Here is a 144179-nt window from a genome sequence, read left to right as displayed (position 1 = left end):
CTACTGGCTGGGCGCAGTAGCTCACACTTATAATCCTAGCACTTTGGGGGCAGAGGTGGGAGGATCACTTGAGCCCAGGAGTTCAAGACCAGCCGGGGCAACATGGCAAGAACCCATCTCTACTAAAATAAAAAATACAAAAATTAGCCAGGCATAGCAGCATGCGCCTGCAGTCCCAGCTATTCGAGAGGCTAATGTGTGAGGATTGCTTGAGCCCAGGAGGTCAAGGCTACAGCGAGCCATGATCACGCCACTGCACTCCAGCCTGGGTGACAGAGCGAGACTCTGTCTTCCTCTAACTCTCATAGTCCTAGGAAACTACATATCAGTCTTCTGCCTCTGTGGATTTGCCTACACTGGACCTTCCATATAAATGCGATCATAATATGTGACCCTTCGTGACTGGCTTCTTCCACTTAGCGTAATGTTTTTGAGGTTCAACCCTGTTGTGGCATCCATCAGAACTTTGTTCCCTTTTATTGCCAGATAATATTTCGTTGTATGGATACACCACATTTTATCCATTCGTCAGTTGGTGGACATTTGGGTTGTTTGACCTTTTTTGCTATCATGAATACTGCTGCTAAAAACATTCATGAATTAGCCAGTCGTGGTGGCGCACGCCTGTAGTCCCAGCTATTCGGGAGGCTGAGGCAGAAGAATCACTTGAACCCAGGAGGCAGAGGTTGCAGCGAGCCAAGATCGCGCCACTGCACTCCAGCCTGGGCAACAGAGCAAGACTCCATCTCAAAACAAACAAACAAACAAACAAAAAAATTCATGTACACATTTCTGTGTGGTGGGCATAAATATTCAGCCTCAATTTCCAACAGCACTTTGGCTGAGGGTGGGCTTGGGACACAGAAAAGGAAGGCGGCCACAAAACCCAGCCTGTCTTCTGACTATGACACTGATAGAGCCCTCAAGGAAAAGGAAGACAGGAGAGCCGGCTTCCTCCTAGAAAATTCAGCCTAGACCAGGCACGCTGGCTCATGCCTGTAATCCCAACACTTTGGGAGGCTGAGGCGGGCAGATCACTTGAGGTCAGGAGTTCAAGACCAGCCTGGCCAACATGGCAAAACCCTGTCTCTACTAAAAAAAATATATAAAAATTAGCCAGGCGTGGTGGTGGATGCCTGTATTCCCAGCTACACAGGAGGCTGAGGCACAAGAATTACTTGAACCCTGGAGGTGGAAGTTGCAGGGAGCCAAGATTGCACCACTGCACTCCAGCCTGGGTGACAGAGCAAGACTCCATTTCAAAAAAAATAGAAAAGAACATTCAGCCTAATAAACAAGAGTTGAGGACTTGCTGTGTGCCTGGTTCTGAGATGGGAGCGGGGGGCTGCAGCCTCCCTCCCTCCTCCCTCTTCCTCCTTCCTTCTTTCCAGCATTCCTGTATTAGCATCTACTCTCTGTCAGACTCTCTGGGGGTACCCCCAAGGGTCTTAACCTAATTTTAAAAGGCAGGCAGTTGAATTCAGAATTGTAAGTGTCCCGGTGACTGATGTCGGGCCAGGACAGGAACTACGGTCACCCATGAGAGGGACACCCAACCCAGTTCTAGGGAATCAGGGAAGGCCTCTCGGAGGTTCTTCCTACATTATATTATATAAATTTCCAAACATACAGAAAGCCTTACATGCTCACCACCCAGGCTTAACAGTTATTAGCATCTTGCTAGATTTATTTCTAACTTCCTTCTGAAGGATTTTAAGGTAAACTTCAGACATTGCAGAAGTTCACCCCCAAATACCTCAGTGCTCCTTTTTTTTTTTTTTTTTTTTTTTTTGAGACAGAGTCTCACTCTGTCACCAGGCTGGAGTGCAGTGGCACAATCTTGGCTCGCTGGAATGCAGTGGCGCAATCTTGGCTCACTGCAACCTCTGCCTCCCGAGTTCAAGGGATTCTCTGGCCTCAGCCTCCCAAGAAGCTAGGATTACAGGAGTGCACCACCACGCCCGACTAATTTTTACATTTTTAGTAGAGACAGGGTTTCACCATGTTGGCCAGGATGGTCTCAATCCCCTGATTTTTTTGATCCGCCCGCCTTTGCCTCCCAAAGTGCTGGGATTATAGGCGTGAGCCACCACGCCCGGCCTCCTTTTAAAAACAAAGACAGCTGGGCACGGTGGCTCACGCCTGTAATCCCAGCGCTTTGGGAGGCCGAAGCAGGTGGATCGCCTGAGGTCAGGAGTTTGAGGCAAGCCTGGCCAACATGGTGAAACCCCGTCTCTACTAAAAATACAAAAATTAGCCAGACATGGTGGCACATGCCTATAATCCCAGCTACTTGGGAGGCTGAGGCAGGAGAATCGCTTGAACCCAGGAGGCGGAGGTTGCAGTGAGCCAAGATCATGCCATTGCACTCCAGCCTGGGGGATAAGAGTGAGACTTTGTCTCAAAAAAAAAAAAAAAAAAAACACACAAAGATAATTTCCTACATAGGGATACCTTTATCACACCAAACGTAGGTCATCATATTTCTTTGATAATCCAATGCCCAGTTCATATTCAAATTTCCCCACGTTATTTCAAAGACATTACGTATAGTTCTTTTGTTTGAAAAAGGATCTAATTACAGTGGAGGTGCCCTTTAATCTGCAACAAGAAGGCAGGGTGAGAAGGCTTTGTGGGCGAAGCAGCTCCTGGGCAAAGGCTCAGGGGGACAGTCTGGGCCTGGGGAAATTGACGAACTCAGCTTGAGGAAGATGGGCCCAGTTCGGAGGCCCTACTGGCCCTGCTGTGTTCCCACTGGAGGAGAGAGAGCGAGCCCTCCTGGGCACACCTGTGACATGCCCAGAGAGTGGGGCTCTGATGAAAGGGCCTGCTGGTTCTTGCTATGATCCCCAGGGCCTGACTCAGGACACACCTCGGGCTGGAAGGCCTTCTTCGAACCTTCCTTCAGTCAAGGGAGCAGTCAGTCCAACAATCCACGGCTCTGGAAAGTTCCCCCTGAAGATTGGTTCTGTCCTGCTCACCCTGTGCTCCCTATGGGGACAGGCCCTGCCTTGGACTCCCAGGACAGTGTCTTTCTACTGTCTCTCAAGACAGGCAGGGCACTTGTATTAATCCACTTTCACACTGCTGATAAACACATACCCCAGGCCAGTCACAGTGGCTCACGCCTGTTATGCCAGCATCTTGGGAGGTTGAGGCAGGCAGATCACCTGAGGTCAGGAATTTGAGACCAGCCTGGCCAACATGGCGAAACCCTGTCTCTACTAAAAATGCAAAAATTAGCCAGGCGTGGTGGCAAGCGCCTGTAATCCCAGCTACTTGGGATGCCAAGGCAGGAGAATCGCTTGAACCAGGGAGGCAAGGGCGGCAGTGAGGCAAAATAGCACTCCAGCCCAGGCAACAGAGTGAGACTCTGTCTCAAAATAAATAAATAAAAATAAAAGACATACCTGACATACCCAAGACTAGGCAATTTACAAAAGAAAGAGATTTAATGGACTCACAGTTCCACGTGGCTGGGGAGGCCTCACAATCATGGCAGAAAGTGAAAGGCACGTCTCACGTGGCAGCAGACAAGGGAAGAGAGTTTGTGCAGGGAGACTGCCCTTTATAAAACCATCAGATCTCATGAGACTTATTCACTATCACATGAATAGCATGGGAAAGACCTGCCCCCATGATTCAATTACCTCCCACTGGGTCACTCCCAACACATGGGAATTGTGGGAGCTACAATTCAAGATGAGATTTGAGTGGGGACACAGCCAAACCATATCAGGACCCTTCCTCCAGCCCTGTTAGGACATGTGGCAGATCCTGACTATAACAGCCCAAGACAGTGCTGTCTCTCCCTCAGGGCCCCATCATCCAGCCCTCTCAACTCCAAGATGGGCTGCCATGGTCCTCTGGGTGCCTTTGCCTGGTTCTAGTCACTGTGTTGAATGTCAGAGAAGGAAATAGCTGCAGTCTCTGTTTAGAGCCCTGTCCTTTGAGAACAGCAGGTACTCTTGATGTGGGCTGTAGATGACCTTTTGAAAGTCAGACCCTGCTTCCCAGGAGCCTTTCATCATGTTTCTGAGATGTTGCTCTTCTCTCTTTGATGGAACTTCAGACAGAAGCCAATCTGCAGCCTAAGCCTGCCCGGGCCTTGAGTCCACTTAACAACCTAGGAGCCCTGTTGGATGTGCCAGAGGAGTATTGATAATCAGGGAGCAGAGATAGAGGAGTTAGGCAGGGGCAGCTTGGCCCTCTACGACCTCCTGGCACAACACCATGAAGCCTAGGTGTCTGGCCCCTGACAATTTGCTCCATGCAGCAAGGGGCAGGGTTGGGAGGGGTCTTTCTTATTCATCAGCCAGTCAATAAAGCATCTTTCCAGGTGGGGCTTTAGTTCAGGCCTTACCTTTCCAGGAACTTCTGTTTGTTTGTTTTGAGATGGAGTTTCGCTCTTGTTGCCCAGGCTTGAGTGCAATGGCACAATCTCGGCTCACTGCAACCTCCGCCTCACGAATCCAAGCGATTCTCCTGCCTCAGCCTCCCAAGTAGCTGGAACTATAAGCACGCACCACCACGCCTGGCTAACTTTTTGTATTTTTGGTAGAGACGGGGTTTCACGATGTTGGCCAGGGTGGTTGAATTCCTGATCTCAGGTGATTCTCCTGCCTCGGCCTCCCAAAGTGCTAGGATTACTGGCGTGAGCCACTGCCCTCAGCCTCTGGAAACTTCTTTATCAGCTTACTTCATTAATCAAGCTGTCGGGAGTTGGGTGAATAATTCAGGAGGCCAATTTCATTCAGTCATTCATTTATTCACTCATTCAACATACATTTTTGAGCACATGCTGTTTTCCAGGCACAATTCTAGGGGCTTGGCATACAGTGGTGAAAAAGACAAAGTTCCCACCCTCACAGGGCTGTAGTCTGGCAAATTTGCCTGTACTTAATTGGTTTCAGCAAGAAACAGAATGGCCAGACCACTGAAGGCTCAAGTCAGCTGACCCACCACAGACAGGATCAGCAGGAATGGTGTGGCCAGTAGACCTAATGACCAACGGATATAATTTTAATATATATCCTGGCCAAATCTCATGTTGAACTGTAAACCCTGGTGTTGGAGGCGAGGCCTGGTGGGAGATGTCTGGGTCATGGGAGCGGATCCCTCATGGCTTGGTGCTGTCCTCGTGATAGTAAATGAGTTCTCAGGAGATCTGGTTGTTTAAGTATGTGGCACCCCTCACAACCACCACTCTCTCTCTTGCTCCTGCTCTGGCCACGTGACATGTCTGCTCCCGCTTCATCTTCAGCCAGGAATAAAAGCACCCTGAGGCCTCCCCAGAAGCCAAGCAGGTGCTGGCACCATGGTTGCACAGCCTGCAAAACCATGACCCAATTAAACCTCTTTTGTAAATTACTCAGTCTCAGGTATTTCTTTATAGCAACGCAAGAATGGCCTAATACACCAGCTTTGGTCTCTGGACTACTAGAAGCATCTGAGTACCACAGCGGTGCCCACTTTGGAAAACCCTATTCTATGTCATCACGTACTGGTCATACAAATTGAGACACTGCCCTAGTCATTACAACCAGCCTTGGCTGTCCCTAAATCCCCCTCAGGCACCCACTACTCATCCTTCCCTAGAGAGATCACTTCTATAAATGACACACATCATCCATGACATGGGGATTCCACCTGAATTTACTTAGGGGAACGGTTCAAACCCTATATTTTAACTACACCCGGAGATTCTTCTTCAAGATTCCTTTAAGCGTTTGTCTTAGTCTGTTCCTGCTGCTATAACAAAATACCTTAGTCTGGGTGATTTATAAATAGTAGAAATTTATTCCTCACAGTTCTGGAGGCTGGAAAGTCCAAGATCAAGGGATTGGCAGATCCAGTATCTGGTGAGGGCTCCATCTCTGCTTTCAAGATGGTGCCTTGTTGCTGCATCCTCCAGAAGAGACAAATGCTGTCTCCTCACATGGTGGAAAGGGAGAAAGGGATGAAAAGGACAAATAGGCTCCCTTCAGCCCTTTTATAAGAACCCTAATCCCATTCATGAGGGCAAGGCCCTCTGACCTAGTCATCTCCTAAAAGCCCCACCTCATGCATTGGGAATGAAATTTCAACACACATTTTGAAGAGACACACACATTCAAACCACAGTAGGGTTGTTCCTTTTAAACATTATTTAAAGGCACCCATATGTATGTAATAATAATAAGGGGGGCTGGGCACGGTGGCTCACACCTGTAATCCCAGCACTTTGGGATGCCGAGGCGAACGGATCACTTGAGGTCAGGAGTTCGAGACCAGCCTGGCTAACATGGTGAAACCCCATCTCTACTAAAAATACAAAAATCAGCTGGGTGTCGTGGCACATGTGCCTGTAGTCCCAGCTACCTGGGAGGCTGAGGCAGGAGAATCGCTTGAAACCAGGAGGCAGAGGTTGCTGTGAGCAGAGATCACACCACTGCACTCCAGCCTGGGCAACAGAGTGAGACTCTGTCTCAAAAATAATAATAAGGGCTTTGGGCTTTACCTATATTAAATAATTATGATTAAATGTAAATATAAGTGTAATTAAATTATTACACTAAATAATCTTCACAACAAGCTTGAGAGCTGGGTATGAAGATTATCATGTTCTTTTCACAGATGAAGAAGCTGTGGCTCAGCAGGTTTGGGGGCAGAGCCAGGAGGAAATCCGCCATCTGCCTCCAGAGCCCTGCTTCGATGACATGTGTCACTCTTGAAACAATGCCACACTCTGGAGGAAGTTTTCCAGATTCCTCCGGAAGAGGACAGAGACTGGCAATTCCGGAAAGTTCATCTAGGGAGTGCCAGGTCCCCAAACCTACTGAGCCTTTGTCAATTACAGATCCCCGGGGCCCCCCACCCCCGACCGCCTGCGTCAGGATTTCTGGGCAGACACAACAAAATTATGTCAAAGCGCCCCAAACACTTCAGAGCCAAGTGGCCCCGCAGCTGGTTTAGGGGCCTTCCAGAACAGTTGGCCCCGGGGGGATTCGATGTGGGTGGAGGACGCAGGTATGGGTTCCTCTCGGACCACCCTCTCTCAGGTGGGCTTCCAGCGGGCAGGGGCCAGCTTTTCTCTGCACTGGTGGGTGGGCTTGCTCCTCTCTGTGCATTGGACACAGTGGAGACAAATTTCCAGAAAGGCTCAGGCTGAACACAGGATAGCCCTAAGGGTGGGCTAGATTCATGGAGAATGTATCGCGGACTAGTCAGTCATATAAAATACTTGAGACATATTTTTGTTCACCTGAGGTCAATTCCATGAGGCCCCTGGGATACCCACTGGGCCCATAGAAGCCCCAAGATAAAAGTCCCAGCGTAACATTTTTGCTACTTATGGAGCTATACCATTGCTTGTTTAATTCTTCCTTGAATTTTTTTTTTTTTGTCTAAGAGTAGTTGCTTAGTTTGACCACGAGGTAGTGCTAACGGGCTTGGTAGCCAATGGGCGGGGGCGTGGTAAGCCTTGTGGACTTAAAAGGAAAATCTCAATATTGCCCCTTTATTAATTAATCAAACCTTGGATTTTTTTTCCCCCATTCTGCACTTTCCAAATTTTCTGTAATGAGTTTGCATTGTTTTTACAGAAGCAGAATAAGGGCAGGGGTCGGGGACGATAGGGAATCACCACGCAATGATAATCTGTTATTTTGACATATTAACTTTAGACACTGTCTTTACGTGGCTGTAGTTATAGGATATGTGTATTCGTTTTATTGGAGTACAGTGGCATGATCACAGCTCACTGCAGCCTCGACCTCCTGTGCTCAAGTGATCCTCCCATCTCAGCCTCCCAAGCAGCTGGGACTACGGGTGTGTGCCACCATGCCCAGGTAATTTTTTTGTTTTTAATTTTTTGTTTGTTTGTTTTGAGATGGTCTCGCTCTGTCACCCAGGCTGGAGTGCAGTGATGCGATCTTGGCTCACTGCAACCTCTGCCTCTCAGGTTCAAGGGATTCTCATACCTCAGCCTCCCAAGTAGCTGGGACTACAGCTGCATGCCACCATGCCCAGTTAATTTTTGCATTTTTAGTATAGACAGGGTTTCGCCATGTTGGCCAAGCTGGTCTCGAACTCCTGACCTCAAGTGATCCACCTATCTCGGCCTCCCAAAGTGCTGGGATTACAGGTGTGAGCCACCCCACGCAGCCTGTTTTTATTTTTTTGTAGGGGTCTCTCTATGTTGCCCAGGCTGGTCTCCAACTCTTGGGCTCAAGCGATCCTCCAGCCTCAGCCTCCCAAAGTGCTAGGATTATAGGTGTGAGCCATCAGGCCTGGCCTGTTTTATCATTTTTAAACTTGACTTTATAATTTTTTATGTTACTACAAGTTCTTCATGAACATTTATTACTGCACATTTTACAGTGACCATATATTGAGGGTTCACTTGGAACCATGCAAACACTTTGCTGTCTTAGGTGCATTTTTGTGTAGCTCTCACAATGGGAGGGCCTAACCCATGAGGTGGGTATTATTATCACCCATATTTTATCTGTGAGTAAAATGATGCTTCGAGAAGGCAGGTCACTTAATAGTAAATAAATGGTGGAGTGAGTCTGTCTAACATCCTGCCTTTCTCTAACCACAATGCTATTTCATTGAGTATGACCACGACTTAATTTACCTAGTGTGCCCATTTAATTTGGCCACATTTCATTATCAATAGCACTGCAGAAAATATCTCTATGTAGAAAGTTTATTCTGCATTCAGGAAATATTTATAGAAGTGGACTTGATAGCCTAAACATTTTGAAGACTCTTGATAAATATTCAGTGCCAAATATGAAGAAAAAAAAATCAGGAAAACTTAACCCTGGCTGGCTATTTTATGATATTAAGGAATTATTGTTACTTTTTCTAGGCATGCTAATGCTGTTGTGGTCGTGTATTTTTAAAGATACACAATGAAGTACTTACAAATGAAATAATATATTTGGAATTTGTTTGAAAATACAATTGAGACAGGAGTAGGGGGCTGATGAAAAAAGATTAGGCATGTGTTGCTCATTGGGTTACGGGAATCACAGGCATTGATTCCGCCGCTGTCATCTCTGCTTTTGTGTCTATCTGAAATTTTCTTTTCTTTTCTTTTTTTTTTTTTTTTTTTTGAGATGGAGTCTCGTTCTGTCTTCTAGGCTGGAATGCAGTGACAGGATCTCTGCTCACTGCAACTTCCACTTCCCGGGTTCAAGCAATTCTCGTGCGTCAGCCTCCCAAGTAGCTGGGATTACAGATGTATACCACCATGCCCAGCTAATTTTTGTATTTTTAGTAGAGACGGGGTTTCACCATGTTAGCCAGGCTGGTCTCGAACTCCTGACCTCAGGTGATCCGCCCGCCTCGGCCTCCCAAAGTGCTGGAATTACAGGCATGAGCACCCAGTCTTTTTTTTTGTTTGAGACAGAGTCTTGCTCTGTCGCCCAAGCTAGAGTGCAGTGAAGTGATCTCAGGTTACTTCAACCTCCACCTCCCGGGTTCAAGTGATTCTCCTGTCTCACCTTCCCGTGTTTGAAATTTTCTATGATTAAAAAGCTTAAAATATCCAGATGAGGAAACTACCAAAAGAAAAAAAAAAGCTTAAAATATAGCTATAAAACAAAAGATCTGATAGTCTACAGGACAAGCTAGCCCCAAGATTCCTCTTCTGCCTAATTAGTGAGACACGCAGAATAAAGGAGTAGCTTTCTAGAACAGTTTTGTTCAACCTCCTCTCCCATCAAACAAAAGTTAAGGTCTCCCTAAAACCAAAACACATCAATCTATTTTGTTTTTCAAAAACTAGTGTTTATTTATTTTATTTTAATTAATTAATTAATTAATTATTTTGAGACAGCGTTTCATTCTTGTTGCCCAGGCTGGAGTGCAATGGTACAATCTCGGGTCACTGCAACTTTTGCCTCCCAGGTTCAAGTGATTCTCCTACCTCAGCCTCCCAAGAAGCTGGGATTACAGGCATGTGCCACCACGCCCGGCTAATTTTTGTATTTTCAGTAGAGATGGGGTTTCACCATGTTGGCCAGGCTGGCCTCGAACTCCTGATCTCATGTGATCCACCCACCTCGGCCTCCCAAAGTCATGCCTTACAGGCGAGAGCCACTGCACCCGGCCAAAAACTTGTATTTATTTTTAAATAAGAGTATAAAGTTGGACAGAATTTTAAAGGTCTGGTCCTTATTCTTTTAAACTTCTGATTTTTATTTTTAATGGAGTCTTGCTCTGTCACCCAGGCTAGAGTACAGTGGCACAATCTTGGCTCACTGCAGCCTCCACCTCCCTGGGTTCAAATGATCTTCTCACCTTAGTCTCCCAAGTAGCTGGGACTATAGGTGCGCTACCAAGCCCAGCTTTTTTTTTTTTTTTTTTTTTTTTTACTTTTTTTGCGGAGATGGGTTTCACCATGTTGCCCAGGCTGGTCTTGAACTCCTGAGCTCAAAGCAGTCCACCTATCTTGGCCTCCCAAAGTGCTGGGATTACAAGCATGAGCCACCACGCCCAGCCATAGTCAATAATCTTGTGACAATTTTACATACACACTTCCCAACTGTAGTTTGATGCAGGCTTTGTTAAATTTCTGGAAATGTCTAGTGTTCCCCTTTATAGTAAGGAAACTCACCAACCATTATTGGAGAAAGTCCCTTGGGAGAGGTCACAGCATCAAAAGGAAAGAGAGTTACACCTCTTGTCAGTTTGTAAACACACAGACACACACACACACACGCACGTGCTTACACATCCTTGGTTTTACTCACATCCTTCTCCCTTCTCTGTCTGGGCAGGCACTTCCTGTCCACCCTCCCACATTATTTTCCCAGGACACTCATGCCTTACCTGGCCAACTCTGCCAGAATCAGCAGCCAGGCTTGGGCCTGTCACACAGGACTCATGCTGGTTCCCAGTGGGCTAGACTCAAAACCACACCCCTCTTAATAGATGTTGGTTTTTCAGTCTTCAGAAGTCCTTAAGAGAAAGCAAAATTTAGCATACCCCATTCACTCTTTTTTGTGCAGACTCAGCCACAGAAACAGGAATTTCCTCATGGTACTGCTCTGTTCCCTAGATGGGACTTGTCAGTTTGAAGCTTCTGCAGCCTAGGACGAAGTGATGTCTGTCACACCTTGCGGAACAAGAACAGAAACTCAGGGCCAGGCAGGTGGCTCACACATGTAATCCCAGCACTTCGGGGGCTGAGGTGGGAGGGTCGCTTGAGCCCAGAAGTTTGAGACCAGCCTGGGCAACATAGCAAGACCCTATCTCTACAAAAAATATAAAAATTAACTGGGTGTGGTGGTGTGGGCCTGTAGTCCTAGCAACTCAGGAGGCTAAGGTGGGAGGATCGCTTGAGCCCAGGAGGTGGAGGCTGCAGTGAGCTGGGATGGCACCACTGCAATCCAGCCTGGGAGACAAAGCCAGATTCTGTCTCAAAAAAAAAAAAAAAGAACAGAAACTCTCTGGTTCATCCCAGCAGCTGTTAGCCTAAAAATATCTCAACTCAGCATGCAGTAACTTTTTTCTCTCTCTCTTTCTGGCAGATGAGGCTGGAGTCAGACAGGACCTTTCCAAACGCTAGCTGGATAGAGTATGTTGTGTCTAGAAAAGCTGAGAGAAGGACAGAGAAGAACTGAGAAAGGTTTCCTTGAGTTCAACAGGCCCAGAGAGGGCCCTTCACGGGCCCCTAGTGGATTTCACTCTTTCAACAAGTGTTTCTGGAGGGTCTCTAAAGGGTCTGGTCTTAGGAAAGGAGGGAGGGGACAAGGTCCAATTTCTGCATTCCTGGAGTCCACAATTCAAGAGCAGAGATGCTAATAAGTATGTGTATGGCTCTTTTGATGTGTCGCAAGGGAGATACACAAGGGACCTCAGGAGAGGACCGGAGGGACCTAGGCCATTCTTGATTTACAACCCTGGGCCAAAGGAAATGTGTTATCAGGGCGACAAGGCTTGATTTCACCTTTAGAGGAAGGAGAACTGAAGCTTCTGAGTCCAGTAAAGGTGAAGAGGTCTGAGAAGGAGATTGGTATTGATAAAAAAAAAAGATTGGGATTGAATATGGATTAATCTCCAGAAAGAGAGAAAAGGCAAGGTTTCAAGTTGTTCCCTGGGGCATTCTTTGTCAGCATAAAGGTTAAACAGAGTATATAGCAGATAAATGGATTCTATAGCCAAGTTCTTGAAAAGGTCACTGAGACACAATCCCAGCTGCACAGGAATCCTGAGTGATGCCAGCTAGGCTCCAGCCGTCACATCCTTCAGAGCTGCCGTGAGCAGGTCTCCATGAATTGCTGCCTGTGGTGGGGATTCTTTCCTGCTCACCGCCCATAGGCGGGATCCGTGCAGATGAGGGCCAAATCTTCTTATCAGGCATTGTAAATTTTGGCACTCAACTTTTCTCTGTTGCCTAAACACCATTTTTGTTTGTTTGTTTGTTTGTTTTGAGACGGAATCTCCAGAATCTCGCTCTTTCACCCAGGCTGGAATGCAGTGGCAGGATCTTGACTCACTACAACGTCTGTCTCCTGGGCTCAGGTGATCCTCCTACCTCAGCCTCCCAAGTAGCTGGGACTACAGGCATGTGTCACCATCCCCAGCTAATTTTTTTGTGTTTTTGGTAGAGACGGGGGTCTCACCATGTTGCCCAGGTTGGTCTCGAACTCCTGAGCTCAAGTGATCTGCCCACCTCAGCCTCCCAAAGTGCTGGGATTAGAGGCATGAGCCGCCGCACGCAGCTCCTAAACACCATTTGAACAGCAATCATGGAAATTGAGAAGCGAAAAAGAAACACCAGTGATCCTGTCACTCCCTGTATCAACGTTTTATTTATTTATTTATTTTTATTTAGATTGATTGATTGACAGGATCTTACTCTGTTTGTCACCCAAGCTGGAGTGCAGTGGCACAATCATGGCACATTGCAACCTTGACTTTCAGGGTCAAATGATCCCCCTGCTTTAGCCTCCCGAGTAGCTAGAATTACAGGCACATGCCACCATGCCTGGCTAATTTTGTTATTTTTTTATTTTGTAGAAATGAGGTCTTACTATGTTGCCGAGGCTGGTCTCAAACTCCTGGGCTCAAGTAATCCTCTTGCCTTGGCCTCCCAAAGTGCTGGGATTACAGGCATGAGCCACTGTGCCTGGACTGTATCAATGTTTTACATTTTCGATTTCCAGCCCTGTGTAAAAGATAAAGGGAACAAGTTCACAGGGACATTGTCTGGTGATCCTAGTGGACATCTCACGGCCTGCCCTGGCCAACATTCCACCCTCGCATTTTCCAGCACCAGTGGATGGATTGACGTCCTTTCTTAAGTCCGATCTGCTGGACCACCACAAATGTGTGACTTGAGTGTTGAGACTTGACATCTCTCCATCCTACCATGGCCTGGCGAGAACAGAAGAGCTCATTATAAGTGAATCAGGCTTGGATAGATTAAGAGGTGGCCAACGGATGTTTTGATCTCTATTTTTGTTTTGTTTTGTTTTGTTTGTTTAGATGGAGTTTCACTCTTGCCCAGGTTGGAGTGCAGTGGCGTGATCTCGGCTCACTGCAACCTCCACCTCTGGGGTTCAAGTGATTCTCCTGCCTCAGCATCTCCATTAGCTGGGATTGCAGGTATGCGCCACCACGCCCGGCTAATTTTTGTATTTTTAGCAGAGACAAGGTTTCACCATGTTGGCCAGGCTGGTCTCGAACTCCTGACCTCAGGTGATCCACCTGCCTGGGCTTCCCAAAGTGCTGGGATTATAGAGGTGAGCCACTGTGCCCGGTCTCAATGGATGTTTTGAAAAGAATTGTATAAGGGCCAAGTAAGACAGAGACCCAGATGTGACCTCTGGATTTGGCAGAGTGGAGATCATCAGTGGTGTGACAAGAGCAGTTTTAGAGGAGCAGTAGAGGCAGAAGCCACTTATCAGAAGCCACTTTGGAGCAGGTGAAAGAGGATGATAGGAGAGGAAGAGAATTCTTTGGAAAAATTTTGCTGTAAAGGACAGCTGGGAATGGAGTAGCAGTGAGAGGGGTGATGGGCAAGAGGAAGGGAATTTTTCAGAAGGGAGATAGGAGAACATGTTTGTACATTAATTGGAATAATCTGGTAGACAAGAAGAAATTGATTATGCAGGAGAAAGGGGGAAATGGTTGCAATAGTAAAGTCTCAGGAAGCTAGAGAGGTTAGGCCTTCTGTGGAAAGAGTGGTCACAGAGGTCTGAGAGTGGGAGAGTGAACTCACCCAGGTAATATAGGCTTGCCAGCCAGGGCCCAGTGCGCATTTGAGATTTGTGATGATCGTTTTGAAGTGGAATCGTTGAGTAACAGCAGAGGCATGGGGTGAGAAAGGATGATGGCTGTGGGGTTGGATTTGGGGCAGAGTTTGGACATGCCCAACCCAGCACTTGCTCATGGATTGGATGTGACCAGGAGAGGATGAAACTGAGGACAAGGATGCAACTGAGACAACTCATTGTTCTTGACTTGAATGAGTGGGTAGATGGGTGCCATTGATGAAGAGAGGGTGGGCAGAGCCTAAGAGCTAGTTCTGTTTGATGTATTTTGATGTGGGATGATTTGAGATGATTATTAGCATCCAACAGGCGAGACCCAGCAGGCAGTTGGGCAAGTCTGGAGTGTAAGGGGAAGGTTGCTGTTTTCTCCTCTGCTCTGCAATATATGAAAACATCCCTTGGGCTGGGCCAGGGTATGTGACATTCACCATCGTAATGTGCACACAGGCAGAGGCAGGGCTTCCGAATTTCCCACTAGACTGCAAGCTCCTCGTGAGCAGGGCCTGGGTTTTGTTCACTAGCACCTTTTAGGGCACCCCAGAACCCAGCAGGCATTCAATCAGTATTTTCTGCTGGATAGATGAATTATGTCATAGTCCCTCCCAGCCTCCGGAAACCAGGCGGCTTCCTAAAGTCTGGGACAGGTACCTTTTTAGTTTAATGAGGCCTTACTAATTATAATGGTGACAATGATGCTTTGGGGGTGACTTATAGTCAGGAAGGGCCAACTGGTCTTCTGAATAATGATTTAAGTGGGTCACACTGTGATGGCTGAGTGACATGGCAGGCCAGGTGGGTGTAGGAGGGTAGAGTGGGTGATTGGATATAGAAAGAAGGCAATTCCAGTTCTGCCAGTAAGCTGGGTTTGTTTTGTGACCTTAGGCCAGAGACTTGGCTTCTTCAGGCCTCAGTTTCCCTTTCTTTTTTTTTTTTTTTTTTTTTTTGAGATGGAGTCTCGTTCTGTTGCCCAAGCTGGAGTACACAGTGGCATGATCTCAACTCACTGCAACCGCTGCTTCCCAGGTTCAAGTGATTCTTCTTTTTCAGTCTCCCGAGTAGCTGGGATTGGAGGCATGCACCACCACACCCGGTTAATTTTTGTATTTTTAGTAGAGACGGGTTTCACCATGTTGGTCAGGCTGGTCTTGAACTCCAGACCTCGTGATATGCCTGCCTCGGCCTCCCAAAGTGCTGGGATTACAGTCGTGAGCCACCGCTCCTGGACCCTCAGTTTCCTTTTTACTTATTTATTGTTTTAATGGGAATGACAGAGATCTACTCCCTGCCCCCAGATGGCCGTAGGCACCACTAGTAAAAGTGATCATGATGTTTCTTTTTTTTTTTTTTTGAGACAGAGTCTCACTCTTTCACCTAGGCTGGAGTGCAGTGGCACGATCTTGGCTCACTGCAACCTCCACCTCCTGGGTTCAAGTAATTCTCCTGCCTCAGCCTCCCAAGTAACTGGGATTATAGGTGCCCGGCACCACGCCCGGCTAATTTTTGTATTTTTAGTAGAGACGGGGTTTTGCCATGTTGCCCAGGCTTGTCTCAAACTCCTCACCTCAGGTGATCCACCCACCTTGGCCTCCCAAAATGCTGGGATTACAGGTGTGAGCCACCGGGCCCGGCCGATCCTGGTGTTTCTGTGGCAAATAAGGGAACCTAATAAGCCCGAGGCTGAGCATTTGTTCTCAGAAGCAGGGTTCTCATCTCTGTTCTAGGAAATGTAGCCTGGGCTCTGGACACTGTGAAAGAGGCCAGTCATGTTCTAGCAAAAAGACAACTCCAGGACTTGGCCTTGAGGAAGGGTAGATGGCAGACAGTCTGCATTTGTTCCTCTTGTCACCTGTGTGTCACAGGGCCCTTTTGGGAACATTTCTAGCATCCTCTGGCTGAACTGAGGAGGTGTAACCCAAAAGGCATAGGGCCTGTACTGCTCTCCTCCTGCCAAACCTCACAGCCCCATGATCAAAACGCCAGGAGAGCTTCAGGAGGAAGCGGGTACCTGGGGTGTGTGAGTGCCTCAGAAAGAAGGGAGGAGGAACTAGCATGCAGTGGAGGACAGAGACGCCACAGATGCTGGAGTTCCTGCAAGAATAAAGTGTGACCCTGCAGCAGCCAGCTGGGCTAGGAGACATACCACCACAGAGAGGTGGAGACTAGTAGAACGTGAGGCGTGGAATAGCCTAACCTCTGCGATGTTACAGAAGAGGAAGCTGAGACTCAACAAGGGACACCCATGTGTTCGCCAGATATTTTTCTCTTCTTTTCTTTTTTTGGAGACGGAGTCTCGCTGTCGCCCGGGCTGGAGTGTACAGTGGCACAATCTCGGCTCACTGCACCCTCCCCCTCCCGGATTCAAGCAATTCTCCTGCCTCAGCCTGCCAAGTAGCTGGGATTACAGGCACATGCCACCACACCTGGCTAATTTTTTATATTTTAGTGGAGATGGGGTTTCACCATGCTGCCCAGGCTGGTCTCGAACTCCTGAGCTCAGGCAATCTGCCCACCTTGGCCTCCCAAAGTGCTAGGATTACAGGTGTGAGCCACTGTGCTTGGCCCACCAGGTATTTTTCAAGAGTCAATTAGATGCCAGAAGCTGAGCCAGCTTATGGTTAAATATTGCAATACAAAACATCACCCCAAAACTGGGGCTGAAAACAACTGCCATTTTATTATGTCACATTTCTGTGGGTTGACTGAGCTCAACTGTGTGTTTTGCTCTCTGCGGTGATAGCTAAGGCTGCAGGTGTCTAGGACATGACACGGCTGGAACCTCCAAGATGGTCCATGCACAGATATGGCAATCAGTGCTGACTGTTGGCTATGAGGTTCAGTGGGGCTTTCACCTGGAGTGCCTCAGTTCTCTTCTGTGGTTTCTCCATGTGGCCTGGGCTTCTTACAGCATGGTGCCTGGATTCCTAAAGTCAAGAAGTGAAAGCTTCAGTTCTCCTAAGGCCTGAGTTTAGAAGTTCTAGAATATCACAGCTGCTGCATTCTATTGGACAAAGCCAGTCATGGGGTGTTTTATTCATAGTTGCATAATAATCCCAAAATGCAGTGGTTTAAAATGATGATAAACATTTATCTCTCACAGTTTCTGTGGGTGAGGAATTATGGAGCAATTTTTCTGGGCAATTCAGGTTGGGAGTGTCCGTGAGATTGCAGTGAAAATGTTGGCCAAGGTTGCACTCATCTGAAGGCTTGACTGGGGCTGGAGGATCCATTTCCAAGGTGGCTTACTCATATAATTGACAAATTGGTGCTTGTTGTTAGTGGGTAGTCTCAGTTTTTCTGCACATCAGCCTCTCCACAGGCTGCCTGAGTATCTTCACAACCTGATGGGTACTATTCCCCAAGCAAGTAATCCAGGAGACCAAGGCAGCAACCCAAATGCCCTTCATAAGCTAGCCTGAGAAGTCATACATTGCCATTTCCACAATACTGTATCTACTGTGACCCCTGACTCATGGCGGAAGGAGAGATTATGAAAAAGCACGAATGACCAGGAAGTGAGAATCGTGGGGGCCATTCTGGAAGTTGGCTACCTCACAAGGCCAGCCCAAGATTCCAAGGGATGGAGAAATAAGCTATAGCTGTGGATGAGGGAACAGTCACGACTAAGTGGCCATCTTTAACCTATCAGAGCTCAACTGTCAGGATGTAACAGAGCACCAGTCAGAAGGGGCTCATTGTCCACAGAGCTCCCAGTCTAGAGGACCACACAGAAAACTAGCAGCAGAGAAGGGATGTGTCTATAATCTTGCGTGGTGGTGCGTGTCTGTGTGATCCCAGCTACTCGGGAGGCTGAGGCGGGAGAGTTGCTTGAGCCTGGGAGGCAGAAGTTGCAGTGAGCCGAGATCGTGCCACTGCACTCCAGCCTGGGTGACAGAACCAGACTCTGTCTCAAAAAAAATAAAAGAAAATGAGTCTTTTCTTCCTTCTTCTATGTTTCTATGTTTCTTTGTTTTAAAAATATTCTAAATGAGCTTCTATCATGTTCATAACAGAAAAACCCAAACCATTTCTTGCTGCGGTGGATCCCACAGGCTCAGCAGGAGAGGGTACGGGGATGGGGCAGAGGTTAAAGGTGGGGGGTTCCCCACCTGTGGATTTTGGTTCCTCCTCTGCTGTGGGGTATCCATTGCACTGCAAGTTTCTGGTTCTTCTGAAAGGCCTGTGACTGTTAGTTAACTCACTTCTGCAAACAAAACTGCCCCTTCAGGCGAGGTGTTGGAGGAAGAATCTCAGAGAAGAAGGGTTATGTTTTTGACACTTCAGGAGTGAGTGCAGCAAAGAAAACTAGGAGCCGATGTTTTCCCTCCTGGGTGGGGTAGACCTATGATGCTGTTTTCTGGTTCAAGATCGAGGTGACTGCCTCTCAAATATGAGTTTATGTACTGGGACAACCAGAGAGAATATTTCAAATGGATGCTGTCTTGGAAATGCCAGGATACGTAGTCATTGTAGATAGAAGCTGCTTGGTTGTTCGGAACATTTAGAAATCTTTTTGGTTTCCTGCAACCATATGATATCTTCTTTCACTTCTATTTTTGATTTTTGAGGCTTTAGCACATCACCCCATTGTCTTCCTGCATGCCTTACATTCCATGGTCAGTAATTTTCTCTATAGTAAAAAACATCAGCTTCCATTAATTGGGCAACTATTATGTAAAGATGCTATACTAAGAAATATACATACACCATCTTTACAAAATTGTAGGATGTGGACATCGGCAATTTCTAGATGAGGGGCTCAGGGGAGTTCAATAACTTCTCCAAGGTCACACAACTCAGAAACAGTAGAAGTGGACCCTGAACCCAGGTCTAAATCTGAGCCCAGGTTGAAAAGACCTCAAAGCCACTAGCCTAATGCTGCCTCCCTAAAAGAATACTGTAACATTAAAAGACATTTGATATCTTATATCCCTCCATCCTAACTTAAGATGTCTTTTTTGGCTCCAAATTTATCCCTCTTTTTGAAAATAGTCTGTACCACACACCTCTTAAACACCCTCTGAGATCCTTCCAGCCACTGCTGTGGCAGTGAGAACTGTGAATGTTCCCAGCAGCTCTGGCAGGTGTAAACTGACAGTATCTTGCCTCAGGCCTGCAGCTGCCATCTCTCAAACCCAGCCCAGGGCATCTCTTCTGACACTGCAGCTTAGAAAGCACTGGAACCCATTCAGTGCCAAGCCAGTGCATTCTGGAAGCTCGGCTCAGGCAGGTGTGCAGAGCCTTTTACCTATGGGGAAGGGGCCAGTGGGTAAGTGCCCTCCCCTTTACCCCAGGGGCGGGTCCTGAGACACTTCTTACAGTCCTCAGACAGTTCCCTCCAAATCAAGCAGCCAGGAATGTGGCCACCCCAGTGACACGCACTCAAGTGCTTCTGCCTCCCTCCCTGCGTCAGTTCCCGGAGCCTCAATTATGCTCCCTGGGCTCACACCCCCCAGTAGTGTATTCACACACAAGCTTTTGTCTCAAGCTCTGTTTTCTGGGCAACTCTCACAGATCCAAACATTTTCCTTGCCTAAACTCTCACCCAAATATCTTTGCTTCTAAATCAGAAAATGGGTGCTAAGTAACCATATGGAAATGATGAAAGCTAGCAATTCCAACATTTCCACTCACAATTCTGTTGAACAACCTGGGAGGGAGCCAGCATCTCCTGCTTATTCCTAGGTACTCTATATCTGGGTGTATAAATGACCTTTTCAAGGTTACGAACCAAAAAAACCCAACCTTCCCCTGTGTTTGGGTGGATGTATATGTTGTTAAATGGCCAGTTGAGCCCTTCCACTTCTGCTATTTAAGGGATGGTGTGTTCTGGTGGGGCTGAGAGGTGCCCCAGCTGCAGGGCTGGGGCTGTCATCCATTGGCTGTGCTGTTGACCTTCTGTCCCTGGAGTTAGAATCGTGTTCGGGGGTGATTCCAGGCAAGCTCAAGATTGGATTTCCCGTGCTGGAGTGGAGGCAGGAGGATGGTAGTCATGAGCAGGGGACCTTGTGGTTGGAAGGCAACAAAGATGGCAGGCAATGTCAAGGTCATCAAGAGAGCAAGGGAGTATCTGCTGAAAGGCATATTCCTTCTCTGTGCAGAGTGTTGGGAAGGCCCTGAGAGGCAAGGTGCAGAATCAGGGCAGAAAGGGAGGAAAATGTCAGTCTTTCTCCTTAGAAATTCCACCCTGGTGCTGCTCCACATCAGTTAGAAGCCACCATTCCCCAGCGGGCCTTGGAATGACAGAGCTTGAGCCATTTATATTTAATAACCTCAGGCCTCACATGCTAATTGGCAAAGTAAATAATAGGCATCACCACTGTCTGCTGCCCCATTATGGCAGGGAATTATTCTCGTGAGTGCATCCACCACTTGAGGCATCTCTAAAGCCCCTGATGATGTCCCTCAAGGAGCCCTTCCCACAAATGCTCGTATCTCGAAGGTGGTGGGAGTCCTGATTATAAACAGGTTTTCATTTTAGAAGGAAAACCAGTCACGAATGAGGCTCTCCCCCTGCCCCCGATCTTGGAGAGCCGTCCCAGTGCTGGTGCAGAGTTAAAAGAAAGTGTTGGAGGCTTGCCCAGTCCTCAGACTGATTATTTCCCATAAAGGATCCAGGGGAAGAGAAAACCCAGGAGTTGAGCATCTTTAGAAACTCCAGTTCTGTGGCTGCACCTGACCTTGTCATAACTCGGAATGGTTCACCAATGAACGAAGTCGGCTTCCTCTCACCTTTCCTGCCACCACATATTTCCTCCCGTCTATCCCCTCTCCCTTGGATTTCCTATCCCGCATGGAACCCATGACCTATCACTTCAACCACCCTGTTGTCAGTGTCCCCAACTGTTTAGTGTTTCTCCTGTCTGTCCATCCCTAACCCTGGATTCTCCATACCTGGCTTCTGTGGCCAAGCCCCAGAGAGCCATCCATCCAACTCCACAGACCTGGTGCCACCACAAACGCATGGGTCTCCCAGAATCCTCCCTCTCCATCGGGCAGTTCCCACTTTCATTCCTCTTGGTGGCTTTCCAAACCCTCATGGTTCCCCTCAAAGCCCTTCATCATCCCCTCCCCACCCACTCTCGAGAGATGACTTTGCTTCCTACCCTGGCCCAGGGCCACTCTCTTGTCCCCTTGGGTCTCCTTGGACCCTATCCCATCAGTCCTCCACTGCACAGTCTCTTCATTCTTCTTCTTCTTCTTCTTCTTTTTTTTTTTTTTTTTTTTTTGAGATGGAGTCTCACTCTGTTGCCCAGGCTGGAGTGCAGTGGTATGATCTCAGCTCACTGCAATCTCCATCTCCCGGGTTCAAGCGATTCTCCTGCTTCAGCCTCCCGAGTAGCTGGGATTACAGGCATGCACCAACACGTCTGGCTAATTTTTGTGTTTTTAGTAGAGACAGGGTTTTACCATGTCGGCCAGGCTGGTCTCGAACTCCTGACCTCAAGTGATCCACCCACCTCGGCCTCCCAAAGTGTTGGGGTTACAGGCGTGAGCCACTGCACCTGGCCGATTCTTCTTTTTTCTTAGCTCTTCTCCTCAGCCCAGCTCTAGGGAGCCTCTATATTTCCAGCCACATCTATGCTGCATGTGTCAATGACCCTAATCTAATTTCGAAATCCCAGAGCATACTTTCAGGCCTCTTCTAATTTGACCCTTCTGCGGCATCTGTTGCTGTTGACTGCTCTCTCTTTCAATCTCTTCTCCCTTGGGTTTGGTGACTCTTACTTGGGTTTTTGTAAACTTTCTGGCTTCTCTTCATAATGAGCTTCATCTGGCCACCCCTAAAAACATTATTGGGTTCCCCAAGGGTTCTAAGTGCCTATTCTGTGTCCCCATGGCTCCTGGGCTTCCCTCTAAGGAAGCCTATAATGGTCTATCAACGTGTCAGTTTCTCTACTAGATCTAGCGTCTACAAGTGCCTTCATCTCTATCCCCAGTACTCAGCCCACCACCTGGTACTGAGTGCACAGTGATTGCTCATTAATGGTGTGGCTTGTGGCATGATGATCCCTAATCTTTGTTAGATATACAAGTGGATCAACTTTTTGGTTTTCTGTACTTCTTAACCATTTCTGTCTCCAAGAGTGCAATGTCAAAAACAGAATTAAAAATCTTAGGCTGGGCATAGTGGCTCATGCCTAATCCCAGCACTTTGGGATACCGAGGCAGGAGGATCATTTGAGCCCAGGGGTTCATGACCAGCCTGGGACAACACAGCAAGACCTCATCTCTACAAAAAGTAGAAAGAAATTAGCCAGGCGTGGTGGCGCATGCCTGTAGTCCCAGCTACTCAGGAGGCTGAGATGGGAGGATCACTGGAACCCAGGAGGTCAAGGCTGCAGTGAGCCATGAGTGTGCCAGTGCACTCTAGCCTGGGCGACGGAGAAAGACCCTGTTTCAAAACAAAAAATAAAATCTTAGAGCATTTTTTGGTTTGTTTAGAAATTGGTGAGAAAATAGGGATTATCTTGAAATGCAATAATTGGGAATCTTTCAAGTATATCAGAACCTATGTGGGCTTAACCTGATAGTTGAAACCTGGGTTTCAAGAGAGCCTGGCATGAGGGTTGAGGGGTTGGGGGTAGAGAAAGAGGGCAGAGTATTAGCTTGGGCTTGCATTTCTGTGACTTAAGATCCTACTCTAGGTGAAAAAATTTAGATCACTTGGTACATGCTATACATATAGAGTAGCTATCTGGGGGACAAAGTAAGGAATCTTGCTTGATATCTGAATTTAGCATCACAATCCCTAAGCTTTTTCGGAGGTCACTACAATGAGTCACAGATGCCAAGCTCTAAAATCACTCTTTTAAGCATGATTTGAGCCAGGCACAGTGGCTCACGCCTGTAATCTCAGCAGTTTGGGAGAGGTTGAGGCAGGAGGATCGCTTGCGCCCAGGAGTTTGAGACCAGCCCTGGCAACATGGCAAGACCCCATCTCAAAAAAGCCTGGTGGTTACGGTCATGAATGCTGGCTCTTCCTTCAACTAGCCCTGCTATCTTGGACACATCACTAATCTGTGAACTTCAGTTTCTGCATCCATAAAAAGGAGAAAATAATGGTCATATCTACCCTAAAGAGTTACTGTAAGGTTTCAGTGAACTACTATGTTCCAGGGACTTGGCACAGTACCTGGCACATAGTAACCTCTTAATAGGTAGGAAACAGGCCAGGTGCAGTGGCTCACACCTGTAATCCCAGGACTTTGGGAGGCCGAGGCTGAGGTGGGCAGATCACCTGAGCTCAAGAGTTCAAGACCAGCCTGGCCAACATGGTGAAACCTTGTATCTACTAAAAATAAAAATAAAAAAAATTAGCTGGGTGTGGTGGCGCGTGCCTGTAGTCCCAGCTACTCAGGGAGGCTGAGGCAGGAGAATTGCTTGAAACCAGGAGTTTGAGACCAGCCTGGACAACATGGTCTCAAACTCTTGGGCTCTCCTCCTGAGCGGGGGTTGCAGTGAGTCAAGGTCACGCCACTGCACTCCCGCCTGGGCAACATGACAGAGGCTGACTCCATCTCAAAAAAAAAAAAAAAAGGTAGGAAACATTATTGTGTTATGATATGTTCATTTATTTTTCAATGCATCCAAATTCCTCACATTTCAAAAAGAAGGGATCCTTCTAAGTGTTCATGCTGGATCTTACTGGCTTCTAGTTTGAGATCTGGTTGGTAGTGTATTAATTAATTTAACGCTTACGTGGAGCTTGGTAGGGAAAGGAGGTTGGTGGGCACTCTGAGAGGCACATTGCCAGCTTCCAAGGACCTTTGCAAGGGGCAGCTCCAGGGCCCCTACCCTTTCTCTCTCTCTCTCCCTGAGGCAGGGGGCTGAAGATGTGGCCAAGGAGAGCTTCAGGCTGTGTCTCCATTGGTAACTGCCTTTGTTGCACATTTCCAGATAACCACAACTGGAAACCTCTCCTGTTGGGACATGAATTATTTTTCCTTTGGGAAGGGCAATAGAAGCAAGTGGTGATCCCAGGCAGTAATGCCTGCAGCCCAGAGACTGCATTCTCATGAGGCTGATCAATCCTTGTGTAGAGTTGTCCCTGGCAACACAACATCCATCAGAAATCACAGCACAAACAGGGTTATCGTATGGAGGCCATTCCAAGAGCCCAAGATCTGTGTGGGAGGCAGCTGACCTGCAAGATCTAGTGGGCGAGGGCTGACCTCCAAGTCTGAGGACAATGACTTCTGGGTCAGGCAGGTGTCTGGGATACTAGGAAGGGGAGAGGAATGTTGCCAGGAGGGTAGGCAGGGCTTGCTGGCATTGGAATGAGGCACCAGAGTAGCAGGGCATTCTTCTGGGATCATGACTGGGCCTGGTGGTGAGCCGGAGTGTGTCTGCCATTAAGACATTTATGCACTGTCTCACGGGTCAGAGAACTAGCCTGGCTTCCCTCTGCTTGAGGCATCAAATCTTCTTCCTGCTTGAGGATTTCAAACTTTCAGCTGTTGTTTCATCTGGGTCCAGTGCCCTTCTACACTCAGTTCTTGGCATGACTTATTCTGTTATGAGTGTCTTAGTAGGTGACCTCCTCCCTTACTAGCAAGTCTCCCAACCATATTACTAATTCTGAGGATGAAAGGAGTTTGGCTTTCATTTTGCCAGTTGAATTTGAATTTCATGACTATGATAGACTCAAAATATGCACCTGAGTGTGGTCCTTGTACCACTTGCATTAGAATCACCTGGAGGGAGGGGTGTCGAAGGCCATCCCAGACTTACTGAATTACAGGTTCTGGGGTGGGACTTAGAGATCTTCATGTTAAAACCCTCCAGGATGATCTGACGTTGAAGATCTGACGTTTGGGACCCACTAATGCAGGAGACACACTGACACATCTGTTTGTTGCCTTGGTCCTTTCTTGTGGTGGGTGGGAAGTGCAGAGGGGCAAGGACTACAGGGGAAGGGGGAACTCTCCCTATGTGCCAGTGCTTCTGCCAGCCAACCCAGGTTCGCAGAAGATAAATGCACAATGGGCATTGCCATCCCAGGAAGCTCATTCTAAGTGAGAATTTACCTCGAGAAGTCACTTTACCTCTCTGAGCCTCAGATATTGCCTCTCTAAAAATGAGTAGTTAATACTATATAAGTTCTAAGCTCTAAGAACTCGTGGCCAGGCGCGGTGGCTCACGCCTGTAATCCCAGTACTTTGGGAGGCTGGGTCCGGCGGATCCATCCTGGCCAACATGGTGAAACCCCGTCTCTACTAAAAATACAAAAATTAGCTGGGTGTGGTGGCACGCGCCTGTAATCCCAGCTACTCGGGAGGCTGAGGCAGGAGAATCGCTTTAACCCAGGAGGCGGAGGTTGCAGTGAGCCCAGATGACGGCACTGCACTCCAGCCTGGCGACAGAGCGAGACTCCGTCTCAAACAAAAAAACTAGTAACAGAGTTAGTTCAGGATAGGATGTGGTAGTGTGGTAGTCAGGTGGGGGAAGTACATAATGGGGGAAACTGGGAATTTGCCTTTTTAAATCAATGTCTGCAGTTGGATGGGGATAGATATGTCTGATGGCCCTCTAAAATGCAAATCGAGTGAATTTGCCCAGGGGGATACCCCTGGTTCTCCGCGCCTCAGTCACCCCACCTCAACCCCCAGCCCTCGTCTCAAGGGCACTTGTTGCTGCTAGACTGCAGGAAGAGGAAATCAAGAAGTGCAAAGAGCTGGGGACAGTGTGCAGCCCCGTTGGGAGAGTGAAGCTTTTGTCCCCCTCACCTGGGGCTCTTCCAGGTAACCCTCCCCACCACTCCTCTCCCTAGCTCCAAGGGCGGTGGCCCCTTTAACAGACCTGACAAATCGCTCCCCCATTTCCGCGGCCTCACCTCGGCGCGCGGTAGAACTGGATTGGTTGGGCCTGGCGTGCCGTTTGCTCCGCCCCCGCGCCCTCTGGTTGGCGGCGGCGGCCGCGGGCGCGGGGCGGGTCCGCCGGCGGGGCGGGGCGGCGTGTGCCCGGGGGCGGGCGGGCGGCAGGACCGCGGCCGGTGCCCCAGCCGAAGCCGGAGTCGCGCGGCCGGGAGCACGGGCGCCGGCATAGTACAATGAGGCAGCCAGCGGATCTTGGGTGAGCAGTCTCGGGGCCAGGCGGGGGCGGTGGAGGGAGCGCCCCGCGGATAAGGCCCGGGCTGGGCGCGGATCGACCCCGCGGGCTTCAGAGTACCGGTCGGGTCCGGCGGCCCTTGGCGTGGCGGGGCTCGGCCCCCCACCCCGCTGTCATGGTTCGGGTATTGAAGGGGACGCCCACCCGCGACGCCCCCGGGCAATCCCTTCCTTCGGGGCCCCGCCGGATGGCTCGGGCTCGACTCCGGCGCGAGGAGCTGCCGGCCCGGTCCCCTCAGCCTGCGGTCCCCGGCCCCGGGCAGGGAGGCACCGTCACGCGCAAACTAGAGGAAAACGGCTTGCAATTTTATGAATGGGGCCCCGGGTTCCTGCCGCCCCCCTCACCGGCGAGGCGAAATGCTTGAAAGTCGAGAACCGCAGTTACTTTTACTCGAATCTGTCAGAGGTTGTATGCGCCCCGGTGGTTTTTCTCCAACTCCTGGAGAACGCGGGTGGCGGTGGGGTGGTTTGTGTGCTTTAGCAGGGAGGCGGCGGCGTGCCGAAATCCGGGGGATCGGAAGGTTAACAAGTGACATTGGGCTGAGGCCTAGCGCCAGGTGCCTTGCGGGGAGGCGGTGTGGCCGTGGACGCCGTCGCTGCTGGCTGCTGAGCACGGAAACCATACGGTGGGACCGGAGAAGGCGGGGAACGGCTGGCCACATTGCACCACACGCTGCCTAGAGCGTACGGCTGCCATGGGAGTTGGTGCAGGGGAGTCTTCCCCTTTTGAAAACGATTTTTGGAAAACTTAGCCCCTCAGTGGGTTGATAGTTACTTAAACCATCGGTTGTTATGGTTACTGGGCGTCAGATGTAAGGGCAAAGTCTGTTTCCACCCTCGCTCTTTCTCCAGAGCTATGAAGTACTTTGTCACTGTGTTTTACAGACACTGCCCAGGGAGGACATCCTTTTTTAGAGTTGAGGGAAAATTGTGGGCTCCTTGAGGGCAGGGCTCGTGCCACATTCACGTTTGAAGTGCCAGCGTCTTCACACCATCACCGCTCTGCACATGCATTAAAAGGAATGAGCCTTTTACATGTTTTGAGGATTCTCAGAGGATTCAGAGGAGTCATTTCAGGAGCCAGGTGTAAGCTGGAGGGGAAACAACGAGTGACTTTTATATGGAAAACAATAAGGAAAAATGGAGGGCAGGTTATCCTTGAACTCTGGAGTATGGGGAGTTGAGGAGTCTAGGTTTGTGAGCTTTAGAGCTGGGTCACACAGAGACGCTTGTCTCATATTGGAAGAATTAAGCTGCCATTTCTGTTAGCTCTTACCTAGCCCATAAACAATATTCTTTCAGATTCTCCCCAAAATGGTAGTTGGTCTAAAGTTATGGTAAACAAGCCCCCTGAGGTGATGTGGATAGAGTGGGATTTTGCCATATCATTTCTTTCTTTTTTTTCTGGGCCCCTTTGGGAGTGTGAAGGCTTGGAGGGAGAGGATGTGGAGGGCTCTGGGTGAACTGAACTTGCTTGCATGTTTATCTCCAGTAAAAGGCACTGTGCCTGAGAGGAAGGAGATTAACAAATTGATTCAGATCAGAAGATGGTGGTAATTGAGTCTACTGACAAGCAACCGAGGGGCTGGGACAGACGAGGAGGGAGGAAAAATTCAGGAGTTTGGTTTGGGCTGATTCTTGGAGGTTTGAAGAGCAAGTTATGTCATCGTGAGAGAAGATTAGACACAGCATATACCAAACATAATGTTCATTATTAGAGGTTATGTTAGAATGCTTCTGGAGAAGAAGCAGGAAAGATTAGGCTTTTCGATAGAATAAATACGTAGCATGTTTTGGACAATAAGCAGTTGCCTGGAGTTAAAAAAGAAATTATTTATTAAAATAATAATAATTTTGCTGTATGCCAGAAACTGCTAGACATTATAGAAATGATGGAGGGTTTTTTTGTTTTTAAAGGATGAAGAGTTTGTTTCTATATGCCATATTAGTTGCCTTTCCTTCAAGTCAAATGCTTCTGTTTTCTGGAAGGTTTTCTGAATCCCTTGAGGAAAGAGAGGGGAGAACTGCACAGTTTATTACTTAATATGAGAACAGAGCAATGGGGAAATTCTCCTCACTGTAGATTACTTTCAGTATCAAAGTGAATCTTCAAAGACCAGTTTTCTGTGTCAGGTTCAATATAAAATTATATTAATCCTCACGTCTGTTGACTGGTATCTTTTGATGGAAAGCGCGTGTTCTTTCTTTTTTTCCATTTGTCAATTCATTCATTCAGAGTTAGGAAGTTCATTAAACACACACTGTCTCTTGTCCTCTAGGTGTTTCTAGTTCATTTTCTTTGCCTGAATATCCCTCAGGGTCTGCTTTCTTCTGTCTGATCCTTATCTCCTGAAGGTCTCCTTGGGAATTGCTGAGGTCACAGGGAATGCTTATTCTTTGATTCTGTCCCAAGGCAGAAGACTAGTATAGAAAAGAGAGCAGTGTTGAGTTCCAACTCAGCCAGGTACTGTTTTCTGCCCCTTATGTATATATCCTCTCCAGTCCTAGAGCAGCCCTCTAAGGGAGGTGTGATAGCCTCATTTTACAGAAGAGGAAACCGAGGCTCAGAGCAAAGTAGTAACTTGCCCAAGGTGACAAGCTGGTTAGATGGTGGAGCAAGAATGTCAGTCTAGGACATTGATTCAAAAAACGTGCTTTTTTGGGCCAGGCACAGTGGCTCACATCTTGTAATCCCAGTACCTTGGGAGGCCAAGGCAAGAGGATTACTTGAGGCCAAGGGTTTGAGACCATCCTGGATGACAGAGTAAGACCCCGTGTCCAAGCAAACAAAACACACTTTTTCCATTGTACCACGTTGTTTTTCCCTGGAGAGAAATGGCAGTTTATTAGAGATGTCTCTTGCAGTGTCCTCTTGAGTGGACATGTTCAGAGTGGTCAGGTTCAGAGATGTTCAGAGAATTGCTGCACTAATGACCTCCTGTGCTCCTGCTGGAGCCAGAGTTAGATGCCGATGTCTGTCTCTCTGCCAAGTGCAGTTTTGAGTAATTCACGAGGCTGTTGGGAAATCTTTTACTGCCATGAAAAGGTGACTGGACTGACTGGGTCTGTATCCTTGTGCTCTGCTTACCAGCTCTGTGACCTTAAGGGTAAATTACTTCTCTTTCTGTGTACCTCAGTTTCTTTGTAAAGTGGGAAAATATTCCCATTTCAACAATGCTAAGACAGTGTAATTTATGTAATGTTAACATTCCTGGGGGAAAAAAGCATCTTGTAATGTATGGGGTCTTAGACTTGTAGTCAGCAGTGGCTTCCTTTTTTGGCACATAAAATAACAGTGTGTCTTATAGTCAATGGTCTTAGATGAACTAGGGTAGTATATTATTTATAGGTAGTTGTAAGAATTAAATGAGATCACTTATGTCCCTGGTTCTAGTGAGCACCCAATAACAGGTCATGCTGTCCACTGATAGGATGAATGGTTAACTGGGAAAAGCTGGGAAGCATCTCGTAAGATTTGCCACTCAACGCCCAGGCAATAATCCATGATTTGTGGCTGGAGGAACATTTTCCAATTTGCCTAGAGCACTATCCTTTGGCTGACTCTTGTCCCTGTGAGAAACATTAACTTCAGGAGCTAACGAGCCATGGACAGACAGCTCCCTTTGTCTTCCTATTCATTAAGGTCTTTGTCAACTTTAAATCCCAAGTTTAAAGTAAATATTGTAATAAGAAGACTGGAAGCCCATGCTGTTGTGAATATTCTTACATGTGAGTTTTAAAGCAACTCATAGGTTATACAAGATTTTGTGTTGCTCCTTTCCAAACTCTTTATAATGCTTAATTACACTGCGTGAAATGTCCATGAAGCACCATTAATGAGAGGGATGCTAGGAGGTCATGAAAGTTCAGAAGCCCTTGACTGGCATTGGTGGGGTGGAGAGAACACTAGACTTGGAGTCAGGAGGCTACAGTCCTGACAGTTTCACCTGTCATCCCTGCTTCACCATTAGAAACATATTTCCCAATGGCTGCGTGGATCACCCAAAATTGCACTGGGCAGCAAGGCAGGATACCAGCTGCGCGTCACTTCACTAATTTGGACTTTTAAAAGTCTCTCTTCCAGGACAGGGCGCGGTGGCTCATGCCTGTAATCCCAGCACTTTGGGAGGCGGATCACCTGAGGTCAGGAGTTCAAGACCAGCCTGACCAACATGGTGAAAACCTGGCTCTATTAAAAATACAAAAATTAGCCAGGCATGGTGGCACATGCCTGTAGTCCCAGCTACTTGGGACTGAATCCGGAGAATCGCTTGAACCTGGGAGGTAGAGGTTGCAGTGAGCCGAGATCGCACCACTGCACTCCAGCCTGGGTGACAGAGTGAGACTCTGTTTAAAAAAAAAAAAAGTCTCTCTTCCAAAATGAAGAGTTGATTTCTTAGTGCCATCCCCTACTGCCAGCAGTCTCATAGATTACATGAGTTTATGATTCTAAGAATCTGAGAAATTAAACGATGGAAAGAAAATGATTGTATTCAGGACTTTTGAAGTCTCAGGTGTTTGTGATAGTGCTTTGAAAAACAAAACAATACGCAGGTGATAACAATGTGAGTAACTATCATTTACGGGGAATCGTGTGCCAGGCACTGTTCCTACCTTTAAACTTTATACCACCCTATGAATAGTAGATACTATTATCAATCTTATTTTAAGATGAGAAAACTGAGGCTCAGAAAGGTTAAATAACTTTCCAAGATTACACAGCAAGGTCAAGGACTGATATAGCTGGGCCTAGAATACTGGCTTATGTTGCTCCCCAGTGGATGCCTGAAACCATGGATAGTGCTGAACCGTATATACACCATGTTTTTTTCCTATGCATGTATACCTATAATAAAGTTTAATTTATAAATTAGACACAGAGATTAACAATATAACTAATAAAATAGAACAGTTGGGCCAGGTGCGGTGGCTCACACCTGTAATCCCAGCATTTTGGGAGGCTGAGGTGGGCAGATTGCCTGAGCTCAGGAGTTCCAGACCAGCCTGGGCAACACGGTGAAACCCCATCTCTACCAAAATACAAAAAATTAGCCAGGTGTGGTGGTGTGCACCTGTAGTTCCAGCTACTCAGGAGGCTGAGGCAGGAGAATCGCTTGAGCCCAGGAGGTGGAGGTTGCAGTGAGCCAAGATTGCACCATTGCATTCCAGCCTGGGCGACAGAGCGAGACTCCATCTCAAAAAAAAAAAAAAAAAAAGAACGGTTATAACAACCACATATTGTTCACAATTTTCGGAGATAGAAGATTCGTTCTTAACATAGATCTTAGCAACCTCAGTACAAGATTTTTTCCTTTCCTAAGTTGTGAAGTTTGACTTTTTCACTTAAAGGAAGCACTTTACAGCTTCACTTTGGCGTATCCAAATTGCCAGCGTCATTAATCTTGTGCTTTGGGGCTATTATTAAGTAAAATAAGGGTTACTTGAACACAAGAACTGTAATATCGTGACAGTTGATCTGATAACTGAGACAGCTAAAGGTGACTAATGAGTAGGTAGCGCCTACGGCGTGGATCTGCTGGACAAAGGGAGGATTCACATCCTGGGCAGGATGGGATTGGACAGTGAGAAATTTCATCACACTACCCAGAATGGCATGCAGTTTAAAACTTGCGAATTGTTTATTTCTGCAGTTTTCCATTTGATATTTTCAGAACTTGGTTGGCTATGGGTGACGGAAACTGCAGATAAGCGGGGACTACTTGTATTGGGAGAACTTCGTTAAACTTAAAGAATTAACTCTTATTGCAGAAGACTCAAGTCCTTGAAAGGAAAGGCTTTTCTTTGGTGAACAAAAGCCATGTGCCAGGTCACTGTGAGCATAAATGGGACTATTGAGAGAAGAATCTAACCTTTCTGTGTGGAAGCTGGGAGAATGGGAAATGTGGGTGGGCTTTGAAACAACCAGGTAACCTTTGTCTGCTGGATTTGCCTGGAATATTGGTTCTAAGGGCTTTTCCCTAAGAAGATTATTGCAACAAACACATTAAGTGCCTCCCCAGCTTATTCTAACAGTTGAAAGCAGCACTGGGCAAGAGGAGCTGGCTTCAGTCATAAGCTTATTTAGGATTTGAGATTAAAACCTACCCGTTGGATTGCTCCTGCAAATAACCTTTCAGAATCCCAATATGCATTTTATAAGTTTCATTTCTCTTGCTGTTCAAAGCTGACATAAGCTGGCTTGTTTTCTTATTCAATTTTCAGTCCTTTCTTGGACCTCATGCTGTCTTTTGGGCTGTATTCTTATAGATGGTTATATTTATTATTTTAGGCTCGAAATAGAGAATTTAAAAATCTTTTTACTGAAAGGATTGACTGAACAGTGATCGTCATTCAGCAAGTATTTGAGCATCTACCATGGCCAAGCATTGTGCTTGGCATTGGAAATCTGATGGGGAGCAAAACAGATGTGGTTCCTTCCTGCACAAAGCACATTATCTAGTCTAGACAACAAACAAGTCAATAGACATATGCATCATATATACTGGATTGTAATATGTGTAAAATCTCCTTCCTCTGAAGGAAAAGAACAGGGCACCAAGAAAGAAAGAAAAGGAAGAAACCAGCAACTGGGGGTCTTGGGCAGAGCATTTCAAGAGAGAGAGCAACGTGGATGTCTGGCTGCTGTGCAGAGGGGCAGAGAGGGGAATATGGGAAGGGCAGGCTCAGAAGGTGCCAGTCTGCAGAGGACATGTCACAAGGCAGCATAGTGTAGCAGGGAGAGCAGAAGCTTGGGAGCCAGACACTGCTCAAGGGGCCTCGGGAAGTTTCTTAACCTCTTTTGCCTCACTTTCCCACCTCCAAGATGCTATGAGGGTTGAATGAGCCTTGAGAGCCATGCCTGGCATGTACAGAAAGGACTGTGGGTAGGGTTTGCTGACTCTCAGGGCTGTGGGGAACTTGATTTCGAGTGGATGAGCTTCTCTTCCTAGTCAGCATTTCCCATGATTCCATGTGTAGCGTAACCATAGAGCAGAAGGTAAAACTAAGACAGCTGAGTAGGTGTATCCATGGAGGCATTCTAAGGTAGATTATGTTGGACTTTCTGTGGTGTGCTAAGCATTCAGCACCCGTACCTGGGAGACTTGGCCCTACCTGTAGGCATCTCTGCAGTGGGTGCAGTCCTGAGTGTGGAGCAAGGTGGACCGGAAGCAGCTGTTCCTCTGCTCTTGCCTGCAGTTGTTTGCTTTAGTGTTTCGATGCGGGCAGATCTTTCACCTTTTTTCCTGATAAGAGGAGACAGAGACTACTGGCCTCACAGCCAGGTGGTCAAACATGACAACTCGGAGTTGCTGTGTGCAAAACCTGCCTGAACCCCATCTCCAGCGAGATTTGATGATGTTTCCCCATTCAAAGGAACAACCACGCCTCAGGACCATACAAGGAGAGGACTTCATGAAACAGGTCACTGGCTTGGGATAGTCAATAAAGTGCTATGAACCCAGCCATATTAAAGTTATAATTATCTTGTAAAGTATGTGTGAGGCCTCATCAAATTTGTATATAATTGACTAAGTTTTTCAAAATATCTTTTGCTCTGGACTTTTAAAAAACATACACAAAAGTGAAGAATAATATAATGGATATCAGGCATCTATTACTCAATTTTGATAATTATCAACTTTTGCTAATCTTGTTCCAAGATAGTTCCACAATGAAGCATTGTTGGTGGATTTTCTGTCACAGTATAAATGTGTCTTTGGACTATAAAATCACTTGGTAGATATTCTAGAGAAAAAAATGCCTGCACACTGCATAATTATAGGGCTGGTGTTAGGTAGTTGAAATTCAGAATCTGAAATGAACATTTAGTGGAAACCTCTTGTAGACTTGTCTATGAGAAGTAGGCATATAAAATTAAGAGTGCTTTCAAGATGACCAGTTAGTCTATGTATTTACTAAGTAGCAACTGTACTGGGCAGTGTGCAAGGTACATTTTTTTTTTTTTTAAAGGCCAGGTGCTGTGGCTTATGCCTGCAATCCCAGCACTTTGGGAGACCGAAGTGGAGGATCACTTGAGGCCAAGAGTTTGAGACCAGCCTAGGCAACATAGTGAGACCCTGCCTCTACAAAAAAAAAAAAAAAAAAAAAAGCCAGACGCAGTGACACACACCTGTAGTCCTAGCTACTTGGCAGGCTGAGCTGGGAGGAGGATTGCTTGAGCCCAGGAATTCAAGGCTGCTGTGAGCCATGATGGCACCACTGCACCACAGCCTTGGTGACAGAATAAGACCCTGTATCTAAAAATCAAACAAACAAAAAAGGACAGTGTTTGTCCACAGTGGCTCATAAAATTATGAGCCCATGATGAAGTCACAGCTTATTTTCAAACATTCTTAGCAAATGAATTTTACACAAAGCCCAAACTGTGAAACTGATTAAGAAGCAGTATTTTAGTGGCATATGTTACTTTAAGTTCAATTTATAGTATTCACTTGTAGCATGAAACAGGACACAAGTTAATATGTTGAAAGTTTCTATATGTTGAATTTCATTTTTATTTTTTAAAGGGGAAATTCACATCAAACATGCAAACAACCCTGTAGCAGTGCCTCTGTGCATCATGGTACAACAGACCATTAAACATTTGAAAGGTGGTTAGTGCAACTGAGAATTGGAAGCTTTAATTTTAATTAAGCTGAAACCGAAGCTTTAATTTTAATTTAAATAGTTCCATGTGCCCATATTGGACAGTATAGCTCCAGGGTTTATTAAACCACCATTCCTGGTGATAGGATAGAACCCAGCACAAACTAATCTGGGCAACAAATCAAAGGGCACAAGTCGCATGTAGGTTCCAAACTCAGTACATTTTAGAGAAAAGGAGTTTGATTATGTAGTAGAAGGAAGAACTGCCTGGTGGGACTCATGATCTTCCTTTAAGAGCAAGGCTCAAAGACCTGGGGAGTTTTGATTTGATGCTATGATGTCTCCTGGGGCTCAGAATATTATGAAATGAGGAGTGAATCTCTGAGTGAAAAGAACTCAAGCTGCTTGTTGCATTGCGGAATGTCTCTAAGAGGTAGAGAGGCATCTGTTAAGTGGCTTGTATGAAGGTTTCAGAAGGTAAGATGAGCCCCAGCTTTGGGAGTTGTGTTTGCTGCCAGGAGGGTTTAGAGGCTGCCTCTAGGCAACACCCAGGGGCTCAAAGAAGACAGACGCAGAGAGCATGAGCTGCTGGTCACCTCTCTATCCCCAGAGCATCGTAGATGCTTGATAAATGTGTTAAAAATGGATGACAGTTTCAGGAATAGATTTAGGAGTAAATAAGAGATGGGCTTGAAATTTTTCTAGAAATTCTGAAAAATAGGTGCCGAGGGAAGTGCAGTGCCAGTGAGCTGCAGAGTTTGTTCAGCCTGTGCTTTCTGCCAGAGGTAATTGACATTTCTCCTCACTATGAATGCAAGCTCGACCTCCCTCCTTTCACCCTTATCTAGTCCTGCACCAAATACTGCTGATTTTTATCTTATAAACGACTCTTGGATGGTTCTTTTCTCTGAAGCTTCTCTGCCACTGTTCTAGTTTGGTGCAAACAACCATCTTTTTGCTTGGAATACTCCAGCAGCCTCTCACTGACCTGCCCTCATCTACCTCTACTCCTTTCTAATCTCTTCACCACCCAGCAGTCTGAGTGGTCTTTAAAAAATTCCTATCATAGCCGGGCATGGTGGCTCACACCTGTAATCTCAACACTTGGGGAGGCTGAGGTGGGAGGATTGCCTGAGCCCAGGAGTTCGACACCAGCCTGGGCAACATAGTGAGACCCTGTCTACAAAAAAAAAAAAAAAAAAAAAGAAAGAAAGAAAGAAAAATTAAAATTAGCTGGGTTTGGTGGCCTGTGCCTGTGGTCCCAATTACTCGGGAGACTGAGGTGGGAGGATTGTTTGAACCTAGGAGGTTGAGGCTGCAGTGATCTGTGATCACACCACTGCATCCAGCCTGGGTGACAGAGACCCTGTCTCAAATAAATAATAAATAATTCTAACATCATCATGTCACATCCTTGCTCAAACTCTCTGAATGTTTCTTTGTTGCCTGTGGGATAAAATCTACATTCCGAACATGTTTAGGTGCTGTGTGATCTAGCCCCTCCTGCCTTCTCCAGCCTGGGCCTCTGTGTCTCTCCTGGTTTATTGTATTCCAGGCACACTGGCCACCTTTCTCTTCCCAGTTGGAAGGGAGCTAGACTTTTTAGGAGCTGAACCCTCTGCAGGAAACAGCTCTACTCTCTACCTCACCCCCACCCCCATTTTCTCTTGTCCTTTGTAGCACTCATCACAGTTTGTTACTATATATTCTGTTGTAGATACCTGCTTTTCCTCTTCTTCCAAGAAGGCAGGGACCTTGTTTATTTTGCTCCGCATTATATACCCAGTACCTAGCTTCGTATCTGACCCATTAGACATGCTGCTTAAATATTCTCGGGGTGAATGAATGAAAGAATGCAAGCCACATTACAAAACAAGGGAAACTCAACTTGAGGACTTCTCTTTAAAACTTGGTTATATGGCTGAGCACAGTGGGTCATGCCTGTAATCCCAGCACTTTGGGAGGCTAGGGTGGGAGGATCGCTTGAGCCCAGGATTCAAGACCAGCCTGGGCAACATAGGGAGACCTCCCCATCTTTAAATTCTTTACAAAAAATTTAAAAATTAGGCATGGTGGTGTGCACCTGTAGTCCTACTCAGGGTGCTGAGGTGGGAGGATTGCTTGAGCCTGGGAGGTCCAGGCTGCAGTGAGCCATCATTGTGCCACTGCACTCCAGCCTGGGTGACACCTCAAAAACAGACAAAAACAACTTGGATTTATTGGAGAGGTTAAGTAGTTTTTAGAGAATAACCCAGGAAGGGAAATGGGGGGAAAGAGTTCACAGGGATCTATCATGAAAACTGTACAGAGGGTTTGGAGCATCCTACAAAAACATGTTCTGAGAAAGCATGTTCCATGCCCTTGTCCCAGACTTGAAAGGCATTTGCCCATCATGTTGCAAGGATGGGATTTGAGGCTGATCCTCTTGTCTGGATGGGTTTTCTGCACCCAGCCTCAGGAGGCACTGACATGAGGCTCCATTTTGAGACCTTAAGGTTGGAGTATTCCATATACAGCCCACAGCCAGGGGTGCAGTAGTCTTCCTCTCTTCCTAGAGGGTAGGGATTCTGCCCTGCTCATATTTGCACCTTTCTCCTCCCTCTGACCTCCCTCACTGCCATCAGCAAACTAGAGTACTTTGCCTGTGGGGGGTGTTTGCCAAGTGTTTCTGAGTAGACCCTGGTACTACCTGGTGGACACTAAAGAGGGCTCTAGGCAGTAATAAGAGGGAATTCTGGTTGTACCTTGTGCAGGGGAGGCTTCCTGCTGTTGCTGGATTCCCTGTTGGAAAGAAGCTGGGCAGTTGTGTTTAGAACTGACCCTGCAGATGGGGAGGCTTCCCCCTTCTCTCTCTTCCTGAGGGCTACTTCCAGATGAGTGGGGGAGCCTGCCAGTGCTCATCAGGTCCACCTGACATGTCATAAGGAAAAAGGAGAAACCTGGGTCTTCCCCGGGAACTTTGAAGTTATGAATAGGAAATGGAAGGACTTGATGCCGAGATAATGTTCTTTTGGAAGGAAGGGACTGGTTCCCCAGACCAGCACCTCTGGTAACCAGAGAGAAGATGTTTTGTGAAGACTAGAGTGATGCGTTTTCTGGGAGACTGCAAGTTAAGAAGGCTTTAAGCTTTATATTAATTAGAAATTTGTATTAATGTATAGTAATTAGAGAAAAGGCTACAGGAAAATCACAGAATCGGATAATGAGGAGACCTGTGTGACTTAGTAGCATTCTAGGTACCAAAGTGGTGCCTCGGAACTCTCTAGTGGAAACCAGCACCAAAGCTGATTGGGAACACCATTAAGGGAGGGGCTCTGGTATCTGTAAGCTCATGCCTGAGCGTGAACAGCTCATGCCCCATGTGCTGGAAACCTTAACAGCACAGGCAGGCAAATACCATCTGGTGGTTGTTAGGATTGGAGTTAGAGCAAAGTACTATGGGGTGCACCTAGGCCCAAAGGAAAATCCTGTAAGTAATTTACTCTGTGTGCCCTGATCATGGAAACCTGGTGGAAAGCATTTCCTTTTATGATGGAAAGGGGAAATCTGGGCCTGGTGGCTCACACCTGTAATCCAGCACTTTGGGAGGCTGAGGCAGGTGGATCCCTTGAGTTCAGGAGTTCAAGACCAGCCTGGGCAACATGGTGAAACCCTGTCTCTACAAAATAAAAAACAAAAACAAAAATTAGCTGGGCATGGTGACATGCACCTGTGGTCTCTGCTACTTAGGAGGCTGAGGTGGGAGGATTGCTTGAGCTTGGGAGGCAGAGGTTACAGTGAGCCAAGATGGTGCCACTGCACTCTAGCCCAGGCAACAGAGCGAGACCCTGTCAAAAATAAAAAAAATAAAAAAGTGAGAGGGGAGCAAGTTATGTTGTTGTAGGATGCTGCCTGCCAGACCGAGACAACAGTGTTATTTTCCATAGACAGATTTTAAAGTAGGCCTCCGGCAGGTGTAGTAGACCATGCAGATGTTTGTATAAGGTGAAGTCTATTACAAGTGGACCATGCAGTAAACTCTAACCCTACCTTGCTGATAATTTTACATCTGAGAGCAGGTAGAGGGAAGTGTGTGTGTTGGACTTAATGATGACAAATGAGGAAAAGCCATCCAGAGGGCAAGGGAGCTTGTGACTGAGGCTGGGAAGTAAGCACAGAGCTCTTGTTTAGGCAGGCAGGCTGGCACCTGCTCACTAAAGTTGCTCACTAACGGCTGAGCATTTCCTACCTTCTATTATTGTTTCCTTTGATAAAAATGATGGAAATGCTCCCACTTAACCTGGAGCAGGAGCCATCTTGGTATCCTCAGTGCCTGGATGTGTGTTAGAAGTGACTGCTTGACGGTTAGTCCCTGACAGTGGCTGATCTGATGTGGCCATCCCAGTTTCCTATCCACCTCACCTACAGTTAGGAGCAGAAACTGCTGTAGGAAGCCTAGCAGGAGCTGCCCTCAGGAATTGAGCCTCTTTGCCTGGCTAAGTTCAGGGGCAAGATCGAAATGGAAAATAAGTCAGTAGCTGAAAACCCGTGGGAAAGGAATTGCTTTTGTTTTAATTTCCCAGGGTAGGCTAATGTCTGTGGGGATACGGTGAGTGGTATTCGATCCTGATGGGGTAGGTTAATAGTGAAGCAGGAACATTAATTTTTTTTTAAGGCTAAAACTCCCAGCAGAAATGGCTATTGATCATGCTCTGAGCCAGAAACCAAACTCATTTGGTCAGCCTAGCTTTTGTCTTAAGGCTGACTGTGATCATTGTTCAGAGGAGGCCTAATAGCCTGAAGTGAATTTTATTTCAGGAGGTACTAAAATCTTAGGGAAGAGAAAAAAACACATCTTGAGTTTAGTTTTTCAGTTAGATGATAGAGTTGTTTTGGCAGCAAGTGTAGCAAGTGCAGGGCCCAGAATTTTCTGGGGTGGATGGTTAAGAGATCCTTCCAGAAGTCTGTATGATTTTTTAATGCCAAAGTGTTAATGTCAAAAAATACAATTGAAAACAAATTTAATATATATATATTTGTTGACCCACAGCTCCAAAGAAGCCTTCCAGAAATTGCAAATTTCTCTATTTCTAAAACTTAGCTTTCTTATGGTCTGTAAGCATTTTAGCCATTTTGTGGGATCTGTCACAGAACTGAACCATTAGCCTCCGTTTTCCCTCTCAGAACTGCCTTCCAGCTCCTCCTGAGCTCCTTCCCACAGTGCTCCAGTGGAGTGTCCTAGCCTCTCACCCTACACACTGCTAAGTAAGCACAAAGCAGGCTGTACTGTCGATTGGTTAACGTTGAGTGAGATGGGTGCTTTATTCAAGCTAAGGAAAAAAGGAATTTTTTTGAACGATGTTTTTCTGTTTTAGGAGCTCATTTATACAAGTGCTTAAGTCAGTATTTAAAGTTGGAATGAGAGGTTTTGGTTTCCTGTTCTTACAGCAGTAAACAGTAGGTAAGGGGGCAGGTACCTGGGGTCAGCCCTTTATGTTTTTTCCTTTTTTTTTTTTTTCTTTGAGACAAAGTCCTGTTCTGTTGCCCAGTCTCAAGTGCAGTGGCGTAATCTCGGCTCACTGCAACCTCCGCCTCCTGGGTTCAAGTGATCCTCCTTCCTCAGCCTCCTAAGTAGCTGGGATTACAGGCATGCACCACCAGGCCTGGTAAATTTTTGTATTTTTAGTAGAGATGGGGTTTCACCATGTTGGCCAGGCTCATCTTGAACTCCTGACCTCTAGCAATCCACCCTCCTTGGCCTCCTAAAGTGCTGGGATTACAGGGGTGAGCCCTGCCTGGCCAGCCCTTTAGTTCTTATTTCTGTCTGTCAATGTGGGTACACAGGGACATCTTTTCAAGTGTGATGCTACTGCTAAGGGAGGGAGGGTCCCTGACAGACAAGCAGGAAGCCTACCATCTGGCATGGGAACCCTCGTCTAATCACTGGGATGATTTCAAGCCAAATTCTTTGAGGCCTGATAAAAGGCTTATAAAATAGGCTATACCTGCATTTATTTAATATGGACTGGTTATCCAATGATCCCTTCAGCATTCAGCAGATGACACTGCTTAGAAAACAGTGGCTATGCTTGGGGACTGTCACTGGGCAGGTCCAGACACTGGTGAGAGTCAGCCTCCTGTGAATCTTTAAAATGAGGTCCTTACCCATCTTGTGTTTCCTTTTAGGGAAGGTCTTTGAAGAATCTTAAAGCAAGTATTTTAACTCTTTAAGTAGCATTAAGCATGGAAAATTCTTATAAAATAGATTCTTTTCTCCCAAATTAATAGCTTATAAATTAGTGTACCAATTTTTCTTTTCTGTCTTTCTCTCTTGTTCTTTGATTATTTCTTATTCTTTCTCTCACTAACATAAAGCACTTAGGTATGTTTTGCAGTTATAGTTTGTTTTTCAATAGATTGGTTATTTATTGTCTAGAAAGTAACCAGCCGTTTTCCCACTACAGTCTTGGTTCCAGGAGTAAAATTGCTGGCAAAGCTTTGGGAGGCACCAGAAGGCTGTCTTCTTCCTGGAGTGAGATTTCACATGCTGTCTCTGTCTTGCCCAAATGCCCTAGGACCATGCACTCACCATCCAAAGGAATGTGGATTAAAACCCTACTCCTCCTATTCAAAAGAGTGTAATGAATTCTGTACATCTGGGTTTTTTAATCTTGGGGAGGGGGAAGAGAAATATCTGTGTCTCCTTGAAAATCAAGTGCAAAATCTTGAGGATATTTGTGTATGTATATTTGTGTGGTGGGGAGAGATCTTTGATGTTCATCAGGCTTTCAAAAAGCCCTCAACTGAGAAAGGTTAAAGAGGAACTTCAGGTCTAAATCTCTCATACCTCTCATCTAAAAAGCTCTAAAGCCAGCTTTTTAGAATGGAGAGACCAATTCACGGTAGAAGAACCTGGAGCACAGACAACACCGGTGAGCGAACTGCAGGCTCCCCGCGCAGGGGATCCGTGCGCAAGCCTGGCCGCCTCCTCACTGCTCAAACCAGATCATCTCTGGAGCCCTGACATTCTCTTTCCTCACTGCTAGCCCCACTCCCCTCAAATCCTAGAAGACCTTTGAGGGAGAGAATTGGAGATACACGTCATCCTAGCCAGGTGTCCTGTGCCAGGATATTTTCTCCTTCAGTTTTCTTAGTCAATTTGTTTTGACCGGGACCCTACTGAGTTTTCACAGGGCATCTTTTTATTTTTCTTGGGTTTGCCTCTTTTATTCCTCTTCTTCCTCCTCTGCCTTCTTCTTTCTTTCTTTTCTTTTCTTTTTCTTTTTTTTTTTTTTTTGAGACAGAGTCTCGCTCTGTCACCCAGGCTAGAGTACAATGGCCCGATCTCGGCTCACTGCAACCTCCACCTCCTGGGTTTAAGCGATTATCCTGCCTCAGCCTCCCAAGTAGCTGGCACCTGCCACCACGCCCAGCTAATTTTTGTAATTTTAGTAGAGATGGGGTTTCACCATGTTGGTCAGGCTGATCACGAACTCCTGACCTCAGGTGATCTGCCCACCTCAGCCTCCCAAAGTGCTGGGATTACAGAATTACAGGCATGAGCCACCACACCCAGCTGCCGCCTTCTTTATTTTTCTGTATTCTGAATAATCTGTTCCCCGTCATTGGCTTTTCTGTTAGGTCTGGTGATTCTTATCTGCAGCAAGAAAAGGGGGTCCCTGACGTAGACACAGCACCAGGAGGCTGGTCCTCCCAGCTCTGTGACTCTGGAAGGTGGATCCTGCCCTTCCCTGGAAGGCCTTAGGGCCTCAGCTTACCCCTTTTAACCCAAAAATCCAGCCTTCTCCTCGTGCAGCCTCCAGCTGGTCTAGAACACACATCTGCTGTTGCCTGTTACTGACTCCTTCCTTTCCTCATGAACATCATGTGTGTCCTGTGATGGTGGGCTCTGCTCATGAAAGTATGATTGTTTTATATACCTTTTTTTAAAGACAGAAGTTGCTGCTTTCAGAAAGACCATTCTTCTAGGGAGCGGCCCAATATTTAAGACAATGCTGGTAGGCTGGACGTGGTGGCTCACGCCTGTAATCCCAGCATTTTGGGAGGCCAAGGTGGGCAGATCACGAGGTCATGAGTTTGATACCAGACTGGCCAATATGGTGAAACCCCGTCTCTACTAAAAAATGCAAAAATTAGCCAGCCGTGGTGGCGCACACCTGTAATAACAGCTACTCAGGAGGCTGAGGCAGGAGAATTGCTGGAACCTGGGAGGCAGAGGTTGCAGTGAGCTGAGATCATGCCATTGCACTCCAGCCTGGGCGACAGAGCGAGACTCTGTCAAAAAAAAGGACAACACTGGTGACAAATATGCATGATTGCAGCAGATCCCTGTTAGCAGAAATTTAAATTAGAGTCAAGAATGGTCATCTTCTGCCTTTGGCCATTTAAGCTTCTTCCTCTCTGAATTTCAGCCTCTAGTGCTCAGGAGGAGGTCAGGGATCTGGCCCTTAAAGGGTGTTGGAGGAAGGTCTCCTTTCCATATTGCTTCTGAGGACTTCTTAGACCATTGGCAGCACATGTCCCCACATGAAGGTGGGCGTATGATCTGGGAGACTCTGCTTAAGAAACCGGATCTCTTTATTGATAGAGCCATCTCATGAGCAAGTAATGCAAGCTGTTGGTAATTACAGAAAACCTACTGTGGAATTTCATCTAAAATTAATGAAGAGTCAGCACTGTGGATTTTAAATACAGAGGCAGCTATGGCTTTAGCTCTCAGCTGTCTGCGGACTTTCCTTTGCTCTCTGTTGTGCCTGGGGGCTCCCTTCCCTCTTGTCCGGTTGGTTCGTATCCCTATGACACAGACCCATTTTAATGGAACACCACCAAAATATGCAGTATATTCCAAAGTCAAAGGTTTAGGATCAGAAAAGTGAAAAAGGTTCATTGTATTAAAAAGAAAACAAACATGGAGAACAAAAACTGGGCAGTGAAATCTAGCTAGATGACCATAATATGTCTGCTTTTCTTGACTTTATTATTATTACTTTTTAAGGGCATTGTTCAATCCTCGATTTTGTATCTATGGCAGCAGGTGAAGGTCTCTAGATGAGCGTTCACATACACGATGACAAATGGTTAAGGAATTTTGAGGCTAAAATCTTTACTGCTTAGATGTCATGTACTTTATAGGCATAGTATTTCTAGATTTAATAGGAAGGATCTCTGCTCTATATGTGCTTTTATGTGACTTGCAAAGGAACTATTCCGTTTAAATAGATTTCAATTAGGATAATGGGTTTGAGACATTTCACAATGGTACATTTTCTAGACTCTTAAGATAGAATTGTCAAATTATAGCAAATAGAGTTAGAAATTATTTTGCAATTTTCTCAGCAGATTGTAATTTCTCCTTCCATACATGTAGTCATTGTAAAAATAATAGTGTAAGGGTACCTTTTATAAAACTGATTATTTTCCAAATAGACTGGTACCTTTTGGTTTAGAAAAAAAACGATGGAAGAAGATTGTAGTTCAGGAGAGCAAGCAGAAAGCAGTCATTTTTCAGCCTTTCATTTTATTGTACCTTTGGTCACATTTTTGAAGAAAGGCCCAAAATTGCCATATGTATGAAAGAATATTGGTAATGGGGTAGAGTTGGAATGAAAGTGAGATTTTCAGAGTAACAAGGTCACTTTCTTCTGTGGCTTGTAGAAACAGATATGTGATCACAACAGGTCCAGCAGCCAGGGTTGGGGGGAGTAGAGAGTTCATGTAATTTGTATCATGCTTAAATTTCCATATTTGAAAAAGCAACTAGAGAACAGGATTTTGTCAAAACAAAGAGAAAAAAATAATTTTTTTAAACAGGAGGGGGAAATGTACGTGTTATTCTTACAGGATGTTGAAAAATGTTTAAATAGCTGCGATACAGTTTGTTGAGGGGGCAGGGGACAGTGGGAACAGTGACTAAAGGGTTACATTTTGATGTAGAAATGCCTAGTTGAAGAAAAAAGCTTGCCTGGGAGGAAAGTTTCTGTGGAGATGTACCCTGCATTTGGAGTGATGTACTGAAGCATCAAAGACTCAGCATTAATTTTGATCTTTCTTGGGAAGCTGGAGAAAATAACGCATTTCTGAGAAAAAATAGTAACTTATGAAATGTCAAAGCCTGCTCTGGACAATGTCAACATCCATGAGTGCGAGGCAAATTCAAGAATCCAAACCCTAAGTGAAGACCTTCCTGACCTGCTGTCTAGACGTCAGGGGCTGTTTGAGCGGTGAGGTCCAGCGGGTTGTTAGGCATTCCAAAGATACGAGAGGCCCACACCCACATCAGGACTGTGTGTTAGTTCTCAGGCTTCCTAGGATTTTTCTTGGGAAAAGGTTTTTGACCCCAAGTGGCTCCCAGCTTGACAGAAATCTTTAGAGGCAGCTCAGAAAAACTTTGGTTTCCCAAAATAATCCAAAGGCTAAAGTTCTGCCACCCTTTAAAAGAGTAGTGTTTTGGCTGGGCGCGGTGGTTCACACTTGTAATCCCAGCACTTTAGGAAACCGAGGTGGGCTGGCCAATATGGCCAATATGGTGCAATCCCGTCTCTACTAAAAATACAAAAATTAGCTGGGTGTGGTGGTGTGCGCCTGTAGTCCCAGCTACTCGGGAGGCGGAGGCAGAAGAATCGCTTGAACCTGGAGGGCAGAGGTTGCAGTCAGCTGAGATCGTGCCACTGCACTCCAGCCTGGGTGACAGAGCAAGACTCCATCTCAAAAAAAAAAAAAAATTTTTTTTTTTTAGAGATGGGATCTCGTTATGTTGCCCAGGCTAGTCTCAAACTCTGGCCGCAAGTGATCCTCCCACCTTGGCTTCCAAACGTGTTGGGATCATAGGTATGAGCCCCTGCACCTGGCCAAATTGTTTTTTACGTTAGTTATGAAGGAGGCATTGCGTGCCTGTATTATGTGTAACACAATTTGAGAATACATGTTTTGAGAATACATGTTTTTAACAAAGTACGTTATGAAAACTGCATATGTTGGATTTGTGTCCTGCTTTTAAGTCCTTTGCTGTACTTTCTCACAGGCTGGGAGGAGGATGATTCTGGTTCAGAGGCAGGCCCTGGCACCACAGGTCTGAAACTGCAGTCCTCTTGGTGGCAACAGCCCTTTGATTTCTACTTCCAAACCCCTGGTAGATCACATCCTGCAGAGGAGCCTTTATTTGTATGATCAAGATATGACAAGTTTCCACCACCCAGAAGTAGTAATTCCTCCCTTTTCTGGAAGGATCCTTTTCTTTGTTACAGCAACTGGATTAGATTTTCCATGTCCTAAAAGAAATGTATTTTCCCAGCAGAAACAACCTTATACAAAGTGGTTCCGTGGAAGAGAGAATTACCATGTTATAGTCCTCAGGAAGGCTTTTGTTCCTGGAAAGGATACCATTGAATAGTGACATCTGAGTTTTAAGTTAGATTTCACTTTCTTATAGCAACAGTGCTGTAATGTTACATTATGGAAGCTAAAACCTGATGCTCAACTTGTAAAATATACTTAACTATAAACATTCCTCTTCTGAACTATATGGAATTTTCTAAAAAGGACATAAACAGGTTACTTAGGTATTATGTGCAGTGTTCCTTCATTCATTCATTAAACTAATAAATATTTCAGTGCCAGCATTGGGATACAGCAGTGAATAAACCTAACTTTCTGCCACATACAGCATATTTTTCTTATGGGGCAAAAAGTAACAGGTAGGCAATGTCAGACAGTACCGTTCTCAAAAATAAAGAGAGAGCCAGGTGCAGTGGCTTACTCCTGTAATCCCAGCTCTTTGGGAGGCTGAGGCAGGAAGATTACATGAGCCGAGGAGTTTGAGACCAGTTTGGGCAACAGTGAGACCCTGTCTCTATTTAAAACATTTAAAAACTAGCTGGGTGTACTGGTATGTGCCTGTAGTCCTAGCTACTCAGAAGGCTGAGTAGGAGGATTGCTTGAGCCCAGGAGTTCGAGGCTGCAGTGCGCTATGATCGCACGAGTGCACTCCAGCCTGGGTGATAGAGTGAGATCCTGCCTTTAAAAAAAATAATAATAATTTTAGAAAGATAATAAGGGATGAGGAGGCCCCACTTTTAGGATGAGGTAGTCAGGAAGGTCTTTCTGAGAATGTGACACTTGAGCTGAGACCCGCTGTTATTTTTACTACAACAAATTTTAGGAGTAACAATTATCTTTGGGATCTTGGAATTCAGTGAGGCTTCTTTTCACAGATTTTGATAGATTTGTTTGAAGGACCTCTTGAGGAGTTAGGACTTTGGTGTCAGTGTCCTTTTGAGAGAGAGACCCAGCCATATCTGTTTTTTCCTTATTGTCAGTTTTCCTGCGGCAAGAACTGGAGGAGAGATGAAATTACCGCTTGGCCTCTTGGCCGCAGTTCAAAGCAGAACTGAGCATCTTCCTGCTCACTGGTCAGCTTCTGAGCTCAGCACTGAACCTAGCTGCCAGACATTAGACAGTAGTTCCCAACTGTCTTCCAGACGCACGAACCGACCCCTCAGCAGTCACTCCATGAGCTCTGACAACCCCAAATGCTTTCCCTGGATTCGTCACTGCATCTGGAGGCCAGCTGGCTTCAGCATGGCCCTGAATCCCAGACACAGGAGCCTGGGCACAGGGTGAAGGATTGCAGCTGTTGGCCTGAGGCGATTTTTCTTCTGAATGTCATTTTAAGCACTGAGTCACAAAATTCTAAGTCTTTTAAGCAGCAGTATAATACTGCCAATGATGCTGCTGCTGTTTAAAAATTTTTTCACATGTGACCTGCTCAGCCCTGAAGTTATTCCTATTACTCCAGAGTCCCAGAGTACATTAATAATCAGTGTTTGTACAGGGCTGCAGTTGACAGATCCATTGCCATACATCTTCCTTTAATCCCCACAATACCCTATTGTTACTCTTGCCTTGCTTTCCCCTTCATCGACCAGGCAACTGACTCTAAACCGATCAAGGAAGAAGAGGGACTAGCCATCCAAGGAGACAGACGCTTATGCCAGGAATTTTGTAGAATTCCTTTCATTCCCCATGCAAATGCTAGGAGGTAGACTTTATTTTTCTCATTTTGAAGCTCAGAAAGTTTGTGTCACTTGCCTGAGGTCACACAGCTGGTGAGGGGCAGAGCTAGAGTTTGACTGCTCAGAGGGGTCAGTCTGAGTTGGAAGCATATACTCTTTCTACTGCACCAGGCGCCTGTCTGACCTGCCTGAGGACAGCCCTGCTTGCTCCCTCCTCTTCGTAACTCCACCTCCACCCTCTTCCTCTTCAGTGTCCCCTCAGTCACCTTGCCCAGTGTCTGAGCCAGGACAGGGTGTCGTGGGCTGGCCCGTGGGTGGGCAGTGACAAGTGCTGTTATCTTAGGTTCCTGGAGGATGAATAGGCTTTTAAACATTCATTAACAAAGAGCTTTACACACACACACACACACACACACACATCTGCATATACACATACTTATATACATCTGTATATATAAAGATCATAGAGGAAAGTTAAGCTTCATATGACCCTACCATAGCAGGCATTCATTTACATTTTTAAACATTGTATAATCAGTGTACTTACTAGTTTGTATTTTCCCCCTCATTTATCATGATTTCATTTATGCATTTCTAGGCAGTGCACATACTTACGATCTGTAAGGACTTGTAATATTTCCTGTTAGCACACCTAGAGTCCTTATTTAACAATTCAAGTTGTTAACCTTTTGTGGCCTGGTAAGGAACTTACCAGATAACATTATTTCTCTTCTCTTATCTTCCCTGCTTTTTTTTTTTTTTTTTTTTTTTTTGAGACAGAGTCTCACTCTGTTGTTCAGGCTGGAGTGCAGTGGCATGATCTTGGCTCACTGCAACCTCTGCCTCCCAAGTTCAAGCAATTCTCCTGCCTCAGCCTCTCGAGTAGCAGGGATTACAGGTGCCTGCCACCACACCTGGCTAATTTTTGTATTTTTAGTAGAGACGGGGTTTCACCATATTGGCCAGCCTCGTCTCGAACTCCTGACCTCAGGTGATCTGCCTGTCTCTGCCTCCCAAAGTGCTGGGATTACAGGTGTGAGCCGCCATGCCTGGCCAGCATTATTTCCTTAAGAAAATAAGTTGCTTTTGAAAATTTTTTTGTAAGTTAAGGTTAGTTTATTCATCGTTTTAGTGGATTTGGGTTGGAAACATGCAGTAAGCATTTGACAGAAAACAAACATTTGTATTTTCCAGGTTTCAGTTTACATTTTGATCTAAATTCTGCGAACAGTTATAACTAAATTTACAAAGCTTTTTGGGGTATGATTATATGTCTAGGTAAAAGTCTTTTAAGAAGATGAAGCAGAGAGGATTGAATTGACAAAGACAGCTCTTTAAAAATTAAGGTTATTTCGAGACTAAGAACATAACTGCTTAATTGCAGGTAATAACAGAAAAAACTTGGAAATAAACATCCCATCATTTGACCTCCAAGGCAGAAGACTGGCATCAAGGAAATGGCAGCTTCGTCCCTTTCCTGTCTTGGGCATTGGTAAAAGGAGTTGTCTAGACATGTTTGATTTCTGTTTCAGCCCTTATTAGTAGTTATGCCATGGCAAATTATTCAATTTCTCTGACTCAGTTTCCTTATTCAGAAAATGGAAGCATAATTCTTGCCTCATAGGGCCCTGAAGATTAAATGAGGGGTGTCTTGAAGTGTCTGGGACATAAATCTTCAATAAAAGCTAATTCCTTTTTTTTACAGTTATCTCAAACCTTTTAGTGAATTGGTGCTTATCAGTGAGCTTTTTAGGTGATGCAAAGACCCTGCTTTGCTCATTTTAAGGAACAGCTATTTTTCTTTCTCCATTTTGAAGTTTCTTGTTTGCTGCCTGGTTGATATGGTTTGGCTGTGTCCCCACCCAAATCTCATCTTGAATTGTAGTTCCCATAATCCCCACATGTCATGGGAGGGACCTGGTGGGAGGTAATTGAACCATGGGGGTGGTTACCCTCATGCTGTTCTTGTGATAGTGAGTGAGTTCTCACAAGAGCTGATTGTTTTATAAGGGGCTTCCCCCTTCGCTTGGCACTCATTCTCTCTCCTGTTGCCCTGTGAAGAGGTGTCTCCTGCCGTGATTGTAAGTTTCCCGAGGCCTCCCCGGCCATGTGAAACTGTGAGTCAATTAAACCTCTTTTCTTTATAAATTACCAAGTCTTGGGTATTCCTTCAAAGCAGCATGAGAACAGACTAATACATTGGTTTAAATTAGAATGCCAAAATTTAAATAATTTTTATCTTGAATAGTAGATGGAATTAACTTTCTCTTGAAAGATATATTTTAAAAAATTGAACTTACACAGACAGTTTTGAAATGGTCTTATTTTAGTTTTATTTATTTATTTATTTATTTTGAGACAGAGTCTCACAATGTCGCCCAGGCTGGAGTGCAATGGCACAATCTCGGCTCACTGCAACCTCCACCTCCAGAGTCAAGCGATTCTCTTGCCTCAGCTTCCTGAGTAGCTGGGATTATAGGCGCCCACCACCATGCCCAGCTAATTTTTGTGTTTTTAGTAGAGACGGGGTTTCACCATGTTGGCCAGGCTGGTCTCGAACTCCTGACGTCGTGATTCTCCCACCTCGGCCTCCCAAAGTCTCAGGATTACAGGCATGAACCACCGCGCCTGGCTGAAATTGTTTTTATTATAGATGTTGCTTGTGCAGTTTTGTTAGAAGTTCGTGACTTTTAACAGTGATGAAAATACTTCGTCATTCAACAGGTTATTTTTCTGCTGGTTGTAGGTTATTTGTAAGGAACTGTTAGTATCCTATCTGGGTGGACATGTAATAGTATCAGTTACTGAACCAGAACTTTAAACACCTTTCTGATACTCACACTGGGAGGTCACCAAGTATCTCAGAATAAAATGTCCCAAACTGAACCTACCATGTTCCCAGAAACCCAGCCCTTCTCAAATTCCCAGACTTGGTGAATGGGAGCCTGTCCTTGCAGTCTTGTAGCCCAAAGCCTAGGGCTTAAGAACACCTTCTTCCTTACTCCCATATGCAACCCATCAAGTTCCATGCATTTCATCTCCTAATCTCAAATCCCTTCATCCATCTCCACAGCCACCCCGCTAGTCCGGGCTGCCATTGTCTCTCACTTAAAATGTTGTTATTGTCTAACTGACCTTCCTGAACCCTTTCTTGCCTCTTTCCAGTTTATTTTCCACACTACAGCCAGAAAAAGCTTTTCAAAATACGCATCTGGTCACCTGCATACCTGTCTCCAGACCACATACAATAAGCCTTCACTTGTTCCTCCTTTCCCTTAGGAAAAAAACTAGATCCTCAATGTGGCCTTCAAGGCACTGCATGACCCAGCCCCTGCCGCACTCCTGTCTCATACTGTGTGTATAATACTCACCCCCGAGAAGCTGCTTCAGATTCCCCCATGAGGCTCTGCGCCTGCCTCAGGCCCTTACTCTTACCCTTCTTGTTTCTGGAATGCCCACGCTGCCATCACTTAGCCAGCTCGACTCATCCTGGAGATGTCAGCCCAATGCCCACTTATTCAGGGGGCCCTTCTGTGATTAATATTCAAAACGGATCAGGTTTCCCTGCTGACTGTGATCTCTTGGTGCCCTTCACATCACTTCCTAGTTCTTGCATTGATTATGTGATTGTCTCGCTCCTCACCCCTCTCTAAGCTCCCTGAGGTCAATCTGAGTACTGCACCACTTTGCAAATTATAAGACAGGAAACAAGTAAGTCCGGAATATTCAATCATTGCCTCCACTCTCAGAGCTCAAATTCCACGTGTCCAACTGTCAAGATGTGGCTTACATTAAAATGTTTATGCAAACAGACCTTTAACAGTGAATTGTGAAATTAAGAGAGCCATAGATCTATAGCTAACTCCAAATGTTTGTGTGCATAATAAATTGAGGGAAAAATAAGAGTTTATCTTTAACTAGGTGTTATTTTTAAATTAATTCCTGTATTGTAGTGTAATCGTCCCTCGGTATCCATAGGAGATTAGTTCTAGGATCCCTGATGGATACCAAAATCAGAGAATGCTCAAGTCGCTTGTATAAAGTGGTGTTATATTTGCATATAACTTATGCACATCCTCCCATATACTTTATTTTTAAATTAATTAATTTTTTGAGACAGGGTCTTACTCTGTCGCTCAGGCTGGAGTGCAGTGTCAACCTGGGCTCAGGTGATCCTCCCCACTCAGCCTCCAAGTAGCTGGGACTACAGGCGTGAGCCATCACACCCAGCTAATTTTTAAAACTTTTTGTAGAGACGGGGTCTCACCATGTTGCTCAGGCTGGTCTCAAACTCCTGGGGCTCAAGTGATCCTCCTGCCTTAGCCTCCCAAAGTGCTGGGATTACACTGGGCCCAGCCCTCATATATACTTTAAATAATCTCTAGATTACCTGTAATATCTAATAAGATGTGAATACTATGTAAATAGCTGTTATATTGTGTATTGTTTTTAAAATTTTTATTTTTTTTTAGTTGTATTTTTTTTTTCCCTGAATATTTTCGATCTGTAGTTGGTTGAATCTGCGGATGTGGAACCTGTGGGTATGGAGAGCCGGCTGTACCTTAAGCTATTTAGATTGCTATTTCAAGGAGGAGTTTACATAGGGAAAAATCTGTGTTGCAGCTGCCCGAGGTGGCCAGTGTAAAGGGGAAGACAGAGTCATCAACAAAGTCACCAGGTAACAGTAATATGGATGAACATTTGCTACAGATGGAATTTCATAGGAAAGCTCATCTGATATAGCTTGTTTGTGTCTCGGTAAAGTCCTAGGCTAATGTAACCAACTTCCCTAAAGATGGAAATATATTCCCATAGCACTCAAAAAGGGATGTGCAGAATTCGGGAGTTTTTATGATTTTAGTACTTGTAGTAGAACATTTACTTATGTATAGCAATGAATTAGAGGAGCAGAATAGGATGGGTCATACTCAGGGATGACCTAGGCCTGCTGGTTTCTTTTTGCTGTAAACTGTGGTTTACTTTTTGTAAGAAAGTCTTCACAGTATGGAACATATATCCCTAACAGGCAGCTTTTTACCCCAAACAAGTTTTGAGGGGCCTATCACAATAGACAAAAGCGCTTTATAGCCTGGTCTGTGAATTACTGTGACTTTTTAAAAGCACCTTTCAGTGCTTGCCTGAGTTGTCATTACACTCAAGGTCCCCCCAGAATGGATGTTCCCCCTGGGTAGATAGGGTGAAAGTCTTTGTCTTTCCAGTGATGTGCTCAGTAAGTACTGAGTGGATGGAACACTTTCTTGGAGCACAGAGCACCTGCAGAAAGCTTCTGTTGGCTCCAGATTGGTTTGTCAACGGAAGCATCCGCATGAGGCAGTGCCGCACAGTGGTTAAGAGGATGGCCTTGGAACCTGAGTCCTAGCTCTGCTAGTTAGTAGCTTTGTTACCTTGGTGAGTTGCCTAAACCACTTTCTTTTTCCTCGTGTATTAAATGTGGAAATGATGATAGTACCTACCTGGCAGAATTGTGAGGCTTAGATGAGATAGTGTTATAATGTTGGTAAAGTGATTAGCTAGAGGGCTGGCAGTCATAAACGTTGATTGTTGTTCTTGTTGGTTCAGGGTCCCTCTGATACATCTTCACAGATCAGGACTGCATTTGACTTGGATCTCTATGGCCCTTTTTTCCAAGAATTCCTGCCACTTTACTGGACTGGGTCATGCACTGCCCAGTACCTAGAGGTGTTCTTTAACCACAGAAATTAAAATGGCAATCATAATGTTTTTGGAGGAAAAAAAAATACCTGTATTTTCTGAAGAAATAAATAACCATTGTATCTTTGTATTTAAATAGAGTAGCTGCCAAATCAATAGGATCTTTTGAGAACAAGTGGTAATATTTCTTGGTGTAATTTACTCCATCATAAAGATCCATGGGGAGAGAGCAGTGTGGTTAATTATGATGTTCCTGTGCTGTCACTGCCTAAATTGACAGTGTATGAAGTGCCGTCCCATTTATTCTTTCTCCCAACAAGCTGAGGGGTGGGGTTTTACCATCATGGTCCTCATTCGACAGATCCAGACCCAGTGAGCCTGCTCCTGAGCTGGTGTTTTTTCCAGTTAGCCTCAGCTGTCAGCTGCGCCATGGAGGATGATTTTGGGTGTTGAGTTATCTGAGTGGTATTTAATGGGCTCCTAATTGCACATGGATGGCCAGAAAGTTCTGCTCCTGTTTTGGCGTTTTGCTTTGGCAGACAGTGCTCTCTGAGGACTCACATAAGCTGGAAGAAAAAAACCCAACAACAAACTCAACACTAATCATCTGGAAAGAGCAGGATACTGCTGTTAGGCAGATATTGGACCTGTGAACAGAAAAACATCAAGATCACAATTTTACAGCGTTTGTTTCTTTGAAATGTCAAATGGAGCCCCAATACAGCCATCAGGTTTATAGCACCTCCAGAATTAGATTAGACGGTGTGGTTCCATGCTGTGTACTTGTATTTCTGGTTATGAAATGCTCCTTGTGCTTATTTTCCCCAATCTGCCGAGAAACGCTTTTTTCTTGTTCCTTTATGCATTCACGTTTCTTTTTTATTCCACTTGCCTTTCTTCCTTACCCCTTATTTCTGCCTTCTGCTCTGCTTTTGGCCTTTAGACAGCAATGGAACAGACCTTCAGGAATGGGCGTCCATGGAGGCCCTGGCGGGGGCCAGCTCTGTACCTAGGATCTGAGTTGGGGGGTTAGGACCACGTCCCAGGAGGTAAGGCCACAACTCAAGGGCAAACAGTACAGGCATGCGTAGTGAAGATCGGGAGCAGGACATGGTCTCATTGTGCCCTGTGTCTGTGGAAGCAGCTGCCCATTTCTGATTCCTCATTTAAAATATCTGAAGTAGTTCATTGACCTTGATAGAGACTTGCCCTTCTTTGATGTAGTTACACAGCAATAGCCTGTTAGAAAGCACTTGCCTCTAACATGGTGCCTTGCAAGGTAGGTGTAGACTATATTAACTAGTTATTGGTGCCAGGGAATAACTGGTACTATATCTCCACCTGAATTCCTCGTGATTCCATTGTCTCTTTCTGGGTATGCATGTGTTTTTGTTTGTTTGTTTGTTTGTTTTTTGAGATGGAGTCTCACTCTGTCACCCAGGCTGGAGTGCAGTGGTGCGATCTTGGCTCACTGCAACCTCCACCCTCCAAGTTCAAGCGATTCTCCTGCCTCAGCCTCCCAAGTAGCTGGGATTACAGGCGCCTGCCACCGCGCCCGGCTAATTTTTTGTATTTTTAGTAGAGATGGGGTTTTACCATCTTGGCCAGGCTGGTCTTGAACTCCTGACCTCGTGATCCACCCACCTTGGCCTCCCAAAGTGCTGGGATTACAGGCGCGAGCCACCACACCAGGCCGCATGTGTGTTTTTAAAGTGTAATGCATTCCTAATGGTCCAAGTTTTACACCAGTGAATCTCAGTTCCAGGGTGGGCCCTGGGGCAGGGTATGTGTGTGTGTTTGGGGGTGGGGTAGTTGTGTGTGTGGTTGTGCACATATAGGCTTATGATGACTGGGGAATTAAAAAAATGTCTTCCAATCCATCAGTTGTGAAACTCCACAATCATGATAAGCCTCAAGATGGATAGGGGTGAGCTGGGTCATTTGTGTGTTGAAGATGTTGCCTAGGATTTTCTGGTACACTAACCCTTCCCTCAATCCCAAATGCCTCTGCCTTTTTAGAACTGTGATTAAGAAGGTAATGATTAGGGATGATCAGTTGTCTCACCAGCAGTCTGCTAGGTGGAGCTGACCTGGGCTCATGCCATCTGCAAAGGAACCCATGGGAACCAGGGGCCATTTTCAGCATTTGAAAAGGCTTAACAGAAACTATGCATTTACCCAGGATGAACATACAAAAGCTACCCAAACCATCAGGTTTCCTTGCTTTTGTTTGGAATTGCAACCCTGTATGGAAGGTTTCATGCTGACTCCACGTTCTGATTGGCTGTGGATGACATAATAGGAGTTTCTGACACAGGATTGGTCTAACTGTAGATATTGTTACTGGAGCTGGTACCAGGTCTCACTTTCCACTACCTTTAGAATGAGGTTGACCTTGAATGTGAGTGCCCTTGACTATGGAAATGAAGCCACTGATTGTTTCTTGCTTGCTCAGCTATGCTTATTATCACACCTGCGGCAGTGACTTGATTTTTATAATGTCATTATGAACCCCTTATAAATATGGATTGTTGATTAAAATTTGGATCAGTATTGAAATGGAAGAATAATACACAGAATTAATCAGTTTACTGGTAAACAGTGTAAGAATATTGAAAAACATGTGGCCAACATGGGGAGGGGACAGAAAAAAAAGAGGTTGATGAAACTACAGATCTTATCCACAGCTCTCATTTAAAAAAGATCCTTTTCATCAGCTTTTCACTGAAATCAAACACCAATAACTCTTTCACCACAAAACACCAACTATTAATACTTAGTCTCTATAAGCCTCCTAGGATCCTGTTGTGTTCATTTACCTAGGTGATGTACATCATCCTAAATTCTGCCTTTTCATTTTGTATTACGATGTATATGTATAATACATATTTTTACATTGTCATTGTGTCATTCTTAATGGACACAGCTGCCTGAACTAAACCTAAAGTCAGACAGTCAGGACAGTCCAGTGCTAGTGATTAGAGAAGGCTGGAAACAAGCTGTCTGTTTGATCCCGGATAACATGCCGGTGAGTCCACAGGCCGAGTCGGCACGGATAAAAAGATGTGCTCACACCTGCTGTGGATGCTGATTATAGTAGCTTACATATGTTAAGTGTTATTTCTTAATTCTCCCAGCAGCCCCTATGAGATAGGCACTATTATCTGCATTATATGTAAGGAAAAAGAGGCCTTTTGCCGTAACTTGTCCAGGGTGACACACTGATAAGAGGTGGAACTGGAATCCAAAGCTGGGTCTGTTTAATTTCAGAGTTTGAGTTCTTAACCAGGTTTTCTCTGCAATTGTGTTGCACCCCAGGACCTATTCAGTTCTCACCTCCCTTCAGAGATCTAACCACCTTCCACCTTAATAATGACAAACACATCTATTAATATGCATTAAAGTGACAGAAGCTTAATACTGAAACAAGATAGAGTGGATGCTGCTGGCGAACAGGAGCCCCAGAGACGGTCCTGTCCACATGAGGCTTTGTTAGTTTTCCTAGAGCAGAGTGGTGTGAAGGGCCAGCCTGCATTCAGTCTCTCCTTTGGTTCCGTCCTTTAGTCAGCCTCAGAGTTTTTCAGACTTGAATGGGCACAACAGTGACCACACAGGGTTGCCTGAAGCACATATATGGTACTTGGTGGGAGACTCAAGATTCTTAGTGAGGCTGAGAAGTGGTGCTTGGGTGATGTTTGTACAGAGTAAGAACTAATGAAGCACTGGGATAGAGAGAGCCCCATGAAGTTCAACCCCATCACAGCCTGAGCAGGAGCAGCCTCAGAGTCACCTTCTGTACTGTTTGACAGTAGGTGGGGGAAAGATAGGGGCTGCTGAGGAGGCCAGGTTGATGCCTGTCCTCTGGTGCCTGAGCACATGCAGGTGCGGCTGATCTGCAGCTCATTCTCATAGGTTGGAAACTCTCCACCTAATGGCCAGACACATAAGGGATGTTTCTACAGCTGGGCTGAGCAAGACAAGTCTGGAAAGTCTAGAAGTATTTGTTAATGGGAGATGAGCTGTTTCAATACTATTTGAAAAATATTTTGACTTAATTGCCGTAGGCACATTAGTCAGCTGATGTGCACTCTGGTTTCCTTTGCTTGACTTTAACAGTTGCCAAGAATTTCTCTTGTTACAAAAGAGAAAAGTAGGACTCTAAGTATGTTCTGTTCCATGGAAATTGAGTCATAGACTCTTAGAATTTACAGCCTTCTGGAAAATTCCTTGAAGACAATGGAGGAAGCTTCCCTCAGTTTACAGCAGAACCCCAGGCTCAGGGAGGTGAAGTGGGGAGCTCCGTCACTGTCATTTGAGGGCCATTTGAGGGCTGTGGTCCTCCGTGGAGCTCCTCCCTCTGCTGCCTCATGGCCTCACTCGGTCTGTGTTTTCAATGACTGATTTACTACTAACTGAACAATTGTCTGAATCCCAACCATCTCATCACTGGGCAATCCTTTCTTGGCATGATCCACAACAGAGGTAGAGTTGGGTGGGGAATGTTCCCCCTCAGGGCCTATAGGCAAGTGGTTCTCCTCAGGGAACCATGAGGTGGCCAGCCGGCCAGGTCAGGACCATGCCTGTGCCAGGAACCAGTATCTCCTAACCTTGCCAGTTGTGAACATGGCTCTGGGTTTCTTGCCTCTATTCCTTTTCTTCTGCTTTGTCCTCCACTTAGAATGTACTCTCCATTTTGTCTCGGCGGGGCACCTTGTCAGGTCTGCATGGGCCAGCTCACACGGGGCCCCTGGGAAACCTTCCACCATGCCTTCTCTTATTCCTCCCATCAATTCCTATTTCCCTCAGGCCCACTCTTTCCCCTACACACACATGTGTGCACACATACATGCACATACACATGTGCACACATGCATGCACACATCTTAAACCTGGTTTTAAAAAATTTATCTTCTTTGGCCCTCAGATGCCTTACCTATAAATAACATTCTGATGTAAGATTACACTTAGCAAATTTACTGCCCTATATCAAGGTTAAGTCTGCTGATGCCTGTGTGAAAAGGAGGGTTTCTGACTGGGGGAAACGGCTAATTTTTTTGAGTTCTCAAAGAGTTTTTTCAGTTTTTGAAGAATTAATCTGAAATACGTTCCTCACATTGAGAAGCTGAATGGCCAGTGATCAACCTAGATGTAAGCTAGGTTGTCTAATTTCCTAATATGATTTGAAGGGAATAAATTCAATGCTTTACAGTTTATTATAGCTAGAAAATACAGAGAAATGATTGTCTATATCAGTCAGTTTTTCCAAAGTTAAAATTTAGATCCTTGTATAGGAAACAGAGCAATATGTGTGTTATGTGTGTTATATACACTATTGTCAGCGTTTTCTAAAAAGATTTCAAAGACGAATGTTTTTATGCTGATGGAATGGGAAGGCTTCATCAGGAAGCTGTAAAAAAATCCAGAAGCCATAAAGAAAAAGATAGAGAGCTTCAACATCTCAAAATGTAAAACTTTGTATATTAAAAGAAAAAAACCCATACAATTAAAAGGCAAGTCAGAGATGGAAGGAAATATTTGGAACACATACAATAGACAAAGTATTAACTATCCTTGATAAAGAAGTGAATAACTAAAGTCCTTGGGCAAGAAATATGAACGACCAGTTAACAGAAGAAGAGAAGCAAATGAGGGAAAAGTATGAAGTGACTATCAAAGCATTGAGATACCTTTTCCCTGCCCACTGAATGGGCAGAAATTTAAAATAATATTCAGTCTTGACCAGGGTTGAAGGTGGACATTTTATACAATGTTAATTAGGAGGGTAAATTGGACAAATTGGCAAACAGTTTCAGAATTTTAAATATGTACCTCATTTGACCCAGCAACTCCACTCTAGAAATACATCCTACAGATAGACTTTCTCTTTGCACAAGATTTATATGGAAACACAGCTTTTAAAGGCAGCATTGTTTCTAATGGTGAAAACAGGAAACCCTGCAAATTTCTATCAAATAAAAAAATGATTAAGTAAATGGTGGCATACCTTACTGTGTAGAAAAGGTGTGTGTGTGTGTGTGTACCTGTCAGTCCATAGGTATAGGCCATAGGAGGTGGTCCAAGAAATAGTAAGTAAAAAACAAATGCAAAACAATTTGTATAATATGATCTCATTTAAAAGTAAAAACAAAAACAACTTTATTTGTGCGCACTACCTTTTGTATGCACACAAAATGCCTATGAAAGGTCTGGAAAGATACGTTCTAAACCAGGGGTCCCCAATCCCCGGGCCACAGACCAGGAGCGGTCCATGGCCTGCTAGGAACCAGGCTGCACACCAGGAGGTGAGCTGTGGGTGAGTGAGCAAAGCTTCATCTGTATTTACAGCCCCTTTCCATCCCTCGCATGACTGCCTGAGCTCCACCTCCTGTCACATCAGTAGCGGCACAGATTCTCATAGGAGTGTAAACCCTACTGTGAACTGCGCATGCGAGGGATCTAGGTTGCCCCTCCTTATGAGAATCTAATGCTTGATGATCTGTCACTGTCTCCCAGCACCCCCAGATAGGACTGTCTAGTTGCAGGAAAACAAGCTCAGGGCTTCCACTGATTCTACATTATTGTGAGTTGTAGAATTGTGTCATTATATACAATGTGATAACAATAGAAATGAAATGCACAATAAATGCAGTATACTTGAATCATCCCGAAACCATACCCTGCTGCCTCTGGTCCATGGAAAAATTGTCTTCCATGAAACTGATTTTGCAGGGAGGAGGAGAAAATTTCACTTTTCCTCTACATCTGTTTTTGAAGTTTTTTTCAATGAGTTTGAAATTATATATTTTTTATTGAAGTGAAGATGTATACATATGGTTCAACTCTCTCATTTCACTTCTAGAAATATTTCCTAAGGAAATAACCAGAGGGCAGTCAAAGGTTTATCTATAGCATCATGTGCAGCATTGCAGTCTTGTTTGTAATAAGAAATTCAAGTGGTATTCTTGAATTACATTATGGAATATTCATCCTATACAGCGATTAAAAATCATGCATGAAATAATCTTTGATTATTTCTTATAAGCAAAAATGCTTATAAGAACAGTAAACAATTAGGGAGGGCCTGCTCTGTGCCAGGATCATGCTCAGTGCTTTGCTTAAGTTGTTTCGTTTAATCTTCTGAACAGTCAGTTGCCATTCCCATTTTACAGATGAAAAGAAGCTTAGGCTTGGTTAGGGTAAATGATTTGCCAGAGGGCCAGACTGCTACCAAGTTGGTGGAACTCAAACTAAAGGCCTTGCTAATGATAGATTACTTCAGTGTGTAATCTTGAGTATAAAAGTAGATTACATACATACATACAGTGTGTCCTCATTTAATAAAAATGAGTCTTTCTGCCTTAGTTTTCTTGTGGGTAAGGCACAGAGGATTGGCTAGGGCAATTTTATATTCTGAAGATAATGATTATAATAATTTTTAAAAGATTGACATGTGTTTACATATAATTTTTTTTCCAGATCACAAAAGTATTTGGAAATACCTGAAATTAGCAAATAACAATTACTGTTAAACCTGTTATATGGAGAAAATGAGAATTAATGCTACCCTCTCCTTTTTTTTGCCCAGTGCAGACATTTGTACATTGGTGTCAGCTTGATGAGTACTTACTTGATGAGTACCATCTGTTTAGGACATACCTGTCCTGAGTTTTCATTACTTATTCTAGGGATTTTTTGCCCCCATATTGATGTCATTTTCTTTTTTTTTTTTTTTTTTTTGATACGGAGTCTCACTCTGTCACCAGGCTGGAGTGCAGTGGCAGGATCTCAGCTCACTGTAACCTCCGCCTCCAGGGTTCAAGCAATTCTCCTGCCTCACCCTCCCGAGTAGCTGGGACTACAGGCGTGCACCACCACGCCCAGCTAATTTTTGTATTTTCAGTAGAGACGGGGTTTCACCACGTTGGCCCAGATGGTCTCCATCTCTTGACCTTGTGATCTGCCTGCCTCGACCTCCCAAAGAGCTGGGATTACAGGCGTGAGCCCCCGTGCCCGGCCTGATGTCATTTTCTGATGTCTATGTGTTGTCTCCTTGAGTTTTCCCTGTGGATGCACCCATTATTTTTTATAAATATTTTATTATTTTTTATACTACTTTTATACTACAGAAAAGTTTTTACTGATTTTCTAGTTTCTAATACCAGTTTTCAGCAAAGTTTTTGCTAATTATGTTCCAGCCTTAGTGCAAGAGAGGGTTTGTCTCATTGTGCCCTTGCCAGCATCATACATGTTTTAATCATTGAGAGAAATTATTTCATCGGTTTGTTTCCAATTCTGTATTATTTTTAGTAAGGTTGAGTTTTTTATTTGTTTCTTGGCCATTTGAACTTTTGGGTGAAGTGCCTGTTCATGTACTTGGGAGATACCTATTGAAGATGCCTTCCTAAATTTGACCATTAAAGAAAGACCTTAAGAAAGACTGTAAGTCCTTCTAAGGGGAAGTTTTACTCTGCCAGGTGGAATGCATTTTTCTTACATTGCATGAAAGTTAAAAACATGATTTCTTAACCACTTGGAATTTATCTGACTTACAAGATTTGCCTTTAAAATTTTAGAAATGATTGGTGAAAAGTACATGGAACCTCTCTGTACTACTTTGGCAACTTCCTGAGAATCTGTAATTATTTCAAAATGAAGCTTGAGAATTTAAGGAATGGTACAACTTCAGCTCTCTCCTCTTACTGCCTGGAACCCTGCTTGATAATCCCAACTGGTAGAACCAATAGGGACGGGAGGGGAGCAGCTCTCATGATATCCCCAAAACCAAACAGGGGTTAGGAACACTGCTTTTGTTTTTAATTTGGACATAGTTTCAAACTTTAAAATGGATGCAAAAGTAAAAATGGAATCTTAAACCCTTTCCCAAATGTACATTGTTGTTAACATTTTACCCCATGAGCATCAGCTTTTGAAAATGTGTTGTTTTGGCTAGGCATGGTGGCTCCCGCCTGTAATCCCAGCACTTTGGGAAGCCAAGGCAGGCAGATCACCTGAGGCCAGGAGTTCAAGACCAGCCTGGCCAACATGGCGAATTCCCGTTTCTACTAAAAATACAAAAATTAGCTGGTTGTGGTGGCATACACCTGTAATCCCAGCTACTCGGGAGGCTGAGGCAGGAGAATGGCTTGAACCCAGGAGGTGGAGGTTGGAGTGAGCTGAAATCTTGCCACTGCACTCCAGCCTGGGTGACAGATCAAGACTCTGTCTCAAAAAAACAAAAAACAAACAAAAAAAAAAAAGAAAAGAAAAATGTGTTGTTTTGTGACCACAGCCACAACACACTATTCTCATATCTTGGGCTTTCGGCACCACACTCTCTTGGCTTCCAGGCATTCATTCCCCTGAAGAAAAATGCTTACACCTGGTTTTCAGATTTCTCAAGAGCCTACGGTTCAGGAATGATTGGTGAAAAGTACATGGAAAGGTTTTCTTTTTAAGATTTAAATATAAATTCAAGCACATTTAGAGGTTTGGAACAATTGATTGCCTGCTCCTGAACTCAAATATTAATATTCTTTCCTCACCCCTAGCACCACCCCTCAGCTTCAGGTAGCAGTTAACGTCCCTCTTGTGTAGCTGCCTTGTTCCCATCTCAGTGCCCTTCCATGTGCTGTTGCTTCATATCTACAATATTCTTTTTTTGTTGTTTTTAAATAGAGATAGTGTCTCGCTGTATTGTCCAGGCTGGTCTCGAACCCCTGGACTCAAGCATTCCTCCCGCCTCGGCTTCTCAGAGTGCTGGAATTACAGGCTTGAGCCACTGTGCCCAGCCTGCAATATTCTCTTCTCTACATATCCTCCTTCTAAGACACATAGATGACTTTTCTGCTTTAAAAAAAAAAAAAAGTTATTCCCAGACTTCTTTACTTGATGAGTACCATCTGTTTAGGACACACCTGTCCTGAGTTATCATTACTTATTCCAGGGTTTCTGTGACCCCATATTGATGTCATTTTCTGATGTCTATGTGTTGTCTCCTTGAGTTTTCCCCTGTAGATGCCCCCATTATTATTTTTTATAAACCTCCACAGGCCTTGTATGGTTGTGCTGAACGCATGACCTGGTTTTCAATGAGTTACTGTGAATTGAATTTGATTTTGTTATTTGAACCGTCTAGCAATCTATAAAGCAAAATTCTAATTGTATTGATGCTTTCGAACCCCCTTTTCCTCTGGGATGTGGCACTCTTCCCAGAGTGGGCTTTCTTCATGGCAGGTAAAAGGTCTGTGCGGTGGTGGAAGGGAGTGGGCCTGCTAGTTTCTTTGTCTAAACCCTGTGCTGTGTTGGTGGTGGTGCAGGACCCTGCTGGGTCGGAAGAGATGGTGAGTAGGGGCCTGGGAACCTAACAACTAATGGGAAAGGATTTCCAAGTTTCTTGCCAGTGCTGAAGATAGAGTCTTGTCTTTTTCTTTTCTTTAAGTGAAACTAAGGCTAGAGCTAGTTCATTATCTACAATGTCCTATTGATTTTTGTTTGTGAGGTGGAGTATTAACAGATTAGAATGGCTGCTGGCAGTTCTCAGCTGCTTCATTGAATTTAAATGAATCAAGGGATAGCTCTTAAGATGTACTTGAGATTTGTAGGCTAAATCAGACCTTCCTGCCGTGGTTGGTTTTGACCAGATTCACTGTTTTGCTCTGTGGCATCAAGGCAGAAAAATACAGAATCTTATAGCCTTTTCCCTCCTTTTTACAAAACCAACTCCTATTAAAAAATGCACAGGTAAGAGGTATTAAGACATCCTCTGCAACAGAATGCAACTTGCCTTTTTTTCCTCTGCCAGGAGCTTTTGGATTGAAACTGTTGACTGACATAACCCAAGCTAGCAGATGGTACTCATACATCAAATGTCCAAATGCAAGCTTGTTCAGAGGTAGCAAATGCCTAACAGGCTGAATTTTACAAAGACAAAGAATGTGAATAATGACCTTGAAGGATTAGGGATGGTCCCGAGAAAGGAAGCACACTCGACACCAGGCTTGCCCCTTCAGATGCTGTGTTACCTGCCTCGGCCTCCTGGCCAACATGGTAAAACCCCGTCTCTACTAAAAATACAAAACATTAGTCAGGTGTTGTGGCAGGCACTTGTAATCCCAGCAACTCAGGAGGCTGAAGCAGGAGAATCGCTTGAACCCGGGAGCTGGAGGTTGCAGTGAGCCTAGATCGTGCCATTGCTCTCCAGCCTGGGCAGTAAGAGTGAAACTCCATTCCAAAAAAAAAAAAAAAAAAAAAGATGCTCTGTTACCGTGCTCACTGTACGCTGTACCTGGAGGCTAGTTCCATTTTCAGTGAAATTTGCTTTCTTCCCTCCCTGCCTTACCCTGTCTCTCGTTCCTTCCTCCAGTACTTCCTCTAATCTAGTATATGAATTAGAAGTAAATAATATTAATGGCTATACTACTATTTGGCCTAGTGTGTTTGCTATGAACAAACACGTGTTGGTGATAATTGAGTGGCCTGGAACGAACCATCTGCTCTTTTTATGGCTCTGATTCTAGGACCCCAGGATTGTGAAAGACAGAGCTAGGAAGGGCAGTTATTAGTAGAAAATGAGACCAAAGAAAAAAAGTGAAAAAAAAAAAGCCAGATTCGGTGAGGTTAATATTATCTTGGAATTAATAAATGCTAATATTGAGTCTTGAAATGGCTCTTCATTTTTTATTATACAGCCTGATTTATTGTTGATTGGTTTTTCATGGCCTAATTGATGATGATGACCTTTTTGGGTGAATAGAAAGCAAATAAACTTCATTGCTGTTTGATATGCTCACTCTGACTCCACTGATACAGAGCGCAGTTGGCTCCAGTTTGAGGCCTTTGTTTTTTATGAGTTCAAGTTAGATGGCAGCTACTAATTTGTAAACTAGATAGAACAGAATCCTACATAAATTCTGGAGAGAGAAGCCCTTATTAGAGGCTTTCTCAGTCTTAATGGGAGAGATGAACTTCTTCATAGGGATAGCAACCTTAAAGGAGGATTCTGGCAAAGACCTTAGGAAGGACCCATCAGCAGAAGAGTTTGAGACATCCTGCTTTCTGGAAACATACCGGATCAAGGCTAAGGTTTAGAGAGCATTTGGCTCTAAATAGCCTCCCCCCACCCCACCCCTGCCCCACCCCAAATGTATGGGAGCATAAATACATTTACATCTATTATCTTAGAACTTAACCACACTGTAGTGTAAACACTAAAGAACAATGTGAAGTTTTTGAATAGAATTGTTTTAGTTGGCATAACAAGTAGTTCAGAGTATTATTTCTTTGTAGTTTTGAGGAGTGAAATCTTTTAAAATTTTATATTATTTATTTATTTTTTTAAATAGTGATGGGTCTCCTGTGTTGACCAGGCTGGTCTCAAACTCCTAGCCTTAAGCAGTCCTCACATCTTGACCTCCAATTTTTGCCTTTTTTTTTTTTTTTTTTTTTTTTTTTTTTTGTGAGTTGGAGTCTCGCTCTGTTGCCAGGCTGGAGTGCAGTGGCGTGATCTCAGCTCACTGCAACCTCCGACTCCCAGGTTAAAGCGATTCTCCTCCCTCAGCCTCCTGAGTAACTGGGATTACAGGTGCCCACCACCACACCCAGCTAATTTTTGTATTTTTTGTAGAGACGGGTTTCACCATGTTGGCCAGGATGGTCTCAATCTCTTGACCTGGTGATCCACCTGCCTCAGCCTCCCAAAGTGCTGAGATTACAAGCGTGAGCTGCCGCGCCTGGCCAATTTTTGCTTTTTAAAATGTAACTAACCTGCACATATACTGGCCTTCAAATTTTATTTTTAATTATGATAAAATATGTATAGCAAAATTTTACCATCTTAACCATTTTTAAGTTCAGTAGTATTAAGTATATTCACATTGTTATACAACCAATCTCCAGAACTTTTTCATCTTATAAAACCGAAATTCTGTATCCGTTAAACAACATCTCCCCATTTCCTCCTCTGCCAGCCCATGGAAATCTTCATTTTCCTTTCTGTTGCTATGAATTTGACTACTTTAGATACCTCTTGTAAGTGGAATCATACAGTATTTGTCTTTATGTGACTAGTCAGCTTATTTCACTTAGCATAATGTCCTCAAGGTTCATCCATATAGTAGCATGTGACAGGATTTCCTTCCTTTTAAGGCTGAATAATATTCCCTTGTGTTTGTCCATTCATCTGTCAGTGGACACTTGGGTTGCTTCCACCTCTTGGCTATTGTCTGAAATGCCGCTGTGAACATGGGTGTGCAAATATCTTTTTGAGACCCTGCTTTCAATTCTTTTGGATATATACCCAGAAGTGGGATTGGAGGATTATATGGTAGTTCTATTTTTAACTTTTGAGAAACTTCCATACCAGTTGTGCCATTTTACAATCTTGCCAATAGTGCACAAAAACTCTAATCTCTGTACAACCTTGCCAACACTTCTTTTCTTCTTCTTTTTTAATTGTAGTCATCCTAATGGATGTGGGGTGATATCTCATTGTGGTTTTAATTGCATTTTCCTAATAACTAGTGATGTTGAGCATCTTTCCATGTGCTTGTTGCCCATTTGTATATCTTTTTGGAGAACTGTCCTTTCAAGTCCTTTGCCCGTTTTTTTAAAAATGTAATTTAATTTTAAGTTCCAGGATACATGTGCAGGACTTGCAGGTTTGTTAACATAGGTAAATGTGTGCCATGCTTGTTTGCTGCACCTGTCAACCTAGGTGTTAACCCCCACATGCATTAGCTATTTATCCTGATGCTCTCCCTCTTCCTGCCCCCTGCCCCCTGACAGGCCCCAGTGTGTGTTATTCCCTTCTCTGTGTCCAAGTGTTCTCATTGTTCAGGTCCCACTTATAAGTAAGAACATGCAGTGTTTGGTTTTCTGTTACTGTGTTAGTTTGCTGAGGATAATGGCTTCTAGCTCCATCCATGTCCCTGGAAAGGACATGATCTCATTTCTTTTTATGGCTGCATAGTATTCCATGGTGTATATATACCACATTTTTTTAGTCCAGTCTATCATTGATGGGCATTTGGGTTGATTCTGTGTCTTTACTATTGTGATAATAGTGGTGCAGTGAACGTATGTGTGCATGTATCTTTATAAGAGAATGATTTATATTCCTTTGGGTATATACCCAGTAATGGCATTGCTGGGTCAACTGGTATTTCTGGTTCTAGGTCTTTGAGGAATTGCCACACTGTCTTCCACAATGGTTGAACTAATTTATATTCCCACCAACAGTGTAAAAGCATTCCTATTTCTCCACAGTCTCACCAGCATCTGTTTTCTCTTGACTTTTTAATAATTGCCATCTGACTGGCATGAGATGGTATCTCATTGTGGTTTTGATTTGCATTTCTCTAATGATCAGTGATATTTAGCTTTTTTTTCATATGTTTTTTTGCTGCATAAATGTCTTCTGAGAAGTGTCTGTTCATGTCCTTTGCCCACTTTTTAATGGGGTTTTTTTTTCTTGTACGTTTGTTTAAGTTCCTTGTAGATTCTGGATATTAGACCTTTGTCAGATGGATAGATTACAAAAATTTTCTCCCATTCTGTAGGTTGCCTGTTCACTCTGATGATAGTTTATTTTGCTGCGCAGAAGCTCTTTAGTTTAGTGAGATTCCATTTGTCAGTTTTTGCTTTTGTTGCAATTGCTTTTGACGTTTTCATCATGAAATCTTTGTCTGTGCCTATGTCATGAATGGTATTGCCTAGATTTTCTTCTAGGGTTTTTATAGTTTTTGGGTTTTCCGTTTAAGTCTTTAATCCATCTTGAGTTAATTTTTGTATAAGGTGTCAAGTTGTTTGTTATTAGAGTTCTTTACATTTTCTGGATATTAACCCCTTATCAGATAAATGATTTGCAGATATTTTCTTCCCCTCCATAGGCCAGCTGCATTCCTTGGCTCATGCTCCTTGCTCTCATTACTCTGATGTCTGCTTCTGTTTCACATCGCCTTCTCTGAGTTTCTGCCTTCCTCTTATCTTTTAAGGGCACTTGTGATTACATTGGGCCCACCCAGGCAATCCAGGATAATCTTTCCATCTCAATCATATCTGCAAAATCTCTGTTGCCATGGGAAGTAACAGATTCACAGGTTTTAGGGACTAGGATGTGGACGTCTCTGAGTGGGGGAGGGGAGGAGCATTACCTGCGTACCACGTCCCTCATCTCCCCTGCCTGCCTTCACAGGAACTAGACTTATCTCTTTAGTGACTTAAGTCAATTTGGACTGTTCCTTATGTTTTCTTTTCCTTTCCAACCTTCCATCTGGTCCTGTTGCTTCATTCTTTTCCTTCTCTTTCCATCTGCCTTTTCTTGCCAGCTCCACATCCACTCCTCTAGTTTAGGCATTTCTTACATCATGCTTTGGCTGCCACAATAGCCTTAAAACTGGTCTGCTTGCCTGTGATTCTCCCTTTAGATATTTTATTTTATTTTATTTTATTTTATTTTATTTTATTTTATTTTATGAGACGGAGTCTCACTCTGTTGCCCAGGCTGGAGTGCAGTGGCCCAATCTTGCCTTACTGAAACCTCTCAGTTTCAAGCGATTCTTGTGCCTCAGCCTCCTGAGTAGCTTGAATTACAGGCATGCGCCACCACGTCCAGCTAATTTTTGTATTTTTAGTAGAGATGAGGTTTTGCCATGTTGGCCAGGCTGGTCTCGAATTCCTGACCTCAAGGGATCCACCCACCTCAGCCTCCCAAAGTGCTGGGATTACAGGCGTGAGCCACTGTGCCTGGACTCCCTGTAGGTATTTTAAACTCATCTTGATGCATACTTGTAAAAACAAGTCTATGCCTGATAATTCCATTATCTGAAGTCCTTATTTTTCTGTTATATTCTATTTCTGCTGGTCCTTAGTCTTGTTTCCTCGTCTGCTTGGTTACCTTTGGTTATGTGCTTACCATTCATTGTATTTGAGAAAGTATTTCTAGGAATAACTTGAGGCTTCGGGTGAAAGTGCTTTGCTTTCGTGGGGAGAGAATTTCTTCTGCCAGGTCCCTGGAGGTATTTCTGGTCCAAGACCACCTTGGAAGAAGCTCATGGTTGAGATTCCCCGGTTCTTTCAGAGGAGGCAAACCTAAGCCTCCAGTCTAAGTGAGGCCTGGTTTGCTTCTGGTTCACCTGTTACCTAGTAGCTGTAGTCCTTTGGGGTCCCGGCTCCTTGAGGAAGAGTCTCCAGTTGGTGTTCCACGGTGGCCAGCCCTGGATGTTGACTTCTGCTCAGGAGGCTGTTAAAGTGAAAGGCTGCCGGGTGTGGTGGCTCACGCCTGTAATCCCAGCACTTTGGGAGGCCAAGATGGGTGGATCACAAGGTCAGGAGTTCAAGACCAGCCTGGCCAATATGGTGAAACCGCATTTCTACTAAAAATACAAAAATTAGCCAGGTGTGGTGGCGGGCGCCTGTAGTCCCAGCTACTGGGGAGCCCGAGGCAGGAGAATCACTTGAACCTGGGAGGCGGAGGTTGCAATGAGCCGAGATTGTGCCACTGCACTCCAGGCTGGGTGACAGAGCAAGACTCTGTCTTTAAAAAAAAAAAAAAAAAAAAAGTGAAAGTGTCCTTTGCCAGACTAGGCTAGGCCAATGCTTGAGGGCAAGGTGGCTTCTCTAGAGCTCATACCTCGGGGTTCCTGTTTTCTTTAGTTTCTGTACTGTTATTCCTTGCTCAGTTCTTGAAGCTTCAAAGCCTTTCAGACTTTTTTTTTTCTTGAGTCAGAGTCTCACTTTGTCACCCATGCTGGGGTGCAGTGCCACAGTCTCAGCTCACTGAAACCTCTGTTTCATGGATTCAAGCAATTCTTGTGCCTCAGCCTCCCTAGTAGCTGGGATTACAGGTGTGAGCCACCGTGCCCAGCCATTCAGAAATTTTTTTCAATGTATTCATTGTTAGTTGTGTTCAGCAGAATTGTGGGCCTGATAATGGAGCCTGCCTTCCCAGACACCAGACTCCAGACCTGTTTTTCCATGTTGCCTCTGCCACCCTCATCCATTCTGGGATGGCACGTGATTAATTTTGTGTACCACTTTGATCATGTCAGACTTTTGCTTAAACACCTCTCCAGCACGAAATCATACCTATGGGAGCCTGGCGACAACATGAGCTACAGCCCCCCTTCCCATCACAAGGCTTGGGGGGTCAGTGTTAAAACCCGAGGGCTTTGTAGTCTGCTGGAACTATAGGAAAAAGAGACTGTTGAGAAGGACGCTTTCTTTTTTGGCCTTTCAGTTCCTGAGGGCTTGAGAGAAGCTTGTCTCTTTTTTTGAGCCTGGGTATAATTGAGTTTCAGGAGTAGAGGGCAGGAGGCTAGCCATTTTATATGGTACCAGATTGTCAGATGGATAATGAGACCTTTCATTTCTCAGTGCGGCCAGTCACATGCTGCTGGTTGAGAACTGAGGTCTTAGCTTGTAAGTGAGCTGTCCATGACAGAGCACAGAGGGCAGGTACAAAAGCTGGGACAAAGCAGGAATAAAGAGCGTGTGTGGCATGTTTGAAAAGGCACCCTGCCGGGCATCGGGCCTCAGTGTCAGGAAGCCCATGTTGTCAGTGCTGTGCCCTTGGACAAACCATGTAGTCTTCCTGGGTGTCAGTCAGGTCCTTCCTCTTGGCCTTGGCTGTCCTGCATGGCTGTGGCTGTGGGAGGGTCGGCTCAGTTGGCCTTAGCAGCCAGCCACTGGGAGGACAGAGAGAAAAGGGAACTTGAAGTGGTCCCCAGGAGGAGGCAGAGGCAGTGACCACTTGATGGGTTGTCTAGAGCCCAAACCATGGTCTCTGGTTCTAGCACACTCAATTACCCAGCAGTTTGGGGCCTGGAAGCAGCCTTTGTTTATCTAGCCTAATCCCCTCATTTTGCAGATGAGCAAACAGAAGCCTGGACATTTTCTTGTATTTAAAGAGCAGTAGTGATGCTCCGGCCTCGTGTGGCTTATTTTAGTAAAAATCTAGAGAAGTGGAACCAGGCTTTGGTTAGTGTGGGTTTGGGGGCATTTACTGTGAACCTCTGAGGCCACTGTCTGAGTGAGCCCTGGAGGACAATAACAACAGTGAGCCAGAGCCTGCCCCCATCTGGCCACCTGACACCCAGCTCTCCCTGGGGCCCACCTTCAGCTCTGTCCGCCCAGTCTGATCAGAGGTCGCTTTACCTGGCCAGTCAGGGGGCCCAAGTGTGTGGAGGATTAGGCAAGCAGGGCCCTGGTGACCTCCACACGAAAAATAACTCTGCTTCCTGAGCAGGTGCCAGCTTTTTGTTCCCTGGGGCCTGGCCTGACTGCTGAGACCGCAGGCTTCTGAATGCATTGCTGTTTTCACCCTTTGGCGCTAGGCTGGGCCTAACTTTGCCCTTAGATTCCCAGGCCTTCTTATCCTCAACTGCAGATGGGCCTCTCCACTCTTGCCTTGGTTCCTGAAGGACCGATTCACTCTGTTCAACCTCAAAATCATGCACTTTGTACTTGGACTTGTGCCCACAGTTACCTTCATTTATAGCCACCGCTGTGGGTGAAGCAGCCTCAGAACAGCAGAGCCTTACATATCATCCTTTTATGTTATGAAAGCAACTTAAATGAGTTTTTCAGCCCACTGAGAATTATCAAATACCAAACTTTCTTTTTAAATTACCTCTATAATTTTCTTTTTAAATTGCCCTTATAAAACTAGGTGATAGTTAAATGAAAAACATATGTTGCTTCTGATATTTTTCTTCTTACTAAGCCTACAAACTCCTTAGCTTAAGATAACAGGGAAGGATTGTCCTGGACCCGAGGCTGTGTTTTTCTGGCTGCTGCCAGTTCCTGGATTTAAATTGCTTTGTTGGTGGATAGAGATCATTCCCTTTTCCTGGATTCAGGATAGGAAAGCCTGAGGGTCACAAATGAGCCTGGACAGAACTGTGTGTGAAAGTTTTTATGGTAACTTCTCTCAAATATTTGATACTGAAATTGTGTAGTTTCAGCTTGAGTCCATGTTGCAGCTGGGCCCTTGAATGTAATTCTTGTCATCCTTGGAATATTTCCTCCTTCTAGTGATCCAGGATCACTGTTTCCCAAACCCCCTTATTCCCCTACCCATTTTATGATTTCTCTTGTTGGTAATATCAGTTGCCAGCATTTTGAACCTGAATATTTAGCAGAAGGCTTAAATTAGGAGCTCTTCAAATTAAAGAAATAAGCAAGCCACATAATGTCGATTGCGGTAGATTACTTGTAAGCGTATTGTGTTGGGTTGGATACAGTCACCTGTAAACATAAACGTGTAGCGTTTTAAATTTGGAAAGGACTGTGGATCTACCTCCATTTTACAGACCAAGATACTGAGACATCGAGAGGCCCTGGCTTGTTCAAAGTCCCACAGAGTCAGCTGTAGAAAGACAAGTACTAGAAGCCCTATGTCCTGGGCCCAAGCTGGGTGCTCTTTCCACTGCCCCACGATGCCCCTTTTGTCTCAATGGCCTCCCACTGCTCCCCACACTCACCCTCTGTCCTGGAAACAGAATAGAGCCAGGTGGCTGCACACACCATGCCCATTGCCATCTTTATGCCCTTGTCCCTTCCCTCTGCCTAATCATGCTCATCCCACTACAACTCACTCGTCACTTCCAAAGACCCGTTGGATGTCCCACCTCCCACACTGGTGTCATCCTCCTCAGAACTTCTGAAGCGTGCCCTGTGTCTTGGCTCTTTTTACATGGTCTCTGTCCAGGTGTGGTCTTAATTTTTACATAGTTAGGGCTAGTGCCCAGTAAATGGGCCATGAGTGAATAAAGAGAGATGACTGTACCATGTCACAAGGTGGGCGTGGCATCTTGTTTTGCTGCCCAGCTTTTCAGGCTTCTGACTTCGTTCCAGCTAAGCTCCAGAAAGAAGCAATCAGCTATTAAGCTCCAGAAGGGCAGAAAGCATAGCTTCCACATCTCTCACCACAGTCCTTGGTAGAGTTCTTGGTTGGTGGTGGGTTACAGCAGTGATACTTCATTTTCCTGACACATGAATCTTGCATTCAGTTTAAAATATGTTTGCTTTATCCTGACGCCTCAGAACGTGGCCATGTCCTCATGGCTGCCTCATGTCTTCATGGCTGCCTAAATACTCTGGTCTTATGGTACCTACCATTTGAGGAGGCCAACAGGCCATGGCAATTAGTTTACAGATTTCTACATTTGGATACTTTGCTACTTACTTGCAATAGCAGGAAGTTGGGAGATGCAGGCCAAATAATTGTTAGGATTGCTGTGAAAATTGCAGTGAACGCAATACCCCTCCTGGGTTAGCTTGTTACAGCTACAAGACTCCTAGTGAAATTTTTGTTCCAAGATCCTCAAACTCAACAGGATGCTACATTTTATCCTGTTGGGCTTCTCAAGCAATGCTGGTAACATCTATTGTTCAGGTATTTCAAGGCTTAAGATAGAAAATTGTTGGTAGAAATTAACCAGTTAAAAGGGAGGAAATGATTACTCAGGTGTTGTGAAGTAAGACAGATTGTATGGCATTTATAACATTGGTTATGTAGTTTGCTCATAAAAGAGAATGCCTAACTGGAATTTAGTGAAAATTAAACCATTAAACCCAATGAAGTGAAAAACGGTGGACATCTGCCAAGTAAAAGCATAATCACCACTTAAACAGCTTCATCTGTGCTCCTATCTGCGAATGACAGTGTCTCCTGTGGAGAAACTGCTCTCTGACTTCTGGTTTTCTCACTGTTTTCACAGAGCCTGAGCCCTTGTGAAGCCGGCAATGACAAGTCTGTATGGTCGCCATGCCGAGAAAACCACTGACATGCCAAAACCATCAGCCCCTAAAGTGCACGTGCAGAGGTCCGTGTCCCGAGATACCATCGCCATTCACTTCTCGGCATCCGGCGAGGAGGAGGAGGAAGAGGAGGAGGAGTTCAGGGAGTACTTTGAGGAGGGGCTGGATGACCAAAGCATTGTAACAGGGCTGGAAGCCAAGGAAGACCTCTATCTTGAACCCCAAGTTGGCCATGACCCCGCCGGCCCTGCTGCCTCGCCTGTCCTGGCAGATGGACTGTCCGTGTCCCAGGCCCCTGCCATTTTGCCCGTCTCCAAGAACACTGTAAAGCTGTTGGAGTCCCCTGTTCCAGCAGCACAAGTATTAAGTACAGTGCCATTGGCTGTGTCCCCAGGGTCATCTTCGTCGGGGCCCTTAGCTAGCTCTCCCAGTGTGTCATCCCTTTCTGAGCAGAAAACCAGTTCTTCCTCCCCATTGTCCTCTCCTTCTAAGTCTCCCATCCTCTCATCCAGTGCCTCAACCTCCACCCTTTCCAGTGCAAAACCCTTCATGAGCCTTGTGAAGTCCCTGTCGACCGAGGTGGAGCCAAAAGAATCCCCACACCCCGCAAGGCACAGGCACTTGATGAAGACATTAGTCAAGTCTCTGTCCACGGACACTTCCCGGCAGGAGTCGGATACAGTGTCCTATAAGCCACCTGATTCCAAACTGAACTTACACCTGTTCAAGCAGTTCACACAGCCCCGAAACACAGGTGGAGATTCCAAAACTGCACCTTCTTCCCCACTGACTTCTCCCTCTGATACTCGTTCCTTTTTTAAAGTGCCCGAAATGGAGGCTAAAATTGAAGATACTAAACGACGCCTTTCAGAAGTCATCTATGAGCCTTTTCAGCTCCTTAGTAAAATTATAGGGGAAGAAAGTGGCAGCCATAGGCCCAAAGCCTTATCTTCAAGTGCTTCAGAACTCTCCAATCTGTCCAGCTTGAATGGGCACTTGGAAAGCAATAACAACTACAGCATCAAGGAGGAGGAGTGTGATTCTGAGGGGGATGGCTACGGAAGTGATTCCAACATCCCCAGAAGTGACCACCCAAAGTCCACTGATGAGCCCACTAGAGAGATAGAACTGAAAAGTTCCCAGGGGAGCAGTCTGAAGGATTTAGGCCTGAAGACAAGTTCTCTAGTTCTGGAGAAATGTTCTTTGTCTGCCTTAGTGAGCAAAGAAGATGAAGAGTTTTGTGAACTGTACACTGAGGACTTCGATTTGGAAACGGAGGGGGAGAGTAAAGTTGATAAGCTCTCAGATATTCCTCTCAAGCCAGAGGTGCTCGCGGAAGATGGTGTGGTCCTTGACAGTGAGGACGAGGTGGACTCGGCCGTGCAGCACCCGGAATTGCCAGTGAAGACGTTGGGCTTCTTTACAATGTGTGTCTATGTGTACCTCATCCTCCCCCTCCCCCACTATGTGAGTGGACTCTTCCTGGGAATTGGCCTTGGATTCATGACTGCGGTTTGCGTGATTTGGTTTTTTACACCACCAAGTGCTCATAAATATCACAAGTTACACAAAAATCTGCGACACTGGAACACAAGATCTCTGGATATCAAAGAACCTGAAATACTGAAGGTAAGCCTCTCCCCGGGAGCTGGCTAGTACACACACTTCTCACATACAGCCGTATTTTAGATCTGACCTGTTTTTTGGTTAGCTGTTAAAGATTTTTGCACAGGCCGTGTTTTTTAAGAGCTTGGGGCCACTTCATTCTCCAGGCATCCAGTCAACTTATCTGGTAAACCTCATTCTAACCCAAGCTTAGCAGATTCACAAAGTAGTTTCTGAAAGATCTCTGTGACTCTAGAGAATAGTGTTTACATCAGTTCCTGTTCTGGTCTGTCTCTAAACTTGCTTGGAATGTGCTACTTGCTGAGCATTTTTAATGGCTGAATCTGTTAGGGTTCACTATTCTTGAGACCTTGAAGAAGGATTAAATACTCCCAGAATTGCAAGAGGAGGGAAGGAAGAAGAGAAGGCAAATTAATGTCAGCTGTTGGCCCCTGCTGGTGCTCCTCTTTCCTTTGCACGGTGGGGAATGGGATGCAGAAAGATGTCATCTTTCACTGCATATCAGATGTCAGGCTTTTGGGCCTCCTGAGGGGTCCCTGGGACAATTCATTGGGAAGCAGGAAGAAACATTCATCTAGCTGTCTAATCTATCGATTGAGACGGAGTCTCACTATGTTGCCTAGTGTGGTCTCAAACTTCTGGGCTCAAGTGATCCTCCTGCTTCAGCCTTCCAAAGTGCTGGGATTACAGGTGTGAGCCGCTGTGTCCAGCCTAGAACTTCTATTTATTATTATTTTTTTGCATATTAAAATTTCTGGTTATATGTATACACACTATAAAAGTACAATTAGAACTTATATAGTTTGTAAGTTATATGCACACACACATTTATGTACAGTATCCAAGGGGGCATTGGTTTCAGGACCCCCCCAAGGATACCAAAATCGATGAATGTTTCAGTCCCTTATGTAAAATGGCATAGTATTTGTATTAATATATAACCTATGCTCATTCTCCTGTATACTTTTAAATCATCTCTAGATTACTTATAATACCTAACATAATGTGAATGGTTATTATGCTGTATTTTTAAATTTGTATCTTTTTTACTGTTGGATTGTTATTATTTTTTTTAATTTCATATTTTCAATCCAAGGTTGATTGAATCCATGGATATAGAGGGCTGATTGTATATGTTTTTAGAGATAAGGTGGAAAGCCAGAAAAGTTTAGAGACCACTGCTTTATAAAAGTTATCTAATTCAGCTTCATAACCATCCAGGAGTTTGATGCTTCCAGGTTTACACATGAGGAGATTCAGGCTCTGAGAGAGGTGGTCATTGTCCAAGGTGTCTTGCTACTTAATAAGTAATAGAGGCTGGGCATGGTGGCTCATGCCTGTAATTCCAGCACTTTTGGAGGCTGAGGGAGGCAGATCACTTGAGGTCAGGAGTTCAAGACCAGCCTGGCCAACATGGTGAAACCCTGTCTCCACTAAAAATACAAAAATTAGCTGGGCTTGGTGGCGTGCACCTGTAATCTCAGCTACTTGGGAGGCTGAAGCAGGAGAATTGCTTGGGCCTGGGGGCTGAGGCTGCAGTGAGCTGAGATTGCGCCACTGCACTCCAGCCTGGGTGACAGAGTGAGACTCTGTCTCAAAAATAATAATAATAAAATAAGTAACAGAGGTAGGCTTTGGAGCCTTTGTGTGTCCTCTTCCTGCTTTTCCCATGACACCTCTCTGCAGAAGGTTCATGCCTAGACCTGCCTGGAGAATTCCTTGTGTTACAGGAGATGTATGAAAAGGAGAACTTCGTTTCCCTGGAGCAATTTTGAACCTTAATTATTGGTTTTAATCTTTAGCTTTTCAAGTTCAAAGCTTGTTTGGCTTCTTAGTTAAATTAAAGGTATTATTCTCCCATCTATTTAAATGAGAATGCTCTAAAAATGGCAGCATGATGTCTCTATTGCAAAAAAAAAAAAAAAAAAAAAGCTGGGGGTTGGGGAGAACTCTTTTAGGATCCAAAATAATATTTGTTTTTAAATTTCATTGACTTTTTTCCTTGTTCAAAGGAAATACATGGTTAATGTTTTAAAAACACAGGAAACCCAAAGAAAAAAAAATTTTTGATCACACTAGTGGAAGGGAATTACAGTTAATGATTTGGTATATATCCTAGTTTTTTGGGTTTTTAAAATTTCTGCATATATGAAGATATGCATCACATACATGCATACTCACCCACTCTTTTTGTTTTGATTTAATAGGATCATATATTTTGCAGTCTGACCTTTTTTCTTTCTTTCACATGGCAATATGTTATGACACTTTCTTCTTTAAGAGAAGCTGATGTTGAGTCTTGTGGATGTGACACCCTTAAGCTTAGCGTTAATAAATGAAGTGGAGCAAAAATGACTCACGCGTGGTTGCTGAGCTTTTTTTGATAGGGTGGTGCAGTGACTACCTGAAGTACGTGCTCTCCAAGTAAGTTTGTGCTAACTTTAGCAAGGAAAAATTGCGCTTATATTAACTCTAGTACCTAATGACTGACTGTGGCATTCAGTTTAAACTGGTTTGAGCACTGACTTGTCTTAGGAAGATTTTAATTTTAATCCAGTCAATCTTTAGTGTTTTTTTCCTACCCTCTTCTCACATGTAAATTACTTAGTGTCAATCCAATCACTGTGATATGTTAAGAGTTTACTAACTACACAGGGTGCCGATGGAATGGGATTTTAATGTTATGGCACAGCCTGGTTGCTTTGATCTGATCACTGGAAGAATAAAGGCAACACTGTGATGCTGAGCACTGCAGTGGGCTAAGTGTTGGGTGTATTATCTCATTCAATCCTCGTCACAACCCTGTTCAGTTAGCATATATGTGCTCATGCAGATGGAGGCCCACAGAAGTTAAGTTACTGCCCAAGGTCACACAGCTAGTGTGTGGTGGAGCCTTGTAGGACAGTGTTTTCTTTTAAGGAAGGTGTTTTGCCCACAGTGGCTAGGATAAACGTATTTGAATTTTCCTTGTAGAGAACAAGTACTTTAATGCTTTCATAGACTGACACCCCTAATCCAAGCAAACTGTCATAGACTAAGCATTTATTCTTCCTTATTGCTGTTTGGACAACTCTGATCACTTTGGTAATTCTTTTTTCATTCTTAGCCTTAACTTGTTTAGAATGGTTTCATTACTAAAGAGGAAAAGTATATTTTAGCCTGAAGTCTTTTGTTGGGTATGCGGTGTTGTTTTTAGAAACTGGGCTGAATGCATTCTCTATTTAGAAAAGGGATACTACTATGAATTAGAAGGATATGCTGTCTGTTACAAGCTAATTTCAAATGCAGATGTTCTTTGGACTTAGTTAATTTTACTGAATGGGAGATTATACTCTTGGGAACCGTTTTTAAACTATGGTACTTTAAAACATTTAGCAGCGTTGACATTAACTTTAGGACCCAAGTTTATTGTTATCTGTCTTCCCTAATATTCCATAAGCTTCATGAATGCATAGGCCCTGTCCATCTTGTTCATCTTGTATCCTCAGCACCTGCCACGTATTAGGTATGTGATAGGTAATTGTTGGCTGAATGGATGGGTAGATGAATGAAGGAGTGAGATTTTATCAGAAGATTTGAGCAGTGAGTTGGTATTGACCCTGTCATCTCCTGGTGATGTTGCTTTTTAAAAGAAATCCCTAGCTGGGCATGGTAGCCCACACCTGTAATCCCAGAGCTTTGGGAGGCTGAGGCAGAAGGATCACCTGAAGCCAGGAGTTTGAGACCAGCCTGGGCAACACAGCAAGATCCCATCTCTACAAAAAATTTAAAATAATTAGCCAGGTATGGTGGTGCATGCATGTGGTCCCAGCTACTCAGGAGGGTGAGGTGGGAGGATCACTTGAGTCCAGGAGTTTGAAGCTGCAGTGAGCCATGATAACACCACTGCACTCCAGCCTGGGTGACAGAATGAGACTCTGTCTCTAAAAAAATAAAATAAATCCTTGATGCTTGCTTTAAAAAAAAATAGGGTTTAATAGGAGTGATCTTTTAAGAAAATGAAAATAATTACTAAAAAGTAAAGCTTTTGGTTTGGCGTGGTGGCTCACCCCTGTAATCCCAGCACTTTGTAAGGCCAAGGCAGAGGATTGCTTGAGGTCAGGAGTTCAAGACCAGCCTGGGCAACATAGTGGGACCACCATCTCTATAAAAGTTTTGTTTAAAAAGCCAGGTGTGGTGGCGTAGCTTGCAGTCCCAGCCACTCGAGAGGCTGAGGCAGGAAGATCGCTTGAGCTCAGGGGGTCAAGGCTGCACTGAGCCGTGATCATGCCACCGCACTCCAGCCTGGGCAATAGAGTGTGACCCTGTCTCAAAAAAACAAAAAAAACAAAAACAAAAACAAAACAGTAAAGCTTTTCCTAAGCTTTTTTTCTGAAAGTGGACAAGCCAAGACAGTCCATCTTTAACAGGATTTGAAGCTTGACATTTGTTGCTTAGAAATCGACTGGTGACAAGTCTGCTCTCCTGTGACCAGTGCTCACGCAGTGCTGCCCTCCTGAATGCAAAGGGAGTAGTAGAAAGGCAAATACTGGCCGGGTGCGGTGGCTCACGCCTGTAATCCCAGCACTTTGGGAGGCTGAGGCGGGTGGATCACGAGGTCAGGAGATCGAGACCATCCTGGCTAACAGTGAAATCCTGTCTCTACTAAAAATACAAAAAAATTAGCTGGGCGTGGTGGCGGGTGCCTGTAGTCCCAGCTAGTCATGAGGCTGAGGCAGGAGAATGGCGTGAACCCGGGAGGCAGAGCTTGCAGTGAGCTGCGATCGCGCCACTGCCCTCCAGCCTGAGTGACAGAGCGAGACTCCATCTCAAAAAAAAAAAAAGAAAAAAAAAAGGCAAATACTAAGTGGAGGATTGGAGAAATGGGCAGTGATGAGTTCCAGATTTCCACTCTGCCTCCAGGTTGATGGCTTTAAAGTGATGTAGGAGATAGGCCTTGGTTTCTTTATAAAACAGGCCTGTGAACTTGTTTCTAGGGCAAGCCAAAAGAGCCACTTCTTGAAAATGTTTGATTTCAGGGGATAAGTGAGCTGGTTTGAATTATTTTGTGTACATCTGATCCAATTTAGTTGGTATTTACAGAAGATGGTGCAATTCTTGAGGGAAGGTACGGAAGCCTTTTTAAAAAGCTCACCAATATGGAAGACTATAATACCTGCCTGCGACCAAGATCTCCAAGACAGGCCCAGCCCAGGACCGAGATCCCGCATACTTTATGCCCTAAGAGGACTCCATATATGAGCTGTAAACCAGTCAGGCAGTGAGCTGGGTGCTCAGGAACTGTTTTAGGAGACCATGTGGTTTTGAACCTCTGAGCCGTATAAGTTCTCACTGATGGGTCCAGGAACTGCTTGCAGCCAGACTGGACTAAGAGTCTTGCTCCTTTACTGGTTCCATGAACAGTTCAAGGAGCATTGCAGTTTTTCTTCTGTGTAACTTCACATGCTGAGGAAAGAATGGAGAAAAGGAAAGTTTTTGTGTACTTTATCAGGGTCCTCACTGCAGACATATGTATTTATATATGATGCTGCAGCAGTGATGCATTTATGGGATGACAAACCAAAAAGACCAATTTGCAGCCAAGTAGTAGCTAATCTCAAAGACTGTTGTGTGGTTGTCTAGGCCCTATGGTACTCCGCCGTCTCCCCCTCTGAACCCATTTGATCAGCAGCTGTACTGTCTAGAATATAAGTAAAAAAGAGGCCGGGTGTGATGGCTCACGCCTGTAATCCCAGCACTTTAGGAGGCTGAGGTGGGTGGATCATGTGAGGTCAGGAGTTCAAGACCAGCCTGGCCAACATGGTGGAACCCCCTTCTCTGCTAAAAATACAAAATTAGCCGGGTGTGGTGGGGCATGCGTGTAATCCTAGCTACTTGGGAGGCTGAGGCAGGCGAATTGCTTGAACCTGGGAGGTGGAGGTTGCAGTGAGCTGAGATCGCACCACTGTACTCTTATTGCCTGGGCAACAAGAACGAAACTCCGTCTCAAAAAAAAAAAAAAAAAAAAGTAAGACCTCTATGTGGCCAAAGAGCTGTCACAAAGTCCACAGAAGAATTCTTAGGACCTCCAAAGCTTGCTTGTTCTTAGTATGTTGGAGTTCATAGCTGATGAGAAGCAGCAAATAGGAGAAAGGTTGCTACAGGCATTCAACAGGAAGTGGCATGTGAATGCATGAAAGCAAAGGCCAATACCAAAATGTGAGAAGAAGCTCATAGGACTTAGAGCATGGTGGGCTGGGCAGGTTAGCTCAAGGCAAAGAGCCTCGTGTGTGCCACAGACCAAGGGCATCCCTGTAGTGACACCCCCTGTGTGGTAGCCTTCAGGAGTTCTTATGTTGGGTGACTGTCTAGATGCCCTAAGCTGGGGACCTTGGGAAAGGGTGGGTTTGAGCACGGGGAAAATGGGGCATTTCGAGTCAGCAAACTGCACTTGGCATGTTTGCTTAGCCAAATCAGATGGTCCCTTGCCCAGGATTATTTTTAATTCAGAGCCATTCCTGTTGCACACTAACTTTCTACATGTTTATAATGAAAAGCTTCCTGAAGATTTCATAAGGGTCTTGGATTTATGTTTGAGTATATGACTCAGATGCAATTTTGAATTATATTCACGAGCAAATTCTTTATCTCAGATTTATAAACCACCAGCAGAACACAGCAGTAGCATATTGGTTTCCAGAGTGATAATCCATCTCTTTTTTAAAGATATGGCCTGCAAGTTTGACTAAAATTATATTTAGGCCATTGCAGAAACTAATAGAAATGGATTTTGGAGAACTTTTTTTTCTTTAGATTGTGTCACATGTAGATATTTAATAAGAGGGATAGGTTTTAAAAATAGGTTCCCTGAATATAGGCTTTGGTTTTGATATATAAAAGAATAATTTTGGGGGGAGGACATGATAATTTTGAGAAGAAATTCCAATTTGTAAATTTAATCTCAATTTCTTGAAATTCTTTCAAGAAATTAGAGTAAGCAAGTCTTTAGGAGAAAATGGCCATTACATGCAGCCCAAAGAGACTTGGATTGCTTTTTGTTGGTCTCTTATAACTTAGAGTAAGGACAAGAAATGTGAGTGCATTTCTTTCTATATTATACTTTACTGAAAATATCCTGCCCCTATAATGGGTTACCTGAGTTTTTATGTATGGTTTTTATAAACATGGCTATTTCCCAGTGCCCCTTGTAGAATAGTTTTCAGGTGAGATGTTTGTTTGTTTGTATGTTTGTTTGTTTTGCCTCGCTCTGTCACTCAGGCTAGAGTGCAGTGGCACAATCTTGGCTCACTGCAACCTCTGCCTCCCGGGTTCAGGCAATTCTCCTGCCTCAGCCTCCAGAGTTGCTGGGATTACATGTGCGCATCACCACGCACGGCTAATCAGTGAGATGTTTTGATGCAGGCAGCCCTCACTTACCAGAAGGTACCCCTTGTGTTGAAGTTGGAGAGGCAGCTGTGTGGAACGTGCTTCCTGAATTCCATAGGAACAATATGGTTAAGGATGTCAGGTAGTCCCAAAATGACTTTTTTGAACTTTCATTTTTAAACTATTTATTGATGAAAATATTAAATACAGACAAAAGTAGAGGCAATAGTAAAATGAACCCCCCATGTGCCTGACACCCACTTTCAACAATTGTCAACATTTTGCCAGTTTTTCACTCAATTCATTAACTTATGGCATGGCTGAATTGTAATTCTGGTTACCTATATATAAGTACAGTTTTTAGCATCCTGAAAATGCCTTCTGAACTCTGTAAGAAAAGTACCAAAAACATCGAAGATTCTTATTGTAATTATTGTTCAATAATTAGCCGTTAAGAAGAGGTTTGCTGTACTCCAAAGATGAGTTTGCCAGCAAGATGGTTCTAGGGCATGAGCGTGTTTTTTTGTGGGTGCCCAGGCCATAGTTGTTGACTCACTGTTTTCATTCCATTGCTTCTTTCAGTGGTGTTCAAATGGGTTGCAGAAGACACTAATCAAGAAGAAAATAGTAAAGTTTCCGTCTGTATCAGTCTTTGCTCTTTCTAGTTGAGAAAGTAAATAAGCCTTGCTGATATTTAACATACAGATGACCATATATTGACTTTTGGCCAAAAACCTTGGAAATTATCAGTAAGACTCTGAAATACAGATTTACACTCAGGATCATCAACAGTGATCCTCACCTTGAGTGTATGTATTGTGCCTTAAGGTGTCAGCTGAAGATAGTACAAAGCTGTCATACTGGAAAAACTAAAAATTATCAAAAGGATAATTATTTCATCTTTTGCTCTTTATTTCTATTCTGTACTTTATATAAAAGCTGTATATGTTGGAACATGTGTATAACTTATAAGTAAAGGTATATATTTGTACATACCCAAAAAGTTGTTTGATAGAATGCGTGATCTGAAAAGTGACAGAGGCTGCTAATTTATTTGCTTGCTGATCTATTTAGCTTACAATTTTAACCCTTGTTAATATGATTTAATGTTTATCATGTATTAATGTAACTCAGACCTTGGTCATTTCAGTGGTTCATCTGAGATCATTTTACCTTTCTAATTTGAATCCACGTTATCTCCTATTCTATTACTGTCAGTGCATTATAATTTCAAAAATGTTCTATGGCCACCTGAGTTTGGGAGATTCTGCACTGGAGGATAGGAGAGCAGGATAAAGCTGTGGCTTTAGCCCTGACTCCAGTGCTTCTAGTGTCACTGCTGGGAAGGTGACCTTGAAGCAGGCAGTTGGAGGATGTGGACGGTATTAATGGCGCTTCCCTCCCCTAATGGGCTTTCTTTCTTTTCTTTTTTTAATGTTCTTTATAGTGTCTTTGAGCAGCATTTATTTTGAATGTTGACTCCCTGCCTAAGGCTATCATTTATAGTATGAATTCTGGATGTCTGTGGGTCTGCTTGCCTTTCATGGGTAAAATCAAATTTGTATCTCAGGACCTATAAAGTTTATTAGACGGTCCCACCCCTGCCATATTCTCAAACTCCATGATCTATGGTGCTGTGTTTCTGATACTGATGATGCTGGTCCTAAACCATTAATACATCAAAAAAGGTTTAGGCCTGGTAAAGACAAAATCCTGCTTATGTTTTAGTTTTGGAGACAGAGAGTAATTACCTTTTTATGTGCTTCAGAGATGATTTTCAACAGGAGGGGCCTCAGGCCCTGGCTCTATTCTTGTGTAGGATTTGCTCCTTCCCTGATACACTTGATGAAGCAATGATACAGGGATCTGAATGACAGGTGGACTGAAATGCCAGCACAGCCACATGTCAGCAGGGTGAAAACATGCTGCATTGTTACTGCTGTCAGCCAGGCACACAGTGCCTGAATTTTCATCACTTCCTCGGGCTATAGGGCTGGCACTTTTCTCTGGTCAGCTCAGTATCAAGCTGAGCAATAGAGCATTGGCCTTGAACTTCTGATTGGCACTGTAACTGAAAGCACGGTAGTAGTTCTTCCAGACTTTATTATTTTGCAAAAGGTTAATTGTAGCTTTTAATCTTTTAAAATATTAAATGGCCCCTTTATAGATTGTGGTTTTGTACTTTCAGCCATACGTGGCTTCTAAATCCAGCAGAGAATTGAGAGAAACCCCTGACCTTTTACAAATGCCATCACAGGACCAGTCTGTGGGCCAGACAGCTGCAGCCTGGCTGACTGGGTCATTGTCCCCAGCGGGGTGCACTGTGTCCATTTTAACAGCTCCAGCTTCAGAAAGAAACAAAGCTTGTCTGAGTCACTTTAGTGTGGGTTGAGAGCATCTCAGAGTTTTCGGTTGAGCTGTTGAAATGGAATGTTGCTATCTATATGCCATATCTCTCTATACCCATTCCCATGTCTCATAACAAGGTTGGATGAATACTTTACCTGGTAAGAAATTCAGGCTTAAGAATTTTAGAACAGCTGAGCAGTGGATAGTTGGGCACTATATGGAGAACAGAATGAAGACCTTGGAGTTGCTGCTTCTCTCAAGATTCGACAATTGCTGAAATCTGGAAATTTCATTTGCAGCTTAATCCAGGGACTTGGTCAGATCCTGGGTGGGGGGAAATGGCTGATTGATGGTATCAAAAGGTGATTAGGTTTGCACTGGGAAATTGCTTTCTGCAAGAGCAACCTGGTTTCAGGTCAGTAGGAGTGTGAGGGGGCAGAATTAGGGAGGCTTGGAGGAAAGTTGTGCCTCAGCCTCTTGTCCTGAGCCTCCCTAAGGCCAGTCTGCAACCTGGTTCCTGACAGTGGGGTCAAGTAGCAACTCCTGTGATCCTCTCAAGATTTCCTGTCAAAGCCTGTAGTGTTCTGGAAAGAGCCTTAGATAGGGGGCAGGAAACATGGGCTCCAGTCACAATACCCCTCTCTGCTCTAGATAAGACTTAGCCCATCCGATTTCTGTCCTGAAAATCTTTGGTTTCTGGGGTTATTTTCTTGTTCTGTGCTATTTTGTGCATTTTTACCTTGGTTTTTCTTTTTTAGAAGAGTGACCAAGTCTTCTAAGTAACCTCTACAGCTCCTTGCACTTATTAGGGCGTCAGCTTCTTCCTTTGCTTGTTGGTCTCACACAGCTAGCACTGTACTTATAAGCTGTGAGGGGCTCGCTAGCCTTCCTGCTTACTCCTGCTTCCCATAGATTTCATTTAATCCTTACAGCCACCTCTGAATTAGGCTTCCCTCATGTATTCAGTCAACAAACATTTGTTACAGTTGTGGTTGGCAGACATGATGATCCCTGCTCTTGTGGAGTTTATAACTCAGTTTAGTAAACCAGGTAGTTAACAGATACAGTGATGGGAGAGTACCAGAGAACTGAGCCTAGGTGAGGAGGGAGGCTTCCTAGGAGAAGTGCCGTCTTTGCCATGACCTGAGGGGTGACTAGGCACAAGCCAGACTGCAGGTGGGGCCGTGCCATGGAGCTGAGATAGCATCCCACACCTTGGAGTCAGGAACACTTGGTTTGAGTCCCAGATTTGCCACTCTGTAGACATTGGAAGGCAAATCACATCCCCTCTCTCACCACTTTTCTTACCTGTAAAATCGTAGGGAATTGACAGAAATACAGGAGATAATGCACCTGGGGTACCTGGGCCATAAGGTGAGCCTAAATGTCAGCTATTATTATGAATAGTAATATTAGTGTTTAAAAAACCATATGCTTATGATTTCTTTATAAACTCTAAACAAATTGTACCTTAATAAACTGTCAGTAGGAGAAAAATCATTATGGCTTGAGCAGAGGGTGAGGTGTAGGGGCCAGGGAGGCATGAAACTGGGCAGTAAGCCACCTGGAACCTTTTACAGGTGAGCAAAGCAAGTGTCTGAGGGATAAGCATCACCTACCTTGGCAGGAGGTAAGTGGTGCAGGCATGATTGGAACCCAGGTCTGTCAGATTCCCAGTACTTCTGCTAAGGTAGGTGAGTTGGTTTCAGCGCATGTGTTTTGACCAGCAGTCTTTTGTGTAATTGGATACGATCAGTGTAGGGTCTCATTTAGGCTAACAAATGATTGTTCACAATAAATGTGTAATTCAAATCCTGATTTGTGTGCTGTGTTTATTTGTTTTTTAGCAGCTGTGGACTTTAGCATCTGATGAATCTTTAACACAAAGATAGGAACATGGTAGTTCAGGAAGGAGGAAATTTGAAGATAAAAGGGAAGGAGAAACCACAGCAGCTGGTGATTCTGAAAAGATGGGGGTAGGGAGAAGAAGGGCCAAGCCAAGCCCAAGCAGAATAAAGGAATTTGGGTCCCCTCCAGGCTTTCGCAGGAGAAGGAAAGCATCTCCTAGATTCTCTTTCTATGCCTACCTACTTCCTGCCTCTCACTTCTGCCTCCTGCAGTGCAGCAGGTAAGGTTTTGTGCTTTTGAACTGTGTAGGTAGGACTTGAAACTCCCTTCTCTCTTTCACATTCTTCTGAATCAGGTTGTTCTGGGATTCCTGAATTTGGCAAGTGGTAGAGGATGATCTTTATCTGTCAGAGCTGTCAGCAAAGAAGGTAATTGCATACTCATCTCAGAACTGTGCCCATGTGTGAGCGAGCACACAGGCTGCAGCCAGCAAGAACTCCACAGTGGCTGTTCTTCAGCTAAGGTGGTAGCTCAGGTTGCTGGGTTGAATGCCTGGCTTTGTGGCTAAAAACCGAATCCCTGAAGCACTGTGGAAATGGTTGCTCTTGTTATCCAGGGACAGGAATTTTCCTAGGAATAATAATTGAGTAGCAGTTGGTTAGACTGGGGCAGAGTAACAGCTCAGCACCTGAAACTGACCTGTGAACAGATGAGCTGGTGTATGTATCTCAACACACATGCCTGTATGTCTTGTTTTGTTTTCTAAATCTAAAAATCAAAAGAATAAGCTAAAAAAATGATATGTTTGTCTATTAATTATCTTAATTTTCCTATAGAACTATGAGTTTTTCAAAAGCCTCCTACATAGAATACTCTTATTAATATTTCTGAGTTTTTAATATTGCAGGTTAACTTTTAAAAGGGATTTTGAATTTCTACAATAGATGATTTCATTAGGTGATTACTTAGATTATCTTCTCTCATTTAATTATGCAAAGCATCTAATAAAATGGCAGAAAACTTCCATGTACTGAATGACTGTCTCTTATCACTAAGACTGAGTGTGTTGAAAGCATGCACAAGAAGAGAAAGGAAGGCTTTGCCCATTCTATTCATAGTTGAGCCAAGGGTCTAGGGCTAAAAAGCTTGAACCCAATAACTGGCCCTGAACTGTCTCTTATATACTAATATACTAGTCCTGAGCCCTATGTGGCTGTTGAGCCCTTGAAGTGTAGCTAGTTGGAATCAAGATGTGTTCTAAGCGTAAAGTACGCACTGGATTCTGAAGACTTGGTATGAAACAGAATGTAAAATACCAGTAATAATTTTTAATATTGATTACATGTTGAAATCATAATTTTGATATGAATTTAAATAAAATACATTGTTTAAATTAATTTTACCTGCTTTTTCTTTCTTAATGTGGCTCTTAGACCATTTAAAATTACACATTTTCAGCAAGGCGCAGTGGCTCACGCCTGTAATCCCAGCACTTTGGGAGGCCAAGGTGGGTGGATCACTTGAGGTCAGGAGTTTGAGACCAGCCTGGCCAACATGGTGAAACTCCATCTCTACTAAAAATACGAAAATTAGCCGGGCGTGGTGGCACACACCTGTAATCCCAGCTATTCAGGAGACTGAGGCAGGAGAATCGCTTGAACCCAGGAGGTGCAGGTTGCAGTGAGCCAAGGTAACGCCACTGCACTCCAGCCTGGGCAACAGAGCGAGACTCCATCTCAAAAAAATAAAATAAAAATAAAATTACATATTTTCATGATCACATTTATGGCTCACATTATATTAATATTTCCATTGTACAGCACCTCCCTGGGCAAGTCTGCATTTTCTGATTTAGGAAAGACGAAATGAAAGCAATTGGAGAGAAACAACTTTTATCCCTAAGTTTCTCTTATTCATAAATCAGATAATTAACCTGTACAATCCCAGCAGTTTCAAATGGGAAAAATCCCCACAGCTTACTTTACTCTGTTTCTCAGAGACTGTCCTTTTCTTGGAGAACAGTTTCATGTAATATAATACTTGTCTTTTTTTTCTCCTTTAGCCCTTCTAGTCTGGTGGTGAGTGGTTGATAAACATAATGCAGGGATTTTTGTCTGAAATTCCAGTATCATGTTAATCCTTTTTTTCTCATTTGGTGCCAGTATCATGTTAATTCTACTGGCTTTTGTACATGTATCTGTAATTCTATGTACCTGGAAATAACGAAAAATATTTTATATGGTGATTTGTTGCAGTAATGTCTATCTTATATCAAATTGTGATTATCATAATTCAAAAACAGCCATTAAATAAATGCTGAGCATCTCAGCTTAGGTATTAGGATGGACGAAAGCAGTATCACACATAATCCATATTCTCAAGTAGCCTCTACTCTAGCCAGCAGACGTATGCTCAGAGTGAAATGATTCAAGAAGAGCAATTGCATGCAGGGACTGTATGGCCAAATGGCTCATAAATGACACTGATAGCAAGTGGCTGTTTTGATCTAATAGAGTTCTCATCAGCTCCAACTTCCCCCAACCCTTCATGGATTCTTCTTGGTTTTAGTAGCTCTGCAAGCATAAACAACCTCTGAAGTATCTTAGAAAAACGATTATATCTGCTTCAAGTTCTTTATTAATCTAGTTGCCTTTAGAACTTTAGCCCTGGTAAACCTGTTATATATGTAAGACAGTATTTTCTGCAACCAAATTGGATAAGAAGAAAGCTGTGTGTTCTGTGTCAGGAGATCTTTGGTGAAAATGGTTGTGCTTAAAAAGACAAATAAATATATTTATAGAAAATCCTACTCAACAGCAGAATGCATTTTTTTCAACTGCACTTGGAACCAAGATAGACCATATAACAAGCTTAAAAGAATTGAAATTATACAAAGCCTGTTTCCTATTATGAAATTACACTAAAAACCAGTAAGAAAGATATCTGAAAATTTCTCAAATATTTGGAAATTAAGCAAAATACTTCTAAACAGCCTGTGGGCCTAAAGATAAAGTCATAAGGGAAAATAGAAAATATTTTTAACTGAAGGAAACTGAAAATACAACCTATCAGAAATTGCAGGTAATACAGTGCCTAGAGGGAAATTAATAGTATTAAAAGCTTGTTAGAGGATGGGTGTGGTAGTTCATGCATGTAATCCCAGCACTTTGGGAGGCCAAGGTGGGAGAACTGCTTGAGACCAAGAGTTCAAGACCAGCTTGGGCAACATAGCAAGACTCCATTTCTACAAAGAACTTTTTAAAAAAATTAGCTTGGTGTAGTGACACATATCTGTAGCCCTTGCTACTTGGGAGGCTGAGGTGGGAGGATTAATTGAGCCCAGGAGTTCCAGGTTACAGTAAGTTATGATTGTGCCACTGCAGTACAGCCAGGATGACAGAGAAAGACCCTGTCTCAAATACATAGATGATAGATACATACATATATACATATATATGTGCATACATACATACGAAAAGAAAGATTTGAGAGAAGCACAAATTACCAGTGTCAGGACTGAAAGAGGGGGCATCACCATGGACACTACAGATATTCACAGGATTATAGGGAAATATTGTAAACAACATTATGCCCAGAAATTGGACAACATAGATAAAATAGATAAACTCTTTGAAAGATACAAACCAAAGCTTACTCAAGAAGAAATAGATAACCTAAATAGTCCAATAGCAAGTAAAGAAATTGAATTCATAGTTTGGGACCTTTCTGCAAGGAAAAGTCTAGGCCCAGATAGCTTCATGGGCAAATGCTATCAAACCTTTAAGGAAGAAATATTATTAATTCTACACAAACTTCCAGAAAATAGAGAAGAGGGAACACTTCCCAAATGCACTTACCTGCATTTTCTGAGGCTCATTAATACCAAAAAACACTGCAAGAAAACTATAGACTATTTTCCTGCATGAACTTAGAGGGACAAATGAACAAAATATCAGCAAAGTGTTATGCTGGTAAACTGGCTCTCCAAAAAAAAAAAAAAAAAAAAAAAAAAAAAATCTTGATTTGACTATTCCCTGATTTCCGTGATGTAGCAACTCCCACTGTTGCCAGTTGAAAGCTACCAACGTGAAGTCACTGAACATGGAGTTAGGAAGAGATGTGTAGAATCCGTTCTTGTGAGCTGATACAGCCCAATTTCAGCACATCATGACTCATACATCCTTAATCCTGAGAATGCAAGACTGGTTCAACATTTGAAAGTCAATGAATGTAATTTGCCATAAGAACAGACTAAAGAAAAAGACAAAAAAACTGTGAGCCAAAGAAAGTACTTAGTTCTACATTTAGCAAAAATACACCCACCCAAACGGATGCTCTGACAATACAGTCCACTTCAGGCCCCACTGTGATCTGTAATTGTCATCTTTTTCTCTTCATTGCTGTGATTGTTGCTGTTTCCTCACAAACGCCTCTTCCCATGGCCACTGCTTGCTCACTCAATATTGTTGAATAGATGCTGCTCCTGTCCGGTGATTCTTTGGGAGGAGGGAGAGAACCTCCCAGCTCAGGCCAAAACATCTACTGAGGTATATAAATCCATATAATTGGCTCATAAGTTTCACACTCTTTCCCCCATGACAAAGAGATATGTTTGTCCATTTTTCCTTCCACTTCACACTTAGGTGCTCTGTTTGTGACAACTTGTCTCTATTATGTTTACTACAGTGGGGTCATAGGATACGGGAATGAAGACCTAATTCTCTACTCTTTTGGAGGCACCTTTGGATCAAGAATCCTGTCCTTTTAAAAAATCTTTGTCCCAACTCCTAACCCATTGCTTCGCACATAGATTCAATGCGTGTTTTAATAAAAGGATGAATGAAAGAATTCTGAGGAGTCCTCATTCTCATAGGCTTTCAATTCAAGACTTTAGTGTGAGACTCAAATACTTAGCATGGAAATGGCTATTGCTTGAAAAGAATGACAGTCCCAACTCCCATGTAGTGAGCTTTAGCATCTCTCTGCTCATTCCAAAGACATGTATTTTTAAAAAGTTGGGGAGAGTAGGAAGATATCAATTAAAACTCCCCAGAGGACTTCTTTTGTGAGATCTGGGCTACTCATAACCTGAAAAAGTATTTGAGGCAGGAGAAGTGTTCAGTGATGAATGATGATGACAGCTATGAGATTAGCTTTAACACAGTGTATAGTGTATTAGGCTTTTGTGTATGTATTTTTTGTCATACATTTCAGTGTTTGCTCTTTTAAAAAATCAAGATATGTAACAAAAAATCATTTATGTCCAATTTGGCAGGGGGACCTGGAGCACAATTTTACCCATTTAAGTTACTATGTATCTTTGAATTTTGATATATTATTGATTATATTTACGATGTATTTAATGCCTAATTCTCAATCATCTGCTTTACTGCATGGTTTCAATGAGGTACATATTGTAGTGCAACAGAAGTGGAGAGGTAGTTCTCTGAGTCCTGTGATAACATGAATTAATACCTGAAATTTCAAAGATTCCAACTGGGCTGGGAAGAGCATGTGTTTAGCTAATTATGAAGGCCAGACTGGGTGGGATTAATCACCCCAAAGGAGGTCAGGCAGAGAGGCTTGCTCAGTCACATGAACAAATCTTCTGAGTTTCCTGATGTGCTTATAAGCTTTAAAAAAAGAAAGAACCTTTTATTTAGGATAATGAACATTGCCATTTTTCCTCCAAATCCAGATTTTTGGTTATCAAAAACCTCCTCAGTTCCAGTTATCCTCCCAGCTAAGCACTTCTCTTTGCAACCTGTAGTCATTGGTGAGCTGATATCTGTGTCATGATCAAGTTTGGTTTCAGTGTCCCAAATACCACAGTGTTCATCATTTCACACTAAATCAGATTTGCGATTATTCTGATATTACTAATGGAAGTTTTTCTTCATCAGGGATGGATGAATGAGATTTACAACTATGATCCAGAAACCTACCATGCGACTTTGACACATTCAGTTTTTGTTCGACTTGAGGGTGGAACCTTAAGACTTTCAAAGCCCAATAAAAATATATCCAGGAGGGCCAGCTACAATGAACCCAAGCCAGAGGTCACCTACATCAGCCAGAAAATCTATGACCTCTCAGACAGCAAGGTGAGCCTGAGCAATTTTGGAAGGATAGCTTAGATGAATGAAAAGCATATGGCATCTTGGATGCTTAACTGCATTTTTTTATACCCTAAAAAGGTTTGTTGTCGTTGAAGTATCAGTATACCTTAGGACAGTACCTCTCACACTTTAAAGTTTATGCACATCACCTGGGCATCTTGTTAAATGCAGATTCTGATTCAGTAGCTGTGGGCAGGGCCTCGGGCCTGCATTTTTATGAGCTCCCAGATGATACTCAGGCTGCTGGTCCACAGACCACAACTTGAGGAACAAGTGTTGTGCACTCAGAATTCTGCTTTTAAAAGCTAATTCTTTCAGTCAAACAAAAAGCTGTGTGGCTATGTGTGGTGATTCTACGGTACTTAACTATTGAAGTCTTTGTACATGTGCAAATGATAGATATGCAAAATAACTACATTTTGATTAAGTATTATATACTTCTATTTTTGTGAGAAATGTAAATTATGTATTCCACAAAGCTATTGTTTCTCTGTTCTTACAGTTCATCTGAATGATCTTTAGATTTCTCCAATGTGAGAGAAGTACTTAAAATAGTTTTTATATAAGTTTATTCTTAACTTGAGTTTGATACTCAAGGTTGACTTTAGCTTCCCATCTAGATTTTAGCTATCTTTTTTTTTCTTCCAACTTAAGTTTGGTCCAAGGTCATTAAATTCAGTTGATAGCCAAACATAGTTGATGATAAGCAGCTAAACATTATTATTGTGCTACTGCCACCTGAAAATTACGGATATTTAGAACTCTCGCAAAATTATTAAATACCTACTTTGTGGAATGATTTTGAAGAATAACAAGACACTTCTGAAAATTCCAGTTTCTGTAGTCATGTTATGAACAAGTGTTAAAAGTTATTTCATATTCATCATTTTAGTCAAAAAGTCTATAAGGTTTGTACTTTGTGCTATGCATAATATTAATGCATAGTGTAGCCAATCTTTAATATATAAATCATCATTTTTCTTTCTCTGTAGATTTATCTTGTACCTAAAACTTTGGCTCGAAAGCGAATCTGGAATAAAAAGTACCCCATTTGTATCGAGCTTGGTCAGCAAGATGACTTTATGTCTAAAGCTCAGACTGATAAGGAGACTTCAGAAGAGAAGCCGCCAGCTGAGGGAAGCGAGGACCCTAAGAAGCCACCCCGCCCTCAGGAGGGAACAAGATCTAGCCAGCGAGATCAGATACTCTATCTCTTTGGGAGAACTGGCCGAGAAAAAGAGGAATGGTTTAGGAGATTTATTCTGGCATCTAAGCTAAAGTCGGAAATCAAGAAGTCGTCGGGTGTCTCTGGAGGTAAACCAGGTAATGATGTTTGTGCTAAATGCTTATGCATTTTTAAAGGGCCACTAGGGAGAATAGAGAAAGAATGCCAGGTAGGAAGGAAGGAAGGAAGGAAGCCCACCCTGAATTGATGGTTGTCTGCCACCTAATGTGCGTTCTCATGACTCATTTACCATCTAGGCTGATCACTGCAGCCCTCTGTCCCAAATCATTTAACCAATGATGGATCCATTTGCAGATGATGTTTATTAGCCTTTGCTGGTTATGTTTTATTTGTATATAATGTGACTCCCCTGAGAGAAGCAGCAACAGAAAAACCCTGGTTCTGAGATGGCAGGTGAGTCAGGGAGATCCTTCAGGCTGGTACTTTCGAGCACCTGACCCTCAATATGTCTTCCGAGCCTGAGCTTGCCATAGAATGCAGAATCCTTGCACTTCCTGACCATTCAGGTCAGATCATGGTCATTCGGATTGATAACCATGCAGCACCTCTTTGCTCAGCTTTGGCTGGGCTTGGAGCTGCAAGAGACACAAAACCAGTAAAAAGCAGTAGCTCCCCTGTCCTTCAGGTGTTGTGCCTGTTATGCAAAACTGGCACGTATGAGTCAGGTGTTCACAAATTGCCGTGCTAAAATGAGTGTGGTGTAACCAATAATTGGGACAAGACCAGTGTGGGTGTTATTAGGGAAAGCTTTCTTACATGGATCTGAAACAAAGACTAGGAGGGAGCCACTCTGGGGCTTTCTCTAACAAGGCATTTGTGTTGATCCGGGAGTTATGCTGGTCACATGAGTGTCACACATTGCTTCAGAGTGCTTTGGTTCCTTCCCCTGGAACATAATCTGAGCCTTTGCCCTAACTCCTTTGCTAACCTTCCATTCTGTCAGCTTCAACACCAGATTCCATCCTAATCCCAGCACTGAGATCTAAGAAGTCCCTTTTAAGAATCAAGACGAATGGGGAGATTACTAGATATATTTATTTCCTAGGGCTGCTGGGACAAAATACCACAAGCTGGGTGATTTACAACAGAAATGTATTCTCTCACAGTACTGGAGGCTGGAAGTCTGCAATCAAGGTGTTAGCAGGGCCATGTTCCTTGTGAGACTCTGCATAGAATCCTTTCTTGCGTGTTTGCAGCTTCTGGTGGTGACCATCAATACTTGGCCCACAGCCGCATCACTCCACACTGGCCTATCATCACATGGCATTGTCTGTCAGTGGCTCTGTGTCTTCTTGGAAGGACACCAGTCATATGGGATTAGGAGCCCACCCTGTTTCTAGTATGACTTTATTTTAATGAATGGCATCTACAATGACTCTGTTTCCAAATAAGGTCACATTCTGAGATACTGGGGTTAGGACTTTAACATATTTTTTGGAGGACACAATTCAACCCATAACACTGAGTAAAAGAAAATTCAAGTGGGTAAGAACTCCTCAGCACCAGGCACTGCCTAGCTCTCCTGGTAGGTCTAAACCTGTGCTGCTTCTTACGGTAGCCACCAGCCCCATGTGGCTTTTGAACACTTGAAGTGTGGCCAGTCCAGATGGAGGTGTGCTCTAAGTATAAGATGCACATTGGATTTCAAAGTCTTAGTCCAATAAAAGAATGTAAAATATCTCATTAATAACTTCTTATATTGGTTACATGTTGAAATAATATTTTAGATATATTGGGTTAAAAATATATTCAAATTAATTGTATTCTTTTTACCTTTCTTTTTCTTTCTTTCTTTTTTTTTTTTTTTTAAGATGGAGTCTAGCTTTGTTGCCCAGGCTGGAGAGCAGTGACACGATCTTGGCTCACTGCAACCTCCGCCTCCCAGGTTCAAGCAGTTCTCCTGCCTCAGCCTCCTGAGTAGCTGGGATTACAGGCACCCACCATCACGCCCAGCTAATTTTTTATATTTTTAGTAGGGACAGGATTTCACTATGTTGGTCAGGCTGATCTTAAACTCCCAGCCTCAAGTGAACCGCCCACCTTGGCCTCCCAGAGTGCTGGGATTACAGGCGTGAGCCACTGTGCCCGACCTCTTTTTACATTTTTAAATGTGACTACTAGAAAATTTAAAATTGTTTATGTGGCTCAGATTGTATTCCTACTGGAAATATAAAGGTCTACTGGTCTAGGCACTGAAGCTCAGAATCAGGTAACCCACGGGGGTATATGGGGCCACCAGGAAACACCACCTTAGGTACTTAGGGGCCCCCCAGAGCACCTTCAAAAGAGGCATGTTATTCATGGACTTAAATAAAGCATTTGATTATTTTTAACGAGTTCAATTTTTGGAAATCCTGCCAAAAGTTCCACTCAGCACACAACAAACATAATGGTAAGAGTCAGAGATGTGGGAAAACCTTCAGTGCACTCACTGGTACTAAAGCAAGGCTTACACACCACTAATGTCTTCGTACATCTGTAAGTCTGGGTTGCCTTTGAAAGCTATGAATTGAGATATTTATGGTAAGTTTAAGCTACCAAAAGTGTGATTAAACTAGTAGCAAGGTAAATTGGTGAGCACTGTGCTGTTCTTCAAAACCATCTCTGAATCAGTGACTACATAGGTGGTCAGCCATGAAGGTAGGACTGGTCTGATTCTCTGAGGCCAGGTACATCTGTCAGTACCAAGAAGTTAGAAGTCTTCCTGCTCGACGACCTGCCCTGTCCTCTCCCTCAGGGATGCTGTCACCAAAATCATAGATTTCTCTAGCAACACGGATTGTGCTTCTCAGACTTGAATGTTTGACGGGATCTTAAGATGCAGGTTCTGACTTGAGGTCATGGGTGGGGCTGAGATTCTGCATTTCCAGCCAGCAGTGCCCAGGCTGCAGGTCAGGAAAGGCCTCCCGGAGGAATAAGAATCTGGAGACAGCAGGAAAGCCACATGGTCATTTGGCAGAATTCCAGTATGGTCTCTGCACAGGAAGGTCCTTGACTTTATCAGGGGCTATTGTCCATGAGACCCACAGTGCAGTGACGACTCCTGTGCTTTGTCCCACTCAGGGGAAGGGTGAGGTGATGTGAAGAGGCTGTTCTGTGGGCAATGAGCACCAGCCAGGCATCGTAGGGGGTTCCTTTCCTCCTCTACATGGAGTGTGGCTCAGTCACAATGGGATCAGTTTGGTTTGAAGTGTTGGTATCATGCTGCCCTGTTTATTTCATCTTTTTTTCTCTTTTTTACTATTAACTAAACTGTAATCTTTATTTGGATTTCACTGGTTTTTCTACTAATGTCCTTTTTCTCTTCCAGGATCCAATCCAGGATATTAAATGTAATATTAGTTTACATCTATTTTTTAATGTTTTTGATGTAGCTTTTATCCTAGCAGTTAAAAAAATGCTAAACATGAAAATGGTATAAGGATAATAAAAGTTACAAAAATGTATTTTTATAGTTATGCAGTGTAAAATATTAAAGTGCTGGAAATTATCTGGCTAAAATTTAAATTAAGAAATGGCTTGCGTGACCCTTTGTGAGGCTCTGGGGAATTATGGTTCTGATGGTTGGAGCCTCTTAAGAAGAAAATGGTTTGATTTGATTTTTTGATTTCTTTCTTTCTTTCTTTTTTTTTGAGACAGAGTCTTGCTCTGTTGCCCAAGCTGGAGTGCAGTGGTATGATCTTGGCTCACTGCAACCTCCGCCTCCCAGGTTGAAGCGATTATCCTGCCTTCAGCCTCCCCCAGTAGCTAGGACTACAGGTACAGGCCACCATGCCAGGCTAATGTTTTGTATTTTTAGTAGAGATGGGGTTTCATCATGTCGGCCAGGCTGGTCTCGAACTCCTGACCTCAAGTGATTCATCTGTCTCGGCCTCCCAAAGTGCCGAGATTATAGGCGTGAGCCACCGCGCCCAGCCTGGTTTGATTTTAACCACTTTACGTTTCACCTGGCCATCAGAGTAAATCTAAATAAAATTGTTAGCATCAGGCGCATCCCATGCTTAAAACCTCTGGCGCAACAGGGTCAATATTAAATCCGAGGTTGGCTTTTGAGGCACTTTGCAGTCTGTTCCTGGCTAATCTTTCCATCCTCATTTCCTATCCTCTGCCCCCCGTACTACGCTTAGAACTTCACTGAATCTCTCACTGGCCTCCAAACATACTGTGCCCTGTCACTGCTTTTTGCATATGCTGCTTCCTGTACCTGGAATACTCTTCCCCACCTGGGCCAGGAAAATGGCAACTATTCCCTCAAGATACAGCGTAGATGTCACTGCTGTGAAAGTCAGCTAGGGTAAGCACCGCTCCAGTCTCTTGGGCAGAGGTAGTCACCCCCTTCTTTTTGCCCAGAGAGTCCCTTACTTGTGCTACAATTTTGACACTTGTTACAGAAGATTGTGATTTATCTGCTTAGGTGTGTGAGTTCAAGGGCAGGGATTATGTCTTCTTTTTAGCATGGTGTGCTTGATGCATAATTTGTCGAATGAAAGATGACATCTTTGGAATTGCTGTGAGCTTGTGGATGAACAATTAATTAGCTCTCTACCCACTTTCCATTTACCCCTGATAGCACTGACAAGTTCGCCACTACTTGGGATGTGTTGGTCCTATATTTGACCTTTTCCTAAAAGATCATCAGGAGAAAAGAGAATAGTACCTACCAACTATATTTCTTTACTTCCATTACTCTAATTATCTTGGAGAGGAATAAAAACTGTTCTTAAAAATTACCTTAGAGAAAAAGGTACTTTTCAGGGTGGGAAATAAACTTATAAAATTTTTTTTTTTTTTTTTTTGAGACGGAGTCTCGCTCTGTTGCCCAGACTGGAGTGCGGTGGCATGATCTTGGCTCACTGCAAGCTCCACCTCCTGGGTTCACACCATTCTCCTGCCTCAGCCTCCCGAGTAGCTGAGACTACTGGCGCCCACCACCACACCCGGCTAATTTTTTGTATTTTTAGTAGAGATGGGGTTTCACTGTGTTAGCCAGGATGGTCTTGATCTCCTGACCTCGTGATCCGCCCGCCTCGGCCTCTCAAAGTGCTGGGATTACAGGCGTGAGCCACCATGCCCAACCCCTTATAAATATTTTTAAACAGTCATTTGATAGCATTGTAGCTGCTTTTCTCAGGAGTCCACTTACTTTGCAGTTGTTTTCTTCATTGTGTGAATAGCCCCCGTCTTCTTGGCTCCAGGGCTTTTGCCTGCACACAGCAGACACAACAGTCCGTCCGGGCACCTGACCCACAGCCGCAGCAGCAGCAAAGGCAGTGTGGAGGAGATCATGTCACAGCCAAAGCAGAAGGAGCTGGCAGGCAGCGTGCGGCAGAAGATGCTCCTCGACTACAGCGTGTACATGGGCAGGTGTGTCCCCCAGGAAAGCCGAAGCCCCCAGAGGAGCCCCCTGCAGAGTGCGGAGAGCAGCCCCACAGCTGGGAAGAAGGTAAAGCTGGCTGCTGGGCTGGACCTTTTTCACTTTTCGACTTAGACACATTTCTTCATGCGTAAGTGCTCCGAAGCCCTGTTGTGGGCACTGGGATAACAGTGGTACACAAGACAGAGAAGGACTCTGCCTTTGGGGAACTTGTAATCTACTCAGGAAGACAGCAAGAAACAAGCACCAGGTGGTGGGAAGAATGAAAATAAAGTCAGACAAGGGAGGAGGGGAAGTGGCCAGAACTGCTATTTTATTTATTTATGTATTTATTTATTTTTAATTTTAAAAAGTTTGTACTGTTTTTCTCTGCTATTTTGGATGGGTGGTCAGGAAGGGCCTCTTTGACGAGGTGACTTTTGGGCACAGACCTGTTGGTCATGGGGGAGTGAGCCATGGTGATGGGTGTGGGAGGAGCACTCCAGGTGGGAAAAGCAGCAACCCAAGGGCCCGCCGTAGGCATGTGCTTGGAATATTCGAGGAACAGCAAGGAGGCCTGGCCGGACAGTGAGCAAGGGAAATGGGGAGGTAGGGAGGCTGGAGGATCAGGATGGGAGGCCATGGGAGGGTTTTGAGCAGGGTATGATGTTGACTGATCTAAGTATAAAAAGATAAGTGGCTCTTGGTGGAGAACTGGCTGTAGAGGGAAAGAAGGAGTGGGGGGTGACTGTCATAGTGAAGGCTGGACCAATGTGAAGGTAGTGACAGTAGGTGGTGAGGAGAGGCTGGGCTGGGGTGTGCTTGGCAGGAGGCGTTGGCTGGATTTGCTGACGTGAGAGAACGCAGAGGCCAAGATTTGCACTTTGACCTGAGCAACTGGGTGATCACTAGGGGTTGTTGCAGAATCACTGGTGATTCAGGTCTCATTCCTCCAAAACCATTGTATTTTCAAATTCTCAGTCTCCTCGGCTATGCCCAGTGCTTTTGAAGATTTACCATGAACATTCTTTACAAAGTGTAACCGGACACGGACTTAGGATCATCTCTGATAAGATAACTCCTGTAAGCTGCCAGATGCCAGGCTCTGTTAGGCACTTTAATAGAATTACTCTGCTCTCTTGAACAGTCCTGCGAACTAGACAGGATTGTCTCCATTTTGTAAGCGGAGAAACTGAGGCTTGATGAAGTTAGGTAGCCTAGTCACACAGTTGCTAAGTGATGGAGTGTGCAAACCTGACCTGAGAACCCAGGGGCCCCTTGGCTCGCTGAGACTATTTTGCTGGGTTATTCTGAAAGCCTGCTTGGCCTGAGGCCTCCTGCCTCTACTTTGCACACTATTCAGAGTCACAGTCTCTGCCTGGGGGACACTTAACCTCTCTTTCATATCCAGGTGTTTGACCTCTTTTTTTTTGAGACAAGGTCTCGCAGTGTCACCCAGGCTGGAGTGCAGTGTCGTGAACATGGCTCATTGCAACCTCGACCTCCTGGGCTCAAGTGATCCTCTCACCCTCCTGGGCTCAGCCTCCCAAGTAGCTGGAACTACAGGTGTGTGCCACCATGCCCAGCTAATTTTTGTATTTTTTGTAGAGATGGGGTTTCACCATGTTGCCCAGTCTGGTCTTGAACTCCTGAGCTCAACAGATGCACCTGCCTCGGCCTCCCAAAGTGCTGAGATTACAGGCGTGAGCCACCGCCCTTGGCTGTGTTTGACCTCTTACAATGACCATGTGTATTTCTGTTCTTAATGAGAAGCAAGCCATCGCTCTTGATCCGTTGATCCTCTTCAGTGTGGAAGAGGTCACTCACCTGATCTGTTTGAATTTGTCAGGGCAATAAAAGACCATATGCCTCTGCTGGCCTGCGACCCACTACCTCTGCACTGAGTCACCCTGGCTTTAGTGGGAAGCAGACCTCCCTCTAGGCAAGAGTGGGGTGATATAAAACTTTTCTACAAATGGTCCTGTTTACCACTGGTGAGTTTCCCCTCCCTCCAAATGCGAGGCTGTCAGCTGTCTGGACTCTCATCAGACTCAAGAAAATCAAGAGGAGAATTGTGCACTGACGTAAGAAAATTATCCAATAAAATGCTTCCTTTTGAAAGATTTCCCCAAATTAAAAAACAAACCTGATTTTAGAGCTTTGTTTCCTTGGTTTGTGTTACATATGCATATTGTATGCTATGTTCACTGGGGTCCCTGATGTCACAGCCCAGCATTGCTGTCAGGGGCTCTCTCGTTCCAGCCACCTGGCACTTACCCTTTAAGCACCCAGACATTTCTTTTCCCTCTTCTAAGTCTGATGACTTTTTTTTTTGAGATGGAGTTTTGCTCTTTTTCCCCAGGCTGGAGTGCAATGGCGTGATCTTGGCTCACTGCCATCTCCGCCTCCCAGGTTCAAGCGATTCTTCTGCCTCAGCCTCCTGAGTAGCCAGGACTACAGTCACACGCTACCACGTCCGGCTAATTTTGTATTTTTAGTAGAGACGGAGTTTCACAATGTTGGCCAGGCTGGTCTTGAACTCCTGACTTCTGGTGATCCACTCTCCTCGGCCTCCCAAAGTGGTGGGATTACAGCGTGAGCCACTGTGCCTGGCCTCTGATGAAATTTTTTTTTTCTTTTTTTAGTTGGAGTCTCACTCTGTCGCCCAGACTGGAGTGCAGTGGTGCTGAAAATTTGAATTAGAAAATATCACTATTTTGCGGGGCAAGGGCCTAGTTTTCCAAATGTTTAGTGCCTGGTTTGGAAGGGGATTTAATTCAGGAAACAAGGAAACTCTTTTTTAAAAAATGTCTGAAAGTGCAATGGTACTACTTCCAGCATGGGTACATCAGGAAGAGAGACTCCACAGGTCGGCTGCAGATTTGCTCAGGGGTGTGAGTCCAGGGAGGCTGCTGGTTCTGTGTGCCCTGCATTGCCTGCCTGGGAGAGAGGCCATGGTGCCTGTCCTCCAGTAGTGAGGCTCTGGTGTTCAGGTTGCATAAGGCACTTCCACTCTCCATTTCAACAGACAGTTTTAAAAAATGTTAGAGATAATATTAACATATGCCACCCCGGTATGGAGAGTCCTGTCCTTATTACTACTCGTCGTGCTCATCATCTCATATCTATAAACTGGATTACAAGATATTATTACCTGTTTGGTGTTATCAGAAGATGAGAATGTTACAAAGCAAATAGGAGTCAAATAGAAACCAGGAAGTCTGTAACTGGCAGAATAGTTTTCCAGGGCTTCCCTTGCTACCCCCACAAAGTAGGCTTTTTAAACACTTAGAAGTTGAATTGGAAAATGTTTTTGTTGCACTAAGTTAAAAAATGAAGCTATATATCCAATTTAAAAATAAATTTTAAAAAGAATTCAGACAAGAGTGCTAAAACAAATCAGTGGAGAGAAAGAATAGTCTCTTCAACAAATGGTGCGGGAACAACTGGATATCTACGGGCAAGAGAATGGAGCTGGCCCTCTACCTCACACCATACATAAAAATTAACTCAAAATGGATCATAGACCTCAATGTAAGAGCTAAAACCATAAAACTCTCAGAAGTAAAATTTGTGACTTTGGGTTCGATAAACCTTCTTAGCTAAGATACTAAAAGCATAAGCAACCAAAGAAAAGATAGGTAAATTGGACTTCATCAAAATTAGAAACTTTTGTGCTGCCAACAATACCATCAAGACAGTGAAAAGATAACCCACAGGATGGGAGAAAATGTTTACAAATCATTTATCTGATAAGGGTCTGGTACCTAGAAATATAAAGGACTGGTACCTAGAAATGTATAAAGGACTCTTACAACTCAATAACAAAGAGATAAATAACCAGATTAAGCAACGGGGCTGGGTGCAGTGGCTCACGCCTATAATCTGAGCACTTTGGGAGGCCAAGGCAGGAGGATCACTTGAACTCAGGAGTTCAAGGCCAGCCTGGGCAACATATTGAGACTCCATCTCTACAAAAAAGAAGAAAAAAAAAATTAGCCAGACATAGTGGCATGTGCCTGCAGTCCCAGCTACTCAGAAGGCTGAATCAGAATTGCTCGAGTCAGGGAGGTCAGAGCGGCAGTGATTAGTGATTGCACCACTGCACTTCAACCTGAGCAACAGAGCAAGACCCTGTCTCAAAAAATAAAAGGGTAAAGGATCTGAATAGACATTTCTCCAAAGAAGATACACTAACGCCCAAATAAGCAAGCACATGAAAAGATGCTCAGTATCATTAGTCATCAAGGAAATGTGAATCAAAACCACAGTCAGATGTCACTTAACACCCACCCAGATGGCCACAATGAAAAAGACATCTGATGGCCAGGCACAGTGGTGGCTCACACTTGTAATCCCAACACTTTGGGAGACTGAGGCGAATGGATCACTTGAGCTCAGGAGTTCGAGACCAGCCTGGGCAAGATGACAAAACTCCATCTCTACCAAATAAATAAATAAATAAATAATAAAAATTTTAAAAAAGATAGATGATAACAAGTATTAGTGAGGATGTAGAGAAATTGGAATCCTTGGCCGGGTGCGGTGGCTCACGCCTATAATCCTAACACTTTGGGAGGCCGAGGCGGGTGGACTGCCTGAGCTCAGGAGTTTGAGGCCAGCCTGGGCAACATGGCAAAATCCCATCTCTACTAAAAATACAAAAAATTAGCCAGGCATGGTGGCGCATGCCTGTAATCCCAGCTACTGGGGAGGCTGAGGCACGAGAATCACTTGAACCTGGGAGGCAGAGGTTACAGGGAGCCAAAATCATGCTGCTTCACTCCAGCCTGGACAACAGAGTGAGACTCTGCCTCAAAAAAGAAAGAAAGAAAGAAAGAAATAGGAGTCCTCATACGTTGCTGGCAGGAATGTAAAATAGTCCAGCCACTGTGGGAAATAGTTTGGTATTTCCTCAAAAAGTTAAACAGAGTCACCATATGAGCCAGCAGTTCCACTCCTAAATATATATCCAAGAGAAATGAAAATACATGTTTACACAAACACTTGTACACAAATATTTATAGTAGCATTATTCACAATAGCCAAAAGTGGAAAATGGTGGGGCACAGTGGCTTGCGCCTGTAAGCCCAGCACTTCAGAAGGCTGAGGTGGGTGGATTACTTGAGGCCAGGAGTTCAAGACCAGCCTGGCCAATATGGTGAAACCCCATCTCTACTAAAAAGACAAAAATTAGCCGGGCGTAGTAGTGCACGCCTGTAGTCCCAGCTACTCGGGAGGCTGAGGCACAAGAATGGCTTGAACTCAGGAGGCATAGGTTGCAGTGAGCCGAGATCACACCACTGCACTCCAGCCTGGATGACACAGCAAGACTCTGTTTAAAAAAAAAAACACACAACAAAAGTGGCAAACAACCCATATTTCCATTAACTGGTGAGTGGATAAAGTGTGGTATATGCATAGATGATAATATTATTATGCAATAAAAATAAGTTTATTATGCAATAAAAAGGACGCACTGCTACAACATGGATATGCCTTGAAAACATTAGTGAAGGGAGTCAGTCACAGAAGAACACATTGTATGACTTCATTTATAGGAAATGTCTGGAATAGGCAAATTCATAGAGACAAACTAGTTTCCTAGACTGGTGGGCAGGGGGATGGGGAGGAGTTGGGGAGGAATAGGGAGTGACTGCTAATGGGTACAGGGTTTATTTGGGGAGTGACGAAAATGTTCTAAAATTGACTGTGGTGATAGCTACACAACTCTCAATATACTGAAAACTATTGAATGTACTCTATTTTTAAAAATTATTTTTGTGGTAAAATACATAGACATAAAGTTTGCCATCTTAATCATTTTAAAATGTATAGTTCAGTAGAATTAAATACATTCATAATGTTATGCATTGACCACCACCATTCTCTTCAACTTGTATAATTGAAACTCTGTACTCATTAAACAGTAACTCCCCTGTCCCCCTCCTCCCAGCCCCTGGCAACCACCATTCCCTGTCTCTCGGATTTTGACTATCCTAAGTACCTCATATAAGTAGAATTATACAGTATTTGTCTTTTTGTGACTGACTTATTTCACTTAGCCTAATGCCCTCAAGATTCATCCATGTGGTAGCGTAAGTCAGAATCGCCTTCCTTTTTGAGGCTGAATCATGCTCCATTGTGTACGTACGCCATTTTGCTTATCCATTCCTCCATCGGTGGGTGCTTGGCTTGCTTCCACATTTTAGCTATTGTGAATGATGCTGCTCTGAACATCAGTGTACACATATCTTGTTTTGAGACCCTGCTTTCAAATTTGTGGGGGTATATAGCCAGAAGTGAAATTAGCGCATCTTAAGGGTAATTCTGTTTAAATTGTTTAAGGAACCGCAATACTGTTTTCCACAGCAGCTATGGAAGGATGGAAAAATTGTATGATCTATGAATTTCATCTAAGTAAAACTGTAAAACAAACAAACAAACAAACAAAAAACAAAACCAGCCGGGCATGGTGGCTCACACCTGTAATCTCAGCACTTTGGGAGGCCGAGGCAGGCAGATCACCTGAGGTTGGGAGTTTGAGACCAGCCTGACTACCATGGAGAAGCCCCGTCTGTACTAAAAATACAAAAAATTAGCCAAGCGTGGTGGTGAATGCCTGTAATACCAGCTACTTGGGAGGCTGAGGTAGCCTCCCTTGAACCTGGGAGGCGGAGCTTGCAGTGAGCCGAGATCGCGCCACTGCACTCCAGCCTGGGCGACAGAGCGAGACTCCTTCTCAAAGAATACAAAACCATGTAGCCAGATCTAATTTTGCTTTTTTTTTTTTTTTTTTTTGAGACAGCCTTGCTCTGTGGCCAGGGTGGAGTACAGTGGCACGGTCTCGGCCCACTGCAACCTCTGCCTCCTGGGCTCAAGCGATTCTCCTGCCTCAGCCTCCTGAGTAGCTGGGACTATAGGCACGCACCACCACACCCAGCTAATTTTTGTATTTTTGGTAGAGACGGGACTTCACCATGTTGGCCAAGATGGTCTCAATCTCTTGACTCCGTGATTTGCCCGCCTTGGCCTCCCAAAGTGCTGGGATTACAGGCATGAGCCACCACGCCCGGCCTAATTTTGCTTTTTAAAAGTTCTGTATTCTTAAATGTATATATACACTGAAAAGAGACTGAAAGAAAATATAGTAAAACTGTTTTAAATAATGTTTAAAATGTTTTAAATCTGAGTAGCAGGATTATGGGTGTTTTCTGCAGTGAATATGCATTGTTTTTATAATCAAGGGAAAGAAACACACAGGGGTAGGGTCCTCCGCTGTGTCATTTCCTGGACCACACTGTCCCTTGTGCAACCCCCCTGGCGGTACACTGGGTGCGGCCAAAAAGGAGTGGGGGCACTACACACTCTTTGTAATAGAAAAACTGGGCTGGCCTCCTGGCCATTTGTAATAGGAAATGTTACACCACAGACTTCAGTAAATCTGTCCTACTTTAGTTTTAGAGGTTAGTTTTAAATAACACGTATCCCAAGAGCGACGCAGTTTTGATGGGCTTGCTTCAGCTTCAAACCATTGAATTTTCTCTACACTTATTTGGAAGCCATTTTTGGAAAGTTACCATTTCTTAGTGTGTTTATACAGTTGAGACAGCGAAATGAATATCCTCCACACATTTCATCCTATAGCCAAATGGCGATATTAGGAAATGTATGCACATTGTTTCTTTAAACTCTTAAATTTTTATGACATTCGTTGGGCCTTCCTAGCAGGCTGTTGAATCCAGGTTTTGCTCATAAAAGCTTGTTTGATGCATTATCGATGTTCTGCTCTGGAATTTTTCTTTGTTCCCAATGAGTCTGTGGAGAGAAGCTTATTTTGGAAAAAGGAACTGTTGAAAAAACAACCTGCTTGTCGGTTATTTCAGAAATTTGTTTACCACATCATATGCCATTGGCTTGGACATACATTGTGAAATAGCCTTTGTTTCTTGCTATTTTGTGCTAAAACTGTTTCCTGTGAGTAACTAGGGTTGTAAAGAAAGGCTAATAAAGGGTAGATGCTCCCTCTAGGGAAGGGAAAAAGTAACTTATTCTCTTGTACAACCTACAAATCTAAAATAAGACACGTGGTGTCTTACGTGGGCAGCAACTTAGTACTGTCTGAGGGGCCAGGTGGTCATTGCCCTTGGATGAGTGTTTATGCAGAAGTCTGTATAAATAATCGGATGGGACTCAAAGACAGTAACCTCAGAAAAGCTGAATGAGTTACCCTTGGGGCTGGGAAGGAGATGTTCAGTCAGAGAAAAAAGGGATTCAAAAAAACAGTGCAAGTTATGGCATGGCCAAGCATTCACCGCTGCAGACTCTTGCCCTTCCATCCAGGACCTAGTGGTGGAAAATGTCTTGGTTAATGACAGAAAACGTCACAGCACTCGAAAAGCCCAGAGAGAATAATCCATGTCCATTAAGAAGGGTGAAGCAGATCCATGTCTTCTGAAATGGGCTGACCAGCATGCTTTCTTTTTTAAACCATTTTTTTTTTTAAATGAGACTCACCAACGTTCATAAAGGAGACTTTTGAAAACTCAAATGTGAAGGACCCCTGTAAAATATAAAGTCATGCAGTGACATGTGATTGAAAAATGTAAGCGAACCCTAGGCCTCCAGCAAGAGAGGGCACAGGCTGTGGCAGTGTATCTGGAGTTGGTTCCTGCTGGTGGGTTCGTGGTCTCACTGACTTCAAGAATGAAGTCTCGGACCTTCATGGTGAGTGTTACAGCTCTTAAAGGTGGCACGGACCCAAAGAGTGAGTAGTAGGAAGGTTTACTGTGAAGAGCAAAAGTACAAAGCTTCCACACTGTGTAAGGGCACCCAAGCGGGTTGCTGCTGCTGCTGGCTAGGGTGGCCAGCTTTTATTCCCTTATTGTCCCCTCCCATGTTCTGTTTTTGTCCTATCACAATGCCCTTTTTTCAATCCTCTCTGCGATTGGCTACTTTTAGGATCCTGCTGATTGGTGCATTTTACAGAGTGCTGATTGGTACATTTTACAGAGCGCTGATTGGTGCGTTTTACAGGGCACTGATTGGTGCATTTTACAATCCTCTTGCTAGCTACAGAGTGCTGATTGGTACATTTTTACAGAGTGCTGATTGGTGCATTTTACAATCCTCTTGCTAGCTACAGAGTGCTGATTGGTACGTTTTTACAGAGTGCTGATTGGTGCATTTTACAATCCTCTTGTAAGACAGAAAATTTCTCCAAGTCCCCACTCCACCCAGGAAGTCTAGCTGGCCTCACCTCTCAGCAAGACTGGCAGACAGGTGGGACTGAGCAGTGTGCTGGCTCAGGCACAGCTCAGTGACTGGTGAACACCAAGCTTCAGAATGAGTGCATGGAGCTATGTGCTGTAGACCTTGGGAGTACTCACAAACAATTGGATCTGCAGATTCAAATCCATACACACCAAGCAACAACGTGTGCACCACAGCACTGACCCAGGCACACAGCTTCAATGTGGGCACAGTCACAGCTGCTCAGAATGGATAGCACTGGCATGAATGCACAAGCACAAAGCGTGGAGGTAATGAGAGTGTCTGGTGTGTGTTATAGCTGCAGCCAGCCCATGAGGGCAGAACAGATGCACTTATAGTAGCCATAGAGGGAGGGGAAAGGGGGAATAATTCACAGATTCTGCATTTCTAAATCTTTTCATCTTTGCTTTCCAAAGCTCATTGTTTCTGCAAGGCTACAGTCTAATTAGAGACCTCAGCACAGGAAAATGTCTGCCATATCAGGGGGCCAGCTCCCCTTCCCCCACCCCCACTGCCACACACAGGACAGAGCAGATAGAGGATGGGAGAACAGGACTGTGTGTCAGGCGCTGCACTCATTTCTAAAATGGAAGTAAAGTTCCTGTCTTTCCAGGGTATTGTGAGACATGAGTGGACCTGAGACAGGAATGTGCCCATAGGGCTGGCATGTGGTCAGTGGACAGCTGCTACATTACTGAGTTCTCAGCCCGTGCCTGCACCAACCACATAAACCTTACAACACCGTCTGTGGGTGCTGCTGTTTACCCTTCTTTATTTCCATCCCTGACCCCCTCCAGGCCAGAGTGCACAGTCTAATGATTAGCCAAGGAAATTGGAGACTTGGGTTTACTTTCTCCCCCACCTCACACATTGGCCACAGCAGATGCTTCAGATGGATTGTATCAAATGGAAGTAAGGATCAGGGTATTTCGCTGGGCCGAGATTGGTGAGAACAGCTGTAGATGTTTCATGGAAGCCCTGAGAGCAGCTCTCTCTAATCCAGATCTGTGATTCATCGTCTTGCCTATTCATTACATTACCAGGGGAGCATCTGAAACTCCTGATGCCCACTGAAATCAGTGACTCTGGGGGTAGGATCCAGGCATCAGTATTTTTAAGCATCCCGGGAGTATTTTGACCTCACAGGGTTCAGGCTGAACTTGAGTCCTGGCCATTGGGGAACTGTGGCGTCTGCCCGGATGAGCACCAGCTTGACAATTACACGTCCAAGCCTTAGCTTGAAGAAAGATGGGCAGGCATTTTATCAGATGTGTCACTGATGCATAATGTTGATACCAAGCTAATTTGGACGCAGAGCAGTTTGGCTAAGCTAATGGTATGAAATATTAGCTGGTTTACAGGAAGACTGGTAGAAAAAGAAAACAGACAAAGAGAAGGTTTTAGCTGTGATGGCAGCTTTCGTTTCTCCCCTTTCCTAGTCACCAATATAATGTGGGACTTGTAATTTGTAGGGAAGGAGTATGACTCGTGTGGTCTCCTGTTTCTATAAGGAGGGACCTTCAGTGACTTTATAAAAATAAGCACCTGTCTTATTCTCCAGTTGCTTTCTAGCTAATTTTGGTCCCTTTTCTTTTGCCAGTTGCCAGAGGTTCCACCCTCTGAGGAGGAAGAACAGGAAGCCTGGGTGAATGCCTTGCTTGGAAGAATATTTTGGGACTTCTTAGGAGAGAAATACTGGTCTGATCTGGTGTCTAAGAAGATCCAAATGAAACTCAGCAAAATAAAGGTATCACTTTCCACACAAGAGGCTTCTAATCCTCTATACTTCTTCATTTCTGGAAATTTTGTACCCTTATGTCCTAAGTGAAAAATAACTTGGTTTAAACATATAACATATTAGGGTAGTAAGTTCTTAAACAGCACATCTGACCTTGATCACAGACTGACCTTATGATTAACTGCATCTGGGGGCTTAGTGAACATTAATGTTTACTCATTTTCTTGTGTTGCCCTCATTGTTATCCACTCCAGGTGATAATCCAGAATTTAGTTTGGGAAAATGTGAGCTCTTATAACCGATTCGTCTTATATAATTGTTATTTTTAAGTTGGAAATGAACTTAAATTGTACATCCAGAGCCCACCCAGCCCCACAGCAGTCTAGGCCACATGGTATATCCTCTGAGGAAAATACAAATTACTTAAGGCCTCTTAGTATACTCACTGAAGAAAATGCTAGACTACTTAAGGCCTCTTAGTATACTGACTGAGGAAAACACCAGACTACTTAAGGCCTCTTTCCCAGGCTGTGCTCCCTCTCAAGCTGGGAAAGTTAGCATTGCACTTTAAATGTGTCTGTGTTTGACCTTTACTTTTTGGCCAGATGGTACTTTATTTTGGGCTCTCTCCTGAAGAAACACTCTGGTGCTAATCCAGGGCCAGTTGGAAGTGAGTTTGAACTGTGTAAGTATGGCTGTCATTAAAAGACTCATTTGCCAACCAGGAGATCTTATTGAGGATCTTGAGGTTCTTTAAAATTAAGTTTTTGACCCAGTGAAGACCCAGCCAAGAAGAGTCACTTTGGATCCCAAATCTTCACTGAACACTGTCAGTAGCTTTAAGTCAGTAGCCCTGAAGTTGTATGGATCAGAGATATTTTTGAGAAGCAGAAGCCTATGAGATCCTTTCACTAGAAAAACACGTTGACACAAACTTTTGCCCATTATTTCAGAAAGTTCAAGGACTCTAGATTAAGAAACTGTGAACTATGGTAAACTAGATTAGAAGGAAAATATGGGCATAGAGGAGCTTCAGGTTGATTTCTTTTGTTCCTTTGGGTAAAGAACAGAGCTTTTCCTGCCTTGTCAAGCTCTGGCTGCTGTCTGTGGGCCAGTGTCTCTTCTTCCCCAGCTCCTGAGAAAGAGGAAGGAGGGGCTGCCTTCTGAGCCAGAAGGGTGGATTTCAAGGCAGATTTTGGGGGAGGGCTCTGTTGACAGGTGTCAGCCTGTTTGTGTTCCTGAGGTAGTTTGAGGGTTGAACGTGCTTCTGCTAGCCAGTTCCATAGCAGGAGACGACAAGTAGCAGTAACCCTCTGTGTTGGGAGATGCAGTGTCAGCAGCCAACCTAGAGCTCACTCAGCCTCTCCCCATTTTTGGAAATGATGGAAGGCTTGAGTTCCCAGGTCAAGGCATATGGGTAGGGCTGGCCCTGCTCTTTTCCCAGAGTCTATCTTGAGCCCTTCTGTAAGCAAGAGGGGCCCTTCCCTGAGCAGCAGGGCTGCAGTTCTTGGCAGTGTGCAAAAAGAAAGCAGGACATACTTGAACTCCAGATGGGATGCTGCTCCCCTGCTACATGCATTCCAAAACTGACTTGAGCCAGAAGTGCTGGTGCACACCTGTAGTCCCAGATACTTGGGTTGCTGAGGCAAGAGGATGACTTGAACCCAGGAGTTCTGAGCTATGATCGCACCACCAAACTCCAGCCTGGGTGACAGAGCAAGACTCTCATCTCTAAAAACAACAACAACACCAACAAAACCAAACTGGTTTGAGAGGTCCCACCCTTCTCTCTTGAGCTGGAAGTCCACAGAGCCTCTGCCCTATTTGTGAAGGTGCCCCCGTCCTCCTGGAGAAAGTTGAGGGAAAGTCTGTTTTCATTTTCTCCCGTTGATAATCATGGAGGCACTGGTAGTTCACAGACTTAAACTTCCTTTTGTTTCTTGAGGTCAGAAGTACTAAACGGTTAGAATGGAGAAGTGTGGCCTAGATCCAGCAGTGCCAGAGGCTAGAGGTGGGCATTGTGTTCCCTCAGTGTGTTCCATCCATACCCTCCACCCGCCTCCTGATCTGCTGCACTGTGAAGTGCCTGCAGACCAGAGGAGCCCCTGGTTACAGAATAAACAGGAAAGCAGAAGGACATTACCAAATTCTGAAGCTGTCACCGCCCCTACGAAAAGAACTGATTGCCACCAAATATCCAAGTACCCCTGGGAGGAACTAAGCCTTAAGCCTAGTAGTGAGTGGGTATTGGTTAATAGCCAGTCAAGAGCCAAAATGGGAATAGGGAAGTGGTATCTAGAGGAGCCTGAGCTTTCCCCTGTGACACAGATCTCCCTGATCCCCTGGTTTCCCTGGAAGGCCTGACATATGGTGAACTCTTTGCTGGCCTTGCCCTGTAGTCTCGGATTGTCAGCCTTGCACATGATCATGACTCATGTTGTGAAAAAGCAGCCCTGTGTGTGCATCTGGTGCCCAGTGATGGGTTTAAAACAAGCTGAGTTTCTGCCCCAGTAGTAAGTGTGCTCTTGGCCTTAGCCAGCTGCTCAGATAACCGCCCTAGGGCCCTCAGTGGTTATGAGCCTCTTGTGCCTATGTCAGCAAATGTTGCTGAGATCGCATACAGCTTCTAACTTAGCACCCACCAGCCTGAGAACGTCCCATACCCTTGAATGCCTAGTCCCTAATTGGGTTTACTCCGGAGGGTAAAGAATGTGCCCCTGGATTTCTGTCTCACTGTGGTACCCTTTGGGTGGGAAGAAAACAGTTTATTGTCGAAAAGAACAGGAGGAATGACCTTAACAGAAGAAGGCTGCTCAAGGGCAGGGATGTGAACTAGGAGGGGAGTATATGACTGCTGGAGGGTTGGTTATAGATATTCTGGGGTCTTCGGGTTGGATAGACGGGCAAATAAATAGGAAACCAGGCCCTCTGATCTCCCCTCCCCATTCTGCTTACTAGTAGGTAGAGCCCACCTTCCCCTGCCAAGTCCTCCTCAGTCCCCAGGTCCTTCAGGTCCCTCCTTTGTCTCAGGTCCTGTCTCAGTTCCTTCCTTTGCCTTTGCAGGGACTAGAGGTTGCAGAATGGCAGGTAGTGGTTGACAGGGGAAGAGAAGGGACAGTTATGTTCCTGCTGTCTCTTTATTTACTCCTGTGGCTCAGTGTCAGACTGACATTCCCATAAAAACACCGTTGGATGTCTGGGCATGGTGGCTCATGCCTGTAATCCAGCACTTTGGGAGGCCGAAGTGGAGGAAATCTTGAGCCCAGTAGTTTGAGACCAGACTAGGCAACATAGTAAGACCCTGTCTCTACAAAAAAAAAAAAATTATCCAGGTGTGGTAGTGGTACATGCCTATAGTCCCAGCTACTCAGAAGGTTGAGGTGGGAGGATCGCTTCACCCCAGGAGGTTGTGGCTTCAGTGAGCCATGATTGCACCACTGCACTCCAGCCTGAGTGACAGAGCGAAATCCTGTTTCAAAAAAAAAAAGAAAAGAAACACCATTGGAGGTGACAGTATTCCCTGGCTTACCCTTGGAAGTCTCTCTAACTTGGCATGCTCCTGAAGCATAGCATTTGAATGACAATAGTGGACAAAAAGGACAGGGCAAGTGTGCAAGACTTTGGTTACATTCTTAGCCAAGTAGCATTTTATAGGTTGGTAGAGAGGCCAATACCACTTATAACATTGATGCTTTGGAAAAAGCTTCTCCAAATATAGCAAACACCAATTCAAAACTATGCCTTTGAACACTGTCTACTCACGTTTTGTTCGTCATAGACATTATAACCTTTTTAACATCCCCTCCACAAAAAATCAGAGATTACATTCTCTGATTGGTGAATCCTGAAAGCTTATGTTTCTCTGCAGGGAAACAGCTGAAGAGGTCCAGCCAAGTTAGGTATTAAATTCATGCCTGACTAGATGCTACCTCATTTTATGTGGAATATTTAGTTTACATTTAATTTTTAAAAACCTCTTAATTTTATTCTAAATTTTATAAAACTATTGTAACATTCAACTGGAAAAATACTTATGAAAATAACTAAGAGAATTCTGGGAGAAAAAAAAAGGAGAGGGACTTGCCAGATTTAAAAGTATATTATAAAGTTAAAAGTGTATTATAAAGCTAAAATATATTATAAAGCTAAAGTAGTCAAAGCAGTTTGATACTGGTGGAAATTCAGTACAGACTCCAGTGCAGTGGGAATTTAGCACTTAAAGATGGCGGAACAGATTAGTAGGGCAAGTGTTGGTTGCTGAATAAATAGGTCGAGATTGCTGACCAACCATTTGGGGGAAGAATTAAGCTAGATCCCTAATTTACATCTTACATTAAAATTATGAATGGAATAAATATTTTAAGAAATACATGTACATCCACAAATCCAAGCAGAGAAAATATAGATGAATTAATTCTATAATCTTGAGATGAAGTAGGAATTTTTAAACATGATGCCAGTATTCTTATGTTATTTCTTGTAGAATAAATTCCTACGGATAGATTTGGGGGTGTGTATTAGTCAGGGTCCCAGCAGGAAGCAGATGGCACACTCAGATAAGTAACTCTGGGGAGAGTTTGCTGAAGGGAAGATTTATAAAGGTGTGGGCAGATGGAGAAAAACTCGTAGGGAGAGTGCTACACTCCAGAGCTAGCAGAAGTGGGAGCTGTTACTCTCTCTGGAGCAGCAAAGGCAAGGAGAACTTGGACAGGGCAGCTGTGTGGAGAGGCTTCCTGTGTTACAGGAGCTGTGGCCTTCAGTAGATGGGGGGGACAAATGCCCAACACCCTTCTCCGTGTGCCTCCCCATCAACTGCCCATTGGTGTATCCCATTGGCCATGCCCAACCAGAAGCTGGAGGGTAAAAGAGACCGTTGGCACAGTTCACGCAGACCAACCACTGGGGATAGAGTGTAGATCTGGCAGGGCAAACAGAAAATGTCCAGCATGAGGTCAAAGGATGTGCTATTTTTCTTTTTTTTTTTTTTTTTTTGAGACGGATTCTCGCTCTGTCACCCAGGCTGGAGTGCAGTGGTGCGATCTTGGCTTGCTGCAACCTCCGCCTCTCAGGTTCAAGCAATTCTCCTGCCTCAGCCTCCTGAGTAGCTGGGACTACAGGCACGTGCCACCACACCCGGCTAATTTTTTGTATATTTAGTAGAGACGGGTTTCACCGTGTTAGCCAGGATGGTCTCAATCTCTTGACCTCGTGATCCGCCCACCTCGGCCTCCCAAAGTGCTGGGATTACAGGCGTGAGCCACTGCGCCTGGCCAGCATGTGCTGTTTTTCAAGGATTTTCATACACGTGTAAGTTTGCCTATCGGAAATGTAGCAATTTCTCTTCTTTTCTTTTTTTTTTTTTTTGACGCAGAGTCTCACTCTGTCCTCCAGGCTGGGGTGCAGTGGCACATTCTCAGCTCACCACAACCTCTGCCCCCAGGTTCAAGTGATCCTCCCACCTCAGCCTCTCCGAGTAGCTGGGACTACAAGTGCATGCCACCTTGCCTGGTGGATTTTTGTATTTTTTGGTAGAGTTGGGGTTTCACCATGTTGGCCAGGCTGGTCTCGAACTCCTGACCTCAAGTGATCCATCCACCTTGGCCTCCCAAAGTGTTGGGATTACAGACATGAGCCACCGCACCTGACCTTGTTGTAGCAGTTTCTTACTACCCACTGAGAGTCTGAGAGAGGTCTGTTTTCCCATACTTCAGCAAATGTGGGGTACTGTTAACCAGCATGGCTGGCTCCTTCTCCATAGGTGGCCTCTGCTCAAATGCCACTCCTCAGGGAAGCCATCCCTGACCTCCTCAGCCAAAACAGCCACCCCCGTGTTCCCTCTGCCCATTACCTGCTTGATGTTCTTTGCAGCACTAATCACTCTCTGGAAGTATATTGTCTATGTATTTACCTGTTTCTGCCTTTCTATTATAAACCCCGTGAGAGCCAGGCCCTGGCCTGACCTCTTCATGGCTCTGTCTGGAGTACGAAGCCTAGTACATGATGTGTGCACGTTACGTTTTCGTTACATAAATGATATGTCCCCAAAACCTTGGCCACCATCCTCTCCGGAAGCATGTTGACTTCCAACAGCATGTTTTGTAGGTTGCTCATGGGTCTCACTCATTGTTTGCTTGTTTCCTCTAGCTCCCCTACTTTATGAATGAGCTCACTCTGACGGAACTTGACATGGGCGTGGCTGTGCCAAAAATCCTCCAGGCCTTCAAGCCTTACGTTGATCACCAAGGTAACTCCTAACTGACCATTCTATGAGTGTTAAAATATATCCTTTGCTGCAGATTCAGTACCATGATGGCTTTGTGTTTGGAGGGTGTTGAGGACTTTTTAAATCATCTGTTTCATGTTGAGTGTCTTTCTGTTCTTACCAATCATGGCCTTAAAACTGATTTGGGGCTGGGCATGGTGGCTCACGCCTGTAATCCCAGCATTTTGGGAGGCCAAGGCAGGCGGATCACCTGAGGTCAGGAATTCGAGGCCAGCCTGGCCAACATGGCAAAACACCGTCTCTACTAAAAAAGTACAAAAATTAGTCGGGCGTGGTGGCGGGTGCCTGTAATCCCAGCTACTCAGGAGGCTGAGGCAGGAGAATCGCTTGAACCCAGGAGACGGAGGTTGCAGTGAACCAAGATCGTGCCACTGGACTCCAGCCTGGATGACAAGAGCGAGACTCTGTCTCACAAAAAAAAAAAAAAAAAAAAAAAAAAAAAAAGATTTGGAATAGATCCAAGCTCCCGTCCTAAGTCTTTTAGTCTCTTGGTTATTATAGGGCCTCCTCCAGCCCAGTGATGCACACATGCCAGCTGATGGGGCCTGTGCTTTTGTAGGGGTTGCAGCCCTTGCCAGGGCATGAGGCAGTGGCTGGATTTCAGTTCCGCTCACCTCTTATGGCCCTCATGGGTGCAGCTGCCCCAGCCCTAGCCCCTTGCCAGGAGCTGCCTCTCCTCACATGTGTTCACATCCTTACCTCTCCTGACTTGTAGGTTCCAGATTTTTTGACTTTCATGTCTTCTGTCTTTATGTTCCTTGCTACTCCTAGTAGGTGCTCAGTACATGTTTGAGAAATGAAGACGTACAGTATATTCAAAGGCAATATTTTGAGAGTAGGGCTCCTTGCTGGAGGAAAGTTCTCAGATTTGAGTTTTTAAACATGTTACTAAGACATTCTTTATGTCTGCTTTTGTGGGTGGGGGGTTAAAGAGTTGATCAGATTGTAGAGTTTGTGTAACATGATGATGATGATGATGTAAGGATTTGTATCTCTTATGTCACATAAACCATAAATACGGTTTTAAAAGGATCTTGACAGGGAAAATTTAGTACACAGGAGTTTGGTAAAAAAAGAGGAATGAGCCAGGTAGGCCAGAATAGCCCATTAGCATGCAGAGAGAATTCTCACTGACGTTTTTACTGTATCCTCCTTGGCAAGTGAGCCTCTTTCCACTTCAACCATATTTACATTTTTCCTAAAATGGCTTAGGAACAAGGTAGGAGAAAAACTAATTATAGCTTTTCAAGAGAGTGATAGTTGTTTTAAAGTAAATGTTTTATAAAATTTGTAGAGCATGGAAGCTACTTTTCTCTCTGGCTCTATCAGATGGTTCTTGAATTGTGTTTAGTGAAATCAGTTTTTCTGCTGTTGTGTACATTTGATGTAAATATGAAGAGATTTTTCTAGCACTTTAGTTAGCAGCTCTAGCATATCTCTCCAGCAATATTTCAGCGGACAACCCATCCATGTTTTTCGCATCACATCAATTTCAGAGAAAGAAAGACCAGGGTAGTATTTGCACATCCAGAGAAGTCCATCTAATTCCTGCATGTTGAGCTCACCTGTAACCCCTTAATTATGTCTATACCTTGATGAATCTGGGTGTGTCTAGGTTTGGGAATTTCTGGTTCACTGAAAGTAAAAGTAGAAAACCTTTCAATTCTTGGCAAATGGCTGAACTAGAGTGTTTTTAACCCCATGCAAAATTGTAAAAGATGCATTGGCTGAGTGCGGTGGCTCACGCCTGTAATCCTAGCACTTTGAAAGGCCAAGGCAGGTAGATCACTTGAGACCAGGAGTTCAAGACCAGCCTGGCCAACGTGGTGAAACCCCGTCTCCACTAAAAATACAAAAGTCAGCCGGGCATGGTGGTGTGTGCCTGTAATCCCAGTGACTCAGTAGGCTGAGGCACAAGAATAGCTTGAACCCAGGAGGCAGAGGTTGCAATGAGCCAAGACTATGCCACTGCACTCCAGCCTGGGCGACAGAGCGAGACTCTGTCTTAAAAAAAAGAAAGAAAGAAAATAACAGAGCCTTAGAAATAAGATGAAGATGTAACCTCGGGCCCTAGCATCACCCTGGCCTGTAATCCCAGCTACTCGGGAGTCTGAGGCCTGGGCAACAGAGCGAGAATCTGTCTCAAAAAAAAAAAAAAAAAAAGCACCATCTATGTGTTCACTGCATAGCTAGCTAGCAACTTCACTCCATCAGTGTACAGCTGCTACCTTTCTTCCTCTAACTCAGGTGGCCTCTCTATTCCTTTTTGCTCTTTGCCTCTTTAGAAATGTATAAGAAGCTGGTGAATGATCAGCTAACACAAACCTCATGAGAGGCTTAAAGAAACTAAATAATAAGTGTGCACGCTCTATTTTCCAATGTGTTAGCAGCCTCTTATCTCAGGACTGCCCTTTGCTGAATTTGTAGAAATTTCCGAGGAGAGGGGAGCAGGGCCACAACCAGGCCCCTGTGGCTTTGAACTCTGCAGCCTCTCAGGGCAGCTTTGGTCAGGCTTTGAGTAAAATTCACCAAACACCTAAGTGTCAAGCTTCTTAACTGTTCTTCTAGAGCAGGAGCTATGGTGAGACATTTCACTATATAGATCAAAGCTTTGCCAGTTTTTAATCCATTTGAGGCTATTTAACTCCTTTCAGGGTACGTTTTTAGAGACTTGCCTGCTTGTGTAACAAGGGAGAAAATGGTATTAAAGGAACGATAAAGACATAAAGCCAGTGGGGTTTTCAAAGTTTGATCAAATCAGGTTTTTCCAAGTCCACAAATGATGCATATATGATGATAAAACAGAAATGACCGTGAAAGAAATAAATAAGCATTTTGGATTCCAGTGCTCTACGGGGGAATCTTTCCTTTTAGTGAAATTTGAATCTGGGTGACAAGCAAACTGACTCTGAAAAGCAGAGCTCACCTTCCAGGGAAATGCGACCCAGGTGAAGGAGGCCTTCACAGCTCTAAGGAGCGCCACCTCCTATGGGATCCCCTCACGTTCTTTTTAAAAATATTTCCTGGCTTGTGCTTGTTTGTTGGAGGAATATGTTCAGAAGGGATATTTTGGCCACAACTGGTTGGATTATCCCATCCTAGGGATGCTCTTCTTGAGGCAAGAGGCAGCACTGGTTTTGAGCACCAGCTCTGGACCCGACTACCTGGTCCACAGCTTCGTGGCCTCAGGCAAACCCCTGAACCACTTCACTTCCTCATCTCTCAAATAGGGATTCTTTTTTTTTTTTTTTTTTTTTTGAGATGGAGTTTCACTCTTGTCGTCCAGGCTGGAGTGCAGTGGCATGATCTCAACTCACTGCAACCTCCACCTCCTGGGTTCAAGTGATTCTCCTGTCTCAGCCTCCCAAGTAGCTGGGATTACAGGCACCTGCCACCATGACTGGCTAATTTTTATATTTTTAGTAGAGAGGGGGTTTCTCCGTGTTGGCCAGGCTGGTCTTGAACTCCTGACCTCAGGTGATCCACCCACCTCAGCCTCTCAAAGTGCTGGGATTACATGCATGAGCCACTGCGCCCGGCTCAAATAGGGATTCTTACAGCACCTACTTCATAAGCTTGTCGTGAGGATTAAATGAGTCAATACAAAAAAGGCACTAGAACAGCATCTGGAGCAAGGAGGAGCTCTATGCATGCCAACTAAGGATTGTTATTATCATGGCTGCCTGGATGCTGCTGTTAGGGCATTTAGCATGGAGGCGGCCATAGTGTCCAGTTGACCATCCTACAGATCAAAGCTGGCAGATCCTACTAGGATAAACAAAAACAAAACAAAACAAAACAAAATGGCATTCTCAGCTTTCATGGCCTTGCTGCTGTAAGAAGTCAAGTCTGTGGTTCTTCTGAATGAAATCGCACACCATGGCCATGTTGGCTTGTCCCTGTTCCAACACACACAACCTGTCTCAAGTGAATTGAATGAGGTTAAATGACCACCTTTTCCAGAGCAGCCTCACTTCCCACCAAAGGCAGATGGCTGGACGATAGGCAAGCTGTGTCCCTTAGAAACTGGCTGTGCTCCTCCTGCCTCAGCTCTGACGCCTCCTCACTCCACACACACCCTGGAACTAGCTGCTCTACCTGTGGGATATATATGGATTTCCTTTCTTTACTTTAGGCCACACAGCAAGGTCCAGAAACCTGTGTATGTTACCCTTCCCCCACCAGACTGGCCTCCTCTACCCAGCCCTCATCCCTACCCTGGGCTGCCACCTCCAGGGCCTGCCACTCAGCCAAACTCTTTCCAGTCATTTTATTAACTCCATTAGGGTAATGTTTGTTCATTCATTCAACAAATACTCATTGTGGGAAAAATAGAAATATTCAGGAAAGGTAAAAAGGAAAATATTACCCATCATCCCACCATTCAGAGATAACCAGGGTTACCTTTTTAGTACATTTTTGGTATATGCTCTCCAAATCTTTTTTCTTATGGCTAAAAATTTAGAAAACATAGCTCTTTTTCAAAACCCTTGAAGAACTGGGGAGACTTGAAAGGGCAGTCAGATTGCCTTAATCCACCCTGCCATGTGTGTATGAGCCAAAGCCCAGAGAGGGGTGACTTGCCCGGGTCAGCAGCAGCCTCACACTTCCAACCTGTTTCATGGAGTCTAGGCCCCATCAGAGGCTGCCCATGAGCACTGGCTCTACAGCCAGGTCACCTGTGTTTGGGTCCTGCTCGTACACCATTCAGCGGTACAACTGTGGGGAAGCCACTAACCACTCTATACCTCAGTTTCCTCATCCTTCAAGTGCTGATGGCAGTCCTGCCCGCCTCGTTTGGGTGTGGTAGAGATGCAGTGTTACGTGTAAAGCACTCGGAGCACGTGGCACGTAGTAAGCATCAGTGTTAGCTGCTGCTCTCCGGCCACTGTGTTAGTATTAATAAAATCATCCTGAAGAGGCTGGATGGGGGCTGCTTCTGTCAGCAGGTTTTTATCTTCTGTGCCTGAGTCCAGCGGTTTCAGAACAGGTGCCCACAGGTGTGTCAGCAGGGTCAGAATGATCCAAGGATGCAGACCACAACCCCTCAGGCTTAGATGAATTCATTTAGTCTTCGGGATGTTTGCAACATGAATTTAAAAGTGCAAATAGCCACTGAGTGTCCACATAGACAGAGGACCCGATTGGGTTTTGCCTTGTTTTTAAGATACCAAATAACAGCCCAAATTTAGACTGAATATCTCAGATTCTATGGAAATATTACCATGTCCCACAGAAATAGAAACCTTGTCTGTCTCCAGAGCTGCCCTTAGTCATCTGGACTGATATTCCAGACCTTAACCCACGTGCCTGGTGCCTTCACATCCAGTGTTCCAGACTGGATCCTACCAGGATCCACTACCTGTGTGCCTGGTGCCTTCACATCCAGTGTTGGGAGTGATGCTACTTTGCCACCTGAGTAATGACAGAAAACTGGAGCCAGAGTCAGTCATGACTTGCCCACTCCTCCTGCCACACATGCTTCAAGAGTGACATCAGAGGGCAGCTACAGCCACTGGGGCTGCCTGGGCCTGAGCACCAAGGCAGGGCCATACTCTAGCACATGGGGCTGATAGGAGTGGCTCTGACCAGACTGTGCTACGGGAAGAAAAACACTTAGTGTGGAAAGGGCTTAGTGTGGGAAGGGGAAATCATACCTCTTGTGGAACATGGGTCGGGTGGGGGACAGGGGACCCTGATTTGCAGCTTGTCAACCTTGAAGGGGTGGAGCTCTATTTCAGAGGACAGTTACAGGTAGATAAGGCTAAAAATGATGTCTATCATCAAAGACACATCCACACACAAGGAATTGCTAATTTTCTGTAGTATCTGAATGAGCAATATGGCACCAGTCTCTTTGCCAGGAGCACAACAGTCACTGGTGTGTTCTTCCCAGAGCTGAATAACTCCAACATTTGTTCTTGATAATGTTATCAAATGTTCCATTTTAAGAAGTTTTGTTCTTTGGATGCCAAATATTGACTTTCAGAGTGAAATCAGCTATTAATAGTTACAGGTAGAAGGAAATGGAGGAGAAAATAATGTGAGGACCAAGTTCAGGTGTGCAAGGTTTTGGTTCCCTTAACTACTCCCAAGCAGCAGGTGCCCTCTCTAGCCTACTCCAGTGAGACAGATGCCTAAATAGTAATAAAACAGTGAACCGCTGTGTGAGATTATTAGATTCACATGGCCACGGGAGGACTGAGGCCATGGGGTCTGTTAACTGGAAAACCAGGCCGAAGGCAGAAGAGCCTCTTGTGGTTGTGGCCACCCCTTATCTGTGGGGACATATGCCAAGGCATTTTATGATACCAACTGGCATCATGGTCTGAGCTGCACCAGCTGGCCTAGGCCACTTTTATTTTTCTTCAAACATACACTTCCTGAGGGCAGGGGTTCATCTCAGTGCTTTTGGCTCTGATATTGTACATTAAGAACGCATACACGCTTTTTGGTGGAATAAGCTGTAATTTTTGCCACAGTGTCTCTGTGTAGTGGTGGTAGTGGTAATTGATCCTGCCGCTGTGAAACTGAAGAGTGGAAAAACAGCATCTGAGCTCCTTCCAGGTCCTTGTACACAGACTAAGTCTTACTACATTGTCACTCGTCTTGCTGCATGAAGTGCCAGGGTTTTTGGTTTTTTTTTTTCTTCTTCTTCTTTTGAGACAGAGGCTAGAGTGCAGTAGGGCGATCGCGGCTCACTGCAACCTCTGCCCCCCAGGCTCAAGCCATTCTCGTGCCTCAGCGTACCTAGCAGCTGGGACTACAGGTGCGCACCACCATGCCTAGCTAATTTGTGTATTTTTAGTAGAGACGAGGTTTCACCATGATGGCCAGGCTGGTCTTGAACTCCTGGTCTCAAGTGATCCGCCTGCCTCAGCCTCCCAAAGTGCTGGGATTACAGGCGTGAGACACTGTACCCAGCCTGAAGTGCCAGTTTTATAGGGGCTCGTTAATAATCGGGTGCCACTGGTTACCACTGGACAACCTCTCAACATGATGTGGAATAGACCCTTCATATGCGTGCCTCCAGCCCCCTTTCCCAGAGAACCTCTCAGGACTGCCTGTCTTACTCCTATTTAAAGGCATCAAAAATTATCCCGCTCCTCAATTTCTGGTTTTGTTCTTGAGCACCAGCCAGGGCACATGGTTATAGAAAGTATTTTCAGTGAAATGCCTACAGCTAAGTCTTAACCATTTGTCAAGACTACGAAAGAAAGGGCCCTATAACTGCATTCCTCTAGATTAAGTAGCATTTAGCTGGGTTACAGTGGAAGATGCTGCTCATGGGGCAGTGTATGTCCCCGTGTGCTCATTGTTGCTATGTTAGTCCCCAAGGGGAAGACAGCCTTTCTAGTAACTGTGAATTTCATCTTTCAGTCTTGCAAGGCAGGGGCCTCCTGACTCACCTGTCACATAACCAGTTGGTCTTTGCTCCAAGTTTTGGGAGTTGCCCGTGTCCCCAGGTTTTCAGGTCACGTTCTGCCTGCTGAATCATTGTTACAAAAGCAAATTTCTCTTACACTTAATGCTAAAATAGTCTTCTTACCCTCATCTGAATGCAAGCACATCATATTAGAGTCATTTGTTGGAATATTTATTTACCATTCATGTCTGCTTTTAAAAGTTCTTAAACCATTCCAGGCCAGGTGCAGTGGCTCACACCTCCCAAAGTAATCCCAGCACTTTGGGAGGCCAAGGCAGGTGGATCACTTGAGCTCAGGAGTTTGAAATCACCCTGGGCAACATGGCAAAACCCCATCTCTACCAAAAATAAAATATATATATATATGTTAGCCGGGCATGGTGGCGCACCCCTGTGGTCCCAGCTACTCAGGAGGCTGTGGTGGGAGGATCACTTGAGCCTGGGAGGCGGAGGTTGCAGTCAGCCAAGATCGTACCAGGTGGCACTCCAGCCTGGGTGAGAGTGAGACCCCATCTCAGGGAAGAAAAAAGTTCTTAAAGCATTCTTGACTCTTTCATATTTTTATGAGTGCCAGGGCTGAGCAGGGCCCTGTGAGTGGGTCTCATGAGGTATATTCAGTGTTTAAAACAGACCCCTCACCCAGGCAGAGGCTCAGTCAGATGCCCAAGCCTCATCCTCAGATATCAGGCTCCATGGCTGACCAGTACAGCCTCTTCCCTGGCAACAGCAGCAAGGGAGACAGAGCAAGAAGTAAGGGTGGGCTGGTGAATGCAGAAAAAGGGAGGCTGCCTGGTCAGACTGTGCCAGGTGCCAGGGTGTACACAGCTCTCCCTGGAAGAGGCAGTATAGGTCTCCTTGGTGCAGACAAAGGTACTGATGGCACAGAAGTGAAACTTCCAGTGAAACACAAGCCCCAATCTATGTGACTGGGCTCCTTGCTCTTTCTGGGCCTTCCTCCACCTCCCAGCTCCTGGCAGGGACGCTGGACCACACATCATTTGGTAGAATGTCCCCGTGACTGGGCATGAGCCAGCAGTTTACTAAGCCTAAATCCATATATCTTCATTTAAAAAACAGACTAGCAAAACTTTCCATTTTGTAAGAAGTATAATTCTGGTGCCTTTAATATGTCCATTTTCAAAGGCAACGCATACTATTAATATTTATTGGAAACTTGACTAGAATTTTCAAAAGAAACGATTATGTTTGGATGTATATAGTAACTAGGTAGTTTGAATATTAATTTTCAAAGCTGGAAATACTATACAACAATAAATATCTCCTTTATTGTTGTTTTTTTACATTGAGTTGAAATCTATTAATATTAGCCTTTTGCTCTAATCCCCTTTCTCCTGAAGTGATTAAAAACTAAATGTCTTTATTAAAGCAGATATACCCTTTATTTCCAGTAATAGTACCTTTGAAGGGCAAGCTAATTAATTCTTTCTAACTGCTTAATGTAAACAAGAAATACAACAGTTTTGTGAGTATTGCTGCAAAGAAGATAATCAAAATTGATCTCCATATCACTTAATTAAACCAGGTCATTCATGGAAAATAATTACCTTCCATTATGGTAAAAAGAATTTGTTGAAAACAAAATGGAAATCATCCTGCCTTTAGTGAGGAATGACACCATTAGTGCTGGGTGGGGTTAAGCAGTGCTTTTATCTGAGGTGGTGGCCGTGTAGGGGATGGGCTGTTTACTGTAATTGCTTGAAAACAATGCTGTATGTGAATGATGGTTTTAGATTAATTTCCTGCTTCCTTTTAGATGTCATTTGTCATGTGAGGATCTATAAAAGTTTATTAACATTTAAACACCCACTTAAAGGATCACATTTTGATAGAAAGTCCATGAGGTCTTCTGGAGCCCCGAGTCTGAAAAATCTCAGAAAAATACTTGACAAATCATAGAATCCTCAAGTAGAAGAGGGTCATGAGACAAACCCTGTTTGCATTTTAAACCACTGAACAGCGGCCATTGCAGTAAAATTCCATGAAGCTACAAGCCTTTTAGATATGATCTCATTGGCATAGTATCTTTCCTAAGGAGCTGATTTTTAGCCTAAGGTACAAAGTGATTATGCAATTGTATCTGGATAATCCTGGGAATTGAAAGTTAATTCTTTGGTTCCCATCAGTGGGCAGTTTCCAGAAAGAAAGGAAAGTCTTAAACGTTTTTGTCACTCTTCCTGTTAAATCTGAGCCATTTTCTGTGTCCCACTCCCAATACTGGAGAATTTTAAGAAAGACAGCGGTTCTCATATGTGTCTTTAAAGAACAACCCAGCTTACAGAGAAGTCTTAGCACTTCCCTTGTGCCTCGTAACTGGCTGGGCATCAGCATGCCTTGTCCTGGCTTTGCCCTGGGTCAAGCCATTTTCTTCCGCTAGGCATATGTCTTCTTACTAAATACAAGGAGATTTTAGAAGCCAGAGGATGGGACCCTTCCAATGCTGACTTGTGCACTGAATTCCCCAGGATCCTGTGAATGGGTCCTCAGATGCTGGCTGTTTACCAGGGGCTCGATGTATTCCATGACCTGTTCTCGTGTGTGTCGATGGCACAATGTGCTCTCAGTCCTCTTCTCAACTAGAGTAGTAGACGATACATGGACTTTCAGTATGGTGCCTATTTAGATATTTTTAAATGTAAGTCATTTATAGTCATGTGTTTTTTTGAGGGAAAAAAACCTTCTGTTTTTTCACCATTTCTCCAGGACTCTGGATTGATTTGGAAATGTCCTACAATGGGTCCTTTCTGATGACTCTCGAGACCAAAATGAATTTGACCAAACTAGGTAAAGAGCCTCTTGTTGAAGCCCTGAAGGTTGGAGAAATTGGCAAAGAAGGGTAAGGGGCTATATATGAATTTACTAATCCAATCCTGGGGCACCAGCTTCTCCCTCCAGCCTTTGAGAAGCAGATTTGATGTGTAGTGGCCCCTGGATGTTGAGTGAGCTTCTGTGTAAGTGCTCCTGGACCAGAGCATTTCAGGGAATGGTTTCCTAGTCTCATCCCCAGTGGCCTGTGAGTTCCCAACCCAGCTCAGCTGTGACAGCGCCTTTGACCTCAGTGCTGGCGGTGGTACACATGGAATTGATTACCCAGAAAACATCACTGACTCAGACAAGCAGGGCAGACTCATCCGAGCAATAAAATGATCCTTGAATAGAATCATGAAGATCCTTCCGGTCATAAACAGCAATATGTGGAGCAGGCTGAATCTACCTGCTTTAATCACAAAGTCAGAATTATTTATAATTAGATGATTGATTTTGTAGCACAGAGGGTGCTCCTAAAAGTGTTTTGAGAAGCATTTTCCCTAAATAATACAATATTGACTTGCGTAGTAAATCCCTCTCTTTGTAGATAGTGTATCTGCTGCCTAGGGTTTGTCTGATTTAGTAAATATTCCAAAATTGTGAGGTAACTCATGAAGGTTAATTTTTTTCCCTCTTAAATGCCTAGAATAGATAAACTGGAACTTTTACATCCTATTCTCCTTAAAATGACTGCTTTGACTATAAATTTAAATTATATTATTGTTTTTACCAAATTAAAAATGTTGACTAGAGGCTACTTCTCACTTCTTTAGCCCTTTGCATGGAATCAACAGTATGATGACATGAAAATGTCACAAGGAGCTACCTCCATGGGGTCTAAATATAAGATACTGGCTCTTAGACTTTTGCTTGGTTCTGGTACTGACCTAATGCTTTTATTCATGCTTGTGGTAGTAGCAGATTGGGGGAGCTGGGTTATGCATTGGAGGATATTCTTTTACTTAGATTATTCTGATTTATTCAAGTTACTTAATGAAATGTTTCTATTTTAATAATTGGAGAATTTTACCAGCTATATGAAATCTAACCTGTGTCTGTGCTATTTTCCTTTCATTTTTCTATTTGTTAAAATATGTTTGGATTCGGCAATCTGTGGATTTATATTTTCTGGTGAGTGTGGTATTTATCAACTCTCCACATAGCATTTCATACCCTGTAACTTCTGAGTCTTGTTCGGTCCCATGTGAAACCATGAGGAAACCTGTCTTTTCATCACGTTCTTGGACATAAAGGCATCACGTTCTTGGACATAAAAGCCTGAGAGAACCGAGACCAGGAGTAGTTAAGAGGCTTTCCTGACAGGGAAAGTCTTATAGACTTCCCCAATTTGAATTGCTGGAGTCCTGATCTAGTCAGACTCAATTCCTTGTCCTGCTGTCCCCACCCCACCCCCACGCATAGCTGAGCACATTAAATCCAGCTCATGACGACAGAGTTGCAGAACCAGCTGCCTAGAAAATGAAGCACCTGAAGCAGAAGCAGTCTTGAAAATGAGATCTAATAAAAAGGGAGTGTGGCAGAGCAACCTCGGGCAGATGCGTTTGTGCAAGGAGCCCTTTCTAGAAACAGCACCATGTGGGTACAGGGGCACAGGGACTCCATTGCAAAGGGGGTCTTGGGCACCGGGGGTGGCAACCAGGCCGGTCCCTGAGGTGCTTGCCACGTATGCGTCCACATTCACTGCTATTCATGCAGCCCTCATAGCCCAGTTTCAAGTTCATAAACTCTGGCCGATCAGAGGGTGGACGTGTTTCTGGAAAGCTGTGCTTCTCTAGACTGAGTGAAAAAAAGATCCTCTGCTTTAGGAATGTGATGGTATTATATTTCACTTATATTTCTAAAGTACTATTTTTTTCTAGAACAGTCTGTTATAAAATGTTTTGCTTCTTCCTGTGAGGGTGTTAAATTATATGTTGATGTGTAGTTGGCTGTCATTTGTTTTTAAAAGTAAGGAGGAATACAATCCAGCAGCACTTCATTTGGGAGAAAAAGGCCCAGAAAAATTGACCCTTACCCCTTTTTTCAGAAAGGACCCTTTCGGGAACCTGAGAGCACTGGGTCCTTCTTTCTGAAAATGCTTCCACATGCACCATTTGGCTCACAGTTTCTAGGAGCATTGTGAACCTCTGAGAGCCCATCCGTGGTTAAGAACCTAATCCCAGAAGTGATTCCAGAATCCACTTCACTTCCTCAGTCATGAGGTTTACAGAATCACCACGCGGCTTAGTAGCAGAGGAGGGACAGGGGTCAGCATACTTATTAGCTGTTTGAAGCGTGTGACCTTTGGAACTGACATCTTCCTTAATATTAAACCTCCAAAGCGCAGAACATCTGAAGAATTGGCCAGCAGCAGCCCTTTCCTGCAGGCTCTCCCTTCAGCCCATGGCCGCCTGTCCAGGGCCTCACTCCACATCAGGGTCTGCTCCCTGGTGTCCTGCCTGGCAGGGCCTCGGCTTCATCTCACTGCTTTTCTCAGTCCCTGTTCAAGTGTGCAAATGATTGTGCTTTTGCGGAGTCTCTGAGGAGATGCTGCTCAACCTGTGAGATGTCCTCCTTACTGGTAGGAAGTTTGTTCACCTTTAGTTAGCACCCTGAGGGTTAGACTGAGATTTTAACCTGTGTAGCTTTGCCCTAGCAAAGTCTCTTCCCTTTGAAATGTGTGTCTGCTGTATTTTCATGGGCATTTTTCCTTTAGTCTTTTCCCAAATAGTCCTTTTGTCGCACACTGCAGGTAACATAACATACAACATTCAGATGGGATTGAGATAGTGACCTGAGCAGCCTCTGCTTTAGGAACTGCCCTGCAGAGGGCCAGAATGAGTTAGTAAAGGGAGCGCTCTGCCTTTTGGGTGGCCTTTAAATGGAAAGTGGCATGGAAGTGAAGTGTTTCCTATAAGGCACTTGGCCTCTTCCTGCTCCACCACTGCAGTCTGGGCCCTTTGTACAAGTCCCCAAGTCAGAAGGTGGCCCCATCTGACCTCTTTTGGGTTACTAGTTCACATCTACCCCAAACTACCCATCTGCCCCCAGGCCCCTGGTGTTCTGGGCACTGAGTGCCTGCAGTTTACACTGTGACTCAGTCTAGTTTGTGGGTGTGTATGCACATGTGTGCCTGTGGCAGGTGTATAGAACTGATTTTCTCAAAAGAAAATTAGTGCATTCTTGAGTGTGGTCTCCCTCAAAGCAAACATCTCACAGGGCTTCTTAATTTAATTATGCGTCTTCATTTAAAGCATTTTGGGGGCTTCTTTTTAGAATTGCCTCCACAGTCCGTGACATTCTTTTAGCTATCCTGAGTGACAGCAAATTGTCCTGCTTTGTAGATGGTTTGGACCTTTGAGAAATTGCTAGAAGTCATCAGAGGTGGTGGTCATTATGAGACCAAGAAATAAAATATTTGGTCTAAGAGTGTCAGTGATAAAATAATTCACTTTTTCTTATATATCTGACATTTCCAAAAGATTTTTGGCAGAAGGAACTTAACTGGAATAAGCCTTTTAAGGTGTCTCTTTGAAAGGATACCACACTCATCTGGAATTCTGAGGTGTGTTTAAAACAAGTAGGCTAATTACATTCCAGCACGTCTTCTACAAGTAAGTGCGGTGTATCTTTCTCTGAAGTTCATGCTGAGGTCATAAAATGCATGTTCATTTATAAAAATGAATATCAGGCAAACACTGGGCTACATTTATAATTCCTAAGTATTGGGTGCCGCATAACACTGCCCCCAGCGCGGAGAGCAGAGGTACCACTCGGTCAAAATCAGATTTTCACATCATCTGATCAGCTTGAACTGGTACAGCATTACCTAAAGTGTTCACTTCAAGCCACAAAATTTGTCCTGTTCTGTGACCTGCAGAGGATTAACTCAGTAACCTGAGAGCTTGCCACAGCGCTCAGCCTCTGGCATCTTCTGCCCAGGGTTGGAGCTGCCAGATGATATGGCCCAGTGGGGACACAAGGAGCAGTGGCTCAGCAGATCTCACTGGGGTCCCAGAGCTTGCAGGCAGCCTTTTGTGCTTTGTGGGTGAGGAGCAGGCTCCCTGTGCTGTGGGGACAGATTTCACACCTGGCAGCATGAGGTCAGAGAGCCTCAGGCACTGCCATCCTACTGATGGAGAACTCTGATGCTCTTCTGAGAGGGGCATGTGATCTTTGGGGATTTACATCTCTGACTTTCCTCACCCAAGACCCGGTTTAGGCTTTCATAGGAATTGAATTTTGCTATATACATTTTAAATATAAGATTCCTGTGAGGGCTGCCTAACCACAGCACACTCTGATATGGCTCTGCAACCAGTGGATACACATAAGCATTTCCTGGACCAGCCAGGCGTCTGGTGGAAGGAGGAAGACTCAGTTACGTGCTGTCCCATGGCCAGGGACAAGAGGCTTTTGTTTCTGCAGAGGGAGTTTCCCTTTAATGTGGAAGTCCAGCCTGTTGGCTGGAGCACTGGCTCTAATGTTTCAGAGTGGGGGTAGGGAGGAGCTGTGTGTCCTGCCAGGGAGGACACAGTCCGGGTCCTCTTACAGCCGGCTCCTGTTTCCAGTGTAGAGGTTTCAGTCCTAGCCTCCCAGTGCACAGGGCTGGGGCCATTGCTGGGCCTTCAGTTCCACACTGGCATGTGTGCTGTGCCCTTGGGTGCCTTTGGCTCCTGTTGGTCAGGCGATAACTGTCCCCATGGGCCTCTGGTGGCCCAAGGACAGCATCAGGAAAACCAAAGGACTGCAGCTGCAGGGAGATAGGCCCTGAGCCCCACTGCCTTCCCTTGTCCATGTAATTGTGTCCTTGTCAAAAATACAATGACCAGCCTCTGCTTGGTGACCATTTGGTTGTGTAATAATGTTCAGAGACTACTCTGTCCCTTGTTCATTTTGTCCCATTTAAGTCTCTGGGCTCGGACACAGCCCTGCCAGTACTTTCTGAAGCAAAGCCACGGTCCAGGGAGGAAGCTGCTTTCTATAGGCCCGAGGCTCAGCCCAGAAGCCCCCAGGTCCCCTCCGACGGGAACTGGACCCCTCACCTCTGCGGGTAATCCAGCAACCCCACACCTCTGGAACTGAGTATCTGCCCTGGAGAGCTGAGTGAGGGACACTGCTGTCCCATGAGGCTTTCCCTTACTTCAGTCAAAGGAATGGTCTTTAGACATGTATTTTTCCGGAAAATTTCCTGGGTTCTCATGTCAGTTGCTTCCTAGAGTCTCCTGAGACTTTTTGTGTGTGTGTGTGTATGTGGTTGTTGGCTTTTTCTGTGACCCTCAGGAGATAGGGCAGGTGTGGAGTGAAATACGTAATTTCACTGGAAAGGAGTCATGAGTCAAAACTCACTTGGAGGGTTACTAAGCCAGAAAGCATCAGAGTTGCTGAACTAAGCCAGAGCCAAGGGACTTGCCTCAACATCCCATCATCAGTGAGAAGTGGCCATGTCACCAGTATAAGCTGTCACCTCACTCTTGCAACCATCCGCTCTTTCTGTTCATCCTCCCGTGTGGCTTCGCTGCACTGCTGGTTGAAATCACTGCATTTTATGTGTGCATCACACTCCCACCTCCTGTCCTTCTGACGCATGCTCAAAAGCAACCTCTTCTGGGTCCAAGGCCTCTGTGGTCCTGTCAGAGGCCTTGGTGCTGAAGAGTGTCCTGAGCATCTGCGCTGATCCAAGGATTCTTGGATTGGGCCTCTTCTGGTTTGGGTGGGTTGGAGAGAATGACGAGATGTAGTTAACAGTTACATCCCGACCCTGTTGTGGTTGAGTGTGTGTGCATGGGTGTGTGTGTTCTCTTTCTAAGCAGAGCTTGGGTGAGGGCAGGCAGTGGTGGTGACTCTCTCTCTGTCCAGTTGCAGGCCCCGGGCATTCTGTCTGGCGGACAGCGATGAGGAATCCTCCAGCGCTGGCTCCTCTGAGGAAGACGATGCCCCCGAGCCCAGCGGGGGAGACAAACAGCTCCTCCCAGGGGCTGAAGGGTGAGTGGATCAGTGCTTCTGTGCCTCTGAGTCTCCAGGGATCAGGACAGCAAGTTGGGAGTGAACCTTGTTTCCCTTCCTTCCTCTGTGATCTTCCTTCCTCTTTAATGTTGAGTAGATGGTTTTTGTATTAATATCCCAGGTCAGTGGTCTGTTTAAATTCCAGACAACCAAGCAAAAAGACCCATATAGCTTTCCTTACTAAAATGGCTTTCTGCTGCTGTTTGATTAAATAATAGAGAAGTTGAAGGGTGTGCTGATGATGAAAAGCATCTCCCTGAGCCTTCAGAAGGAACCGAGCATACACCCCCTCCCCCCGGAGAGCCTCCCTCCCCTCAGCTTCAGCTGGAGTGCATTTGCTTCTGTTGAGCTGCGAGTTCCTGCAAAGCAGAAACATTCAGATGATTTTCTCTGGCGAGTTTTGAAAGCGCTGATGACTGAGCTGATCTTTTGGATCATGGACTTCATTTGGAGGGGGTTACTCTTTGCCTGTTACTTGGGCTGTGAAATGATCAAAGTGCTTAAATAGCCTATCCACAAGGATCTTTTAATTACATAAAGTGAATTGAAGAAACTAAAAGAAGCCAAATAATTCAGAAACTTTTATAAGAAAAAACCAACCTATTCACTTTTGAAATCCTACAGGAGATGAGAATTCAGATGTTTGAGGAGTTGGTGCCAAAGTTTGTGTGTATTATTTACAGTCTAGCTGCTTGACCCTCTTAAGAATGATTGCTTTTCCCTGAACACATACTTTTCCTCATGTTCTGGAACTGTGGGGGATTTTAAATAGCAAATATCCTTTCTTCTGAGTCTCAATGGTACATGTGACCTGATACAACAGCTTATTTTCTTGGCCTGTGAGCACGTCAACTTGGTGTAGCATTTTGTTTGTTTGTTTGTTTTCTTGAGACAGCATCTTGCTCTGTCACCCAGGCCTGGAGTGCAGTGGCACGATCATAGCTCAATGCAGCCTCAACCTCCTGGGCTCAAGTGATCCTCCCATTTTAGCCTCCCGAGTAGCTGGGACTACAGATGCACACCACCACTCCTGGCTAATTTTCTGTTTGTTTTTTGTAGAGATGGGGGTCTCACTGTGTTGCCCAGGCTACATTTTTCTTTAAGAAGTTCCAAGCCCTTTGAAAAGTAATTGCCACTCAAGGTAGCCATGTGACACCATCTAAAGACAGTCCATTAATTACTGATTTGTGTCCTATTGATGCAGCATGATTTGTTACTTGCTGCATGGAGATTATGAGATTGATATGTCATTGGATTTCTGTCTGGTATTGGAGTAGTATAAAGGAGGACAGGTGAGAAACCTCTGCATGAGGACTTTGTCCAGCTCTCCATTGTCAAGGTTTGGACTGTTTCAGACATTTACACCTTCTCTGAAGTAGTAGTTCTCAACTGGGGGTGATTTGGCCCCCCAGAGGACATTTGCCGATGTCTGGCAACATTTTTTATTGTCATAACTAGGGGGAGTGCTATTGGCACCTGGTAGGTAGAGACCAGGGATGCTGCTGAACACCCTGCAATGCACAGGATGCCCCCCGCCCCAACACAGAATCACCACATCCAAAACATCGAGTGGTGCTCTAAAGTAAGGGGAACGAAGAGCCACAGGTTTTTGTCTGTGAAAGAGCAAAGTTTGTGCTAACCGCCCTTTGTGTTCCACATTTGAAGGTACGTTGGAGGTCATCGAACAAGTAAGATTATGAGGTTTGTTGATAAAATTACCAAGTCAAAATATTTCCAAAAAGCAACAGAGACAGAGTTTATTAAAAAGAAGATTGAAGAAGTCTCCAACACACCCCTGCTGCTCACTGTTGAAGTACAAGAATGTAGAGGAACCTTGGCGGTCAACATTCCACCACCCCCGACTGACCGATTATGGTGCGTAGAGGGCCCTCAGGGACAATAAGTGATTCCTCCTATTGCATGGCCACAGAAATCCCAGCCTGCTTAACCTTGAGGTTATGGAAAGTACCTTCTCCCGGGCAGAAGCACTTCCAAACATTTTTCATGGGACCTTAATATTAGTTGCAAATCTGATGGTACTTTCTTCTGTGAGTGGTGAATTCACATTCAAGAATTCATGTTCACATGGTAGGAAAAGTTAAAGTCAATACATGAAGTTTATGAGATAAGCTGTTTCTATTATTGGTCTTCCTCCTCTGTAAAGCCAACTGTTCTGCCAGTAATAACAGCTGTCATTTGTAGATAGCGCCTTTATTCTCTGCCTGGCCCTGGTTGTAATTGCATTACCTGATTAGTCCTCATAGCATCCTGTTGAGGTAGATGCCATTGTTATCCCTACTTTAAAGATGGGGATCACACATCCAACAGAGTCTGGGAAGTTAGGGAGACTTCCCTGAGTTAGGCCTCAATGCTGAGGAGTCAGGAGCATGTGCATTTGGTGTCTGAGGACTTGATTCTCAGCCCCAGCTGCATGTTAAAATCACCTGGGGACTTGCTAAAAATATAGATATGCCTGGCCCATCCCCCCGGATTTCAGGGGTCGGGGGTGATGAAGCCAGGGTTGAGAGTCACTGAAATAAATTACTGATGAGTTCAGCATCACTGTCTGTGAATCTCAATTTAAAATTGACATGCTAAGTCCTATAAAAATGGGCATAAGTGTAAATAGTGATTGCATAAGAGATCTCATTGTACCATAAACTACACTCATAACAAAAATATAGCTCTGTTCTATCATAGAGTGAAACCAACATGCTAGTACATACCATCGGTATTCAGAAGGATTTCTAGGAATGATCAGAAGAGGGGTTTTGAATTGACTAACCATTTAACGATAATGCTGGTATTTCCCAATAAAACTTTAAAATGCCTTTTTATACTTTTTTAAAGTAATATTTTCATTGTTAAAAAAAAGAGAAAGATTGGGAAAAGGTGAAAAATAGATAGATAAAAACCCATAATCTCACCATCCAGAAATAACCACTGTTAATATATTGTATGGTCTTTCAAACCTTAAAAAAATTTTAATAGTTAAAATTGATACATTTCTTCTCCTTACTGCCAATTCTTTAGATTTATCAGTTTTAAATGCCTCTGCTCAGGGGGAGATAAAATAAAAGGGCTCTAGGATAGTGCTACCCAAGGCATGCTCAAATGCTGAACTATGTGTTATTGATCCATAAAGATAAGTATAGAGTGTTTAGAAATATTTATGGCAACTTGACATTTTTACTGTATTTCCAAAAGCACTGGTCCAGGACAGATTTAAGGTTTTAGATAGTTGATAGCACACAGGGTCTTGTCTGGATACTTTGCCAACAGTTCTGATTGCCAGTCTGCTCCCTCGGGAAGTCATAAAAAGCGTATTGTTGGGTTGTAGGGTGAAAAAACAGGTTTCAAACCTTACTGATCGACATATGCACAGGAGAATGTAAGGGGAGTTCACCCCACTTCTGTCAATAGTCCTCTCTTGGGGATGACATTCAGAGAGAGGCAGTGTGTCTTTCACTCTCTGCTTTATCTGCTTGTATGTATGTTTTGCTTTTGTAATGTACATATACTACTTTTATAAAAATTGAAAGAAAAAAGGTTATTGCCATTTTAGAAAAAAACAGAAACCAATGCCCAGGTCATGGACTTTTCCAGTGGTGCTTCCTGGCTCTCTCAGTTTGTCAGAACTGTTCTAAATCCGCCATAGCCCTAACACCATCCAGGGAACACAGGGGGTTCACAATTCATACTTTGTGTGTGGAATATTTTTAGAGGGCATTTTCAGAAGAAAATAACATTTTAAGTAGTGATAAAGCCCCATGTAAATGAGAACTGTTTGCTGTCAGTGCCTGTCTCATTCCTTGCTTTGCTTCTAAATGTGGTTATTACTTGTCTTCAAAAAGGTATGGTTTCCGAAAGCCACCACATGTGGAGCTGAAAGCTCGGCCAAAACTTGGAGAGAGAGAAGTGACTTTAGTTCATGTGACAGACTGGATAGAGAAGAAACTGGAGCAAGAGTTTCAGGTAAACCTCTAGTGTTATCTAGTATTTCACACCAAGTATAGAAGCTCTGGGTTTAGCCGAGGTTCTGAACTTCAGCTGGGTCAGGATCCTCTTTTGAAAATCTGATGGTGACCTTCATCCCGGAAGAGTATTACATTTGATCAAATATGGGAATAAAACTTCAGGTACAGTATCAAAGCCCTGAAACTTATCCACAGAACATTACTAAGTCATCTTCAGAGGAAACCCAAAAGATTTGGGTCAGAGCAAAATGATGATGTCTTTTCCCAGCAAGCCTGCCAGGACTGTCAGGCTTTGTTTTCTCTTATGCAAGGCCTGGCCTTGCCCAACTCTTAGCACCCGGCCTGTGGGCAGGGAGGCTGCCCCCTGTTCTTGTGTGCTGTTCACCTTGCTCAGTTTGTTCAGTTCAACAAACATTCCTGGAAACCCTTCTGTGTGCCAGGTACCACCTGCCCTGGGAGTCCAAAGATGAATCTGGCCTCTCCCTCCCCTGGGTAGCTTCTAGTGTAGTCTGGGAGTTCATTAAGCCAGAGCTTACTCTCTCAGCTTTTCTTTCTGCATTTGGCCACCAAAGGTAATAGCAGTATAGCTGAGGCCCTAGGATGAGCTATTTCCATCAAACTTTTATCAGATATTTGAAGCACAGTTGTCTGTCGGGGTTTTATGGATTAGCAAACTATTTACTTTTAATGAAATTCACCTTTTGAAGAAGACCTACATTCTTTTTGCAGTGGTATATTTTGAGTTACTGCCTTAAAAAAATCCTCTTATTTAAAAACTAGAGATTAAACATAACTGATAACCAATTTCTGAAAAAGCTAATGTCATCACCAAATAGAAAAGTACTTTGAACCTACTGAGGGGAAAGAACATCATGCCTTTTATTTTTCCCTTTTTCTTTCCTTTTTTTTTTTTTTTTTTTTTTTAAGACAGAGTCTTGCTGTGTCACCCAGGCTGGAGTGCAATGGCGCCATCTCGGCTCACTGCAAATTCCGTCCCCCAGGTTCACACCATTCTCATGCCTCAGCCTCCCGAGTAGCTGGGACTACAGGCACCCGCCACCACACCCAGCTAATTTTTTGTATTTTTAGTAGAGATGGGGGTTTCACTGTATTAGCCAGGATGGTCTCAATCTCCTAACCTCGTGATCTGCCCACCTTGGCCTCCCAAAGTGCTGGGATTACAGGTGTGAGCTACCGTGCCTGGCCTAATTTTTTGGTATTTTTAGTTGAGACAGGGTTTCACCATGTTGGCCAGGCTGGTCTTGAACTCTGGACCTCAGATGATCTGCCTGCCTTGGCCTCCCAAAGTACTGGGATTACAGGCGTGAACCATCGCACCTGGCCATTAGCTTACATTTTATCGCTAGGATTTATTAATAAAAGGATAATTCACATGGAATATGTGTTCTAGACATAGTAACTGGGAACTACTGTGAACAGCTTAAGCCAATTCTCTTAAATTGTTGGATATATATCAGTGCATATGGGCAACCTTATTATATGTATACAAAATCAAAGGCCACTTCTGCCTCCAAGCTGATATATTAGAGGATTCTCGTATCCATGCGCTGGTATGATTCCTCAACTCTCTCTAAAGTATGTATGGTGGGAGAATTAGTTTGGAATGCATAGCAAGTTTTTATATGTACTTTTAAAAATCAGTCTAAGCCCTAAAATTATCAGAACAAAGGAGGGTGACAGCCTGGCAAGGCATTCTTCCACATAGCTGTTCTTTAATATCTTCCTACAGAAAGTTTTTGTCATGCCAAACATGGATGATGTTTATATCACTATAATGCACTCAGCCATGGACCCTCGCTCTACTTCCTGCCTCCTGAAAGACTCACCTGTGGAGGCTGCTGATCAGCCATGATGGGTGATGTCAGATGTTCCCCATATTGTGACATCGAGCTGGATGTGTGGGGTTCTTGGCCGCCATCTGTACTGTAGCACTGGCCTCTGTGCCACAGCTACTGTTTCTTAAAGGACTGCTTCTGCCCTCTGCCTGCCAGTGCCCATTCCACTGTGAGGTGTCATTCCCTGCATCTAGTGACAACTGTCTGGATTGCCTGCTGCAAAGCTTTGATTTGGCAAAGGAGACCATGGAAGAATCATGGTGGATCCAGAAGTTATACGTGACCCACACCATGGCTTTTAAAAGTCTACCCATGTTTGTGGCAGCAAATGAGCACAGTAAGAGCAAAGCTGAACAACTTGCCTCCTCTACTCCTCCAAAGCTTTTCTTCAGGCAGCCGGTGCACAGTGGACTTTTTCACTTGTATACTTTGTATGCGGCCTTCCACACTTCCAGAGAATGTCAGTGTGCAATGTGTCTGGAGGGTGGGGAGAGGAATTCTGTGAGCCTTTTCATTTCGGTGACAGAAGAGATGGGCAGAGCAACTTATTTTCCACATTAAATTGTGCATTTGGGAAGCAAGTAGCCATAGTACACACACAACACGCTATCAGCTTGGGTAAGGACAGTGGGATTTATGTGAACATCAGGCAAAGCCATGAGATCAAACCATCCCAAGCCTTTCACCAATGAGGTACAACCACCTGGGGGCTAGCTAATCTTGAATGTTTTCCTGAGACAGGAGCGTATGTGAAAACATCAAACACTGCACATGACAGGATGGGTCCTCTCATACAGATGGGATGGGGTTAGAAAGCCAGAGCCAGTTTTTCCATCTGGCGTTTCCTGTGTCCTCCAGGTTTTATATGGGAATCGAAACAGTTTGTTAATCTGATTGGGAGAGTTCCATGGGCAGATTTCCCTTCCTGAAGGCCAAAACGGAGAACTGCTCTCTTTAATTATTTCAAGAGTCAAGACCAAAAGTTTGCTCAGCATCACACTACATCTCAAAATTAATGTTGCCAACTTAATTTTGTGCATTTGTGTCAGAATGTTTAGTTTACAAGGTTGGGGGCTCTCTTTGCTTCGAGAAGTAAACCTAATACCATTTTTTTATTGTTTAAAGCTGCATTCAACGTCAAAATTACCTTGGGTAACTTTTGATAACTTACATGTGTGGACAAAGCTAATAGTGGTTTTTTAAACAGCACCTTGCCTGAACATGACTTTAAAGAAATTAATATATTGAAAACATGTTTGAAGCCTTGATTATTTTAATTGCACCATTAAAACATTTGACTTAAATTGTTTGACCATTCCAGTTGGTTTACTGTTCTGATTTTTCGTTGTGTAGGCCGATCTGCCTGTCAGAGTCCACGTGTCCTGGTCACTGGTCTTTATAATTGTTGTGCAATAACTAAAGGCTAAGGACTAGATGCACGATCGTGTAAAGAGATTACACATGACTGTACCATGTTGCACTTAATCAAATAGTATGTGGGGATTTAAAATCGCTTGCATTGTTTCACAAAATAAATATCTCATGTCAAATACTAGATAAGCATCTAAGTCATTTCTACGGAATCCTGTTCAGATAGGGGCACAATAAAATGAGTACGGAGCACCGGGGCCCTCACCTGGCAATCGCAGCTTTCATTTACTGGGTTGATCACTGCCCAGTCCTAAGGCTACAAAGCCATCCTCACTACATCCTTCAAACTATGTGCCATTATCTTCAGCCCACATTTAAAGAATCCAGTGAAAGTTCGTAACTGAGGGGGTAGGGCAGTGGTGCTCCTGGGCTGCAGTTTACACCCTTCATTGTCTAGTATAATGTTAATTCGGGACACCTTCATTCATCGAATGCCCATGTAGTGAAGGCATACGTGCATCCTTGCCCACCATTGCTGCCCTGTACTCAGAACTGATGCACATTTCACTGGAGCCCTTGTGGAAGATCTTTTACCAATCACTGAATCTGGACTGTGTAACTAGGTGTCTATGTTGTCCCCAACCATATATAAAATCTAATTCACCTTCACAACCGCCCTATAATTTTGAACTGTTTAGGAGTGACAGATTAACCTGCCCAAAGCTTTAGTCCCATGCTTGTCAGTACTCCTGCATGGTTATTTGTAAACAGGTCGATTACCCTTTAGTCAGGAGTTAACTCTGCAGTTCCACACCGAATCTGTTTATGTCAAGTACACAACAGCCCTGCAGACGCCATTCCACGCTGCCTTCAACTAAATCTGCGCGTCTGATGGCAGACGCGACAGCTTGGAACTTATGTCGAACTCACGGCGAAGGCACAGCGCGCGCGATACACTCAGGGAGGGCTGGGCTGGGGAACGTTATGGGAGCAGAGGGGCACTCCTTACGCAGCAGAGTCCGCGTATCCCCGTCAGCCACCGCCCCCCTAACACGCCATTCCAGCCTTGGTATTACGGATTTAGGCCTGTCGTGGCAAAACAGCTGGAAAATTGCCCAGCCTAGCAGCCGGACAGTCAGGTTACTTCTTGTCGCTCGCGGTTAAAAAGGCCGCCCGCGGGGGGCCAGGCGGCCCCAGTTATGCGCAAGCACATGCTCTAGCGCTGCAGATTGACCCCCGGCGCCACGAGGAGGCTCGGCGGGGGCTCAAAGACAGCGCGTCACCAACGACACACACCGACACCAGGGTTGGGTTCAAACCACTTTATTGACGGGAATGGGGTGGCAAAGCAGCAAGGACGATGACATCCGACGTCCTCGGCTGGGAGCTACAAGAACGAGAGTGATAGATCAGCGGGTGTGTGCGCGCGCGCGCGCGCCCGCCCGCCCGCCAGCCCCGTCCCAGCTCCGCTCGGGCAGGCTCAGACTCCAGTTCGCATCACCCGCGTCAGCAGTCTAACACGTGCTTTAATTGGAATGTCATCACAGCAAGCCGGCCCCCCTACGCCTCCCTGCTCCCGGGCCACGACCTCCGGGACCCACCCAGGCAGACAACCCGCCAGGAATACAACCTCACCTCCCGGAACCTGCAGGCGCTGAAAGACAGGGGAGCGTCGATGGCGTTCTTTTAAAGGAGCAGACCAGCGCTGATGGGAGGGCTTTACTGCCATTAACCAATAGCAAGTTCACCTTGCGACCACGTGCGCGTAAAGTTGTCTGGTGACTGGTAGTCCTTGCTGAGTCCTCCAGAGGATAGATGGGTCACATACCAACCATAGAGATGGGAGTCGCTCAGTCTCAAATCCATTTGCGTTTCAGCGTCTCCATCGCCAGCTGGTAATGAGCGCATCTCTCCGCAGTACGCAAAAGAAAACTTCACCAAGAGCAGGCGACGATGATGCCTAACTTGGATGACATGTTCTGTGCCAGGAGCTAGGATAGGAGTTGAGAATGGAAAGTTAAAAACTGTCCCCAAGTGCAAAATAACCTCTCGTGGTAGAAAGAGCTTGTATTGAAAATGGACCGATCTGCACCACATCCTGACTTTGTGATGCATTCGCTCTGTGACCTTGCTCAGTTAACCTTTCTGAGATTCAGTTTCTGGAAATTAGGAATACCCCCCCCCCCACCCACACACACACCGCGAAAAAAAAAATGTAAGGATTCGGTGAATTAATGCCAATTGCCTGGCACATTCTAAGTGGTAAACAAAGGTATTTAAAGGGCAGAGTGATGTGAAAAACTTCCTGGGATTGCAAAACTTTAATAAATACTAACATAGCGCTATGAACAGCCTACCGTAGAAGCCCAAAGGACAGAAAGCCTGACTTTGGGAAAGCTTCGCAGAGTTGATTGAGCCTATTCCCCGGACATACAGGTGGATGAATGAGAGTTTGCTTAACTGGGGGAGGACACAGTACACCAGCAGTCACAGTCGCCGGTTATCTTTATTGCCTCCCTGTTTTCCTTGGGAATTCTTTTCCTTTTTTTCCTCTTAATACGGAAAATTTATTGTTGTGTGTGTGTGTGTGTATGTGACAGTGAAATCATTTCACCTTATGGGTTTGTGGTTGAATGGGCTCTTATTTTCATTATTTTCTATATAGACTTTAAATTCAAAAAATTCCTCTTTGGCCGGGCGCGGTGGCTCACGCCTGTAATCCCAGCACTCTGGGAGACCGAGGCGGATGGATCAGGTCAGGAGTTCAAGAACAGCCTGGCCAACATGGCGAAACCCTGTCTCTACTAAAAATACAAAAATTAGCCGGGCGTGGTGGCAGGCCCCCGTAATCCCAGCTACTCAGGAGGTTGAGGCAGGAGAATCGCTTGAACCCGGGAGGCGGAGGTTGCAATGAGCTGAGATCGCGCCATTACACTCTAACCTGAGCAACAGAGCGAGACTCCATCTCAAAAAAAAAAAAACCTCTTTAATCCAAAGCAATAATGACTTTGACAAGTGTTTAGTAGTCTCTAGATTATTTATTTTTGCTGCTGTTTTAACTTTCGTTATCTCAACATTTATTACATTATG

General features: G+C 44.5%; 1 protein-coding gene, 1 long non-coding RNA gene and 2 other non-coding genes across 10 annotated transcripts; 1 reads left to right on the top strand and 3 right to left on the bottom strand.

Annotated features, from left to right (window-relative positions):
* Positions 1–26215: 26215 nt before the first annotated feature.
* On the top strand, positions 26216–141273 carry TEX2 (testis expressed 2). Of its 7 annotated transcripts, none has more exons than XM_054671485.2 (12): positions 26216–26345; positions 74388–76056; positions 93519–93719; positions 94727–95057; positions 100176–100423; positions 111207–111353; positions 117489–117588; positions 127775–127907; positions 133745–133864; positions 135551–135760; positions 137740–137860; positions 139613–141273. In XM_054671485.2, exons 2-12 carry the CDS (start codon positions 74413–74415, stop codon positions 139733–139735), a joined length of 3378 nt encoding a protein of 1125 aa, XP_054527460.1. In that variant the 5' UTR covers positions 26216–26345; positions 74388–74412; the 3' UTR covers positions 139736–141273. The 7 variants fall into 7 exon arrangements, with proteins under 7 accessions (XP_054527460.1, XP_001160603.2, XP_009431328.2 ...); XM_001160603.7 differs by having other exon boundaries at positions 133739–133864; XM_009433053.4 differs by having other exon boundaries at positions 100155–100423.
* A 961-nt stretch (positions 141274–142234) lies between these two features.
* On the bottom strand, positions 142235–142367 carry LOC112206176 (small nucleolar RNA SNORA76). Its single transcript, XR_002940375.1, has one exon. It is a non-coding gene; the product is annotated as a small nucleolar RNA SNORA76 (small nucleolar RNA).
* A 29-nt stretch (positions 142368–142396) lies between these two features.
* Positions 142397–142834, bottom strand: LOC129137758 (uncharacterized). The gene is made up of 2 exons (XR_008540533.2): positions 142725–142834; positions 142397–142476 (listed from the first exon to the last, which is right to left on the bottom strand). It is a non-coding gene; the product is annotated as an uncharacterized LOC129137758 (long non-coding RNA).
* On the bottom strand, positions 142568–142637 carry LOC112206160 (small nucleolar RNA SNORD104). Its single transcript, XR_002940361.1, has one exon. It is a non-coding gene; the product is annotated as a small nucleolar RNA SNORD104 (small nucleolar RNA).
* Positions 142835–144179: the final 1345 nt, after the last annotated feature.

This window comes from Pan troglodytes, chromosome 19 (genome assembly GCF_028858775.2).
Source record: "Pan troglodytes isolate AG18354 chromosome 19, NHGRI_mPanTro3-v2.0_pri, whole genome shotgun sequence".
NCBI lineage: Eukaryota > Metazoa > Chordata > Mammalia > Primates > Hominidae > Pan > Pan troglodytes.
This window is presented reverse-complemented; position numbering and strand designations above follow the sequence as displayed.

Bases quoted from the DNA above. Each gene is read 5' to 3' on its own strand.
- TEX2 (XM_511583.8), top strand. From the start codon at position 74,413: ATGACAAGTCTGTATGGTCGCCATGCCGAGAAAACCACTGACATGCCA. The intron at 127,908-133,738 runs GTAAGGGGCTAT...CTCTCTGTCCAG, and splicing joins GGAGAAATTGGCAAAGAAGG to TTGCAGGCCCCGGGCATTCT. The intron at 137,861-139,612 runs GTAAACCTCTAG...ATCTTCCTACAG, and splicing joins AACTGGAGCAAGAGTTTCAG to AAAGTTTTTGTCATGCCAAA.